The sequence below is a fragment of the Saccopteryx leptura genome, chromosome 4 (assembly GCF_036850995.1).
Source record: "Saccopteryx leptura isolate mSacLep1 chromosome 4, mSacLep1_pri_phased_curated, whole genome shotgun sequence".
Lineage (NCBI taxonomy): Eukaryota > Metazoa > Chordata > Mammalia > Chiroptera > Emballonuridae > Saccopteryx > Saccopteryx leptura.
This window is the reverse complement of record NC_089506.1, coordinates 191,820,902-191,944,408: the sequence shown is the minus strand read 5'-3', so window position 1 is coordinate 191,944,408 and position 123,507 is coordinate 191,820,902. Positions and strand designations below refer to the sequence as shown.

General features: G+C 43.4%; 3 protein-coding genes across 4 annotated transcripts; 2 read left to right on the top strand and 1 right to left on the bottom strand.

Moving 5' to 3' along the window:
• Positions 1-11,506: 11,506 nt before the first annotated feature.
• BAZ1B (bromodomain adjacent to zinc finger domain 1B) lies at positions 11,507-110,389 on the top strand. 2 transcript variants are annotated; one of them, XM_066382372.1, is made up of 19 exons: positions 11,507-11,951; positions 21,752-21,868; positions 27,706-27,850; positions 33,062-33,263; positions 39,412-39,533; positions 43,786-43,983; positions 54,717-56,418; positions 62,950-63,088; positions 64,591-64,724; positions 79,894-79,999; positions 81,401-81,499; positions 85,127-85,304; positions 88,765-88,947; positions 97,772-97,919; positions 100,191-100,338; positions 102,459-102,574; positions 106,011-106,156; positions 107,307-107,410; positions 108,124-110,389. In XM_066382372.1, exons 1-19 carry the CDS (start codon positions 11,845-11,847, stop codon positions 108,479-108,481), a joined length of 4,452 nt encoding a protein of 1,483 aa, XP_066238469.1. In that variant the 5' UTR covers positions 11,507-11,844; the 3' UTR covers positions 108,482-110,389. The 2 variants fall into 2 exon arrangements, with proteins under 2 accessions (XP_066238469.1, XP_066238470.1); XM_066382373.1 differs by having other exon boundaries at positions 106,015-106,156; positions 108,124-108,260.
• LOC136402487 (translation machinery-associated protein 7-like) lies at positions 16,257-16,463 on the top strand. The gene has a single exon (XM_066379955.1). The coding sequence runs from the start codon at positions 16,259-16,261 to the stop codon at positions 16,448-16,450; it is 192 nt and encodes a 63-aa protein (XP_066236052.1). The 5' UTR covers positions 16,257-16,258; the 3' UTR covers positions 16,451-16,463.
• A 2,843-nt stretch (positions 110,390-113,232) lies between the features above and the next one.
• On the bottom strand, positions 113,233-116,222 carry FZD9 (frizzled class receptor 9). Its single transcript, XM_066382371.1, has one exon. It carries the CDS (start codon positions 115,994-115,996, stop codon positions 114,221-114,223), a length of 1,776 nt encoding a protein of 591 aa, XP_066238468.1. The 5' UTR covers positions 115,997-116,222; the 3' UTR covers positions 113,233-114,220.
• Positions 116,223-123,507: the final 7,285 nt, after the last annotated feature.

The following is a 123,507-nucleotide window of genomic DNA, read 5'->3' as shown; positions in this document are numbered from 1 at the left end:
AAAGGTTGCTGGTTCAATCACCACTCAGGGCATGTACAGAAACAGATGGTTTCTGTCTCTATTGCTTCCTAAAATCAATAAATAAAAATTTTAAAAAGGAAGGGAAAAGACAAGGAAGGATCACAAGTTATTCATAAGTTACATAAATTCCCTCTGGGTAGTGAGAGGCCCAATTAAGAAAATATATATATATGAAAAATATGTATGAATCTACTAGGTAGGGGGACAGATTGGAAAGATATTGCCCAACTGATATGTTTGCATGTATTAACAGTAGACATTCAGGCCCTGGCCAGTTGGCTCAGTGGTAGAGCGTTGGCCTGGCGTGCAGGAGTCCCAGGTTCGATTCCCAGCCAGGGCACACAGGAGAAGCGCCCATCTGCTTCTCCACCCCTCCCCCTCTCCTTCCTCTCTGTCTCTCTCTTCCCCTCCCGCAGCCGAGGCTCCATTGGAGCAAAGTTGACCCAGGCGCTGAGGATGGCTCCATGGCCTCTGCCTCAGGTGCTAGAATGGCTCTGGTTGCCACAGAGCAATGGCCCAGATGGGCAGAGCATCGCCCCCTGGTGGGCATGCCGGGTGGATCCCGGCCAGGCGCATGTGGGAGTCTGTCTGACTGCCTCCCTGTTTCCAACTTCGGAAAAATACAAAAAAAAAAAAGAGTAGACATTCAGTTTGAGGATAGAGCAAGCAGGTATAGGTACATAGAAAACTAAAAATAGACTGAAGAAGTGGGAAAACAAGAAAGGAAATGTATAATCTGAATAATACATAATCATAAATTATACACTTTTTTTTTTTTTACAGAGACAGAGTCAGAGAGAGTGATAGACAGGGACAGACAGACAGGAACGGAGAGAGATGAGAAGCATCAATCATCAGTTTTTCATTGCGACACCTTAGTTGTTCATTGATTGCTTTCTCATACGTGCCTTGACTGTGGGTCTACAGCAGACCAAGTAACCCCTTGTTCAAGCCAGTGACCTTGGGTGCAAGCTGGTGGGCCTCACTCAAACCAGATGAGCCCACGCTCAAGCTGGTGACCTCAGGGTCTCGAACCTGGGTCCTCTGCATCCCAGTCTGACACTCTTTCCACTGCGCCACCACCTGGTCAGGCAGTTATACACAATTTTAACTTAAGCAATTGCAATATAATTATTTTGGGATTTTTTTTTTTTTTTGTATTTTTCCGAAGTTGGAAACGGGGAGGCAGTCAGACAGACTCCCGCATGCGCCCAACCGGAATCCACCGGGCATGCCCACCAGGGGGCGATGCTCTGCCCATCTTGGGGCGTCGTGCTGCCGCAATCAGAGCCATTCTAGCACCTGAGGCAGAGGCCATGGAGCTATCCTCAGCGCCCGGGCCAACTTTGCTCCAATGGAGCCTTGGCTGCTGGAGGGGAAGAGAGAGACAGAGAGGAAGGAGAGGGGGAGGAGTGGAGAAGCAGATGGGCGCTTCTCTTGTGTGCCCTGGCCGGGAATCGAACCCGGGACTCCTGCATGCCAGGCCGATGCACTACTACTGAGCCAACCTGCCAGGGCCTGTCGTTCCACTTATTTATGCATTCATTGGTTGACTCTTCTGCGTGCCCTGCCTGGGGATATGCCACCTTGACATATCTGGATGATGTTCTAACCAACTGAGCTACCTGGCCAGGGTTTGGGAATATATGTGTACATAGTGTGTCTGGGGGAAGAATAGGACTAAGTCTTCATTTTCCACTGAGGAAAGGCAGTTAATATTAAAACTGAAAACCTTGCCCTAGCTGGATAGCTCAGTTGGTTAGTGTATCATACTGAAGCGCAGAAGTTGCTGGTTCGATCTCTGGTCAGGGCCCATACAGATACAGATGTTCCTCTCTCTTGATACCTCCCTTCCTCTAAAAATCAATAAAAATAAACCTAAAAACACCCCTGAAAAACTAAAGAATAGCATTACTTATTATAAGGCCAGGAGTCGCCACCATGGTCATGTAGGTTCTCATTGGATTCAGGCAGACGGTAAAAGAATTGTGGAGCGAGAAAATAGTGGGCCATTCCATTTATTAAAGTCTCGTGACTGGCCTGACCAGAAAGTGGCACAGTGGATAGAGCGTCGGACTGGGATGCGGAGGACCCAGGTTCAAGACCCCGAGGTCGCCAGCTTGAGCCCAAGGTAGCTGGCTCAAGCAAGGGGTTACTCGGTCTGCTGAAGGCCCGCGGTCAAGGCACATATGAGAAATCAATCAATGAACAACTAAGGAACCTCAACGAAGAATTAATATTTCTCATCTTTCTCCCTTCCTGTCTGTCTGTTCTTATCTGTCCCTCTCTCTGACTCTGTCTCTACCACAAAAAAAAAAAAAAAAAAGTCTCATGACAGCCTGACTTGTGGTGGTGCAGTGGATAAAGTGTCAACCTGGAATGTTGAAGTTGCCAATTTGAAATGCTGGGCTTGCCTGGTCGAGGCACATATGGGAGTTGATGCTTCCTGCTCCTCCCCTTTCTCCATCTCTATTCATCTCTCCTCTCTAAAATGAATAAAGTCTTTATTTTATTATTATTATTTTTCTTCTTCCACAGAGAGACAGAGTCAGAGAGAGGACAGACAGAGACTGACAGGAACGGAGAGAGATGAGAAGCATCAATCATCAGTTTTTCGTTGCGACACCTTAGTTGTTCATTGATTGCTTTCTCATATGTGCCTTGACCGCGGGCCTTCAGCAGACCGAGTAACCCCTTGCTCAAACCAGCGACCTTGGGTCCAAGCTGGTGAGCTTTGCTCAAACCAGATGAGCCCGTGCTCAAGCTGGCGACCTTGGGGTCTCGAACTTGGGTCCTCCGCATCCCAGTCCAACAGTCTATCCACTGCGCCACCGCCTGGTCAGGCTGTGAATAAAGTCTTTAAAACAACAACAACAACAACAAAAAAAACGAACAGTCTCGTAAAGGTGGTTGAGCAACAGGCAGGGAAGACGACTTCCCTTTCTCAGTTCAGACTCTCCCCAACTCCCAAGCCCCACAAGCGAAACAGCACTCCCCAGCCACACAGGCCGGGCCAAAATCAGGGTTCCCAAGCTCCTACTCGGTCTACCGTTCTCCGGTTCCAAAACCCGGACTCATTCTCGGCACTCACCCTCCAGACTCACCGCAGCACTCCCCAGCCAAACAGGCTGGGGAAAAAAACCCTTCTCCAGCAAACTTAGCAAACAATCGCCCCTCCCAAGCAGGAAGGCAATTCGCAATTTGCAATTTGCCACCCTGAGGGCAAGCCACAGCCTTCCATAGGCTATACACCAGGGGTCCCCAAACTTTTTACACAGGGGGCCAGTTCACTGTCCCTCAGACCGTTGGAGGGCCGGACTATAAAAAAAACTATGAACAAATTCCTATGCACACTGCACATATCTTATTTTAAAGTAAAAAATCAAAATGGGAACAAATACAATATTTAAAATAAAGAACAAGTAAATTTAAATCAACAAACTGACCAATATTTCAATGGGAACTATGCTCCTCTCACTGACCACCCATGAAAGAAGTACCCTTCCAGAAGTGCGGTGGGGCCAGATAAATGGCCTTAGGGGTCCACATGTGGCCCGCGGGCCGTAGTTTGGGGACCCCTGCTATACACACTTGGTGCTGCCCTAATACCAGAGAGCAAACCTAAAAACACTTGAAACACATTGGTTTGCCCAACACATGTTATTTAGAAAAATGGAAGTAAATACCAGAGGAAACAGCTTAACAAATTGCAAATGGCTGCCTGGGGGAGCAGGAAGTAGATGGGGACAGCACTGCAGGGCTGCTTTTTGTAGAACTACTTGGTTTGGTTTGGTTTTTTAATTGTTTATATGTTTCCTTTTTGGAACTAAGTTCATTTTACCATGAAAAGTATATAATTTTAATATAACTTAAAACATTTTAAAAGAAGGAAGTTATAGTGGTAGTTTTGGCAAGAAATAATAAAGGCCTGATGTAGGATGCTGTGGAGATGGCAAGAAAGGGATAGTTCAAGATCTTAGGCAGGTAGGATTTTTTTGTTTTTTAAAGATTGTTTTGGCCTGACCAAGCAGTGGTACAGTAGACAGTGTTGGACTGGGATGATGAGGTTGCTGGTTCATATCCCTGGACTTGCCAGGTCAAGGCACAAAGGATTACTTTGTTTAATATAAAGAATAGTGCTGGTGTACCCAATTTTATAAAGCGTAGAGGCAATATAATTTATTTTAAGAGAGAGAGACAGATAAGAAGGGAGGTAGATGAGAAGCATCAACTCATAGTTAAAGCACTTTAGTTGTTCACTTTCTCATATATGTCTTAAGGTGGGGGTGGGGGATGCTCCAGCTGAGCCAGTGACCTTTGGGCTCAAGCCAGCTACCGTGGGGTCGTGTCTATGATCCCATGCTCAAGACTGCAACCCTGCATTCAAGCTGCTGAGCCTGTGCTCAAGCCAGCAACTTCGGGGTTTTGAACCTTGGTCGTTTGCATTTTAGACCAATGCTCTATCCACTGCGCTACTGCCTGGTCAGGCTATAATTTTAATTGTTATTCTAACTTTTTTTTCATTTAACAATTTTATTTATTGATTTTAGAGAGAGGGAGAGAGATTTCAGTTGCTTCACTTTAAAGATTTTATTTATTTATTTTAAAGAGGAGGAGGGGTGGGGACGAGCAGGAAGCATCAACTCCCGTATGTGCCTTGACCGGGCAAGCCCAGGGTTTCGAACCGGTGACCTCAACATTCCAGGTGGACGCTTTGTCCACTGTGCCACCACAGATCAGGCAGTTGTTTCACTTTAGTTGTTCATCAATTGCTTCTTGTATGTACCTTGACCAGGCAAACCTAGGGTTTCAAACTAGTGATCTTAGTGTTCCAAGTCAACGCACTCTGCACTGTGTTACCACAGGTCAGGCTCTAACTTACTTTTTAAATTTAATAAATAGTTGTAAGCCCCCAAAAGATATAATATTCTTTATAAACTATTTCATTTTATTTTTATTAACAAGATTTTTAAAAAATTTATTTTAGAGAGAGAGGAAGGGAGAGATAGGAATAGCAATCTGTTCCGGTATGTGCCCTGACGGGATTAAACCAGCAACCTTTTGCATCTGGACGATGCACTAACCAACCGAGCTGAGGAGCCCTGAGGAGCCAGTGAGCCACCTCACCCGCAGGTGTTGTAAAGTACCAAAAGCTACAGAATCGATATTAATATTTTAAGAGGCTTAAAGAACATTTTATTGCTTGACCTGTGGTGGCGCAGTGGATAAAGCGTCGACCTGGAATGCTGAGGTTGCCGGTTCAAAACCCCGGCCTTGCCCGGTCAAGGCACATATGGGAGTTGAAGCTTCCTGCTCCTCCCCCCTTCTCTCTCTCTCTCTCTCCTGTAAAATAAATAAATACATAAATAAAAATAATTTTAAAAAAGAACATTTTATTAATTTGGGTTAAGTTATGCAGAGAAATTTTGTGAATAATCTCTGTACTGTGTGATTGGCATAAAACCAGGATGGCCCTTGGCATTGTATTGTAAATGCAAAGGGAAGGAAAACATGGATTCCCTGACATTCCACCACACCTGTGGGGAAAGGGGTGAATGGCTAGCCAGGTGCAGGAAATGAAAAGCCAAAATAAACCTTTTCTTTTTTTCTTTTTTTAATTGATTTTTAGAGGGGGGGGGGGGAGAGAGAGAGAGAGAGAGAGAGAGAGAGAAAGAGAGAGAGAGAGAAAGGGGAGGAGCAGGAAGCATCAACTCCCATATGTGCCTTGACCTGGCAAGCCCAAGGTTTCGAACCAGCAAAGTCAATGTTCCAGGTCGACGCTTTATCCCACTGCGCCACCACAGGTCAGGCTAAACCTTTTCTTATAATAATGAGCCATTTGCAGGCATTTGTTCCCACAGAAACTACCTCTCCCATATGAATGCATATAGTTAATGTGTGTGACTCTGGACAAAGAGATGGTGGATAAACATTAGAAAATATAGGAATGTCTCTTAATATGTAAAAAGACATCTTTCTATCATTGTGTTGACTTGTAAATTTTGTTTTCTCCAAAATGATGTATGGCTTGCAAATTGAACATGGTCCTATCATGTTAAAGGGCATATGACTATAACCAATAGTGGTAAAGGGCACCTAATTGCAATTTTTGCTTCTATACTTCCCGCTTGCAAAACTATAAAAACTAAGTAGAACAAAGGGCTGGCGCGCTCTCCCTCAGATTTCTGTTGGAGTTGCTGCCACTTGGCCAAGCTAGACAATAAAGCTTTGGTGTATAATCGACGGATTTTGCTCGTGTCTTCAATGTTTGGAGTCCCTCTGGATTAGGATTAACATAAGCAATCTTGTTAGGGCTATTTTTTTTATTTTTACTTAGACATTAAATTTAATGGAGTGACATTGGTGGTAGAATTGGTTTTATCCCTAGTTTTGCTCCCCATGGTCTCAGTAATCCAGTGAATAATTCCAGAAATAAATTCATAAAATTTTTTTTTTTACAAGGAAAAGACTCAAATTTATTTATTTTTTTTGTATTTTTCCAAATCCAGAAATGGGGAGGCAGTCAGACTCCCACATGCGCCCAACCGGGATCCACCAAGCACGCCCACCAGGGGGCGATGCTCTGCCCATCTGGGGTGTCGCTCTGTTGCAACCAGAGCCACTTTAGCACCTGAGGCAGAGGCCACAGAGCCATCCCAAGCACCCGGGCCATCTTTGCTCCAATGGAGCCTCAGCTGCGGGAGGGGAAGAGAGAGACAGAGAGGAAGGAGAGGGGGAGGGTGGAGAAGCAGATGGGCGCTTCTCCTGTGTGCCCTGACCGGGAATCAAACCCAGGACTCCTGCACGCCAGGCCACCGCTCTACCACTGAGCTAACCCGCCAGGGCCAGTAAATTCATAAATTTTAAATTGCATACCTTTTGGAAATTGCTCAGTCTTTGCTCAGGACACGAATCATCCTTTTGTCCAGCGTATCCACATTGTACACGCTTCCTGTCCCTACTGCACTTTGTAGTCCTCTAGATTACTGCTGAAGTGCTTGTGTTCAAATAACCCTTATTTTACTTAATAATGGCCCCAAAGTACAATAGAGGTGATACCAAAGATATGCCACAGAGAAGCCATAAAGTGCTTCCTTTAAGTGGAAAGGTATGTATATATTATAGGAAAAAAAGGTAGGATGTGTTAAACAAAAACTTACATGGCCAAAAGCTTTTCTAAAAGAAAAGGTTTATTGAGACAAATGCTAGCCAGAAAAAGGACCTGGTCCTTTAGATGGAGAAGACAACATATTCTCAATCTTAGGGTTGATGGGCTCTTTTACGCAAACGGTTTGGAGAAGAAAGATGTAACTTGTTTTGAAAATCTTTAAGTTGGCTCTAGATAAAACGGGGTGGGAGGAGGTAAAGTGGGCTAGTTCAGAGTCCATTAGGAAGAAGCATTTGCTTCATGGGATTGGTTGTGGGCAAATGTCTGGCAAGTTCAAGTATAAACAAGAAACGGAACTGCCTGTTAGTCAGCTACTTAGGTATTCTCTTTTGATAATCCAGTGGAAATAGCCACCTGGAAGTTAATTCAAAGTTTTAACATATATTCAAGAATGTAAGTAGTCTTTTGTTGGTCTTGCCCTTTAGCTGTTAACTGAGAACCTCTCCTGTCTCCTTCCACCCTCCCCCCCCCCAGGTCTGCTTTAATGTAATTTAGAAATTCTCAAGAATTTTTTCTCTGTCATATACAGGTTTCATTACTATCTATGGTTTCAGGCATCCACTGAGGGTCTTGGAACTTTTCCCCGCTTATAAGTGTGGTGGGGGCTACTGTATCTGGTTGACCCTATGGCTGTAGAGCTCAAGAGATGTAAAAAAACCCCAGATAGAACAGCATAATGGAGGAAAGGGAGATAATAAACTGTGGTTTTGGGATGTGTTGAATTGGAAGAACCAACAGGGCAGTCAGGAAAAGACCAGCCAGAAGCTGGAACTGTCTAAGCAAGGGTTTATGTCTACATCAGTGAAGGAAGAGTGTGTGACAGGGCATAGCTTCATTTGACACAGAACACAAAACCAGACTTGCTGATTGAGCTCATATCATAAAACTACCCAGTGGAGATATGCATAGGGAAATGTGCTATGCTTCTGCAGACAGTGTTATTACTGCAGCTAAGCAGTGGACACTCTTGTGTAGACTCTTGGAAACTACACATTTTAATCTCTGCTCTTTATTATTGTTTATTCAAATGCTAGAGAGAAAACACATTGAACAGTAAGTACATTTTGCTAAAATTATGTTTAAAAAGATGAAAATTCAGTGAAAGTGTCTCTGGGCTGGAACAATAAAAAAAAGGCATTAGGACAAAGTGTGGGATTTGGAATACACAGAACATAAAGAAATATACTCTGGCACTGGGGAATTCTAGGAATTAGGAGGAAGTAGTCCAGTTGGGGCTTGCTGAGAGTTAGTCAACTGAAGACTGGATAGGAAGAGTAAACTAAAGGGTTTTGTCAGCCACAAGAATCAATGTAAGTATTAGGACACAAAGTTAACACAACTGTTAACTTAGTCTCTCTCTCTCCCTCTTTTTTTTTTTTTTTACATCTTCAGGACAAGATATTAAATTATTGTGTTAATCAGTATCATTGTTTGTAAATTTGAGCCATAGAAATAGAGGACATCCACCAAGCAAGAGTCACATTAAAGTTTTTTTATATTGTAAAATTAATAAACACTGTAGAAAATTAATTGAAAAATAAAAAAATAAATTAAATAAACAGAAAACAACCATAATTCCCCCTGCCCTAGGTAAGTACTGTTCTTTATTTGGGGATGTCTTTATTCACTCCTTATTTTGGAGCTCTAGGTAATAACCTGTGCTCACAATACTCTACCTCTAGCTTCGACGTCAGGCTTCAAATTTTCCAGCTGTGTTCTAGATAGCTCTCCAGAGTGTCTCTGGTCTTTATGGCTAAAACTGAGCTCATCACAGATTCTCTCATTCTAGATGTCTACCAACACGATGGCTAGATTCCAGTACATATTGGCCCCAAGCGCTGAAATGAATATGGTGTCCATTTTTTCTTTTTTTTAAAATATGGTGTCCATTTTTGTGAGCAATTAGATGCTCTTTTGAAATATCAAATTTTTCCAAAGATTTGTAGTTTCTTTTATTTTTGAGGGGGTGGGGTGTGCAGAGACTGAGACAGGGAGAGAGATGAGAAGCATCAACTCCTAGTTGTAGCACTTGAGTTATTCATTGATTGCTTGGCAGGTGGGGGATGGGGATGGGCTAGGGTGGGGTAGGGTGGGGTGGAGTGGGGGTTGGGGAGATCCAGCCAAACCAGTGACCTTGGGTTTCAAGCCAGCAACCTTTGTGCTCAAGCCAACCATCATGGGATCATGTCGATGATCTTAGGCTGGAGACAGTGACCCTGCACTCAAGCCAGTGACTTCGGGTTTTGAACCTGGGACCTCGGTGTACATTGCACCACCACCAGTCAGACCAAATATTCGTTTCCTAATGTTTTACTTTTTCTTAATATTTTTGGAGTCTTTACTCTGTGTAGTCTGTTGTTAGGTGTCTAGTCCTGCAAATGTGTTATCACGTTAATCATCTAGCCTGTGCCTCTTAAATCTGTCTGCTTTCTCTACTGATCTGGCTACATTTGAGGCCTTTGGTATCACTGCTACACACAGCTGCAGTTCTCTTCTAACTGGTCACGCCAGCCATCACCTGCTGTGGCCAGGGCGATCACTTCTTTTGCCATTCCCATCTCTTGAAATTTTCTGCCTCAAAATTCCTATGTTTTAGGCACATGTCCTGAATTTACCAAGTCTACTCTGTTGTTCCCTATGCCTACAAGCTTTGTGTCGCACTTCTCTGCTTCGTCAAGTACTACTTATATGTTCACTATCAACTCCAATGCCATATGCTCGGAGGTTTCTCCTAATCTTCTTTGAAGAAATGGCTATTGAAGGAAGATGAGCTCCCTTCTCTGCTAGGTCATCAGAGGAGGCTTAATATGATAGAAGTGGTGTCTGATCTAGAAGTTATGTTTTACTAGGAGTATACTCACCTCAAGGTGAGAAGGAAAAGGGAAAAGGTCTGGTATTGGCATGCTGCCTTCATGGATACCTAGCAGTCTAGCCCTGTTGAACAGGCTGGGAAGACTGTTCTGGGCCCACTGAAGATATTTGAACCAAAATAGAGAGTTTAATAGGGAGAAAGTTATCAGTTTGTTTCTGATTAAATTGAATAGCCAAACAGATTTTGGACTATGTAGGTATAGTCTGCTTGGAGAAGCAGCTCAAATGTCCTTACTCTTATCAGACACAGTTATTGCCGTCTTTTTTTTTTTAAAGTTTATTTTATTTTATTTTTTTTCCTACAGAGAGAGAGTCAGAGAGAGGGATAGACAGGGACAGACAGACAGGAACAGAGAGATGAGAAGCATCAATCATTAGTTTCTCATTGCGCATTGCGACACCTTAGTTGTTCATTGATTGCTTTCTCATATGTGCCTTGACCCTGGGCCTTCAGCAGACCGAGTAACCCCTTGCTCAAGCCAGCGACCTTGAGTCCAAGCTGGTGAGTTTTGCTTAAACCAGATGAGCCCGAGCTCAAGCTGGCGACCTCGGGGTCTGGAACCTGGGTCCTCCGCATCCCAGTCCGATGCTCTATTCTCTGTGCCACCGCCTGGTCAGACTGTCGTTTATTTTTTTTTCAGTGAAGTCTGTGTTATATTTTTCCTTATAGTACCCACCACAGGGCCCTAAACATTGTAGGTGCTAGTAAAGACGATTTGAAGGAATGGATGTCTCTTCAATAGGCATGTCCTTCAATGTATTTTTCCAAGAAACTTCCATATTATTCTTTCCAGCAGCCCCCTAGAGAAAAGCACCATACTTACATCCAGATCTCAACCACACTCAGTACAGCAGTAAATTTTGTGGTGAGCAATACGGAAGCTTTCAGTAGAATCTTTCAGTAGAATCTTTGCTTAGACTACGTCTTGGGGGTATTTCCCGCCAACCCCTCCTGGCATCCGCTCTACCCGCGCTTGCCCGGGCGTGGCCCAGCGCGGCGCCTTTAAGAAGGGGGCGGAGCACAAGTGGAAAGACAAAGCCCCTGGCCGCGCGTTTCCCCTCCCCCCTCCGGCGCACCACACGGACAGTGGTGCCCGGATGTCTGTGTCGCCGTAGGTGACAGATGGCGCAGTGTCTGTATGTGTTAGGGGGTTTCCCCGTGCCGACCTCCTTGAATTCCCGACTTTTCGGTTCCTGCTATCCCCCACTTTAAACTCCGCTGCTGGAGGCCCGCATGCCTGTCACCGGCGCTTACATAACGTGACCTTTCACCTCTTCTTACTGCCCTCAAGTGCGCTGCAACCCAACTACGAAGTCGGGGAGAGGGTGGGACCTAAGCGCAGAGCGGCAGCTCCTATGAGCCAATAAATTGTGAGGATTGATCAGCTCTCCGCCTATTGGAGCACTCGCCACCGGCGCCACAGGGGAGCAAGTTAGTGTGTGCATTGGCCGGGTGGGGGGGGAGGAGGGAATCTCCCGCCATTTTTCAATAATTTCCTCCGGTGCAGCTGAGGAGTCGTGACTGCCTAACGCGGAGACCAGTAGCAAAGGTTGGCGGGAGGCTACCAGGCAGCCCCAGCGGTGTGCGTAGGAATTCTGCGCCCTTGCGGCCGGTTCCATGGCTCTTGCGCGGCCGGGCCATCAGTGAGGGAGCCGAGTTCGCGCCGCCCTCTCACCCCTCCCCTCCCCCACTCTACCCCGGGAAGCCGGGCGCTCGCTCCGGCCCGGGGCCTAGTGTTGCGCTGCGGGTTGAGGAGCAGCCCGTCTTTCCTGCCGCCTCCGCTATGGCGCCACTCCTGGGCCGCAAGCCCTTCCCGCTGGTGAAGCCGCTTCCCGGCGAGGAGCCGCTCTTCACCATCGCGCACACTCAGGAGGCCTTCCGCACCCGGGAGTATCCTTTTCTAGTTGCGCCGGCCAGGCAGCTCGCGGGGTGGGCCTGGGGGTCGCCGGGGCAGACGGCCACGCAGTCCCGCGCTGATGGCAGCTGTCAGCGTGCCCGACGCCGGCGGGCCTACATGCAGAGCTCGAGCCCGCGCTGCCGGGGGCGGGCGGGGGAAGCGGACCGACCCTGGTCAGGGCGCTGCGGAGCCCCGCGCCCTCCATCCAGTCCCGGCTCCGCACTTTGTTCCTGGGCCTCGCTTTCGTGGAGCGATTCCCCCACCACACCCCCTGCGGTTGGCTTTAGGTCCAAGTACCATGGGTAGCGGGGTTTTCTTTGCGCATTTTTTTTTATTTTTATTAAAATTAAACCTTCAACTTAAGTTTTTTAAATTGTACCCGCGTGGCCTCGTGATCCGGCTTGTACAAGTTTCAACAGCGTAGTCCCCTGATCTCGGCCGAGGCGCTTGTGTTTTTCCCCTCCCGAGTGGATTTTAGACTGGTGATGAACTGACAGGATCGTGAGGCACAAAACCGAGAAGAAAGTTCCAGACTTAGAGGAGAAGGAAGGAAAAATTTTACTTTGGAGGAGCTGATGCCTTCATTCCCTAGGCTTGCACAGGTTTGGAATTGTGACGCTTTAGAAGGAATTGGTATTTGTTTTTAAGCAAAATTAAAAACATAAAGCTTTACGTTGTAATTTAGGAACACGAGGCGGTTTATTTTTAAGTTTATTTATTGATTTTTAGAGAAAGCGAGAGAGAGACAAACATCTCTCTGTTTCTGTATGTGCCCTGAACCGCGGGGATGGAACCCCAACCTTTGCGTGTGGGGAGGACGCTCAAAACCGAGCTGTGAGGCCAGGGCCAGGCTGATGTTTTATATACTAAACATTCTCTCAAATCATTGTTCCTTGCACAAGCGTAGTCTTTTGATTAAAAGTTGTACGACTTTTATTTATTTATTTTTAATGGATGCCAGTTCAGTCCTTTTTGACGCTTAAGTGTAAGAGATTTTTGAGTGAGGCTTTCTTTAATGTACAGAAAGCTTCAAGAGTGAAGGCTGATGTATTATAATCAACCCTTTCTCTTTGGAAGGACTTTCTAGTTTCTGCTTGCATTTGTGTAGAGGAGGAAGTGGCCAAGTGAGGGATATTATTTGATTTCGGTTTTTTTTTATTTTATTATCTCTTTTAATATAATACTTTATAGGGTAATTTCATTCTTGTTCGAGTGCAGTTTGTGACTGTTCGGTGTTTACATGTAAAGACCTGGAAAGTGAGTTCAAGCTGTAGGAAGGCTCTTAACATATAACTAGAGCATCTCAGAGCTGAATGGGTCTTGGAAATGTTCAGGTTCCCCTGCCTGCTTTGCCAGGTGGTCCCAGAGCATTGAAGTTGACTAATGCTGTAAATGATGAGAATCAGGAGTATAATCCAGTGCTTTTCCTACTTCATCCCTATATGTAAATAAAAAAAAACATGGAATGCTGTTCCTTTTAATGATGTCAGTTCAATTTTGTGTCTGTGATAAGGTCCATTTAAGGGAGGGGTGGGGATGGTAATCTGGTTCTGTTTTTTGTCCTGTTAGACTTTTGGATTACTTTGGAGAAGTGCTCTAGCTCTACTAAATAAGGCATTATTCTAAAGGTGCCCTACTTTAAGAAAAAATAACATTTTAGACATTGGTGGAGTGAAAAAATTAGTTGTGGTTCATGTCATTCAGATGTTATCTTTTGAGCAGTTGATGGTTACTCACACTAATATCAGATGTTAATTTTCCAGGTCTGATTCTAAAGGAGCATGAGACGGAGAAAAGACAAGTTCTAAGTCTGTAATAGGTACTGAGCCATGTAAAAATGGCTCTAGGTAGTTAATTTAGAACTGGCAGCACAGGCTTTTTCCTATCATTTACTGAAATCATTCAAATATAATGATATATATGAAGCGTTCCTTTTATGATGACAGTTGAAAACTGAAGCCTGAAACTTTTAAAGTGGTATGTGTTTAATAAAAATATTCGTTTAAAAAATTCCAGTACCGGTATTTTTAGCACCCTTTTAACAAAGGAATTCTTAAATTGTATTACATGTTGGGGGGAAATTGCTCACTTGGGAATGTGACTGTCTACAAGTGAAAGCACTTTAAGTATGGTTTTTAAACAATTCTATTGTGTGGTTAGCAGGTTGGCATATTTCTTTATTAGGCTATTAGGGATTTTATAGAGGAGAGCAAGCATGTAGTTGGGTAACTGTTGGATTTGAAATAGTTATTTCCAGTTCTTAGTTTATATTTACAATTATGTTTTTAATAGGATTAGATACTTTAGTATTTTCTAAGTACTACCTTTTGATTGCATGTATAGTCTATGACAAATTTATATGACATTTTATTGACTTAAAGCCGTGAGGTTATGTTCTTAAAGGCATTATTGTATGTCTTTATTAAATTTACAATGGTGGTTGTAAATGACGCACACACCAAGTGACCCCTTGCTCGAGCCAGTGAACTTGGGCTCAAGCTGGTGAGCCTTGCTCAAACTAGATGAGCTCATGCTCAGGCTGACTACCTCGGGGTTTTGTACCTGGGTCCTAGGCATTCCAGTCTGACGCTCTATCCACTGCGCCACCACCTGGTCAGGCTAGAATCAACTTTTTTTTTCTTTTTTCTGAAGCTGGAAACGGGGAGAGACAGTCAGACAGACTCCCGCATGCGCCCGACCGGGATCCACCCGGCACGCCCACCAGGGGGCGATGCTCTGCCCCTCCAGGGCGTCGCTCTGTCGCAACCAGAGCCACTCTAGCGCCTGGGGCAGAGGCCAAGGAGCCATCCCCAGCGCTCGGGCCATCTTTGCTCCAATGGAGCCTCGCTGCGGGAGGGGAAGAGAGAGACAGAGAGGAAGGAGGGGTGGTGGAGAAGCAAATGGGCACTTCTCCTATGTGCCCTGGCCGGGAATTGAACCCGGTTCCCCCGCACGCCAGGCCGATGCTCTACCGCTGAGCCAACCTGCCAGGGCCTCAAGCATATTTTATTTTATTATTATTATTGTTTATTTATTGATTTTAGAGTAGGAGGGAGGAAGCATGAAGCATGTTTTTTTTTATTTTTTTTTTATTTTTTTATTTATTTTTTATTTTTTTTAGATTTTATTTATTCATCTTAGAGAGGAGAGAGAGAAAGGGGAGGAGCAGGGAGCATTAACTCCCATATGCATCTTGACCAGGCAAGCCCAGGGTTTCAAACCAGCAACTTCAGTGCTCTAGGTTGATGCTTTAATCCACTGCCCCACCACGGATCAGGCCATGGTTTCTTTTTTAATTGACTTTAGAGAGAAGGAAGAGAGAGACAGGCGAGGGCAGGCAGTGGTGGAGAGGAAGAGCATGTTTTAAGAGTTGGAGTTGTCTGACCAGGTGGTGGTGCAATGGATAGAGCATTGGACTTGGATGCAGAGGACCCAGGTTCGAGGCCTCAAGGTTGCCGGCTTAAGTACGGGCTCCTCTGGCTTGAGCTTGAGCCTGGGATCATAGACATGACCCCATGGTCATTGGCTTGAGCCCAAAGGTCTCTGGCTTGAGCCCAGGGTCACTCGCTCTGCTGTAGCCTCCCAGTCAGGGCACATATGAGAAAGCAGTCGATGAACAACTAAGATGCCGCAATGAAGAAATAATGCTTTTCGCCTGACCAGGCGGTGGCACAGTGGATAGAGCATTGGACTGGGATGCAGAGGACCCAGGTTCGAGACCTCGAGGTCACCAGCTTGAGCACGGGCTCATCTGGTTTGAGCAAAGCTCACCAGCTTGGACCCAAGGTCGTGGCTGAGCAAGGGGTTACTTGGTCTGCTGAAGCCCCATGGTCAAGGCACATATGAGAAAGCAATCAATGAACAACTAAGGTGTCGCAACGAGAAACTAATGATTGATGCTTCTCATCTCTCTCCATTCCTGTCTGTCCCTATCTGTCCCTCTCTCTGACTCTCTGTCTCTGTAAAAAAAAAAAAAAAGAAATAATGCTTTTTATCTCTCTCCCTTCTTGTTGTTCTCTTCCTCTCTGTGTCTCTGTCTCACCAAAAAAAAAAAAAAAAAATGCGTTGGAGTTGCCTGACCTGTGGTGGTGCAGTGGCTAGAGCGTCAACCAGGAATGCTGAGGTCACAGGTTTGAAACTCCAGGCTTGCCTAGTCCTGGTCAAGGCACATATGAGAACCAACTAATGTTTCTCACTTCCCCCCACCTCCTGCCTTTCTCTCTTCTTTTTAAAATTTATAAATAAAATCTTAAAAAAAAAAGAGAGTTGGCGAGGGTCTGGGGAAGGGGTGGCAGGCGCCATGTCTGGCCGTGAAGGTGGCAAGAAGAAGCCCCTGAAGCAGCCCAAGAAACAGGCCAAGGAGATGGATGAGGAAGATAAGGCATTCAAGCAGAAGCAAAAAGAGGAGCAGAAGAAACTTGAGCTAAAAATGAAGACTGCGGGGAAGGGCCCCCTAGCATCGGGTGGAATTAAGAAATCTGGCAAAAAGTGAGCTGTTCCTTGAGCCTGGGGCAATGATGATGATCCTTAATTCCATTCCATTCCTTTTTTTTTTTTAATTTTATTTATTGATTTTTAGAGAGAGAGGAGTGAGAGAGAGAGAGAGAAGGGGGAGGAGCAGGAAGCATCAACTCCCATATGTGCCTTGACCAGGCAAGCCCAAGGTTTCGAACCGGCAACCTCAGTGTTCCAGGTTGACGCTTTATCCCACTGTGCCACCACAGGTCAGGCCTCCATTCCTGTTTTAACATCTAGATTCCCTGTCATAACATCTCTTGTCACGTATAGCTAGAATTAAGTGTTGTCTTGAAGCCTATTGTATATTTAAGAATAAACTTTTGTAAAAAAACGATAACTACATGTAGTGGCTCACTCATCTCTTTAGTTCTCACTCTGTCATTTTAGCCTTAGCTGTGCGGTCAGAGCAAACCCAACCAGAATCCTGAACAAGTGTGTTCTTAGTCTTTATACTGCCCCAAATTCTGTACACCTGAATTAAACCAACTCATTTGAAAAAAAAAAAAGAGTTGACATTAAGTTGTTACAAGACAGGATTTTATTAGCTAGCTTTTATGTTGATTTTTATAATTAAAAAAAATTTTTTTTTTTGGTAACAGAGAGACACAGATAGGGACAGACAGACCAGAAGGGCGAGAAATGAGAAGCATCAATTATCAATGTGGCACTTTAGTTGTTCATTGATTGCTTTCTCATAGGTGCCTTGATGACCGGGGGGCTATAGCAGAGTGAGTGACCCCTTGCTCAAGCCAGAGACCTTGGGCTCAAGCCAGTGACCTTGGGATTCAAGCCAGCAACCATAAGGTCATGTCTATGATCCCACACTCAAGCCAGCAACCCCACACTCAAGCTGGTGAGCCCACACACAAGCCGGGGACCTCGAGGTTTCGAGCCTAGGTTCTCTGTGTCCCAGGCTGATGCTCTGTCTACTGCGTCACTGCCTGGGCAGGCTCATTGATTGATTCTTGTTTGTGCCCAGACCCCAGATCGAATCCCTAACCTTGGCATATGGGGACGATGCTATAACCAACTGAGCTACCTGGCCAGAGCCTAATTTAACTTTTTTAAAGTAACAAGTTGTATACATTAGAGTAATTTTGAAAACATTTATTATTATTATTTTTTTCCATTTTTCCAAAGCTGGAAACGGGGAAGCAGTCAGACAGACTCCCGCATGCGCCCGACCGGGATCCACCAGGCATGCCCACCAGGGGGTGATGCTCTGCCCCTCCGGGGCGTCTGTCGCATCCAGAGCCATTCTAGCACCTGAGGCAGAGACCACAGAGCCATCCTCAGTGCCTGGGCCATCTTTGCTCCAGTGGAGCCTCGCTGCGGGAGGGGAAGAGAGAGACAGAGAGGAAGGAGAGGGGAAGGGGTGGAGAAGCAGATGGGCGCTTCCCCTGTGTGCCCTGACCGGGAATCAAACCCGGGACTCCCGCACACCAGGCCGATGCTCTACTGCTGAGCCAACCGGCCAGGGCCTAAAAACATTTATTTTTTTTAAATATTTTATTTATTGATTTTTGGATGGGGTGGGAGAGAGAGAGAGAGAGAGGGAGAGTGAGAGTGAGAAAGATGGGGGAGAAGCAGGAAGCATCTACAAGTAGTAGTTGCTTCCTGTATGTGCCTTGACCAGGCAAGCCCAGGGTTTTGAACCAGCAACCTTAGCGTTCCAGGTTGACGCTTGATCCACTGCGCCACCACAAGTCAGTCAATTTTTTTTTTTTTTTTAAAGAGGCAGAGATAGACAGGGACAGACAGACAGGAACGGAGAGAGATGAGAAGCATCAATCATCAGTTTCTCGTTGCGCGTTGCGACTTCTTAGTTGTTCATTGATTGCTTTCTCACATGTGCCTTGACCGCGGGCCTTCAGCAGACCGAGTAACCCCTTGCTGGAGCCAGCGACCTTGTGTTCAAGCTGGTGAGCTTTTTGCTCAAGCCAGATGAGCCCACGCTCAAGCTGGGCGACCTCGGGGTCTCGAACCTGGGTCCTTTCGCATCCCAGTCCGATGCTCTATCCACTGCGCCACCACCTGGTCAGGCAAGTCAGTCAATTTTTTAAAAATTTATTGATTTGCCTGACCTGGTGGTGGCGCAGTGGGTAAAACGTTGACCTGGAACGCTGAGGTCACCAGTTGGAAACCCCAGGCTTGCCTGGTCAAGGCACAAACGAGAAGAGAACTATTGAATATTTCTCCTTCCACCCCCCTTTCTCTCTCTCCTCTCTTTAAAATCAATAAATAAAATCTTTAAAAAATTGGTTTATTTTAGAGAGAGAGAGAGAGACAGAAACATAATCTGTTCCTTTATGTGCCTTAAGCGATGATCAAACCTGACACCTTTGGGTAGTGGGACAGTGCTCTAAACCAGCCGAGCTATCTGGCCAGGGCCCACTGTTAAGAGTTATTTTTAACTTAATGAAAAACTGGTTCAAGGAGAAAAAATAGGATAAAAAGCAAATCTTGGCATTTTCTAGTCTCACTAAGAACTTCTAGGGTTATAGTTGTATTTATTTAATCTCTATACTTTTCTCATCCACTTCTTTCAGAGTACCAAGTACAGTACTTTATTGAAAGAGTCTTTTTCCAAGGTTAAAGAGAACAAAGAAGCAGCATGTTGTGGTGGTAAGGAGGTAGTCCTTGAACTCATGAAAAAGTAGATGCATAATGAGATAGTCGAGGACTTGAAAATATCATTTATAGCTTATAGAACCTTTGGAGAATTGCTTTGACATTTTTCTCTGCAATTATATGTGCAGCAGTTGCTGGAACATAAAAACTTCAATAGGCATTTGCTTTGGGTGGTTATTTGAGATTGAGAGATTGAGTGACTTATATTGGTAACCTAAAATCTGAAATAGAATTTAGAGGTAGCGGACTCAATATTCTTTCAGTTGACTTTTTCTGCTTTCATTTTTCTTCTCTTGCTTTCCTTTTTTTTTTAAAGATTTTATTTTTAGAGAGGAGAGAGTGAGAAGGGGGAAGGAGCAGGAAGCATCAACTCCCATATGTATCTTTTACTAGGTAGGCCCAGGGTTTCGAACCAGTGACCTCGGTGTTCCAGGTCGACGCTATATCCACTGCTCCACCACAGGTCAGCCTCTCACTTTCTCTTAACATAGGTCAAATAACCAGACCAATATTACATAAACCTTAAAATACCCAATGTTAGGGGTTGTTATAGGAATTTCAGTTTTAGACTTAAATGTTTTTTTAGATTTACTGATTTTAGAAGGAAAAGAGAGAGACATCGATTTGTTGTTCCACTTATTTAATGTGTTCAAGCTCTTTTTGTATTTCCCCTGTCTGGGGATGAACCTGCCACCTTGGCAGGTATGAAGAAATAGAGGACTACCATATTTTTTGCTCCATAAGATACACCAGGGGTCCCCAAACTTTTTACACAGGGGGCCAGTTCACTGTCCCTCAGACCATTGGAGGGCCGGACTATAAAAAAAAACTATTGCCTGACCTGTGGTGGCGCAGTGGATAAAGCGTCGACCTGGAAATGCTGAGGTTGCCGGTTCGAAACCCTGGGCTTGCCTGGTCAAGGCACATATGGGAGTTGATGCTTCCAGCTCCTCCCCCTTCTCTCTCTCTGTCTCTCCTCTCTCTCTGCCTCTCCCTCTCCTGTCTAAAATGAATAAAAAAAAAAAAAATTAAAAAAAAAATTAAAAAAACAAAACAAAACTATGAACAAATCCCTATGCACACTGCACATATCTTATTTTAAAGTAAAAAAAAAACAAAACAGGAACAAATACAATATTTAAAATAAAGAACAAGTAAATTTAAATCAACAAACCCACCAGTATTTCAATGGGAACTATGCTCCTCTCACTGACCACCAATGAAAGAGGTGCTCCTTCTGGAAGTGCGGCGGGGGCCGGATAAATGGCCTCAGGGGGCCGCATGTGGCCCGCGGGCCGAAGTTTGGGGACCCCTGAGATACACCATAAGATGCACCTAAGGTTTTTTGTTTTTTAAAAAAAATTTTTTTTTCTTTTTATTCATTTTAGAGAGGAGAGAGAGAGAGAAGGGAGGGAGGAGCAGGAAGCAGAGAGAGAGAGAGAGAGAGAGAGAAGGGGGGAGGAGCAGGAAGCATCAACTCCCATATGTGCCTTGACTAGGCAAGTACAGAGTTTCGAACCGGCGACCTCAGCGTTCCAGGTCAACGCTTTCTCCACTGAGCCCCCACAGGTCAGGCTGCACCTAAAGTTTTAAGGAGAAAAGTAAGAAAAAAAAAATTCTGAACCAAATGGTGTGTTAAAATATTTAATAAAATGTTCCATAATAATAATAATATTTCAACAATGTAAACTCAGCAGCAGTATTAACAACCGTTAGCACTGTTATTAAGAAATGTGAAGAGCCTGACCTGTGGTGGTGCAGTGGATAAAGCGTCGACCTGTAACACTGAGGTCGCCGGTTCGAAACCCTGGGCTTACCTGGTCAAGGCACATATGGGAGTTGATGCTTCCTGCTCCTCCCTCCTTCTCTCTCTCTCTCCCTCTTTCCCTTTTCTCTCTCTCTCTCTCTCTCTCTCTCTCTCTTAAAAGAAAAAAAAAAAAGAAATGTGAAGAGATTTTAATGTTCAAATTCTCTTCTAGTTGTCTGGGAACCCACAGCAGCTAAAAAAACCCCAAACATTTGCTCCATAAGACGCATGGGCATTTTCCCCTTCACTTTTGGGGGGAAAAGTGCTTCTTATGGAGCGAAAAATAAGATAATGTCTTTTGATGTGTTTCTGAATTTGAAAGTTTCTTTTTGTGTGAGTGTGACAGAGACAGAGAGAGGGAGAGATAGGAACAGGCAGGAAGGGAGAGAGATGAGAAGCATCAATTCTTTGTTGTGGCTCCTTAGTCTCCTTAGTTGTTGATTGATTGTTTTCTCATATGTGCCTTGACCGGGCCGGGGTTGGGGGGCTGCTGCAGCAGAGCGAGTGACCTCTTGCTCAACCCAGTGACCTTGGGCTCAAGCCAGCGACCATGGGGTCATGTCTGTGATCCCATGCTCAAGCCAGCAACCTGCGCTCAAGCTGGTGAGCCCTCGTTCAAGCCGGATGAGCCTGCGCTCAAGCCGGATGAGCCCGCGCTCAAGCTGGTGACCTTGGGATTTTGAACCTGGGTCCTCCGCATCCCAGTCTGATGATCGATCCACTGTGCCACCGCCTGGTCAGGCTGTAGGTTTCTATATACAGTATGATAATTATTTTATGGATATGGATAGTTTTCTCTGTTGCTTCAATATTGTTTTCCTGAGCCACTGCTAATAGAGAGTATGAAGCCCGCTTGGAAAGGTATAGTGAGCGCATTTGGACATGTAAGAGTACCGGAAGTAGTCAACTAACACACAAGGAGGCTTGGGAAGAGGAACAGGAAGTTGCTGAACTGTAAGTACTATAAACATTGCATTTCTAGCAACATTTTCACATTATTAGAAAAGGGGGTATATAAACTGTAAAGCAGTATTTTTATTAAAATTTATGGGACACAAACTGGGATACATTGCATCAGTATACCGTATTGGTGTCTAAGTGCCCTTTCCTAGTGGAATTTTGCTAGTAACAAAGTATGTGAAATATATAGTGGTATGTATACTTATTTAGGTATTTACCAGGCTTTTGAGTGTTCTTGCTCTATACTTTTATTTTGTAAATATTTTGAAAATGTGGTTCTAAGCAATGGAAATCAATGTTATCTAGAAGTAATACGAAGGCAGCAAATAAGCGGAAAGATTTTTAATTTTGTGGTCACTTGAAAGTTAAGATAGTATTTATAGCAGCTATCAAAAATAAATGCAGTCTGAAAACCATTTAAATGAAGTAGTTGAATGAGGAGTATTAAAAATCTTGTTTATATTCAAAATGCTTACTTGTCTGGGTATTCTCTTAAAGAAAACATTCAGAATTTTGGCAGTAAGAACCTAAAAAAGATAAGTAGAAACTAGGGAAGATAAATTACTCTTGGGAATTTGGAATAGAATCTTTTTCTGTGGATTTCTCATTGACTTCTTTTAATAGCAAATAAGCAGAGAGCATGTAATTCTTCTCTTTTGCTGGTGTAGCAGAACACTGGCTTTAATTGAGATCTGAGTTCTAGTTGTGGCTTCAGCACTGATTAATAATTAGTCAAGTTTATTAACCTGGTGCCTGTTTCTTCTTTCCTTGGGTCACTTACGTGATTCTGTCTTAGGTTAGTTTATTTATGTCAGGGGTCCCCAAACTACGGATGGCGGGCCGGTGGGCCATATGCGGCCCCCTGAGGCCATTTATCCGGCCCCTGCCGCACTTCCAGAAAGGGCACCTCTTTCATTGGTGGTCAGTGAGAGGAGCACATTGACCATCTCATTAGCCAAAAGCAGGCCCATAGTTCCCATTGAAATACTGGTCAGTTTGTTGATTTAAATTTACTTGTTCTTTATTTTAAATATTGTATTTGTTCCCATTTCCTTTTTTACTTTAAGATATGTGCAGTGTGAATAGGGATTTGTTCATAGTTTTTTGTTTTTTTTTTCCCATTTTATTTATTCATTTTTAGAGGGGGGAGAGAGAGGGAGAGAGAGAGAGAAGGGGGGAGGAGCTGGAAGCATCAACTCCCATATGTGCCTTGACCAGGCAAGCCTAGGGTTCCGAACCGGCGACCTCAGCATTTCCAGGTCGACGCTTTATCCACTGCGCTACCACAGGTCAGGCTGTTCATAGTTTTTTTTATAGCCCGGCCCTCCAACGGTCTGAGGGAGACAGTGAACTGGCCCCCTGTGTAAAAATTTGGGGACCCCTGATTTATGTATATGCTCTTTTTTTTTTTTGTATTTTTCTGAAGTTTGAAATGGGGAGGCAGTCAGACAGACTCCTGCATGTGCCCTACCGGGATCCACCCGGCATGCCCACCAGGGGGCAATGCTCTGTTGCAACCAGAGCCATTCTAGTACCTGAGGCAGAGGCCATAGAGCCATCCTCAGTGCCTAGGCCAACTTTGCTCCAATGGAGCCTTGGCTGCGTGAGGGGAACAGAGAGACAGAGAGGAAGGAGAGGGGAGGGGTGGAGAAGCAGATGGGTGCTTCTCCTGTGTGCCCTGGCCGGGAATCAAACCTGGGACTCCTGCATGCCAGGCCGACGCTCTACCACTGAGCCAACTGGCCAGGGCCTATGTATATGCCTTTTTTAGTGTACTAGACCAGGGGTTGGCAACTCTTCTATAAAATGCCAGTTAGTAAATATTTTATTTTATTTTTGAGAGAGACAGACAGGAAGGGAGACAGATAAAAAGCATCAACTCGTAGTTGCGGCACTTGAATTGTTCATTGATTTCTTCTCATATGTGTCTTGACTGGGGTACTCCAGCTGAGCCTGTGACCCCTTGCTTAAACCAGGGACCTTGGGCTTCAAGTCGGCAACCTTTGGGCTCAAGCCATAGACCCTGTGCTCAAGCCAGCAACCTTGGGACCCCTCAGCATTCCAGGTCGATACTATCTAGTGCACCACCACCAGTCAGTTAGTAAATATTTTAGGGTTTGTGGGCCACATGGTCTTTGTCTAAGCCATTCAATTTTGAGGTTGTACAGTGGAAACAGCTATAGATACTAATAGAGAAATGAATGAGAATGATTGTTCCAATAAAATATTATTTATAAAAACTCATAGCAGATTGGATTTGGCCTGTGGGTTGTCTGGTCCCTCCTTTAGTAGACTGTAAACTTGAGGGTAGCTTTCATATTTTACGTACTCTTAATTGGTTACAGTACCTATGCACATTCCTTTATACTGTATAAGCATGTACTGTTTGCAAATAGAGATAATACTACTTTCTCTGTGTATGTTTTTGAGACAAAAAGAGACTAACCTGGAGTTATTAGGGAAAGACTTGATGGGACTTCATGAAGATGGTGACATTTGAAGAACAGGCTGTGCTAGATTATAGAAGACGAGATGAGACATTTGAATTTAATTCAGAGAATAGTATGAGGACAGCAGTAATTTTGAACAAGAGACGTACATTATGATAGTTTCGGTAATTGAAGTTGGACTTTAAGAAGATTGATCTGGAAGCAGTGTGGAAGATTAATTAGAGAAGGAAGAGGCAGGTGTGAAGTCTGTATTTGCCAGCTAGGATAGTGTTCAGGTAGGGAATCATAGTATTGGGATTAAAAGAATGAGATGGCGTTTCTTAATTTTTTTGGAAAAGAGGGGTATTTTTGGTTATAACTTTGGAAAACCACTGCAGTCTTCTTGAAAAGTCATAATACACATTAGTGTATTAAAGATTTTTCAGAAGGCTTGTAGTAAAGACACTAGCTTGGTTTAATCTTGTGGATTTCAAATTTTTTTGACCTTAGAACTGATTACATTGGAGGGAAGTTCTGAAGAACACACTTGGGGAATGCTTTATGCGATTTAACAGCTAACAGTATACGGGATGGTGGGAGGAATTACTGAAAAAGACAGGCTTTATAAGTTTTATTTAAACTAGAAATCTTTTCTAATTATAAAAATAACACATACTTGCCTGACCAGGCAGTGGAACAGTGGATAGAGCACCAGACTGGGACACGGAGGACCCAGGTTCTCAACCCTGAGGTCGCTTGAGCAAGGGGTCACTCGCTCTGCTGTAGCCCCTCCCCCCATCAAGGCACATATAAGAAAGTAATCACTGAGCAATTAAGGAGCTGCAACAAAGAATTGATGCTTCTCATCTCTCTCCCTTCTGTCTGTCCAAAAAAAAGAGTAACACATACTTGTTACAATGTAAATAATACAGAGTTAGTAAAAGACTTTGAACATCATTGTCCAACTTCTCAGAAATAACCACAGACAATGAAGTTTTAAGTTGAGTGACTGAGGCATAATGGAAAGAGTGAATTTATAGGGACCAAGAAAAGTTGGAGGAAATTGAGAAAGTCTGAGGACATCTTGGAAGGTTGATTAAGCTGAGAAGCAGGACAGGGAGGAGAGGACAAAGGCAACAGCCTTAAAGGCAGGTAGACTAGAATCTTAATTATTGTGACTAGGGAATAGCAGATAACTTGATGGATTAATTAATTGTAAGGGAGTATGATTGTAGTTATAAACAGCACAGAGAATGATTGAGAATACTGTAATATGAAAATAAACCTAATACTTGCATTTGCCTGAAAGCTCTCATATCTGATCTTCCCCTTACCCCACAGCACAAATATTAAACTCTGGTCAGCATTGGAGTCAAATGACTATCCATTAAAGTTTTTTATTTTCTGCTATAGTTAGGAATCCAGCAATGAATAATCTTTGTGCATATGATTTTTTTTAAGTCTTTTTTTTTATTGATTGGTTTTGGAGAGACAGAGAGAAAGGAAGCATTTTGTTGTTCCACTTAGTTGTGCAATCATTGATCACTTTCTGTATGTGGCCTGACCAGGGATCAAACCCACAACTTGGTGTTTCGGGACATTGCTCTGACTGAGCTTACTGGCTTGGCCCATTTGATGGTTTTGATAGTTGTTAGGCTTCTTCCCAAAAGAGCTGAAACATAGGCTATCCGCAGTTTATGAATGTTACTTTGCACAATTTATTTGCCCATATTGGGTATGATAATTAAAAATCTTTTTTGCTAGTTTAATAAATGAAGTGTTACCTCATGGTTTTACGTTGCAATGGTTTTGGAGTTCATTCATGATTTCACTTTGTTAACTCTTCCTGATTTATTCTTCTTATCTATAAAGTGAAAATTCTAGATATCTCATAAGGCAGTGGTCCCCAACCTTTTTTGGGCCATGAACTGGTTTAATGTCAGAAAATATTTTTACGGACCAGCCTTTAGGGTGGGACAGATAAATGCACAAAATAAAATTATGCGACCGGTGTAAAAACTGTGGCATTTTTAAATAGTATATAATTGTAAAAATAGTGTATAATTACAAAACAAGCGTCAAGAGCGAGTCTTGGATGTAACAGAGGGAATCTGGTCATTTTTAAAAAATAAAACATTGTTCAGACTTAAATATAAATAAAACGGAAATAATATAAGTTATTTATTCTTTCTCTGCGGCCCCGGGGTTGGGGACCACTGTCATAATGTATTATGAGAACTAAATGAATGAAAGCATATTATTGATTCAGACATAATTCAAATAGTCATTACAGTGTACTAACTAAAAAAATGGCAAAAGGCTATGAATAAATAATTCACAACTAAAAGGAAATCTGCTGTAAAAACAAACTAATGGGGGAAATAATGATGTGCCTATTATTTTCACTTTATAAATGAGAAAACCTGGAGTAGATCAGTCTGATACAACTATTTATAAATTCTTTTATTCCTATGTACCATGTGGTGTTTTTTTTTAAATTTTATTTATTTATTTATTTTATACAGAGACAGTGAGTCAGAGAGAGGGATAGACAGGGACAGACAGACAGGAACGGAGAGAGATGAGAAGCACCAGTCATTAGTTTTTTGTTGCGCATTGCAACACCTTAGTTGTTCATTGATTGCTTTCTCATATGTGCCTTGACCGCGGGCCTTCAGCAGACCGAGTAACCCCTTGCTTGAGCCAGTGACCCTGGGTTCAAGCCGGTGGGCTTTTTGTTCAGACCAGATGAGCCCGTGCTCAAGCTGGCGACCTCGGGGTCTCAAACCTGGGTCCTCCACATACCAGTCTGACGCTCCATCTACTGCGCCACCGCCTGGTCAGGCACCATGCATTTTTATTTTTATTTTTTAAAAAATTTTTATATTATTTATTTTTTAGTCAGAGGAGGGGAGGCAGAAACAGACTCCCCTGTGTGCCCCTACTGGGATTCACCCACCAAGCCTACTAGGGGGCAGTGCTCTGCCCATCTAGGGCGTTTCTCCATTGCTAAGCAACCGAGCTCTTCTTAGCACCTGAGGGAGAGGTCATGGAGCCATCCCCAGTGCCTGGGCCAATTTGCTCTACTGGAGCAATGGCTGCAGGAGGAGGAGTGGGGGAGGGAGAGAGAGAGAGAGAAAGAGAAAAGTTGGAAGGGGAGGGGTGGAGAAGCAGATGGGTGCTTCTGCTGTATGCCGTGACTGGGAATCAAACCCAGGATTTCCACACACTGGCTGATGCTCTACCACTGAGCGAACCAGCCAGGGCCCACACAGTTTTTAATCTTTGTATTTCTCATGTTCCTTGCTTATGTTTGCTTAAGAAATGGTAGAATTTACCTGAATTAAAGCTCTGGATAGGTTTTTCAGCGTTTTCTTGGTAACTAATACCATATTTATTTAGTTTGAAGGAAGAGTTTCCTGCCTGGTATGAGAAACTTGTTCTGGAAATGGTTCACCATAACACAGCCTCCTTAGAGAAGTTAGTAGATACTGCTTGGTTAGAGATCATGACCAAATATGCTGTGGGAGAAGAATGTGACTTTGAGGTAAGTGCTTTTTTTTTTTTTTAATGTGATTTGAGTCACTGACCATATATCAGGATTGGAGTTTCCAATATAGAGTACAGAATGCATTTTTGTGTGTATAAAATTGTGTTATATGAAGTCTTCTTTACTTAATATCAAATATAAGGACCAAATTTTAGAATAGGGCTAGTCATTTTATATAATGTCTTGTGGAATCTGCACAGAAATGTTGAGGTAGTAAACAGACTCAGGTGGTTTACATTGTTTTAAGAATTGTAAGTGATTTCAGCTGTATTTAATGAAATATCTCGCTAACAGTAGCCAGTACTTTTCAAACTTTAGCCTAAATAAAATCACTTATCCTTTTTTTTTCCCATTGATTTGAGAAAAAGAGAAGTTGAGGAAGGGGAAGGGAAGGGAGAGAGAGATGAGAAGCATCAATTTTTCGTTGTGGCACCTTAGTTGTTCATCTACTGCTTTCTCATATGTGCCCTGACAGGTGTGTGGGGAGGCTACAACAGAGCGAGTGACCCCTTGCCCAAGCCAGCAACCTTGGGCTTCAAGCCAGCAACCATGATATCATGTCTATGATCCCACGCCAAAGCTGGTGAGCCCATGCTCAAGCCAGTGACCTCAGGGTTTTGAACCTGGGTTGTCTGCATCCCAGGTCTATGCTCTATCCGTTGTGTCACCACCTGATCAGGCTGGACCACTTCCTTACAACATATACAAAAGTAAATTCGAAAATTAAAGATTTACTTTTTTATTTTTAAGATTTTAGTTATTCATTATAGAGAGGAGAGAGAGAGAGAGAGAGAAGGGGGGAGGAGCAGGAAGCATCAACTCCCATATGTGCCTTGACTAGGCAAGCCCAGGGTTTTGAACTAGCAATCTCAGCATTTCCAGGTTGACGCTTTATCCACTGCGCCACCACAGGTCAGGCCGAAAATTAAAGATTTAAATGTTACATCTGAACCCATAAAACTAGATAAAAATGTAGACAATAAACTCTTTGACATTGCTCTTTACAAAGCTGTTAGGATATATTTTCTCAAGTGAGGAAAACAATAGCTAAGATAAGGAAGCAAACTACAGTAGATGAATAGATTTAGATGATGTGATAAATAAATATAGTGGGATATTCAGCAGTAATATAGAAAATTTGAATAACACTATCAGCCAACTTGACCTAATTGTCATTTATAAAACATTCTACTTACTACTGCAAAATACATATTCCTTTCAAGTGCATAATTTACTAAGGCAGATCATACTCTTGGTCATTAAAAATGTCAATAATACCCTGGCTGGGTAGTTCAGTTGATTAGTGCATTATCTGATATGCCAAAGTTGCAGGTTCAATTCCTCCAGTCAGGGTACATACAAGAATCAACCAGTGAGCCTGAGCAGGTGGTGGCATAGTTGATATCCCAGACAACACCTGGGATGCTGAAGACCCAGGTTCAAAGCCCCAAGGTTGCCAGATTGAGTGTGGGATCATAGACATGATCCCATGGTCGCTGGTTTGAGCCCAGAGGTCGCTGGTTTAAAGCCAAGAGTCACTGGCTTGAACCAAGGGGTCACTGGCTCGGCTGGAACCCACCAATCAAGGAACATAAGAGAAGCAATCCGTGAACAACTTAAGTGACACAACTACGAGTTGAAGTGACACAATTATGAGTTGATGTTTCTCATCTCCTTCCTGTCTCTGTCTTACTTGCTTAAAAAAAAAAAGCCGCCTGACCAGGCAGTGGCGCAGTGGATAGAGTGTCGGACTGGGATGCAGAGACCCAGGTTTGAGACCCCGAGGTCACCAGCTTGAGTGCGGGCTCATCTGGTTTGAGCAAAAGCCCACCAGCTTGAACCCAGGGTTGCTGGCTCCAGCAAGGTGTTACTCGGACTGCTGAAGGCCCATGGTCAAGGCACATATAAGAAAGCAATCAATGAACAACTAAGGTGTTGCAACGCGCAATGAAAAACTAATGATTGATGCTTCTCATCTCTCTCTGTTCCTGTCTGTCTGTCCTTGTCTATCCCTCTCTCGCTCTGTCTCTGTAAAAAAAAAAAAAAAAAAAGCCAATGAATGCATAAATGGATGGAACAGCAAATCAAAGTTTCTTTCTCTCTTCCCCTCTCCCTGCTTCTCCCTCTGTCTTTCTCTTCCTCTCTCTCCTTCGTTCTCCCCCCTTCCTTTTCTTCCTCTTCTCCTTTCTCTAAAAAGATCAATAAATTATAAAAAAAGGAAAACCATATGATCATCTCAGTTTACACACAAAAAAACATGTGATAAAATTCAACATCAATTCCTAATAAAAACTCTCAGCAAAAATAGAAAGAAACCTTTTCAACCTGACAGGCTATTACCTGCAGTTAGCATCATACCTAACGGTAAAAGACTGAATTGTCTACATTTAAAGATTTTACTTACTGATTTTACAGAGAGAGCAGGGGTGGGGGAGCAAGAAGTATCACTATGTAATTGCTTCACCTTAGTTGTTCATTGATTGCTTGTTGTATGTGCCTTGACCAGGCAAGCCTGAGTTTTAAACTGGTGACCTCTACAGTCTATGATTTATCCCATCATGCCACTACAGACCAGGCTCTATTTAACATTGTAATAAAGGTTCTAGCCAGTGCAGTATATCAAGAAAAAGAAATAAAAGTCATCCAAATTGGAAAGAAAGAAGTAAAGTTATCTTTATTCTTGATTGTTTGTTGTAAATCTCATGTAATCTATCATAAAAGCCACTAGAACTAGTAAATAGCAGGATATAAGATAAATATACAAAAACTGCCTGATCAGGCGGTGGCGCAGTGGATAGAGCGTTGGACTGGGATGCCCAGGACCCATGTTCGAGACCCTGAGGTCGCCAGCTTGAGCACGGGCTCATCCGGTTTGAGCAAAAGCTCACCAGCTTGAGCCCAAGGTCACTGGCTTGAGCAAGGGATTACTCGGACTGCTGAAGGCCCGCGGTCAAGGCACATATGAGAAAGCAATCAATGAACAACTAAGGTGTCGCAACGTGCAACGAAAAACTAATGATTGATGCTTCTCATCTCTCTGTTCCTGTCTGCATGTCCCTGTCTATCCCTCTCTCTGACTCTCTCTCTCTCTGTCTCTTAAAAAAAAAAAAACCAACCAAAAAAAATTAATTTTTATTTATTTATTTATTTATTTATTTATTTATTTATTTATTTTTCCAAAGTTAGAAGGTGGGAGGCAGACAGACTCCCGCATGCACCCAATCGGGATCCACCTGGCATGCCCACCTGGGGATGATGCTCTGCCCATCTAGGGTGTTGCTCCGTTGTGGCCCGAGTCATTCTAGCACCTGAGGTGGAGGCCATGGAGATGTCCTCAGCTTCTGGGCCAACTTTGCTCCAGTGGAGCCTTGGCTGCGGGAGGGGAAGAGAGAGATAGAGAGGAAGGAGAGGGGGAGCGGTGGAAAAGCCTATGGGCTCTTCTCCTATGTGCTCTGACCGGAAATCGAACCTGGGACTCTCAGATGCCCTGCTGATACTCTATTACTGAGCCAACCTGCCAGGGCCAAAAACTAATTTGTATTTATTTTTCTGTTAGCAATGAACAGTTTGAAATTTAAATTAAAAAAAACACTACTACTTCAATATATTGGAAAATATATAAGAAGTAAACCTGACAAGATTTGCATGACCTATACCTAAAAATTCTAAAACACTGCTGAGGGCTATTGAAGACCTTAAATAATGGAGAAGTACCATATTTCCCCATGTATAAGAGCACCTCAATTTTTGGTCCCGAAATTAAAAAAAAAATACATGAAGTTATTGAACTCAAGTTTTATTCATCTACAACACTGAGCACAAAAACAAATGTGAAAAAGCAGGAAATGCAAGTAACAAAACCCCTACAACCACTGTATAAGACACATTCAGTTTTTAGACCCTAAATTTTTCAGTGTGGGGGAAAGGTGTGTGTCTTATTGTGGGGGGAAAGGTGTGTCTTATACATGGGGTAATACAGTATTTCTTGTTAATGGGTCAGAAAACAATATTGTTAATGTCAGTTTTCCTTAAGTTGATATATAGATTCAAACACAATTGCAGTAATTTCTCAGCAGATTTTTTGTAGAAATTGCCAAGCCAATTGTAAAATTCATTTGGAAGTGCAAAAAATCTAGCTAGAACAATTTTGTAGAACAACAGAATTAGCAGGCTAGTACTGTCTGATTTTGAGCCTTTAAATTTTAAAGTATAGTATTAATTTTAAGATGCTGTGAAATTGGTGTAAATTTAGACAAGTAGATGAGTGGAACACAATAGCATTCGGAAACAGATACACGCACACAAGTGATTTTTGATAAGAGGTGGAAAGGTAATTAAGAAAAGATAGTCTTTTGCTCTGGCTGGTTACCTCTGTTGGTTAGATCATCGTTCCAATTCACTACAGTTGTAGGTTTGATCCTGGGTCAGAGCACATAAAAGAATCAAACCATGAATGCATAAATGGGTGGAACAGCAAATTGATGTTTCTCTCTCTCTTTATTCTCCCCCCCCACATTTCTCCCCTGCCTCTCTAAAATTAATCACTAAATAAAAAATAATAAAGCTTTTTAGTAGGTGATTCTGAAATAGACATCCATATTTACAGTTGACTATAAAATGGAAATATTGAACTGTATTTACAAATATCTGAGATTTGTGCCGTGATAGCCCTTTGGACTTAGTACGAAGTACATGAATTATAAACTAGATTGTGATCATTTAATTTTTTTAACTTGTTACAGTTTACTGGGTGAAAAGGTGAAGTACAAATTAGCAGTTACAGGACAGCATAGGGAATATAGTCAACAATATTATAGTAACCATGTATGGTGTCAGGTGGGTACTGGACTTAGCAGGGGATGACTTCGTAAACTATATAAATGTCTAATCACTATCCTATATACCTGAAACTAATATAATATTGAATGTTACCTATAATTGAAAAATAATGACAAGAAATCAATAGTTATTAGAGTAAAATGATAAGAAAAATAATGAATAGGGGAAAAAAGATGCCATTTTTTTAACTTGGAAGTCTAAGAAATAAAATTGAAAAAAATCACTGTACTTGGTTGATACTTTATAGAGTTTTAGTGAATTTTTGTTAGGTGGGGTAAAATGTATATTGGCTAATATATTCTAAGCATTATCTTGAGGTTTTTAGTTTTAATTTATTATCTCTGATTCTCACTCCTGTGTCCTTTATAGGTTGGAAAGGAAAAAATGCTCAGGGTGAGGATTGTAAAGATTCATCCTTTGGAGAAAGTAGATGAAGAGGCCACGGAGAAGAAATCTGATGGTGCCTGTGATTCTCCCTCAAGTGACAAAGAGAATTCTAGCCAAATTGCTCAGGAGCATCAGAAGAAGGAGGCAGTTATAAAAGAGGATGAAGGAAGGAGAGAGACTATTAGTATGTATAATGCTAGATTTCCTATATGACTCTATTTTATTATACACAAATCTTTTTGAGTTCTCTAGCAATTAAATTTATAATTGAGTTTTGTAGCTAGATAGATATGTTTTTTCTGATTCAGAAAACAAGTAAAATATCCACAAAGCGAATCACAACTTAAATCTTCCTACACAGTTAAGACCACTGAGTCATTTCTTCTTATAGAAATCTGCGTGCACATACCTAGTTACTCAAGAAGGCAAAGAGCCCTGGCCAGTTGACTCAGTGGTAGAGCATCGGCCTGGCGAGTGGAAGTCCCTGGTTTGATTTCCAGCCAGGGCACACAGGAGAAGCACCCATCTGCTTCTCCCCCCTCCCCCCTCTCCTTTCTCTATTTCTCTCTTCCCCTCTTGCAGCCAAGGCTCTACTGGAGCAAAGTTGGCCTGGGTGTTGAGGATGGCTCCATGACCTTCACCTCAGGCACCTAGAATGGCTCTGGTTGCAAAGGAGCAATGGCTCCAGATGGGTAGAGCATTGCCCCCTGGTGGGCATGCCAGGTGAATCCCTGTTGGGCATATTCTGGGAGTCTATCTCACTTCAGAAAAATACAAAGGAAAAAAAGGAATATTACATGAGAGTGCTATGCTCTGTTTTCCATTCTGTTTTGTCTTTCTAGATGTTTTAGATATGTTCAGTTTTGTTTTGTTTTGTTTTTTAATTAAAAATCTTTTTATTGATTTGAGAGAAACTATGAGTTTTGTTGTTACACTTGTTTATGCATTCGTTGGTTGATGTGCAGGTGTGTTTTAGAGGGTGTCCTTATATAGTCCCAAGGAAACTTTTTTTTTTTTAGGTAAGAGAAGGGGAGATAGTGAGGCAGACTCCCCACATATGCGCCCTGACTGGGATCCACATGGCAACCTCTTCTTCGGCTAATGCTCTAGTACTGAGCTATTTTTAGTGCCTGAGACTGATGTGCTCCATTGGAGCTATCCTCAGCAACCAGGGCCACACTCAAACCTATTGAGCCACTGGCTGCGGGAGAGGGAGGGGGAGAGGGAAGGGGAGAGGGAAGGGGGGGAGAGGCAGATGGTAACTTCTCTGTGTGCCCTGACCTGGAATTGAACTTGGAATGTTCATACCCTGGGCCAACACTATCCACTGAGCCACTGGTCAGGGCCCCAAGAAAACTTTTTATATATTTTCCCCAAGGAAACATTAGGTACTCTTGTAGCTAGCTAGCTGGTCCCCCCCCAGTTGTTGATACTTCAGATAACATCAGTGTGTTTTTCAGTCTGTAATATGAATACTAATGTCTTATGTTTTTCAGTTTCTCTCTTCTTACTTTTTGGTATTGAAGTTTTCTAATACGTGCAATACTTTAATTTCCCAAGACTTGATGTTGATATAAGTGTTTTCGTTAGGTGATAACTGATAATAATTCTTCTAACACTTGTTCTGGAAACATCAGTTCGCTACCAATGATGTGATACAGTTGGTAATTTTATGTTTTAGGCATCATGTACCAGGAACCCCTAGTTGTAGGCTTTAGCTTCTTTTTTAGGATGTTATATGCCCCAGTTTATATTTTTCCATTTATTGTGTCTTTTTCAATTTTCTTTAGTAATGCTTTGTAGTTTTCAGTATATAGGCCCTTTACATTCTTATTTCTTTTGTCATAGAGAGTAGGAGAAAGGGACAGATAGGGACATACAGACAGGAAGGGAGAGAGATGAGAAACATCAATTCTTTGTTGCGGCTCCTTAGTTGATCATTGATTGCTTTCTCATATGTGCCTTGACGGGGGGGGGGGGGGGCTACAGTAGACCGAGGGACCCCTTGCTTGAGCCAGCAACGTTGGGCTCAAGCTGGTAAGCCTTGCTCAAACCAGATGAGCCCGCGCTCAATCTGGCGACCTCGGGGTCTCGAACCTGGGTCCTTCACATCCCAGTCTGACTCTATCCACTGCACCACCTGCACCACCACCTGGTCAGGCTATATGTCCCAGTTTAGTTTTTAGTTGTTGGGATATAATGTTATTACTAGGATGTGGAAAGAGTGGTGGGCAGGCTGAAGAATTAGTGTTATGATGTCTTCTGAGTGTTTTCAGGGGAAAATTTGATTAGAATTTCCGTAGAAATGATAGGCAGATTTCAGTATACTAAGTATTTTCTCACTAGGTGACCTTGCTTTCTACTTTATGGATAAAAGAAATGTAGTATAGGTTAGGCAGGATTTTTTTTTTTTTTACAGTGACAGAGAGAGTCAGAGAGAGGGATAGATAGGGACAGACAGACAAGAACAGAGAGAGATGAGAAGCATCATCAATCATTAGTTTTTCATTGTGACACCTTAGTTCATTGATTGCTTTCTCATATGTGCCTTGACTGTGGGGCTGCAGCAGACCAAGTGACCCCTTGCTCGAGCCAGCGACCTTGGGTCCAAGCTGGTGAGCTTTGCTCAAACCAGATGAGCCCTCGCCCAAGCTGGTGACCTCGGGGTCTTGAACCTGGGTCCTCCGCATCCCAGTCTGACGCTCTATACACTGTGCTGCTGCCCGGTCAGGCAGGCAGGATATTTTCAGTTTGTGTTCTTTTTTCTTTTTTTTTTCATTTTTCTGAAGCTGGAAACAGGGAGAGACAGTCAGACAGACTCCCGCATGCGCCCGACCGGGATCCACCCGGCACACCCACCAGGGGCGGTGCTCTGCCCCCCAGGGGGCGATGCTCTGCCCATCCTGGGCGTCGCCATATTGCGACCAGAGCCACTCTAGCGCCTGAGGCAGAGGCCACAGAGCCATGCCCAGCACCCGGGCCATCTTTGCTCCAATGGAGCCTTGGCTGCGGGAGGGGAAGAGAGAGACAGAGAGGAAAGCGCGGCGGAGGGGTGGAGAAGCAAATGGGCGCTTCTCCTATGTGCCCTGGCCGGGAATCGAACCCAGGTCCTCCGCACACTAGGCCGACGCTCTACCGCTGAGCCAACCGGCCAAGGCCTTCAGTTTGTGTTCTTAACCTCCTTGTTATAAATTTCTGTTTTTTTTTTTTTTTTTACGGAGGCAGAGATAGACAGGGACACACAGATAGGAATGGAGAGAGATGAGAAGCATCAATTATCAGTTTCTCGTTGCGCGTTGCGACTTCTTAGTTGTTCATTGATTGCTTTCTCACATGTGCCTTGACCGTAGGCCTTCAGCAGACCGCGTAACCCCCTGCTGGAGCCAGCGACCTTGGGTCCAAGCTGGTGAGCTCTTTGCTCAAGCCAGATGAGCCTGCGCTCAAGCTGGCGACCTCGAGGTCTCGAACCTGGGTCCTTCCGCATCCCAGTCCGATGCTCTATCCACTGCCCCACCACCTGGTCAGGCTCTGTTTTTTTTTTATCTTAGGGAGCTAAGATACTTGCAATTTGAATTCTGTTCCCTCCTTTCTCAAGGATTAAGTTAGTTAACTTTTTATCATTTTACATAACAGTGTTTTTTAACCTTTTCTCTAATGGTTCTTTTCAACTTATAAAGTCCCATGTTCTAAAAACAAACATAGAAACCCACACATTATTCTTTGATCCTGTTCTATTTCTGTTATTCAGTCAAACCAAGATTGATGAGATGTTGTCTCCTCTTGTGACCATCAATATATTCATTATGCTATTATGTAGTCTAACTTCTGCTTTTATTTTTCTTAAGATTTTATTTATTGATTTTATAGAGAAAGGAGAATGAGGGGTGGGGAGTGAGAAGAATGAGCTCATAGCTCCTTCACTTTAGTTGTTCATTGATTGCTTGTTTTATATACCTTGACTGAGTAAGCCCTGGGCTTTGAACCAGTAACCTCAACATTTCAGGTTGATCATTTATCTATTGCACAACCACAGGCCAGGCTAACTTCTGCTTCTTTACTCCTGATTTGTTCCTAATAATATTATAGATGACCCCTGTACTTGATAGATACACTGATTTCTTTTCTGTTACATTTAACACTGTTGGTTACAATTATATTTTTTAATTTATTTGATACTGCAGCTCCAATTACTTTTCTGGTTTTTTTTTTCTTTTTTTTGTATTTTTCTGAAGCTGGAAACGGGGAGAGACAGTCAGACAGACTCCCGCATGCGCCCGACTGGGGTCCACCTGGCACGCCCACCAGGGGGCGACGCTCTGCCCACCAGGGGGCGATGTTCTGCCCCTCCGGGGCGTCGCTTCATTGCTACCAGAGCCACTCCAGCGCCTGGGGCAGAGGCCAAGGAGCCATCCCCAGCGCCCGGGCCATCTTGGCTCCAATGGAGCCTCGCTGCGGGAGGGGAAGAGAGAGACAGAGAGGAAGGAGAGGGGGAGGGGTGGAGAAGCAGATGGGCGCTTCTCCTGTGTGCCCTGGCCGGGAATCGAACCTGGGACTATTGCACCGGCCAGGGCTTTTTTTCTTTTTTTTAAAGTGAGAGAGAGAGACAGACAGGCAGGAAGGAAGAGGGATGAGAAGCATCAATTCTTTGTTGTAGCACCTTAGTTGTCCATTGATTGCTTTCTTATATGTGCCTTGACTGGGAGCTCTAGCCAAGCCAGTGACCCCTTGCTCAAGCCAGTAATCTTGGGCTCAAGCCAATGACCTTGGGCTTCAAGCCAGCGACCATGGAGTCACATCTGTGGTCTCATGCTCAAGCCAGTGACCTTGCGATTTAGAACCTGGGTCCTCAGTGTCTTAGGCCAACGCTCTATCCACTATGCCACCACCTGGTCAAGCATTTTTTATTTTCTTTTTCCTGCTATTCCTTAGTTTTTCTTTGCGTAGGGTTTTGTTCTGCCTTTGTTTTTGTTTTTTTGTTTGTTTTTAACGAGAGATACAGACAGCCTGACAGACAGGAAGGGGGAGAGATGAAAAACATCAACTCATAGTGTGGGACCTTTGTTGTTCATTGATTTCTCATATGAGACTTGACCAAGGGCTTCCAGCTGTGCCAGTGAACCCTTGCTCAAGCCAGCAATCTTGGGCTCAAGCTAGCGACCTTGGGCTTCAAGCCATCAACTTTGGGCTCAAGCCAGCAACCGTGGAGTCACATCTCTGATCCCATGCTCAAGCCAGTGACCCTGTGCTCAAACCAAATGAGCCCGTACTCAAGCTGGGACCTTGGGGTTTTGAACCTGGGTCGTCAGCATCCCAGGCCAATGTTTTATCCACTGTTTCACTGCCTGGTCATGCCTGCCCTTGTATTTTTTAATATAAATCTACTATTATATTTTATTCATGCACACAGTTTTAAACCCTTAATCTATATGTAGGGTGATGGTTCCCAAACCTTGATCAACTTAATTTCTTAACTCTGTATGTGTTCCAGGCAATTTACATTTAACACACATAAAAGCTAAGTTAATCCTTTCACTCTTTATGTTGTCTTCCCCCAGGGCAGGGAAACAGAAACCTCTTTATTTTTTAACATTTTCTTACTCAGTTTTATCTACTTATACCCAAAGGCAGAAAACTTGGAAGCCTTTACATTCCCACATCTTGTTGTTTACTAGGTCTGTCTTGTAAATACCTTTTGATAGTCTTCTCCATTCCAGTTGTGTTAATTCAGATGTTTAGTGTTGTATCTTCTGATTTTCTTATGTTCAGTCTCACTTTCCCATTTTATTCATTTTTTAACTGCTAAAAATTTATTTTTTACCTTAGTCTTTTCATACTAGTAATCTTTCCAAAATATACATCTACTTAGTTAGACCAGAAATCCTGTTTTTCTAGTGCCCACAAGACAAATTCCAATCTCTTTAAACTGTATACAATGTTCTTAATAATATGTCCCCTGCTTACCTCTTTAGTCTGAATTTTTTTTTTCAGTAAGTGTACTCTAGATTATATTCACTTGTACTCATTACTGCAATCTCTGAACAAGTCATATTCTTCTTTCTAGACCTTTTCTGACTATCTTCCTAAGTTAGACATTTTTGCTCTCTCTCCTCATATTATTTTCTGTAACCATCTCTATAATATTATTAACCACATTTTTTTTTTGTTGACTGCCCCTAGACTTGAGCTAATATAGTTGAGGTAAGGATTTTATGATTCATCTTGGTGCCCTATCATTCATTGCCTGGTGCAGAATAGGTGTTCAATATGAGTGAATGAATGAATGAATAGAATTAAGAAAATTTTTTTCACTGATATTCTATTGGTTTGACCAGATGACAGAGCACGTAGATCTCCACGAAAACTCCCTACTTCATTAAAAAAAGGAGAAAGGAAATGGGCTCCTCCAAAGTTTTTGCCTCACAAATATGATGTGAAACTGCAAAATGAAGATAAGGTTAGTTGACACTTTATATTAATCCTCTTACATGTAGTAGATGTTGTTTAAGAAAATATTGTAGGACTAGTTCTCTCAGAGAAAATGTGCTAAAGAAAAATGTAAATGAATGTGTTTCTACAAGTTATGAGTGGTTTTCTAGTTTTAATAATTGTGACTTTTAAGTTAAGTTGTATTTTTTTTCCTAGGAAATTATATCCTTTTTCTTTTAATAGGAATTATTGGGGTTAAGAGTAATTTGCATTTGAGTCTCAAACTCAATTTGAAAAATAGGTATCTTGCCCTGGCTGGTTGGCTTAGTGGAGAGAGCGTCAGAGCCCCTGGGTTCGATTCCCAGTCAGGACACACAAAAAAAGCAACCATCTCCTTCTCTCCCTCTTCCCCTCCCGTGGCCAGTGTCTTGTTTGGTTTGAGAGTCCCTTTGTTAGTCCCATTGCATTAGCCTCAGGTGCTAAAAATAGCTCAGTAGACTCAAGCTTGGCTCCAGACAGAGGTTGCAGGGTGGATCCCATTTAGTTCACATGTGGGAGTCTGTTTATCTTCCCTTCTCTCACTAAAAAGAAAAAAAGGAAAAGGAAGAAAAAAAAACAACGAATCTGTTTCCTCCATTTTCAGACTGCCCGAGGTAATAGCTCTTCCCAATTAAAAGTAGAGCAATTTGTAATGTAATTAAATTCAGAAACTTGAGTTAACAATAATCAGTGCTTTTACAAGGAATCTGTGGAACTAACCTAGTAAAACCCTTAAAGTAACTTAGTACTGTGTTTGATTCTAAGGCGTACATATCTCTCTCTTTTTTTTTAAGTGAGATGAGGGGGGATAGACATATTGCCATATGCGCCCTGAGAGGGATTCACCTGGTAACCCCATCTGGGGCTGATGCTTATTTATTTATTTATTTGTTTGTTTGTTTGTTTGTTGTTGTTTTTACAGAGACAGAGAGAGAGTCAGAGAGAGGGATAGATAGGGACAGACAGATAGGAATGGAGAGAGATGAGAAACATCAATCATTAGTTTTTCGTTGTGACACTTAGTTGTTCATTGATGGCTTTCTCATATGTGCCTTTACAGTGGGGCTACAGCAGACTGAGTAACCCCTTGCTCTAGCCAGAGACCTTGGGTCCAAGCTGGTGAGCTTTGCTCAAGCCAGATGAGCCCGTGCTCGAGCTGGCGACCTCGGGGTCTTGAACCTGGGTCCTCCACATCCCAGTCAGACGCTCTATCCACTGTGCAACCGCCTGGTCAGGCTATTTGTTTATTTATTTATTTGGTATTTTTCCGAAGTGAAAAGCGGGGTGGGGTGGGGGAGTCAGACAGACTCCCATAAGCGCCTGACCAGGATCCACCCAGCATGCCCACCACGGAGCTATGCTCTGCCCATCTGGGACGTTGCTCCACTACAATTGGAGCCATTCTAGTGCCTGAGGCTGAGGCCATGGAGCCATCCTCAGCACCTGGGCCAACTTTGCTACAATGGAGCCCTGGCTTCAGGAGGGGAAGAGAGATAGAAAGGAAAGGGAGAAGGGTGGAGAAGCAGATGGGCATTTCTCCTGTGTGCCCTGGATGGGAATTGAACTCTGGACTTCCGCATGCGGGGCAGACACTCTTCTGCTGAGCCGACTGGCCAGGCCCTGGGGCTGATTCTTGAATCAGCTGAGCTGTCCTTAGTGCCTAAGGCTTATTCTCGGACCAACTGAATTATCAGCATCCAGGGTCTACATGCGGTTGAGCCACTGGCTGTGAGAGAGGAAGAGAGAGGAGAAGGGGGAGAGGGAGGGGAAGAGAAGTAGATGGTTATTTTTCATGTGTATCTTGACCAGGGATCAGACCTGGGATGTCTGCATGCCAGGGTGATGCTGTATCCACTGAGCTTACTGGTCAGGGCCATTTTTCATATATTTTTAAATTTATTATCAGTGTATATCTTAAAATCAGTTGGCATGAATTTTTTTCTTCTTTGTACATAAAATAATATTTTTTGTGAATAACATCTTAGATTTTATTAAATATGGCATATTTCTTTCAGGTACTTATATACCAGTATGTAAGAAAGAAGTGGGATGGTAGGTTAACCAGTTGGAAGGCAGCTGTACATTTTTCTTTATGTTTAACTTTATAGAAAATAGCTGAGGCCTGAGAAATTTAATAATTCTATTGAAGTTCTTCATTTAGGAAAGGTGATTGGGAGGGTTGTGGTATATATGATAATCAAAAAGGGGAGTTGATTAAAAATGTAGCTCTTCCCAAAGTAGTCAGAGGTGACCTTTAAAAATGGTTCACTATTCACTTGACTCAGAAAACCCCACAAAATCATACAAAGTAACAGGTTCAAATCTTCATGGTCACTTTAAGAACTCAGGAAACTTCCCAGGCCACCAGGGGTATGTATATTTAAAGAGGCTAAGTATTTGAAGGATGTAACTTGACAGAAGCAATGTGAGCCATTTTGTTACAGTGGTGGAGTTGGTAGGTGTGCCCAGCCTAAATAGTGAGGCTGACCCTAAAAGTGCTTTTTTTGCTGCACATGCTTAAAAATGCATAGAATAATACTGAAGTTTCAGGTTTAGATGGAGATTCTTTGGTCATGGAGCACATCCAGGTACACAAAGCTCACAATACGCAGCACACAACTTACAGGGCTCATGTGCAGATTAACTCTTACATGATCTCTTTCTGTAAAACTGAGATGATTCGTATTGAAAAAGAGAAGATTGTTCTTAAACCAGAAGAGGAGGCCCTGGCCGGTTGACTCAGTGGTAGAACGTTGGCCTGGCGTGCAGGAGTCCTGGGTTCAATTCCCAGCCAGGGCACACAGAAGAAGCGCCCATCTGCTTCTCCACCCCTCCCCCTCTCCTTCCTCTCTGTCTCTCTCTTCCCCTCCCACAGCCAAGGCTCCATTGGAGCAAAGTTGGCCCAAGCGCTGAGGATGGCTCCATGGCTTCTGCCTCAGGTGCTGGAATGGCTCTGGTTGCAACAGAGCGACGCCCCAGATGGGCAGAGCATCGCCCCCTGGTGGGCATGCTGGGTGGATCCTGGTCGGGCGCATACGGGATGCCTCCCCGTTTCCAACTTCAGAAAAATACCAAAAAACACACAAAAAAACAAAACCAGAAGAGGAGGTTGCACAGAAAAAAAAAATATTCCAGAAAAAAACTGAAGAAATAAAAACTTACAGCGCGGGAGTAAATTTAGCATAAATAATAAAAGGAAAAAAAAAACAAGGATTCCCAGGCTCTACTGCCAGAGATTTTTCCGATTCAATAAGTTTGGGGTAATGCATTTTAATAGCACCCTAGATGATTCTAGTAAGTTTGTCCTGATTTAATTGGGGGATATTTAAAAATGAATATAAAGCAATAAAAAAAGTATTTGATTGCCTTTTTTTTTTTGTTATTTTTCGGAAGTGAGAAGCTAGGGGTTGAGGGGGAGGCAGACAGACAGACTCCTGCATGTGCTCAACCAGGATCCACCTGGCATGCCCACCAGGGGACATGCTCAGCCCCTCTGGGGCATTGCTGCAGTCGGAGCCATTCTAGGCCCTCAGGTAGAGGCCAGGGAGCCATCCTCAGTGGTTGGGCCAACTTTGCTCCAATGGAGCCTAGGCTGGGGGAAGGGAAGAGAGAGACGGAGAGAAAGGAGAAGGATGGAGAAGCACTCTTCTGTGTGCCCTGGCTGGGAATTGAACCTGGGGCTTTCACACGCCAGGCCTAAGCTCTACCACTGAGCCAACCGGCCAGGGCCGTGTTTGATTGCTTTTTATTAAACAAAGAACATCAGAAAAGCAAACAAGTCAAAGAAAGTTGTTCAGTTATGCAAATAAGATGCAAAACCAACTTTTATTTCATTGGTGAAAATGTACTATACAAAAGGCTAAAAGTACTGGAATATCTGCATGTTCCCTGATCCCCTAATTTTTGTGAGCAGTGTATTTTTCTAACCATAACTTACCGGGGCAACAGTCTAACCAGCTGAGCTACCCAGCCAGGGCCTACTTCTAAATTTTTAATATAGGAAGATAAATTGTTGGTTCAATGGGTATAAACATTTTTAGGACTTTGATACATATTGACAAATTGCCTAGGAATTCAATAATATTCTGTCTTTGAAGATTTTTCTAATTTTTCTTCCAGCTAGTTTATAGCTCTATTTTAAAGATGTAATTATGATTTTCTGGAGAGAACATTAATCTTTGTTCTCATTGGTTAATTGCTTTTTTACCCCAGTGATGAGTTATTTATATTTGTTCATCTAGATCATCAGTAATGTGCCAGCAGACAGCTTGATTCGTACAGAACGCCCACCAAATAAGGAGATACTTCGATACTTTATACGGCATAATGCCTTACGGGCTGGCACTGGTGAAAATGCACCTTGGGTGGTAGAAGACGAATTGGTGAAGAAGTATTCCTTACCTAGCAAGTTCAGTGACTTTCTACTTGATCCATACAAGGTAAGATCACTATAAATTTTTGGTTAGCAAGATAGAACATTATTAGATGAGTATATTTTCTCAGATGGGTTTAGTAGGATTAGATTTATAGCCGATTTTGAACTCTAACATCAGATGAGGAATTAAAAAATTTTCAGATATTTCTATTTCATACAGGTTTCAATATGTGGGGTTGGTAGGGGAGAGACCATGTTGAGTATGTCCCCTAGTTCAATTTATTTTTTTACTATGGTTACATAATTAAAGATAAAACAAACTACATATATATGCTTTTTTGCCTCAGTTTCTTCTTGGAATGAGGTATGGTATAAACACAAAAAAATATTTTGCAAATTGACTCCTAAAAATGAAAACTGATTATATACATCAGAAAAGATGATCAGATATACTGGCAGCCTTGAAAAGGACTTGGAATGAGTATTACTTTGTATGATGGATCAGTAGAAAATCTAGCACTTTCCTTTTGAGAACATGGTTTTTTCTTTATCTCATTTGATCTCCAGAACATTTTTATGAAGTTATATGGTATGTATAAATATAGTAATCTTACTTTTTCCAGATGGGGAAAAAGAGATTAGTTTAATGAGAAACAACAGAAAGTGACAGAAGCCAGGACACTGGCCTCCAATTTCTAATTGTCTTTTCTATCTTAGAGTTTTTCCAGTATGATTTTAATATAGGTTGTGAGGTTTTTTTTTATATAGGTTGTGAGAGTATTTGTGCTTCTTGTGTTGGTAAATTAAATAATTTACATACTGATATTTTCATCTTGGTCTAGAAAGGAGAGAGCTGCTGGTCTATTAAAATTAAGCCAGAGTTTCAGAATTTCTTCCCCACCTCCTTAATTGTGAAAAAACAAAGAATATCTCGAGTCATGAAATTAAATTATTAAATTATCTTAAGTTGATTTTGCTTTCTGACAAGTGTGTGTGCATATGTGTGTGTGTATATATATATACATATGTTTATTTTTTGTGACAGAGACAGAGAAAGGGACATATAGGGACAGGCAGGAAGGGAGGGAGGTGAGAAGCATCAATTCTTCATTGCGGCTCCTTAGTCTCCTTAGTTGTTCATTGATTGCTTTCTCATATGTGCCTTTACGGGGGTGGGGGGTACAGCAGAGCGAGTGACCCCTTGCTCAAGCCAGTAACCTTGGGCTCAAGCTGGCAACCTTGGGCTTTAAGCCAGCGATCTTTGGGCTCAAGTCAGCAACCATGGGGTCATGTCTGTGATTCCATGCTCAAGCCAGCGACCCCACGCTCAAGCTGGTGAGCCTGTGTTCAATCTGGTGACCTCAGGGGTTCAAACATGCATCCTCCGCGTCCCAGTCCGATGCTCTATTCGTTGCACCACAGCCTGGTCAGTTGCTGACAAAAGTATATTGAGAAATAATTTTGTTTCTCCAATTTTTTATTTTTTAAGTGAGAGACCAGGGATATAGATAGACTTCTACACACACTTTCACTAGGATCCTCCTGGCAGCCACTGTGTGGGGCCAATGCTCTGCTTGTATAGGGCCATACCTTATTTTTATCTCCTGAGGTAGAGGCTTCATAGAGCCATCCTCAGTGCCTGGGGCTGATTTGCTTGAACTAATCGAGCCATGGCTGTGGAAGAGAAAGAGAAAGAGAGAAGGGGGAAAGGAAAGGGAAGAGAAGCAGATGGTTGCTTCTCCTGTGTGCCCTGATTAGGAATCAAACCCAGGACATACACATGCCAGGTCAATGTTCTACCACTGAGCTAACTGCCAGGGCTCTCCAAACATTATTTTTACTATGATTATTATTATTATTATTATTACTACTTTTTTTAGTGAGAGAAGGGGAGGCAGAGACAGATTCCTACATGCGCTCAGATAGGGATCCACCCAGCAAGTTCAGTAAGGGGCAATGCTCTGCCCATCTGGAACCCTTGCTCTGTTGCAACTGGAGCCATATTTTTTTTAAGAGCCTGAGGCAGAGGCCATGGAGCCATCCTCAGTGCCCTGGGCCAACTCCCTGTAGTTGAGCCTTGGCTGCAGGAGGGGAAGAGAAGATAGAGAGAAGCAAGAGGGGGAGGGGTGGAGAAGCAGATGGTCACTTCTGTGTGCCCTGTCTAGGAATCAAACTGGACATCCACATGTTGGGTGGATGCTCTACCACTGAGCCAACCGGCTGGAGCTATCTCCAAATATTGATAAAGATGTCTGACCATAGTTTAGTATTTAGCATATTTTCTTATTCTGGAGCAGCATGATCAAGCAATATCTTTTATTATGCTCTTTGCAATTTTTTTAAAAAAGCTTTATATATGTTTTAAAAAGCTTAAAACTATATATATATATATAGAGAGAGAGAGAGAGAGAGAGAGAGATTGATTGATTGATTGATTGATTTTAGCAAGAGAGGAAGGGAGAGAGAGACAGGAACATCAGTTTGTTCCTGTCTGTGCCCTGAGGATCAAACTAGCAACCTCTGCGCTTCTAGATGATGCTTCAACCAACTGAGCCAGCCTGCCAGGGCTAAATTTTTATTATTTACGTGAAAAGAAGAATTTAGGATTGTGGTTTTTCTAGATCAGGACTAAATTTTCCATGGAACTATAGTAAATCTAAATTTTTTTCTATTTAGTATTTTTATTTATTGAGGGGAAATTTTAATTCCTTGTTATTTCATTGCTGTACGTTTTATAATTGATAAGGCTTTTGGTGCTTATAACATGAGATTACTATCTTTACTGTATGAGAATTCTATATAGTCATCTCTGAATGGGTTTTAGACTCTTGAATCATTTGAGTCCTTTAATGTTTTTCTCTATCTTATGGTTGTCTTGTATGTTGTAGTTTAGTGATTCAAATATATGAATAACGTCGAACACTGAGTATTTATGAGTAAAAGTTGTTGGAGATTTTTTAGAATGGAAAAGCTGCTCCATGCTTTTTGTAGGAGCCAGAGACTAGAATTCCAGGAAGTTGTATCTTGAAAAGCAATTTCTGAAGAAATTGGCTACTTTTAAATTTTCTAATGAGTGCTTAAAATATTACTTCATGACATTTAGCTATAATTCAGGTTGAGACTAAGAAGAGTAAGCTTGTGTAGACTAAACTGTTATAAGATGGTAGTGATTCTACCTAGTAAGAGAAATTGAGACTTATGTAAAATACCAGTCTACAAAATTAAGGGCATATGCTTATTTCTTTATGTATTTTTCCTGTCTTGAACAATAATTTCTTATTTCTCAATATTAACTATTTAATATTTCACTGATTTGTGTCTCATGAGCTTTACGTAAAAGTTATTTTTTCTTTTTGTAAAATTAATTTTTTTAACGGTCTTTTATTATCTTAGCCAGGATGGAATATCGTAAAGACTTTGATAGTAGACCATAAAACAGTGCTTTGGATTTTTTTCTCATTTTAAGCAAATTTATTTTATTTAAAAAAAAATGTATTTATTACTTTAGAGAGAGATAGGGAAAGAGGGAGAAACATCAATCTGTTTCTGTATGTGCCTTTACAGGGTACCGAACTGCCCACCTTTGAGTATTATTTATTTATTTATTTATTTATTTATTTATTTATTTATTTATTTATTTATTTACAGGGACAGAGAGAGAATTAGACAGACAGGAACAGAGAGAGATGAGAAGCATCAATCATCAGTTTTTCATTGTGACACCTTAGTTGTTCATTGATTGCTTTCTCATATGTGCCTTGACCCTGGGCCTTCAGCAGACCAAGTAACCCCTTGCTCAAGCCAGTGACCTTGGGTCCAAGCTGGTGAGCTGTGCTCAAACCAGATGAGCCCACGCTCAAGGTGGCGACTTCGGAGTCTCGAACCTGGGCCCTTCCGCATCCCAGTCCGATGCTCTATCCACTGTGCCACTGCCTGGTCAGGCACTAAAGGAAATTTTAAATAATGCATTGAAAATAAGAGTGATCACACAACATTCACCTTTCCTAAAGGCAATAGGTTAAATATTTTGTCTTCTCCGTTTTTTGTAGAATTTAATGTTCTACTAGGCTGCTGAACTATTGCTCAGAGAGATGTGGCTTGGAGTGAGGAGGCAAATTCCAAGTAATTTTTAGGAAAGGAATGCTGGGGAGAGTTTAGGTGGGAGAGGAAAATTATTTAGAGGTACAGAATTTTGGAATACCATCTGGGAAGGGTAGAGTGTGATAGTAAGAGTGTGTTTGTGATCTTGTAAGTATACTCTAGAACTCTGATGGTGAACCTTTTTATAAAAACCGTGTGGTGGGTGGTAGTGGAGCAACCCAACGGCACCGGGATTGGCCCACCATGAAAGCTGGAATGCCTACTAGTGGGCGGGAGGGACCAGATTGACCAGCACTGCAAAAGTGGGTGGTTTTTATAAAAAGGTTCGCCATCATGGCTCAAGAATATAGATTATTCAAGAACAAGAATGCTCTTATGTTTTGTGATGTCTACAATAAGTGTAATAGGTATGTGGCTAGTGAATTCATATCTTTTTTGTATGTCTTGTGTGTGACAGACAGAAATAGGGTCAGATAGGGACAGACAGACAGGAAGGAGAGAGATGAGAAGCATCAATTCTTTGTTGCGGCTCCTTAAATTGTTCATTATTGCTTTCTCATATGTGCCTTGACTGGGGGCTCCAGCAGAGCAAGTGACCCTTGCTCAAGCCAGTGACTTTGGGCTCAAGCCAGCGACCATTGGGACATGTCTATGATCCCACACTCAAGCCAGTGACCCCACACTCAAGCTGATGAGCCCGCTCTAAAGCTGATGTCCTTAGGGTTTTGAACCTGGGTCCTCTGCATCCCAGTCTGACACTATCCACTGCACTACTGTCTAGTCAGGCTGTTGTATTCTTAGTGAGTTATATCAGAAGGCACATGATATAATTGTCTCATTACTACTGACATAATTGCATATTTTATTATTTATTTAAAAATGTTTTTTAGAGAGACTAGAATGGGAGAGAGATGAGAAGCATCAACTTGTAATTGTGGCATCTTAGTTGTTCATTGATTGCTTCTCATATGTGTCTTGATGGGGACTCCAGTTGAGCCAGTGACTCGTATTCAAGCCAGTGACCTTGGGCTTCAAGCCAGTGACCTTTGAGCTCAGGTCAGCAACCGTGGGATCATGTCAGTGATCCCACGCTTAAGCCTGTTGAGCCCGTACTTAACCTGTATGAGCCCACGCTTACTTAAGCCAGTGACCTTGGAGGGTTTGAACCTGGTACCTTGACGTCATAGGTCATTGCTGTATCCGCTGCACCACCACGAGTTAGGCTGTTTGTTTATTTTAATTTTTATTTACTGGTTTTAGAGAGAGGGGACAGGGAAAGAGAGGGAGAGAAACACTGATTTGTTACTCCACTTATTAATCCACTCATTGGTTGATTCTTGTATGTGCCCTGATGTGGAATCGAACCTACAACTGTGGCATATCAGGACTATGTTCTAGCTAGCCAGGGATTAATTATTATATATTTTAAAGAATATTTTTTGGCCCTGGCCGGTTGGCTCAGCAGTAGAGCGTCGGCCTGGCGTGCGGGGGACCCGGGTTCGATTCCCGGCCAAGGCACATAGGAGAAGCGCCCATTTGCTTCTCCACCCCCCCCCTTCCTCTCTGTCTCTCTCTTCCCCTCCCGCAACCAAGGCTCCATTGGAGCAAAGATGGCCCGGGCGCTGGGGATGGCTCCTTGGCCTCTGCCCCAGGCGCTAGAGTGGCTCTGGTCGCGCAGAGCGACCCCCCCCCCCCCAGGGGCAGAGCATCGCCCCCTGGTGGGCAGAGCTTCACCCCTGGTGGGTGTGCCGGGTGGATCCCGGTGGGTGGATCCCGGTCGGGCGCATGCGGGAGTCTGTCTGCTGTCTCTCCCCGTTTCCAGCTTCAGAAAAATACAAAAAAAAAAAAATATTTCTTCCCTAATAACTAATGTTTCAACTAACTGTTCATAGCCCTAAGATTTTTCTTTAAATTTTGGCTTTTGAGGTTTGGTTTTTTAAATTTTTATTTTTATAGAGACAGAGAGAGTCAGAGAGAGGGATAGATAGGGTCAGACAGGAATGGAGAGAGATGAGAAGCATCAATCATCAGATTTTCGTTGCGACACCTTAGTTGTTCATTGATTGCTTTCTCATATGTGCCTTGACCATAGGCCTTCAGCAGACTGAGTAATGCCTTGCTCAAGCCAGCAACCTTGGGTCCAAGCTGGTGAGCTTTGCTCAAACCAGATGAGCCCGCACTCAAGCTGGTGACCTCGGGGTCTCAAACCTGGGTCCTCTGCAACCCAGTCTGACGCCCTATCCACTGCGCCACTGCCTGGTTAGGTGGCTTTTGAGGTTTGTTTATGAGTTGGAGACTAGAGCAGAAGTACTTTAACAAATAAATTATATTAATTTTTAGAACACTTAAAATATATTTTTTATAGTAACACATTTTACAGATATGCTTATAAAGCATATCTAGAGATTGAGATACGTGTTGCCTTGAAACACCTAACATGGTTCCTTGGGTGAATGAGAGGAATGAAATTAAGAATCAAAATATAGATTGCCAAAATTTTCTAGTCTTTGGTTCTTGCTGCTTACTATTAAATTAAATTTAGCATCTGAGTTAGTTGTTATAAAGATTTTTTATTTCTATTTTATTAATTTTCTTATTTGTGGTGGTGGTTTCCAGGTGACAAGGAACAAGTATAGAATTGTATATACATAACTATTTTCCTTACAGCTTCTCATGTTGTTGAGACAAATATTTTTTCCTGTCTAGCAATTAGGAATGTCCTTTGCCAAAACTATAGTACTGCTAATTCAGATGTCCATTTGTTTCTCCCTTCCTATATACTACTCATAGGTAAATAGGAGATAGGGGAGACCATTAGCACATAAGTAAGTGGTTTTATACTTTTTCAGATCCCCCTGAGTCCAGCCATGCTGGCTCCCATTTGGCTGTGACTGCCCAGCCTGCCCTATGCTGAGATGACCCAGTTACTGAAGGATGTTTACTCGGGGAGCTGGCCTGTTGGGAGGGGGTTGGGTGAGTTAATTTCTTTAATTTTTTAAAATTTATTTTTTAATTTTATTTTTTACAGGAACAGAGAGAGTCAGAGAGAGGGATAGATAGACAGGAACGGAGAGAGATGAGAAGCATCAATCATCAGGTTTTCGTTGCGACACCTTAGTTGTTCATTGATTGCTTTCTCTATGTGCCTTGACTGCGGGCCTTCAGGAGACCGATTAACCCCTTGCTAGAACCAGTGACCTTGGGTCCAAGTTGGTGAGCTTTTTTGCTCAAGCCAGATGAGCCCGTGCTCAAGCTGGTGACCTTGAGTTCTTCCGTATCCTAGTCTGACGCTCTATCCACTGCACCACCACCTGGTCAGGCAATTTCTTTCATTTTTAAAAGAAAAAAAAAATTGTATGGTGTGGCTTGGCAAAATTACACACTTTATAAATAAAAATGGGTACTTGGACCCATTCATGGTTAAGCCATCTCATCTTTTTCTTGCATTATTTCTGCATAATATAATGCTTCTAAGTCGAGGAAATGTAAAGAAATTTACGCTAAATTTGACTTAAAACATTTTTAAGTTTGACTTTTTAAATAGAAATATAACCAGTAAGTTAAGAAGTAGCCCAATTATAATAGACCCTATTAAAAAATATCTATTTAAAATAGTAAAAATGAAACATAGTCTCATATTAGTTTCCTTTTTAGTGATCATGATCATTAGAAAATGTGGCAATCTATTTTGTACTCTGAAAGTTTTCAAGGCTAGTTGAAGAGGATGGTTAGCTCTTGAGAGGCACATACAGGGCTTGCCTGTAATTTTTAAATGGCACATTGGCCTTTAAAGTTCTAGAACTTTGCCAGAACAAGGATTTGTTAAGTATATGGTCACTTATTCATTGCAGACCATATTTATACCTCTTGTGCTTTCTTGGTTCTTCTGTGAGTTTCTCTCTCTCTCTCTCTCTCTCTCTCTCTCTATATATATATATATATATATATATATATATTTTTTTTTTATTCATTTGAGAGAGAGAGAAAGAAGGAGGAACATCGATCTGTTCCTATATGTGCCCTGTCTGGAATCGAACTGGCAACTTCTGCACCTTGGGACAATGCTCTAACCAACTGAGCTATCTGACTAGGGCTCTCTGGTTATGTATTTTTTTTTTAATTTAAATTTTTAATTTTTTGTGTTGATATGGTTTCAAGTGTCCAATAAAACACTCTCTACACACTGCATCTTGCCCCCCCCCCCCCCCCATGGCCCATGCAAAGTCTCTCTTCATCCCCATTTTGTCCCCTTTTGTCTACTTTCACTCTCCCTTTCTCTCTGGCTATTGCTACCCTGTTGTCTGTATATATGTGTTATATATATATATAGGGTTTTGGCTAATTCATTCACCTTCTTTGTTCTCATCCCCTCTTCCCCCTTTCCTCTGACGGTTGTCTATCTGTTCCCTATGACCCTGCCTCTGTTTCTATTTTGTTCCTCAATTTCTTTGATTATATTCTTTTTTTTTTTCTTGTCAGAGAGACAGAGTCAGAGAGAGGGATAGATAGGGACAGACAGGAAGGGAGAGAGATGAGAAACATCAATTCTTTGTTGCGGTTCCTTAGTTGTTTATTGATTGATTTCTCATATGTGCCTTGATGGGGGGGGTCTACAGCAGACTGACCCCTTGCTCAAGCCAGCAACTTTGGGCTCAAGCTGGTGAGCCTTGTTCAAACCCGATGAGCTCGTGCTCAAGTTGGCAACCTTGGGGTCTCAAACCTGGGTCCTCCACATCCCAGTCCGACGCTCTATCCACTGCGCCACCGCCTGGTCAGGCTAGTACTAATTTATTAAACTAATTCTGTATGATAGGGATAAGATAGAAGTTGAGAAGACAGGAGCAGATGTGTTTATTATTAGAAAGTAGGAAAGTGAATGAACTAAGGGAATATATTATGATTAATTGGTGGCATTCAGGACTCATTGAAGGTACTTCATTATGATTTGAAATAATACCATACACTGTCAATGTATCTTTTATTCTAGTCGTATTTAAGCTGACTGTGTGCAGGCCAGGAGTGACTAGATATAATAGAGCAAGGGGCACAAGGGAACTGGAGTTTCATGCAAGATTGACTGATGATTAACTGTGGAATTTAATCTGGGTTAGGATAGAAAGTGTAAGCATGGTGAAAGTGATAAAATTAACAGATTTAAGATACTGGTCAGATTGAAGAATTACAGAGTTGGAGTACTAGAGAATGAATTAGATGTGAGAGGATGATCAAGGAGAACATTATGAAATTGAGACTTTAGAGCAGGGGTCCCCAAACTACGGCCCGCAGGCCGCATGCGGCCCCCTGAGGCCATTTATCCGGCCCCTGCCACACTTCTGGAAGGGGCACCTCTTTCATTGGTGGTCAGTGAGAGGAGCACATTGACCATCTCATTAGCCAAAAGGAGGCCCATAGTTCCCATTGAAATACTGGTCAGTTTGTTGATTTAAATTTACCTGTTCTTTATTTTAAATATTGTATTTGTTCCCGTTTTTTTTTTTGTTTGTTTTTTTTTTACTTTAAAATAAGATATGTGCAGTGTGCATAGGGATTTGTTCATAGTTTTTTTTTATAGTCCGGCCCTCCAACGGTCTGAGGGACAGTAAACTGGCCCCCTGTGTAAAAAGTTTGGGGACCCCTGCTTTAGAGGGCTCATAGTTACTAATATATATATGGGAATGAGTTCTTTCGGTGTGGGGAGAAGTCAAAGGGGAGTTTGAGGACTTATAAGGCTAGAGTCTCAAGGGTACTTTATTTGTGAGCAGTATCTTTGTTATTAGTATATTCACTGATACTTTTAATATGCTTCTGAATTGAGACAAAAATACTTAAATGGTAAACTTTAAATGTAAAACTTTAGAGCGTAGACTATTCCCAACTGGAACAAAGGCTTAAGCAGGGGTCCCTAAACTACGGCCTGCGGGCCACATGCGGCCCCCTGAGGCCATCTATCCGGCCCCCGCCGCACTTCCGAAGGGGCACCTCTTTCATTGGTGGTCAGTGAGAGGAGCCTAGTTCCTATTGAAATACTGGTCAGTTTGTTGATTTAAATTTACTTGGTCTTTATTTTAAATATTGTATTTGTTCCCGTTTTGTTTTTTGTTTTTTTTTTTTTACTTTAAAATAAGATATGTGCAGTGTGCATAGGGATTTATTCATAGTTGTTTTTTTTTTATAGTCCGGCCCTCCAACGGTCTGAGGGACAGTGAACTGGCCCCCTGTGTAAAAAGTTTGGGGACCCTGGCTTAAAGACTAAAAACTCAGTCCTATCTTAATAGCAATACTTTTAAAATTTCTCACATGTTGCCATTATCTAGATCAGATGTCCTCAATCTGTGATCCATGGATGGACTCTGAAATTGTTTGCATAATTTTTGAATTTTTTTGGGGGGGTTTCCACAGTTTCTTAAAGTATTTAAGAGCTGCTAATCTGGATATAAACAGAAAACTACTTGCACAACAAAAATGCCTAATATTGGAGTATAGCTTTTGAGGCCTGGGTATCAAGAAAATTTTGTGCTGATATGGCTTAAACATCAGCTAACTTCCTTTTGTTGATTTTTCAGGGACATAGTATCTGTGAAGAGAAAGGAATTTATAGTTTTACCTAATAATGGAAAGAGAGCCTTTAGGATACTTAAATATTGCTTCTTTAAGTCAGTGTTTAAAATTAATTTTGCTCCTATTCTTAAATTCTAGTATATGACTCTCAACCCTTCTACTAAGAGGAAGAATACTGGATCCCCAGACAGGAAGCCCTCAAAGAAATCCAAGACCGACAACTCTTCTCTGAATTCACCACTAAATCCTAAGTTATGGTGTCATGTACACTTGAAGAAATCCTTGAATGGTTCACCACTCAAGGTGAAGAACTCAAAGAATTCCAAATCTCCAGAAGAGCATCTGGAAGAAGTGATGAAGATGATGTCAACCAACAAGCTACATGCTAACTTTCACATTCCTAAAAAAGGTCCACCTGCCAAGAAACCAGGGAAGCACAACGACAAGCCTGTGAAAGCGAAGGGCAGAAGCAAAGGCATTCTGAATGGACAGAAATCCACAGGGAATTCCAGATCTCCAAAAAAGGGCCTGAAGACTCCTAAAACTAAAATGAAGCAGATGACTTTGTTGGATATGGCCAAAGGCACTCAGAAGATGACACGAGCCCCACGGAATTCTGGGGGAACACCCCGGTCCTCCAGTAAACCTCATAAACATTTGCCTCCTGCTGCCCTACACCTTATTGCCTACTACAAAGAAAACAAAGACAGGGAAGACAAGAAGAGTGCCCTGTCCTGTGTTATCTCTAAAACAGCTCGTCTTCTCTCTACAGAAGATAGAGCTCGTCTTCCAGAAGAATTGAGAAGTATTGTTCAAAAACGCTTTGAGCTTCTAGAGCACAAAAAAAGGTGGGCCTCTATGTCTGAAGAGCAACGCAAAGAATACTTGAAAAAGAAACGAGCGGAGCTGAGAGAAAAGCTGAAGGAGAAAGCCAAAGAGCGGAGGGAGAAAGAAATGCTTGAGAAACTAGAAAAACAGAAGCGATACGAGGACCAAGAGTTAACTGGAAAAAACCTTCCAGCATTTAGATTGGTGGATACACCTGAAGGGCTACCCAATACACTCTTTGGGGATGTTGCCATGGTGGTGGAGTTTCTGAGCTGTTATTCTGGGCTACTCTTACCAGATGCTCAGTATCCTATTACTGCTGTGTCCCTCATGGAAGCCTTGAGTGCAGAAAAGGGTGGTTTTTTATACCTGAATAGAGTATTGGTCATCCTTTTACAGACTTTATTACAAGATGAAATAGCAGAGGACTATGGTGAATTGGGAATGAAGCTGTCGGAAATCCCTCTGACTCTGCATTCTGTTTCAGAGCTGGTGCGGCTCTGCTTGCGCAAATCTGATGTTCAGGAGGAAAGTGAGGGCTCAGAAACAGATGACAATAAAGATTCAGCACCATTTGAGGACAATGAGGTACAAGATGAGTTCTTAGAAAAGCTGGAAACCTCTGAATTTTTTGAGCTAACATCAGAAGAGAAGCTACAGATCTTGACAGCACTCTGTCACCGGATTCTTATGACATATTCAGTGCAAGACCACATGGAAACCAGACAGCAGATGTCTGCAGAGTTGTGGAAGGAACGGCTTGCTGTATTAAAGGAAGAAAACGATAAGAAGAGAGCAGAGAAACAGAAACGGAAAGAAATGGAAGCCAGAAATAAAGAAAATGGAAAAGAAGAGAATGAGTTAGGCAAAACTGATAGGAAAAAAGAAGTTGTGAAGTTTGAGCCCCAGGTAGATATGGAAGCTGAAGACATGATTAGTACTGTGAAGAGCAGGCGACTGCTTGCCATTCAGGCTAAGAAGGAGCGGGAAATCCAGGAGAGAGAGATGAAAGGTAAAATCTTGTATTGAGAGAAAAGGGGAAGCTTTTTAGAAGATAGTACAGGTAAGGAAAATACTGAGGTAATGGTAGAGTCTCTGTTTGTGATACCTAGTTATTTTTCTATGTAATAACCTAGACCCTACTATGTATGTAATCTAGCTGAAGTGTTAAGCTTGGCATTCTGCAGTTAATAATAGTTTGACTTATATTGATGTGATGTGATATTGACATCTTTTCTGGGTTTTCTGTTTTGGACCAATTCCATAAGTAGGTATAGTGAAAATAACATATGACTTGGGAATTGCTAATATGGGTTCAAACTTGTACCTCAGACTTAGGTATATTTCTTTTGGCAGGTTGCTTATCCATGCCTTTGTTTCCTTATGTGCTTGTAAAGATTGTAATAATTGAATGACAAGGTATTTGAAGCCTCTGCACAGTTGCCAAGTGAGATCTTAATCTTTCCCTTATTAAGATACAAGAACATAAAAATTTTGGGCTTTGATGGCACCATCAAATCTGAACTTTTAAATAAACAGCTTTATTGCCTGACTTGCAGTGCTGCAATAGATAGAGAGTGTTGACCTGGAACACTGAGGTTGCAGGTTTGAAACTCTGGGCTGACCCTGTCAAGGCTCATGACAAGCAATCAATGAACAACTGAAGCGAAGCAACTATGAGTTGACACTTCTCATTTCACCCCCCCTTCTCTCTGTAAAATCAATTAAAAAAATAATAATATAATAAATACATAATAAACAGCTTTATTAAGAAATAATTAGCCTGACCAGGCAGTGGCACAATGGATAGAGTGTCATCCTGGGATGGTGAGGAACCAGTTCTGAGACCCCGAGGTTGCTGACTTGAGCACAGGCTCACCAGCTTGAGCGTGGGGTTGCCAGCTTGAACATGGGATCATAGACATGACCACATGGTCACTGACTTGAGCCCAAGGTTACTGGCTTGAGCAGTAGTCACTGGCTTAGCTGGAGCCCCCCAGTCAATGCAAATATGAGAAAAACCAATCCCTGAAAAACTAAGGTGCCACAACTATGAGGATCAACTCTTCTCATCTTTCTCCCTTCTTGTCTGTCTCTCTCTCTCCCTCTCTCAAGCTTAAAAAATAATAAAGAATTCATATACCATGCATTTCTTCCATTGATAGTATACAATTCAGTGTTTTTAAATACATTCACAGATATATTCAACCTTTACCACAGTTTTAGAACGTTTTCATCACAAAAAAGAAGCCCCATACCAATAGCTATTATCATCCCACCTACCTATCTTCCCAACCCACTTGACTACTGGCTCTAGATTTGCCTGCCCTTGATGTAACATATAAATGGAATCATGTAATAAGTATGTGATCTTTTGTGACTGGCTTCTTTCACTTAGCATAATGTTGTCAAAGTTCATCCATACTATAGCATGTTTCAGTATTAATAGTCCTTTTAATAGACTAGTCTTCCATTGATTGGATATGTGACATTTTATCAGTTGATGGACATTTGGTTTGTTTTACCTTTTTGGCTATTATGAATAATGTTGTAAGCATTGGTGTACAAGTTTTTGTGTGTATATATATATTTAAATTCTCATTTCTATGCCTAAAAATGTAATATCTTGGTCTACGGTAACTTCGTTTAACCATATGAGTGACTGCCAGACTTTTTAAAAGTAGTTGCACAATTTTACTTTGCTACAAGCATTGTATGAGGGTTCTGATTTTTCCACTTGTCTGCATCCTCACCAACACTTATTATATACAATAATTTGTAGATTATAACTATGCTAGTGGTTGTAAATTGGTATCTTTTTTTTTTTTTTGCATTTTTCTGAAGCTGGAAACAGGGAGAGACAGTCAGACAGACTCCCGCATGTGCCCGACCAGGATCCACACGGCACGCCCACCAGGGGGCGATGCTCTGCCCATCCTGGGTGTCGCCATGTTGCGACCAGAGCCACTCCAGCGCCTGAGGCAGAGGCCACAGAGCCATCCCCAGCGCCCGGGCCATCCTTGCTCCAGTGGAGCCTTGGCTGCGGGAGGGGAAGAGAGAGACAGAGAGGAAGGCGCGGCGGAGGGGTGGAGAAGCAAATGGGCGCTTCTCTTGTGTGCCCTGGCCGGGAATCGAACCCGGGTCCTCCACACGCTAGGCCGACGCTCTACCGCTGAGCCAACCGGCCAGGGCCGTAAATTGGTATCTTATTATGGTTTTGATATGCATTTCCTGATGACTAATGATGCCAAACATGTTTTGTTCATTTTAAAATTAGATTATTTCTTTTTTATTTTTGGAATGTAACAGTTCTTTTTATATTCTAGATACAAATCCTTTATCAGATATATGATCTGAAATATTTTCATCTCTTTTCTACATTGTCCTTTTTTCCTTTTTATTTGTACTTTTCTTAAGTGGGAAGCAGGGAGGCAGAGAGAGACTCCCACATGGTAGTTTCTTTGAGGGATCCACCCGGCACGCCCACTAGGGGGAGATGCTCTGCCATCTGGAGTCATTGCTCCAATGCATCCGGAGCCATTTTAGCACCTGAGATGAGGCCATGGTACCATCCTCAGCACCTGGGCCTTGGCTGAGGCCTCCAGTGGAGCCTTGGCTGTGGGAGGGAAAGAGAAATAGGGAGAAGGGAAGGTGAGAAGGGTGGAGAAGCAGATGGTCGCTTCTCCTTTGTGCCCTACCAGGAATTGAACCCGGGACATCCACATGCCAGGCTGACACTCTACCACTGAGCCAACCAACCAGGGCCTATACATTGTCCTTTTACTTTTTTTTTTTTTTTGAGAGAGAGAGAGAGGAGGGAAGAAGATAACAAGCATCAACTTGTAGTTACAGCACTTCGTTGTTCATTGGTTGCTTCTCATATATGCCTTAACCTGGGGGGATCCAGCCTAGACAGTGACCTTTGTTTAAGCCAGCGACCATGGAATCATTTTTGATGATCCCACACTGAAGCTGACGACCTTGGGTTTTCAAACCTGGGACCTCAGTGTCCCAGGTCAGTGGTCTACTGTGCCACCACTGGTCAGGGGCTTTTTACTTTCTTGATATGGTCCACTGAGGCACAGACTTTAAAATTTTTGATGAAGTCCATTATTTTCTTTCCTTTGTTTGTGGTTTTGGTGTCCTACCTAAAGAGTCCATTGCTGAATCTAAGGTCATGAATATTTATTTACCCCTCTGTTTTCTTCTAAAAGTTTTAGAGTTCTAGCTCTTACATTTAGGTCTTTGGTTCATTTTGAATTAATTTTTGTGTATTCCCATATCATTTGTTGAAAAAGTTTATTATTATTTTCCCTTTGAATGATCTTGGCACTCTTGTCAAAAATCATTTTACTATAGATGTATCAATTTATTTCTGGACTCTGAATTTTATTCCATTGATTTATATGTCTATCCTTATATTAATTACAGTGGCTTTGTAATAATTTTTGCAGTGGGGAAGTGTGAATTATCTAACTTGTTCTTTTTCAAGATTGTTATAGCTGTTCTGGGCTCCTTGCAATCCCACAGTAATTTTAAAATCAGCCTGTTACTTCTACAAAGAAGTCCTTTAGGATTCTGATTGATATTGCTTTGAATCTATTCTAGATCAGTTTTAGGATCTGTAGATTAAAACTATAGAGCTAATTTATTGGTATCATAATGGTATTTTGCTTTCTGACCCTTAAATACGAGATATTTTTCATTTACTTAGGTTTTTAAATTTCTTTCAGTGTTGCGTAGTTTCAGTATAAATTTTGTACTTGGTTACATTTATTCCAAATTATCATCAGTACCCAGGTTCTGCTTTGCTTTTCTCATTCTCTGTTTGTATCTTCCTTCTTGTATTAATGAGAAATCTGGCACTTACCAATATCAATATGTTTTCTTTCTTTCTTTTCCTTTTTATTGAATTTAATATGGTGACACTGGTCAACAGAACTATACAGGTTTCAGCTGCACAACTCCACAACACACCATCTGTGTGTGTTAACCACCCCAAGCAAGTCCCCCTCCATCACCCGTCATCATCCATATACCCCCCTCCACCTCCCACAACCCCCAGCAGTCACAGTACTGTTGTCTTCTGTCCATGCCTTTTTTCTTTTTTTTCTCCTTATTTGCCCAATCCCTTTACAACCCCACCTAAACTCCCAACCTCCCCCAACAGCTGTCAGCCTGCTATCGATATCTACTATTTTTATCTCTATCAATATCTACTTATCTCTTACATTGTACAGAAAATTTGTTTCAGAATTGTTGTTACAATAAACTAAATTTATTAGTTGTTTTGTCTTTAAGATAATGATTTTGATCACTGATACAATTTTAAACCTTATGAAAGATGCCAGTGTATGAAATGACAATGGGAAAAACTATTTGTCATAAATGCTAATGAATGGGTAGGTAGACACTTAGAAATAGTCTTAAATTATGTGTGAGAGATTTTAGTTAAGTCAAACAACTTTGTTCATTCTTTCATTAGAAAAATTTATTTTAAAACAGATTTAGGTTATACTACTTAAGGCCATTGAAATGCTTTTATATATAGTATATGCTCACTCTGTATGTGTATGTATGTACTTTCCAATTTGAAAGACAGTATAATTGCATTCCATATAAAAACAGCATATGGATGAACTTTATTTATATTGCATTTTAGTGTGTTTTACCTGAAACAATGATTTTTTGAGTTTCTAAAATGTTAATCTGTGTTATATTTATCTTAACCTAGGAGAAAGGCTAGGAAGATGACATTCTATTGTTGATATAGAGAAACAAAGGACAAAGAATGTTAATATTTTGCCAAGGCCAGTAGTTGAATTGTAGAATTCAGGTTTTTCAATATTTAGTTCAGTGTTGTAACTGCTGAAATTAAATTTGGTTGTCTTTTGATAACTTGCCCTAGATTGTTTTTTGTTTGTTTGTAGCTGCAGGAGGAGTTTTTCCTTTATTGTGATTTGGCCATTACTCTTTTGTATTTTTCTGAAGTGAGAAGCGGGAAAGCAGAGAGACAGACTCCCATATGCGCCCAAGCAGGATCCACCTGGCATGCCCACTAGGGGGCAATGCTCTGTCCATCTGGGGTGTTGCTCCATTGCAACCGGAGCCATTCTAGCGCCTAAGGTGGAGGCCATGGAACCATCCCCAGCGCCCAGGCCAACGTTGCTCCAATGGAGTCTTGGCTGTGGCAGGGGAAGAGAGAGAGAGAGAGAGAGAGAGGAAGGAAAGAAGAAGGGTAGAGAAGCAGATGGATGCTTCTCCTGTGTGCCCTGGCCGGGAATTGAACCTGGGAATCGAATCCATACACCAGGCCGACACTCTACCACTGAGTCAGCCGGCCAGGGCTCGGCCATTACTCTTTATCATTTACCTTTGTGTACTGATCTCCTCTATATTCATTGTTGCAAACATGGCTCATTCAGGCTAAAAAACTATATTAAAGGCAACATGCCATGTTGGTTTTAAATAAGTGAGATTTGTCTTACCTTTTTAAAAGTAATATTATTAGATAGATGCATATTTTCTATTCTCACATATTGTAGATTTTGCCACCATTAGAGGATCAGGTTTAAAAATTCTGGCATTATGAAGAGCAGTACTTTAAACTTACAGTATCAATATTTGTGATAGTATGGAAAAACTTACAAGGCAAGATAATCAGGCTTCTTTTTTTTTTTTTTTCAGACTTTTGTTATGGGAAATTTCCGTCTGTATAGAATAAACCCATATAATGAATGATCAGAAATAAATAGATTAAAACTTTTTTTGCGTATGTTCTTAACAGTGCTAACTCAAAAAATAGTATTCAGTATGCAGTAACTGTTACTTTCTACTAGTGCTTTCCTGCCTTTGCTTTCTTTTTCTCCCTCTCTCTTTTTAGTTTTTCCATTGATTTGAGAGGGGGTGGAGAAAAGAGAGAAGCATCAACTTGGTTTTCCACTTAGTATCATTTAGTTGTACACTCACTGATTGCTTCTCGTACGTGCCCTGACTGGGGATCAAACCTGGAACCTCAGCATGCCAAGATGATGCCCTATCTATGGAGCAACCTTGCCATGGCTATGCCGTTGCTTTCTTATTTCTTTATTCTTGTCACCGAGACTAATAAGTTTAATATATCAAATTCTTTAAGGCTGAAATTTGTTTTACTTTGAAATAGCTATTCTAGTTTTATTTATCCGAATCATTTTGAAGATCCTATGACTGTCATAAAATATTTTAATTCCATTTAAGGACTATTTTAAGGTTACATTTTAAATTATTAATAAAATCAATTTAATTATTAAAATTAAGTTAAATTTTGGGAGAGAAGATTTTATGTTGATGGCTAAGACATTACCAAAATTCAAAGCACATAAGAGGACCAGATAGAAATTGCTGCCATGTCATTTCTTAAAACAGGTTAGATTTAGGAGCTGGAAACTAAACCTTGATGAAAATGTACTTTATGCCAGGGACTTTTCACTCCAGATGTTATTTAATTTTTAAGAGTGGAATTTACTAGAAAAAAAATCTAGTTGATTCTTTTTGTCTTTAACAGTGAAACTAGAACGTGAAGCTGAAGAAGAACGAATACGAAAACACAAAGCAGCTGCTGAGAAGGCATTCCAGGAGGGAATTGCCAAGGCAAAACTAGTTTTGCGTAGGACTCCTATTGGTACAGATCGAAACCATAATAGGTAACTTTATTTTTTTTTAGATTTTATTTATTGATTTTAGGGAAAGGAGAGAGAGAAAGGTGGAGGATTGGGAAGCATCAACTGGTTGTTGTTTCTCATATGTGCCTTGACCACACAAACCCAGGGTTTTGAACCAGCGACCTCAGGGTTTCAGGTTGATGCTTTATCCACTGTGCCACCACAGGTCAGGCATAGGTAACTTTTTCTTTTAAGTGAGAGGAGAGGAGATAGTGAGATCGACTCTCACATGCGCCCCCACTGGAATCCACTCGGCAACCCGCACTTGGGCTGATGCTGAAATCAACCGAGCTAATTTTAGCACCTGAGGCTGACACATTAGGACCACTGAGCTGTCCTCAGCACCGGGGGCTGATGCTTGAACCAATTGAGCTACTGGCTGTGGGAAGGGAAGAAGGAGAGAAGAGGGAGAGGGAGGGAGAGAAGCAGATGGTCATTTCTCTTGGGTGCCCTGACTGGGATGTCCATATGTCAGGCCAGTGTTCTCTTCACCGAGTCAACTGGCCAGGGCAAAATATTTAGTATTTTTATTTATTTTGAAAATTTTTATTTTAATTTTATTTTAGAGAAGAGAGAGAGTGAGAGGTAGAGAGAGAGAGAGAGAGAGAGAGAGAGAGAGAGAGAGAAGTGGGTACGAGCAGGAAGTATCAGCTCCCATATGTGCCTTAACTGGGCAAACCCAGGGTTTTGAACCAGTGACTGTAGTGTTCCAGATCGACGCTTGGTCCACTGCACCACCACAGGTCAGGCCAGGGCGAAATTTTTAAACTTAATTTTTTGTCATCTTGTAGAGCCTTTGTAGTTTCACTAGTTATGAAACTGCCTTTGCTGGATAGCTCAGGTGGTTAGAGCATCATCCCAAAGCACAGAGGTTGCCAGTTTGATCCCCCGTCAGAGCACATACAGGAATAGATCAGTATTCCTGTCTTTCTTGCTCACTTTCTCTCTCTCTTGCCCTGCCTCCCTTCCCTCCCTTCCTCTCTCCTTCTCTCTCTCTCTCTCTCTTAAAAAAAAAAACAAAAACAAAAACAAAAAACAAAACTGTCTAAAGTGTTTAAGTAGATAAGCTTCCTTGTTTCCTTGTCATGGATTTTGGAAACAGAATTGCTGTTCACACATTCATTGAATATTTACTTTGCCAAATGCTAGGGTTTTGAAGTTAAATAAAGACATGACCCTGTTCTTAAGATACTACATATATGGAGCTTAAATTGTGATGATAGATGAAATGTGAACCAAATAGAGATCTTTAAAAATTGTATGCATTTTAAATGTGTACATTGTATAGAATCTAAAGAATTATTAGAAGTATAAAACTACAGAGGTTAGACAAGTCTCAAATTCTAAAAATTTTGGCATTTGATTTACTTTATAATTTGTTTATATCTGAATGTTTAGTAATGTTTTGTAATCATCTTCCCCAACAATAAAGTCACATCTCATGATGTATAATTATTTTATTAATATGTGGTTGTGATTTGTAGATACTGGCTCTTCTCAGATGAAGTTCCAGGATTGTTCATCGAAAAAGGCTGGGTACATGACAGCATTGACTACCGATTCAACCGTCACCGCAAAAACCGTGCTGACTTTCCTGATGAGGATTACTGTCCCCGTAGTACGTATATCTATTAGTTATTTTACCTTCCTCAAGTAGGGGTAAATATTAAGGACTGTCTGTCCTCCTGTCACCTTTTCCATTTGTAAAATTTCTTTATTGCCTTCTTAGGTAGGTGTATTTGAGTGAGGTGGGAGGATGTGAAATGCACAGAAAGAAGGGAGGAAACTAACATGTGATTACCAACTTCGCAGGCATTGTGTGACTAGATACAGAGTTTGAAAATTACTCGTATAAAGTCTGAGTATAATAACATCTTGTTTAAGTATTAGATTTTATATGATTAGTTTTCAAACTTTGTTCTTTGCAATTCTATTTGTAGGTACCTCAAGGGTTAGGATTGAGGTAAGGAGGCTAAGAAGGCAATTATATGTTTTCTTTTTCCACTTTTATTTACTCAGTATTTGTGAATAATCTTTTCCCTGGCTACCAGTTTTTCATATGCTGTGATTCAAGATAGCTAACAAAACAAATAAGGTTCTAAATATCATTTAACTAAAATTCTCATGAGAAACAACTATTCAACTAAAAATAAGTGACTGAGAAAGGGTCATAAAAGTGGAGTGATAATGTTTTTTTTCTTCATCTGGGTTCTGGTTACATGGATATGTTCAGTTGGCAAAATAAATACAGAAGTGTACTTTTCTAAATATATGTATTGTATATATAATTTTTTGTTTCTTAGTCTCATGCCTAATTTTTATCCTGGAATGTAAAGTTTTTTTGTTTTTTAAAAAAAATTTTTTTTAAATTTTATTTATTCATTTTTAGAGAGGAGAGAGAAAGGGAGAGATAGACAGAGAGGGAGAGAGAGAGAGGAGAGAAAGAGAAGGTGGGGAGGAGCTGGAAGCATCAACTCCCATATGTGCCTTGACCAGGCAAGCCCAGGGTTTCGAACTGGCGACCTCAGCATTTCCAGGTCGACGCTTTATCCACTGCGCCACCACAAGTCAGGCTGTAAAGCTCTTTTAAAGTTATAGTTGACATACGTTATGTTAGTATTTTTATTTTTATTTTTTTTTGGTATTTTTCTGAAGCTGGAAACGGGGAGAGACAGTCAGACAGACTCCCGCATGCGCTGGACCAGGATCCACCCGGCACGCCCACCAGGGGGCAACGCTCTACCCACCAGGGGGCGATGCTCTGCCCCTCCAGGGCGTTGCTCTGCCGCGAACAGAGCCACTCTAGTGCCTGGGGCAGAGGCCAAGAAGCCATCCCCAGCGCCCGGGCCATCTTTGCTCCAATGTAGCCTTGGCTGCAGGAGGGGAAGAGAGAGACAGAGAGGAAGGAGGGGGGGGCGGGGGTGGAGAAGCAAATGGGCGCTTCTCCTATGTGCCCTGGCCGGGAATCGAACCCGGGTCCCCCGCACACCAGGCCGACGCTCTACCACTGAGCCAACCGGCCAGGGCCAAAGTATTCTTGATTGTAGGTTTTCCTCTCATCATGTTGAATATATTGTGGTACTCTCTTCAGGTCTGCAGTTTCTGGTTTTTTGGTTTTGTTTTGTTTGTTTTTTGGGTGAGAGGAGAGGAGATAGTGAGGCAGACTTTAGCATGCGCCACCCAGCTGACCCCACCTGGGGCTGATGCTCCTATCATATTTTTAGTGCCTGAGGCTGATGTGCTCCAAGGGAGCTATCCTCAGTGCCTGGGGCCATGCTCAAACCATTGAAGCCCCTGGTACGGGAGGGGAAGAGGAAGAGAAGGGGGAGATAAAGAGGGAGTAAGAACAGATGGTCACTTCTCTTGTATGCCTTGACTGGGAATTGAACCTGGGACGTCCATATATGGAGCTGATGTTCTATTTACTGAGCCATCAGGCAGGGCATACAAATTCTGTTGAAAAGCCAACTCACAGTCTTATGGTCATTTTCTTGTATGTAACAAGTTGTTTTTCTCTTGTTGCTTTTATGATTCTCTCTTTAACGTTTAACAGTTTAATTATAATGTGTCTTGGTGTGGGTCTCTTTGGATTCATCTTGTTTGGGGCTCTGCGCTTCTTGAACTTGGATATCTATTCCCTTCACCAGGTTAGGGAAGTTTTCAGCCATTATTTTTTGAAATAAGTTTTTCGTTTCTTTTTCTCTTCTCTTTCAGGGACCCTTATTATTTGAATGTGAGTATACTTGATGTTGTCCCAAAGGACCTTTTCTTATGTTATCTTCATTCTTTTTTATTTTTCGTTTTGATCTTCCATTGGCTATTTTCCACGATCATGTCTTCCTGATTGCTGATCCATTCTTTTTTTTTTTTTTTTTTCCTGAAGCTGGAAACGGGGAGAGACAGTCAGACAGACTCCTGCATGCGCCCGACCGGGATCCACCCGGCACGCCCACCAGGGGGCGATGCTCTGCCCCTCTGGGGCGTCGCTCTGCCGCGACCAGAGCCACTCTAGCGCCTGGGGCAGAGGCCAAGGAGCCATCCCCAACGCCCGGGCCATCTTTGCTCCAATGGAGCCTTGGCTGTGGGAGGGGAAGAGAGAGACAGAGAGGAAGGAGGGGGGGTAGAGAAGCAAATGGGCGCTTCTCCTGTGTGCGATTCCCTGGCCGGGAATTGAACCCGGGTCCCCCGCACGCCAGGCCGACGCTCTACCGCCGAGCCAACCGGCCAGGGCCGATCCATTCTTTTGTGTCATCTGATTTTCTGCTGATTTCCTCCAGTGTATTTATGATATTGGTTGTTAAATTCTTCAGTTCTGATAGGTCCTTTTTTTTTATTATTTTTAATCTCTTTGTTGAAGTTCTCATTGAGTTTATCCACTTGTTCAGGGAATTCAATGAGCATCTTTATGACTATTTGAACTCTTTATCTAGTAGACAGCTTACTTCATTTTCATTTAGTTTTTTTCTGGGGCTTGGTCCTGTGTTTTTTTTTAGAACATATTCTTTTCTCTCATTTTACCTGTTTGTTTCTGTGTATTAGGTAGGTAGACTAAATCTCCTAGTCTTGAAAAAGTGGCCTTATTTAGAAGGTGTCCTATGGGACCCAGTGGTAGAATTCCTCTTGTTGCCAGAGTCAGGTGCTCCACAGGTGTTTCCTGGGCGGACTAATGTGGCTTCCTGTTGTATCTGGACTACAGCTTCTATGGACACACTGTCAGGTGAATCTGGTTCTTGGCCTGCTGGCTGTGAGGGTGGAACACCACTGTTGTGGGCTCACTGGTGTGCAGGGCAGGCTTTTGGCATTGCTGGTTGCGAGGCTCAGCCACACTGTTGCAGACACACTGGTGTCTAAGGCTGCCCACTGGGTGTGGCAGAACAAGAGTCACTTTGGAATGTGCTAGCCTGGGTGTGTCCTCAGGGAAATGCTAGAGTGGGGTACAGTATTAGCAAGCTTAATGGAGAGTGTCAGAAATGGTGCCTGCCAGAGTCAGACCAGCTAGATTAAAGAAAGAGGAGAGGGGGAAAAAAAAAAGAAGGAGGAGAGAAAAAAATGGCACATGCCAACACCTCTCAGGAGAAAGTTCCTTGTCTCTCCAGCACACTCCCTAAAATTAGTCAATGTATCACCTTCACATATAACCTCTGTAATTTTCAAATTGCTGCCTCTGTCCCAGGACTCAGAAAGAACACAACCTGGGTTTCCTATACCCCTTTGGCTCTTCGAGACATTAGCTCACTGGTTTTCAATGCCAAATGTTACAGTTGCTCCTCTTCCTGGTGCAGGTCTCCCAGGCTAGGTCTTCAGGGACGACCTCCATAGTTGTGATATCCCTCCAACTTGTGAGTCACTGCGCTGGAAGTGTGGGGTAGGGTAGATCCTGACTAGACTTAGCCTTGACTGCTCCTACCCATTTCAATGTGTTTTTTTCTTTATAGCTGTAGTTGTAGAAAATCTGTTCTGCTAGTAGTCAGGTTGTTATTAGAAATAGCTGTTCTAAATGCAGTTGTAGTTCTGGTGTCAATGAGAGGAGGTAAGCTTAGGATCTTCCTACTTCGCCATCTTTAACTTGAAGACAGGAGACTTGTTCTTGAATGCCATTTTAGCTTGTCTGCAAAATGCCATTCCTCATGATTGGTGCACGCCCCCCAAAGATATGTGTCTCAAGATGAGATCACTGAGTCACACTATATCTTTTTTCTTGGAAAAATAAATTGTATATATATATTGAAGTGTGTAAATGTGTATGTATATATTTGAAGGGGGAATATACAGTTGACCTTGGAACAAACAATACAAAATACAAAATTTTTTTTATTGATGTAAATTTATTGTGTTTACATAGATTCAAGTGTTCCACTGAATATATCCCCCCCCAACCCTGTGTTCCCCTCAACATCCCCCTTGCCTTCCTTCCCCCAATGCCCTCCCCCCTTCCCTCCAGGATTTGCTTTTCTGTTCTCTATAATGCTGTGTTATGTATATATAATTTCACCAATCTCTTTTCCTTCTCTGAACCCATCCTCTCATCCCCTTTCCCTCTGTCCGCATTCCCCTTGGTCCTTTGATCCCTCCTCTGCCTCTATTCCGTTCCTCAGTTCACATTGTTCATTGGATTTCTCAAATGAGTGAGGTCATATGGTATTTTTCTTTCTCTGCCTGGCTTATTTCACTTAACATAATAGTTTCCAGGTCCATCCATGTCGCAAAAGGTAAGATTTTCTTCTTTTAATGGCCCCATAGTATTCCATTCTGTATATATACCACTGCTTCTTAATCCACTGGTCCACTGACGGACACTTGGGCTGTTTCCAGATCTTGGCTATTATAAACAATGCTGCCATGAACATGGGGGTGCATTTCTTCTTTTGAATCAGTGATTAGGATATATTCCTAAAAGTGGGATGGCTGGGTCAAAAGGCAGTTCTATTTTTAATTTTTTGAGGAATCTCCATACTGTTTTCCACAGTGGCTGCACCAATCTGCTTTCCCACCAGCAGTGCATGAGGGTTCTGTTTTCTCCACATCCTCACCAGCATTTATTTTGTATTGTTTTGTTAATGAGCGCCATTCTGACAGTTGTGAGGTGATATGTCATTGTGGTTTTAATTTGCATTTCTCTAATGATTAGTGATGTTGAACATTTTTTCATATGCCTGATAGCCATCTGTATGTCCTCTTTGGAGAAGTGTCTATTCATGCCTTTTGCCCATTTTGATTGGATTATTTATCTTCCTGTTGAGTTTTACAAATTCTTTATAAATTTTGGTTACTAACTCCTTAACAGATGTATTGTCGAATATGTTCTCCCATTGTGTAGTTTGTCTTTTTATTCTGTTCTTATTGTCTTTGGCTGTGCAAAAGCCTTTTAGTTTGATATAGCCCCATTTGTTCATCCTGTCCTTTTCCACTTGCCTGTGGAGATAAATCCGCAAATATATTGCTGTAGAGATGTCAGAGAGCTTACTGCCTATGTTTTCTTCTAAGATGCTTATGGTTTCACGGCTTACATTTAAGTCTTTTATCCATTTTGAGTTTATTTTTGTGAATGGTGTAAGTTGGTGGTCTAGTTTCACTTTTTTGCAGGTAGCTGTCCAAGTTTCCGAACACCATTTGTTGAAGAGGCTATCTTTACTCCATTGTATGCTCTTACCTCCTATGTCAAATATCAATTGTTGCCTGACCAGGCGGTGGCACAGTGGATGGAGGGTCGGACTGGGATGCGGAGGACCCAGGTTTGAGACCCCAAGGTCGCTGGCTCATCTGGTTTGAACAAAGCTCACCAACTTAGGCCCGCAGTCAGGGCACATATGAGAGAGCAATCAATGAACAGCTAAGGTGTCTCAACGAAAAACTGATAATTGATGCTTCTCATCTATCTCTCTCTGACTCTCTCTCTGTCTCTGTAAATAAATAAATAAATAAATATCTTTATAAAAATATCAATTGTCCATAAAGGTGTGGGTTTATTTCTGGGTTCTCTGTTCTGTTCCATTGATCTATATGCCTGTTCTTATGCCAGTACCAAGCTGTTTTGAGTACAGTGGCCTTGTAGTATAAGTTGATATCAGGAAGTGTGATACCTCCCACTTTATTCTTCTTTTTCAAGATTGCTGAGGTTATTCGTGTTTCTTTTTGATTCCATATAAGTCTTTGGAATATGTGTTCTATATCTTTGAAGTATGTCATTGGTATTTTAATAGGAATTGCATTGAATTTATAAATTGTTTTGGGTAATATAGACATTTTAATGATGTTGATTCTTCCTAACCATGAACACGTTATATGCTTTCACTTGTTTGTATCTTCCTTGATTTCCTTTATCAGTGTTTTTTAATTTTCCGAGTATAAGTCTTTAACCTCCTTGGTTAAATTTACTCCTACGTACTTTATTTTTTTTGTTGTTGCAATAGTGAAGGGGATTTTTCCATAATTTCTCTGTCTGTTCATTGTTGGTGTATAAAAATACCTCTGACTTCTGTGTATTAATTTTATATCCTGCCACCTTGGTGAATTCACGCTCCGGAAGCGTGTCATATCACTTGTTACGGCTAGCAGTGACAAATATGGAACCGGACATTGACCATCTCATTAGCCAAAAGCAGGCCCATAGTTCCCATTGAAATACTGGTCAGTTTGTTGATTTAAATTTACTTATTCTTTATTTTAAATATTGTATTTGTTCCCGTTTTGTTTTTTTACTTTAAAATAAGATATGCGCAGTGTGCATAGGGATTTGTTCATAGTTTTTTTTATAGTTCGGCCCTCCAACGGTCTGAGGGACAGTGAACTGGCCACCTGTGTAAAAAGTTTGGGACCCCTGATCTAGTGTGTCCTTTAAGTCTGCTGTTTCTTTGTTAATTTTCTTTCTTGAGGGTCTATCCAGTGCTGTTAATGGGGTATTGAAATCCCCTACTATTATAGTATTGCTGTTGATCTCGCCCTTTATGTCCATCAAAATCTGCTTTATATATTTAGGTGCTCCTATATTAGGTGTATAGATATTTATAATGGTTATATCTTCCTGTTGGATTGCTTCTTTTTTAAAAAAGGATTTTTAGCCTGACCAGGCGGTGGCACAGTGGATAAAGCGTTGGACTGGGATGCAGAAGACCCAGGTTCGAGACCCTGAGGTCGCCAGTTTGAGCGCAGGCTCATCTGGTTTGAGAAAAGCTCACCAGCTTGGACTCAAGGTCTCTGGCTTGAGCAAAGGGTTACTGGGTCTGCTGAAGGCCCACGGTCAAGGCACATATGAGAAAGCAATCAATGAGCAATTAAGATGTTGCAACAACAACAACAAAAAAAACTGATGATTGATGGGCTTCTCATCTCTCTCCATTCCTGCCTGTCCCTATCTGTCCCTCTCTCTGACTCTCACTCTGTTTCTGAAAAATAAATAAATAAAAGAAACATTAAAAAAAGGATTTTTATTTATTCATTGAGAGAGAGAGAGAGAGAGAGAGAAGGAAGGGGGGAGGAGCATGAAACATCAACTTCCATATGTGCTTTGACCAGGCAAGCCCAGGGTTTCGAAACGGTGATGTCAGTGTTCCAGGTCAATGCTTTATCTGGTTCACCATCACAGGTCAGGCTAGATTGCTCCTTTTATCATTATGTAGTGACCTGCTTTATCCTTGACTATATAGCCTTTCTTTTTAAGCCTATTGTCAGATATAAGTAGGCTACACTAGCTTTTTTTTTTCATTTCCATTTTCATTAAATATTTTTTCCATCCCTTTACTTTCACTCTATCTATCTTTTGTTTTGAGGTGATTCTCTTGTAGACGGCATATGTACAGGTCCTGTTTTCTTGTCCATGCACCTATCCTATATTTTTTGATAAGAGCATTTAATCCATTTACATTTAAGGTAATCATTGATATGTAGTTGTTTATTGCCATTTTATTCTTTAAATCTACATTACTCTTTTACTAGATTTTTTCCCTCTTTGTTCTGTTTACAACAGGCCCCTTAGCATTTCTTGCAGCATTGGTTTGGTTGTAATGAGTTCCTTTAGTTATTGTCTGGGAAGCTTTTCATTTCTCCTTCATTTTTTTTTTTTTTCTCTGAAGCTGGAAACGGGGAGAGACAGTCAGACAGACTCCCGCATGCGCCCGACCGGGATCCACCCGGCACGCCCACCAGGGACTACGCTCTGCCCACCAGGGGGCGATGCTCTGCCCCTCTGGGGGGGTCGCTCTGCCGCTAGAGCCACTCTAGCACCTGGGGCAGAGGCCAAGGAGCCATCCCCAGCGCCCGGGCCATCTCTGCTCCAATGGAGCCTTGGCTGCGGGAGGGGAAGAGAGAGAGAGGAAGGAGGGGGAGTGGTGAAGCAAATGGGCGCTTCTCCTATGTGCCCTGGCCGGGAATCGAACCCAGGTCCCCCGCATGCCAGGCCGACGCTCTACCGCTGAGCCAACCGGCCAGGGCCTCTCCTTCAATTTTAAACAATAGCCTTGCTGGATAAAGAAGTCTTGGTTGTAGGCTCTTGTTCTGCATTACTTTGAATATTTCTTGCCATTCCCTTCTGGCCTCAAGTGTTTCTGTTGAGAAGTCAGATGTCATCTTTATGGGGGCTCCTTTGTAAATGATTGACTGCTTTTCTCTTGCAGCTTTTAGTATTCTTTCTTTATCTCTTAGCTTTGGTGTAGGTCCCTCTTTATTATTATTTTTTTTTACAGAGACAGAGTCAGAGAGAGGGATAGATAGGAACAGACAGACAGGAACAGAGAGAGATGAGAAGCAACAATTATCAGTTTTTCATTGTGACACCTTAGTTGTTCATTGATTGCTTTCTCATATGTGCCTTGACCGTGGGGCTACAACAGACCGAGTAACTCCTTGCTTAAGCCAGCGACCTTGGGTCCAAGTTGGTGAGCTCTGCTCAAACCAGATGAGCCCATGCTCAAGCTGGCGATCTCAGGGTCTCGAACCTGGGTCTTCTGCATCCCAGTTCGACGCTCTATCCACTGCGCCACCGCCTGGTCAGGCTGGGTTCCTCTTTAATAGGATTTTCTGAGCTTCTTGAACTTGTGTGATTTTTCCCCTGCATCAATTTAGGGAAGTTTTCAGCTATGATTTCTTCAGTCAAGTTCTCTATCCCTTCTTATTTCTCTTCTTCAGGAACCCCTATTATAACAGATGTTGTTTCTCCATGTTGTCACAGAGCTCTCTTAGAGTTTCCTCAGACCTTTTGATCCTCTTTTCATTTTGCTGTTCTGCTTCCTTGCTTTCGCTTATCTTGTTCTCTAAATCATTGGTCCCCAACCCCTGGGCCGCAGACTGGTAGTGGTCCGTGGGCCATTTGGTACAGGTCCACAGAGAATGAATAAATAATTTACATTATTTCCATTTTATTTATATTTAAGTCTGAACGATGTTTTATTTTTAAAAAACGACCAGATTCCCTCTGTTACATTCGTCTAAGACTCACTCTTGACGCTTGTCTCAATCAAGTGATACATTTATCCGTCCCACCCTAAAGACCGATTTGTGAAAATATTTTCTGACATTAAACTGGTCCATGTCCCAAAAAAGGTTGGGGACCACTGCTCTAAATCACTGATTCGATCCTCTGCTTCATCCAGCCTGCTTTTAATTTCTTCTAGTGTAGTCTTTATTTCTGATATTGTGTTTGTCATTTCTGTCTGATTCTTTTTTATGATTTCAGTGTCATTTTTCTTTTTTTTTTTTTGTATCTTTCTGAAGCTGGAAATGGGGAGGCAGTCAGACAGACTCCCGCATGCGCCCAACCGGGATCCACCGGACACACCCACCAGGGGGCGATGCTCTGCCCATCCGGGGCATCCCTCTGTCACGACCAGAGCCACTCTAGCGCCTGAGGCAGAGGCCAATGAGCCATCCCCAGCGCCCAGGCCTCCTTTGCTCCAATGGAGCCTTGGCTGGGGGACGGGAAGAGAGAGACAGAGAGGAAGGAGAGGGGGAGGGGTGGAGAAGCAGATGGGCACTTCTCCTGTGTGCCCTGGCTGGGAATCGAACCCGGGACTCCTGCACGCCAGGCCGACGCTCTCCCACTGAGCCAACCAGCCAGGGCCTTCAGTATTCTTTTTGATATCAGCTATCTCTTTGTTTAGGTGCTCACTTTGTCCATCTATTGTTGCTCTAAGATCCTTGATCATTCTAACAACCATTATTCTAAACTCTGCATCCAGTATCTTGGTTATTTCCATGTCATCCAGTTCTTTTTCTGGGGATTTCTCTTGTTAATTCATTTGAGTAGCACTTCTGTCTTCCCATTTTGTCTCTGTATAGACTGCTCCTTTGGATGTGTTGTTTGTGTAGCTAGCGGAGTATAGGGTTGGTGTTGTCTGCCTCCAACTTTCAGTTATATTATTTCTAAATTTTCTTGGGATGGGCCCTGATGCTGTTTTAACTATCAGCTGCACTCCTAGGCTGGCTTTTATCCACTCTTGGCCAATGTGTGTGTGGCATCTTTATTTCTGAAGTGAAGTTTTTCCATCGGCCCCCCCTCTGTCTACTCCTCCTCAGGCACTTGGGCACCAGCATGGGCTTGCGGGCTGTAGCTTGGGCTCCTCTGTGGGCTTGGGGGACTCCCTGCCTCGCTGGGCTCTGCCCTGTGGTGTGAGGGCTGCATCTCCGGTCTCTGCCCCCACGGGTGTGAGGGTCACTGGGTTCTACCCCTCTCCCTCGCAGTGCAGGCCTCCGGGCCCCACCTTCGCTCCCCCCACCTGTGGGTGCCTGGGATGCCTTACCCCGCTGGGGTCTGCCCCACCTTGGGGGGGGTTATGCCTTGCCCCGTAGGTTTTTGCCTCTGGAGACCATGGGAGGCCTCTTCCACTCCGCTCCTGCTCCCTGCTGCTGCTGTGTGGGTTGCCTCACTGGGCTCCGCTTGGGGCCGCCGCAGCCAGGCCCTCCCGCCCTTGGGACGGTACTCAGCAGGTTGGGGGAGCTGTGTAGCCCAGAACTCAGCACTCAAATCCTGTGTCCCTGATGTGTCCCCTGCTTCTAAGTGTCTCTGCACTGACTGGCGCAGGAGAGCCTCAGCTGGGTGGGGTAATTGCTTCCCTTTGTTAGCTTGGTTCTCCCAGGAATGGGCACTTTAGATTTTGGAGTGACTCAGTACAGTGGTCAGAGTGACTGTACCCCACAGTCTCTCCCTGTGTCCCTGTGACTACACTATCCTCTCACAACCCCAGTCCTCTCGCTGCTCCCGGAGCCCCAGGTAAGTGGCTGTGAACGAGGTTTTACTGTGCTGTCCCTTTAAGACAGAGCCTGGATGTGAGAATACTGTCTGCCTCTCGCAAACAGTAACTCGGCTCTTTTTTCAGCTAACTACTGTTGGTACGCCTCCTCTAGTCTCTGGGACTCCAGGCTGGGGTTCCGGTCCTGCGGATGAGGGCCCACCACTCTCCAGGAAACCTACCCCACTGTGAGAGACAGGCCGCCTCTCACTCCTGGGAGCAGGGCAGCCCTTTCCGCATCTTTGCCTTTCTACCAGCTCAGTGTGGTTCCTTCGGTGATGCTTGGTTATAGATTCCTCTTAGTTTAGTCCAAAGTTGATTTTTCAAGATGATTGGTCTTAAGTTGTAATCCACTTTGGTTCTGGGAGGTGGGAGTTGTAATGTCCGCCTACTGTGTCACCATTTTCCGTCTTCCAGATTTTTTTTCAATAAATACCTATATTATCTTCCTTCCTTCCTTCCTCCCTTCCTCCCTTCCTCCCTTCCTCCCTTCCTCCCTTCCTCCCTTCCTCCCTTCCTCCCTTCCTCCCCTCCCCTTCCCTCTCCTTTCTCCTTTCTCCTTTCTCCTTTCTCCCTCTCCCTCTCCCCCTCCCACTCCCTTCCTCCTTTTTTCCTTTTTTCTTTTCTTCCCTCCTTTTCCTTCTTTCTTTTTTCCTCCTTCCCTTCTTCCCTCCCTTTCTCTCTTTCTTTCTCTCTTTAATTTTAGAGAGAGACAGACAGGGAGATAGATGGGAAGCATAACTTGTGGTTATTGCACTTCAGTTGTTCATTGATTGCTTCTCATATGTGCCTTGATCTGGGCGGTGCCGTGGGGGGGGCAATTCAAGCCAACAACGGTGGGATCATGTTGATGATTCCATTCTGAAGCTGGTAACCCTGCACTCAAGCTGGTGAGCCCATGCTCAAACTGGTGACCTCAGCGTCCCAGGTCTATTGTGCCATTACTAGTTAGGCTTTAATTTTTATTTCTTGATTTTAGAAAGCAGAAGGGAGAGAGAAATACTGATTTATTGTTTCACTTACTTATTATTCGTTGATCTTATTTGTGACCTGACTGGGGATCAAACCCACAACCTTGGTGTAATGGGACAGTGCTCTAACCAATTAAGCTATACCTGGTCAGGGCTCCTGTACCATTTTTGATCTGTGGTTTGGAATTCATAGATGGGGTAGACCAACAGTATGCACTGATCTATGCCATTTTTTGTAGGGTGTTTAAGCATCCGCAGATTTTGGTATCTGGGTGGGTCCTAGAACCAATCCCTCATGAATACTGAGGGTGGTTAAGTTTTGGGAAAGTCAAAGTTATACACAAATTTTCAACTGCACTGAGGTCAGTACCCCAAACATCTCTGTTGAAATATATTTCAAGGAAGAAATTTAAAAATATTTTTAATAAAAAGTTCATGTTGTTAGGTTAGGTCTGGCTTTCTCAAGCTCAGCTTTATTGACATTTAGGCATGATAATTCTCTGTAGTGGGAGTATTCTATGCATTGTAGGATACTTAGCACCATCCCTGGCTTCTAACCTCTAGATGCCAATAGTGACAAATATGTGTCCGGATATTGCCAAATGTCCCCTCGGAGGTAACATGACTTCCTGTTGAAACACTGGGTTAGATGATTCACAGGCCTCCTTTTTGGTCTACTTTCTATACCTAACAAAATATGCTTCTCAAATATAAGATTATGGGTTTTTTTTAGATATTTTCAATTTTAAAAATATTTTATTGACTGATTTTTATAGAGGAAGGAAGGGAGAGAGAGACAGAAACATCCATCTGTTCCTGCATGTGCCCTGACCAGGGATTGAACCAGCGATCTCTGTGTATTGGATAATGCTCTAACCAACTAAGCCAGGGGCCCCCAAACTACGGCCCATGGGCCACATGTGGCCCCCTGAGGCTATTTATCCGGCCCCTGCCACACTTCTGGAAGGGGCACCTCTTTCATTGGTGGTCAGTGAGAGTACCAGAGTACTGTATGTGGCAGCGCAGCAAAGCGCAGCATTGCTCACGTACAGTATTACTTCTGGTGACGCGGGACGCACGCGTCATGGCTCCGGAAGCATGTCATATCACTTGTTACGGCTAGCAGTGACAAATATGGAACCGGACATTGACCATCTCATTAGCCAAAAGCAGGCCCATAGTTCCCATTGAAATACTGGTCAGTTTGTTGATTTAAATTTACTTGTTCTTTATTTTAAATATTGTATTCCCGTTTTGTTTTTTTACTTTAAAATAAGATATGCACAGTGTGCATAGGTGTTTGTTCATAGTTTTTTTTATAGTTCAGCCCTCCAATGGTCTGAGGGACAGTGAACTGGCCCCCTGTGTAAAAAGTTTGGGGACCCCTGAACTAAGCTATCCAGCCATGGCAAAATCTTCACTTAAAAAAAAAAATTTTTTTTTTTTTCCTGAAGCTGAAAACGGGGAGAGACAGTCAGACAGACTCCCACATGCGCCCAACCGGGATCCACCCGGCACGCCCACCAGGGGCAACGCTCTGCTCACCAGGGGCGATGCTCTGCCCCTCCGGGGCGTCGCTCTGCCGAGACCTGGGGCAGAGGCCAAGGAGCCATCCCCAGAGCCCGAGCCATCTTTGCTCCAATGGAGCCTTGGCCCCTTGGGAGGGGAAGAGAAAGACAGAGAGGAAGGAGGGGGTGGGGGTGGAGAAGCAAATGGGCGCTTCTCCTATGTGCCCTGGCCGGGAATCGAACCCGGGTCCCCCACACGCCAGGCCGATGCTCTACCGCTGAGCCAACTGGCCAGGGCCTTTTCTTAATTTTAGATAAACTTATTACCCAATCTTTAAACTCACAAAAATTTATAAAGAAGGAAAAACTATTCCTCAAACTTCAAATTTAAGTCATTTTCCTGTTAAATTATATTGAGTGTTAGATTATAATACTTAGTAAAAAAATCTAGTTCTGGTAGATGTGAAATATTCAGGTGAGGGCAGTTATGTTTAAGAGCAATAAATATAAAGTCAAGATTTTAAGACATAGGTCAGATTCCAGTGGGCTGAGAGACTGAATGTGTTTCAAAAGCTTAGTGTGGCTTTCTTTAGACCAGGGGTTGAGAACCTATGGCTTGCAAGCCAGATGTGGCTCTTTTGATGGCTACATCTGACTCGCAGACAAATCTTTAATAAAATAATAACGTTAAAAATATAAAACATCTCATGTATTACAATCCATTCATTTCCTACCACTTATGTTCATGGTTGTAGGTGGCTGAAGCCAATCACAGCTGTCCTCTGGGACAACACCAAATTTTTATTGGATAATGAAAACGTACACAGGTCGTTGTATGGCTCTCAGGGAATTACATTTTAAAATATGTGGTGTTCATGGCTCACTCAGCCAAAAAGGTTCCCGACCCCTGCTTTAAACATTGGGCCTACACAGTAAGAGCTCCCTAAGAAAAGATTGGCATCCAGATCTAATCGCTTCTAGGTCATCCTGGTGGATGTTTGCTTCATGTTTTCTCTTTCCAGCATGGCAGAGTCTCTTCAGAATTACCTGACTGAAAAGACTGAAAAAGATTTTGTTAGTATTGCAGGGGAGATAATAGAGACAGGGGAACAAATCAATTGTAGTATGAGGTCATATATATATATATATATATTAGTATGTAAGAATTAGTTGGCTTACAAAAAATTCTAATTATATTTGACATTTGAAGCTTCCAGGGATAAGTTTTTTGTATTTCATATAGTTCAATTGCCTCTTCTTCACCACAGATATCTTTGTATTAACATTGTGATAAATTATTTGCTTTGAAATAAAGTTACTTAGTTATCCGTCTCTATTATAAGTTGCAAAACTCTTAAACTTTGAACTGTATAGCTATTCAACTGTATAGAGAACTATTATCTCAGATAATGTGCTATAGCACATTGATATAAGATATTTAAGAGAAATTAGCATCTGTTGTACATGTGGATATATTTAATAAGCAACATCTATGTTATTGTTAGATTTGGTACCTTATGTACTCCTTAGTTTTGAAACTAGGAATTGGGTATTTATTATGTTTAACCTAATGTATTAATTTTTCTTAGGTAAGAAGGCAAACCTAGGCAAAAGTATAAGCGTGCACACACAACATGGACCAGCAACAGAAGTTGCAGTAGAGACCACCATACCTAAACAAGGACAAAATCTATGGTAATGTGAACATTCATCTGGCTGCTCTTTTTTTGTCTTTCAATGTGGAGAAAGTATTTGATATATTAACACCAGTGAGTTAGTGATCATTTATTAAAACCATTTTGTGTGACTTTGATTTCTTTTTTCTTTTTTTTTTTCTACGAGGATAGAGAGAGAGTCAGAGAGAGGGATAGATAGGGACAGACAGACAGGAATGGAGATAGATGAGAAGCATCAATCATTTGTTTTTCGTTTCAACACCTTAGTAGTTCATTGATTGCTTTCTCATATGTGCCTTGACTGCAGGCCTTCAGCAGACCGAGTAACCCCTTGCTTTAGCCAGCGATCTTGGGTCCAAGCTGGTGAGCTTTTTGATCAAGCCAGATGAGCCAGTGCTCAAGCTGGCTACTTCGGGGTCTTGAACCTGGGTCTTCCACATCCCAGTCCTATGCTGTATCCACTGCGCCACCGCCTGGTTAGGCTGACTTTGATTTCTTAGATAAGGAAACTCATCTCTTTAAGAGCAGACTTGATTTTTTGATAGAAGTATTTGTTTGTTCTAAGGTTTGGAATTATGTATTTTCCCCTTGTATTGTAACCTAATAGATCAGGGGTCCCCAAACTACCGCCTGCGGGTCACATGCGGCCCCCTGAGGCCATTTATCCGGCCCGCCGCACTTCCGGAAGGGGCACCTTTTTCATTGGTGGTCAGTGAGAGGAGCATAGTTCCCATTGAAATATTGGTCAATTTGTTGATTTAAATTTGTTCTTTATTTTAAATATTGTATTTGTTCCCGTTTTGTTTTTTTACTTTAAAATGAGATATGCACAGTGTGCATAGGGATTTGTTCATAGTTTTTTTTATAGTTCGGCCCTCCAATGGTCTGAGAGACAGTGAACTGGCCCCCTGTGTAAAAAGTTTGGGGACCCCTGTTATAGATCTTACATAGCATTGGAAGTGCTTTTCAGCCTGTTTGCAAATAGAAGAACTATTTAGGATTTTCATCTTCAGTATTTAAAAAAAATTAAGTATTGTATACAGAATCTTCCTTTGTGTTAATTCTGCCTTTAGGCAGGGAGTTAGGTTTTGAAAGGGCCTTTACTTTGTGACTGTATTAATTACTTGAGCTATGATCACCTCTGGTTTAATGACCATTTATCTTTTATGTTTGGATATGTTTACTCTTTGAAGGTATAGGACAAATGTACCTATTACCTTGTTTCATTATATTTTAATAGGAAACACTGGTTCCATTGTCCATAGATAAAGTTAACATTAGGCATGGAAGTAGTAAATTTAGTTAGTGTGAGCAAATTTGGAATTCTGCTCTCCCAGCTCCCACCATCAACCCTGCATCCTTTCTTAGTATTTGACTTTTTTTCTACTCAGAATTGTTCAGATCTCTTTTGCCTCTACAGGTTTTTATGTGATAGTCAGAAGGAACTGGATGAGTTGCTAAGTTGTCTTCATCCTCAGGGAATTAGAGAAAGCCAACTTAAAGAGAGATTAGAGAAAAGGTAAGGATTTTCATCTTGTTTTTCACATTTCTCTTCTGCCTTAGATAGTATAAATGTCTTAGGTTTTTAATTTTCAAATTTTTATTATTATATTTCTTTTCTTGATATTTTCTTGTCACATCATAGTTATTTGGGGAAAAAATGCATTTAAGCCATGTATATGCAGGGTAGTAGGATTAGTCATTGAATAATGCATGCCATGCACTACACTGAGAGCCTCTTTGAGTTTAGGCTGCCTTGCAAATGCAATTCCACATCAGATGGTGATGAAAAGTATTGTCAGTATTCAGAATAGCCAGCCTAAATGTCCATCTGATAGATAGATGTGGTTCATATATTCATAAATTAAGCCATAAAAAGGAATGAAGTACTCATACATGCTACAACATGGATGAACCTAGGAAACATGCTGAGACAGAAGCCAGATATGAAAGACTATATGATTCTATTTATCTGAGATATCCAGAAGAGGCAAATCCATACACAAGAAAGATTAGTGGATGCCAGGTAATGGAAGATGAGAAGAATTGGGAGTGACGGCTAACAGATATGATGTTCCTTTTTGGAGTGATGAAAATGTGTTGGGATTAGGTAGTTTTGATGGTTCCACAACATAAAAACCACTGAAAATGTGGTTTAAATTTTCTTTAAAATTGTGAGTTTAATCTTACACAAATTACATCTCAAGAAAAAAACAAAAACTGTACAAAATTAGCATCAACTCCATGTAGATTTGCTAGTGTCCTTTCCTGTTCTGGCCATTGTTTCTATCAAAGCCAGGACAAAGTTGTGGCTTAAGGTAACCTGTAGTTTCTCATTGCATGTTTTCATGGTTGAATTTAGGTATGGTTAAAGAGAGAGGAAAATAGCACTTACTACATGGCTCTACAATTTTGTCAGACTTTTGTGAGTGATAACAAATATCCTATTGGTTTTAGCCCACTGCTTCATCTGAAAAATTAAATTATATTCAGAATTATGCTATATTGATACAGGTGTGATTAGGAAAATCAAGAAAAACAAAGGAAAATGTCAGTACACAGAACCACAAAGTAATACAGTTCTATGATGTTCCTTCTGTTTAAAATATTTTCTAGGTACATGCAAGGGATTAAAAAGACTTGTTTGATTTACTAAATATGAACAGATTAAATCCTCCCATTAAAAGGTTAGAGATTGTGAGGATTAAATACAAAGCTTAAATACTTTTTTCTTTTGGTTTTGTTGAACATTAGGAAAGAACCCACCTTGTTTTGTTTTGCTTAGTTTTGAACTTTTTAAAAGCTGTTAAGCAATACATACAGTTTTGGGGACTCACTGCTCTTTACTTGACATCAATTTGTTTTATATCTGAGCTCTGTTTTCCTTTCTTTATATTATTCTATGATTAATAATATTTGTGAATCTACCCATTTATTTATCTATTCTTTTGTTGGTGGTTATTTGCATTGCTTCCCTTCCAGGGGCGTGGCCAAGGACATATGATAATGATGTGTCACAAATCATTTGAGGTTCAAATTCATTTATTTATTTTTTTAAAAAGCTCTTTATAAGAAAGTATGTTAAGTGATGAAGGATATAAATTAAAGGGTATGGAGTCAGTTAATAACTCAATTAAAAATTTTTTTGAGTATAGAAAAGGATACTAGGCCAGTTGAAAACATGAAGCAAATTTTTTCGTTCTATCCATTGAACATTTATAAAAATCGGTCATATACTTAACCACAGAAACAATCTCAACAAATTAAAAAAGTAGAAAGTTTCAGGATACATTCTCTGATCAGATTGTAATAAAATTAGAAATAAACTCTTTAAGGATGATTAAAAAGATCTTAACTGGTAAGTTAAATATATTTTTCTATTTTACTTAAAGAGGTAAAATAGCAGGGAAATTATCTTGTATATAGAAAGCAATGAAAAAATCTTTTATAAGAACACCAGTGGGGCCTGACCAGGTAGTGGCGCAGTGGATAGAGCATCAGACTGGAATGTGGAGGACCCAGGTTCGAAACCCTGAGGTCGCCAGCTTGAGCATGGGTTCACTGGCTTGAGCGTGGGATCATAGACATGACCTCCGTGGTCGCTGGCTTGAGCAAGAGGTCACTTACTCTGCTGTAGCCCCATGGTCAAGGCATATATGAACAATTAAGAATTGATGCTTCTCATCTTTCTCCTTCCTGCCTGTCTGTCCCTATCTGTTTCTCTCTGTCTCTGTCACACACACAAAAAAATAATGAAGGAAAAAGAAAACCAGGGGGCCTGACTGGTGGTGACAACAGTGGATAGAGAAGCAGTCAGTGAACAACTGAAGTGATGCAATTACAGGTTGATGCTTCTCATCTCTCCCTTCCTGTCTTACTGTCTCTCTCTTTTCTCTTCAAAGAAGAAAGAAAACCAGTTCGGCATAATGAGGTCATATCCAGAGGAAAATAATATTAAAAACCTTTATTATTAAGAAAGAATAGGGAACTTAATACTCAATCTACATGACCTTGAGCTTCATTTTTCATTTAGTGTAGGAAGCAAGCAGTGAAACTTAATGGTCCATCACCAGGGTAGAGACTCTTATTGGAGTCTTTTTTGCTGGGACCTCAAATGTGTAATCTTTAGTATAAGAGTGAGTAAAGGTCCTTATGTAGGTTTTCAATGGAAATCATTTTTCTTCTGTGTTGTAAAGATTTCAGGCAGGTTAACATAAAGTTATCTTGGATTGGTAGCAATTCCTGGCATCTGACATAAGCAAATGCACATTCTCTCTGGAGGAGCATATCTTTTCTTAGAAAAGCCCGGGGTTTCCTGCAATCTCAGTGTTCTAGGTCAACGCTTTACTCACTGCGCCACCACAGGTCAGGGCTTTCTTTTTTTTTTGCAAGAGATAGAGATAGAGAGACAGACAGGAAGGGAGAAAGATGAGGAGCATCAACTCAGTTGTGGTACCCTAGTTGTTCATTGATTGCTTTCTTATATGTGCCTTGACTGTGGGACTTCAGTCGAGCCAGTGACCCCTTGCTCAAGGCAGCGACCTTGGGATTTTGAACCTGGGTCTTCAGCAGCCCAGGCTAACGCTCTAGCCATTGCACCACCACCTGGTCAAGCTGGACAAGCACATCTTTAAAACAGGCCTCAAAGAATTCTTACAGATAAAATTCCAAGAAATTCCTGATAAAATAGTTAAAAATATACAAACTAGGTACCATGAATTAGAGCTAGGGAAAGCAACCCATTTCAGATACTGGAATTTATCAAATACAGAATAAGATAAGTTTTTATTGTTAAATTTTTATTTATTGATTTTAGTAAGACAAGAAGGGAGTGAGAGACACAGGAACATTAATTGATTCCTATATGTGCCCTGATTGGGATTGAACCGGCAACTTTTGTGCTTTGGGAAGATGCTAACCAACTGAACTATCAGAGTCTAAAATAAGTTTGTTTTTAAAATGAATCAAATATAGAGCAATTTGATAATTTATGCAAGAAATGGGAGATTTTTAAAATTAACCAAGTAGAGATGAAAAAAATCTAAATATGTTTTACAGAAATAAAACATTTTATTCAAGTAATTGAAATTTATGGACCAGTTCAAAAGTTTCTTTATTTCCCCTCCTTTTCACCACAACTTTTTAGGTACCAGGATATTATTCATTCTATTCATCTGGCCCGGAAGCCAAATTTGGGCCTAAAATCCTGTGATGGCAACCAAGAGCTCTTAAACTTTCTTCGTAGTGATCTCATTGAAGTTGCAACAAGGCTACAAAAGGGGGGTCTTGGTTATTTGGAGGAAACATCAGAATTTGAAGCTCGGGTAAGAACATATGAAAACACCCTAAGAGGCATATAATATTCACGAAAACCCAATTTGGAATTGTTCCCTGGTACTGTTTTTGCTTTCTCTGATGATCCTGGAAATCATATATTTGGGTTTATCTCGAGAGACATGTGGAACTAAAAATTCTCTATGTATATGATATTTTTCCTTTGTCACCTTTTGATGGTATCTAAAAAAAAAAAAATTAATGGGGCTCTGAGCCTTTGTTCAAAAAGTGGGTTTTTGGCCCAGGCCGGTTGGCTCAGTAGTAGAGTGTCAGCCCAGCTTGTGGATGTCCTGGGTTTGAGTCCCAGCCAGGGCACACAGGAGAAGCGCCCATCTGCTTCTCTACCCTTCCCTCTCTCCTCTCTCTCTCTCTCTCCCCACCCCCCCTCCCGCAGCCAAGGCTCCACTGGAGCAAAGTTAGCCCAAGCGTTGAGGATGGCTCCATGGCCTCCACCTCAGGCACTAGAATGGCTCCGGTTGCAATGGAGCAATGCCCCAGATGGGCAGAGCATCGTCCCCTGGTGGGCATGCTGGGTGGATCCTGGTCAAGAGTATGTGGGAATGTGGGAATCTGTCTCTCTGCCTCCCCACTTCTCACTTCAGAAAATCCCCCCCCCAAAAAAAGAGGTTTTCTGTTAAGTTGAATAAATTCTAGTCCTGGACCCATAGTCCTATAACATTATTTAACATGTTTATTTTCATGTGATACCTGTGCTTTAAGGTCTGAAATATATTTGTATTCTGCTTTTACTCACTTTTTTTTTTTTAATATTATTTTATTGGTTTTAGAGGAAAGGAAAGAATAGGAGAAAATCAGGAACACCTGTTCCTGTATGTGCCCTGACCAGGGATTGAACCAGCAACCTCTGTGCTTCTGGACAATGCTCTAACCAAGAGAGCTATCTGGGCAGGGCTGCTTTTACCCATTTTTTTATGCCAGATTAACTCAGGAGATTTATGCTTATTTTGGACAACATTCATGCTGTTAAATGAGTACATATCTAGTCCTGTCATTTACTGCTCCATGGGACCTATAAATAGTGTGGGTAAAACAGTTCAAGAAATTTGACTTTCCACTCTAGGTAGGTTTTGGTGTCGAAGCTGGAGAGAAGATTGGAGAATACTATCCATCAGTTACTGTAAAATGTTTTTTACTGATTTTAATAATAAAGTCCATATTAACTCTGAACAATATCTGTGGGTCTTTTAAAGTGATTTATATGCATTATATCATGTGTATTGTTGTATCATTTCTTTTTAATTTTTCAATTACAGTTGACATACAATATTATATTAGTTTCAGGTGTGATTGTTGTGATTTTTTTTTTATGAATGATTACATTTTCTGCACCCATATTTCCTAATTGATAAACACTTTCCATTTTAGTCTGTATATTGCTTCAAGGTACTTAATAACCCATGGAGTTGAGGAGTTTAAATCCTCAACTGTCACAGTTTATATTTTGTTTTCTTTGCTATTAGAATTAGCAAATTATATAAGCATCTTTTTTTCCCCCTGAAGTTAGAAGCAAGGAGGCAGTCAGACAAACTGCCGCATGCGCCTGACAGGGAGCCACCGGCATACTCACCAAGGGTGATGCTCTGCCCATCTGGGGCCTTGTTCCGTTGCAGTTGGAGCCATTCTAGCACCTGAGGCAGAGGCCATGGAGCCATCCTCAGCACCTGGGCCAACTTTTTGCTCCAATGGAGCCTTGGCTCCAGGAGGGGAAGGAGATAGGGAAGGGTGAAGAAGCAGATGGGCGCTTCTCCTGTGTGCCCTGACTGGAAATCAAACCTGGGGCTTCCACATACTGGGCCAAATCTACTGCTGAGCCAACTGACCAGGGCCTAAGCATCTTTTTTTTTTTTTTTTTTTTAATTTATTTAATGATTTTAGAGAGGGAGAGAAAGAGGAAATAGAGAGAGAGAGGGAGAAACATCTGTTTATTGTTCCACTTATTTATGTATTAATTAGTTGATTTTTGTATGTGCCCCAAGTGGGGATCAAACCCACAACCTTGGTATATTGGGAGGGTGTTCTAACCCTCCCAATTACCTAGCTAGGGCTACATGCATCTTATATGTTACTTTTTTCTTTTTAATTAGTCTGGTAATGAAATCTTAGCAAATTCTTAGGAAAAGAATTTTAAATATTGTTGTGTTTTTTGTTTTGTTTTTCTTTCTTTCTTTTTTTTTTAAATGAGAAGAAGGGAGATAGACAAACTCTTGTGTGTGCTCCTACTGGGATTCATCTGGAGCCAATGCTCAAATCAACCAAGCTATTTTTAGCACCTGAGGCCGACAACTCTCAGACTAACCAAGCCATCCTCAGTGCCCAGGGCCAGTGCTCAAACCAATCAAGTCACTGGCTTGTGAGAGAGGAGAAGGGAGAGAAGGGGAAGAAGGAGAGGGGGGGAGAGAAGCAGCTGATCACTCTCTTATGTGCCCTGACCAACATCCATATGCCAGGTTGGTGCTCTATTCACTGAGCAAACTGGCCATGGCCATCTTTGTTTTTTAATGACTTTTTGCCCTAACCTTGTGGTGGCGCAGTGGATAGAGCATTGAACTGGAACACAGAGGACCTGGGTTCGAAACCCTGAGGTTACTGGCTTGAGTGTGGGATCATAGATCATAGACATGACCTCATGGTTGCTGTCTTGAAGCCCAAGTTCGCTGGCTTAAGTAAGGGGTCACTCACTCTACTGTGTCCCCAACCTCCCTGTTAAGGCACATATGAGAAAGCAATTAATGAACAACTAAGAAGCCGAAACAAAGAATTGATGCTTCTCATCTCTCTCCCTTCCTGTCTGTCCCTCTCTGACTCCTTGTCAAAAAATAAAAAAGGCTTAAAAAAAAAAAAAGCTTTTTGAAGAATTATTCAAGCCAAAATTACTTTGCCATTTTCAAATATTGTACATTTACTACAATATTTATTTATTTAGCAAATATATATCAATTACCTAGTTTGTGCCAAACCATGCCTTACTAACTTTGGGTTATCATTATTCTTTGTTTCTCTGTGATATCTTTTAATTGGCATTGTCTTACATGACTGAGAAGGTAGTGTTAGGCATTTAAGAGCATGATTTGGATCAAAGTGATATAACTTCTGTTTCCTCATTTATAAAGTAAATACAAGTGTTTTTTTTTTAATTTTTTGCCTTGAGACTGTAGTTTGTACATAAGAGGTACTCAGTTTACTGAATAAAAATAATGAGTTGCTTAACTTTCTTCAATGGAGCAAGTTTTCAGCATTTCCTGAGTTCCTTCACTGAGGAAATAGAAGTAGTCAGCTGCTTTTAAATGCATAAGCCATCCATAGAACTGAGGATCCCAGTCTTATGTCACCCATTGGTATCTAGGTTGATTTGAATTTAGCAAAGAATAGTCTCTGTTCATCTTCCTCTCAGCCTTTCTCTCAATCTGGTTTTAAAATCAACTCCTATAGGTGATTTCGTTAGAGAAACTGAAGGATTTTGGTGAGTGTGTGATTACCCTTCAAGCCAGTGTCATAAAGAAATTTCTCCAAGGCTTCATGGCTCCCAAGCAAAAGAGAAGAAAAGTCCAAAACGAAGATTCAGCAAAGACTGAAGAGGTGGATGAAGAGAAAAAAATGGCAGAGGAAGCAAAGGTATCTAGTTAATGAAGATATAGTTTTATGACTGTAGAAGAGTGCTATTTGTTTTTTAAATACTTTAACCCTGTGCTTTTTATAAACCCTGTTCCCTGGACCAATTTTCCATTTTTGTCACTTTCACTAAAGTTTGTGGTTTTCAAACTGGTATCTGGAGCATAGCCCTGCCTCTAGAGTTGGATTATGGGTCAGAATGTCCCACTTTCCCTTTCCCAGAACTGAATCCTTTTTTTAAAAGGTGGTCACCATTTTTAAGTTTTTTTAAATTGTCGTAAAATATGTGTAGCAGAGAATTTAACTTTTTTTTTTTTTTTCATTTTTCTGAAGCTGGAAACAGGGAGAGACAGTCAGACAGACTCCCGCATGCGCCCGACCGGGATCCACCCGGCACGCCCACCATGGAGCGATGCTCTGCCCACCAGGGGGCGATGCTCTGCCCATCCTGGGTGTCGCCATGTTGCGACCAGAGCCACTCTAGCGCCTGAGGCAGAGGCCACAGAGCCATCCCCAGCGCCCGGGCCATCTTTGCTCCAATGGAGCCTTGGCTGCGGGAGGGGAAGAGAGAGACAGAGAGGAAAGCGCGGCGGAGGGGTGGAGAAGCAAATGGGCGCTTCTCCTGTGTGCCCTGGCGGGAATCGAACCCGGGTCCTCCGCACGCTAGGCCGACGCTCTACCGCTGAGCCAACCGGCCAGGGCAGAATTTAACTATTTTTTACGTGTGCAGTTCTGTCATTAGGTATATTCATATTGTTCTGCAACTGTTACCATCATTCATCTCCAGAACTTTTTCATCTCCCCAAACTGAAACTACGTTCTTTACAAACATTAAACTACCCATTTTGCACTCCACCCCCACCCCCTGGCAACCACCATTTTCTTTCTGTGTTTGTGTATTTGACTTCTTAGGTACTTTATGTAAATGGAATCATAGAATATTTGTCCTTTTCTGACTGGCTTAAGTTCATCCACGTTGTAGCAAGTACCAGAACTTTCTTCCTTTTTAAAACAGATTAAGGTTCTATTGTACGTGTGTGAATATGTATGTATATGTATAAAATTACATTTTGTTTATTTGTCCGTGGGTGGATACTTGGATCACTCCCACCTTACGGCTGTTGTGAATAATACTGGTATGAACATGGGTGTACAAATATTTGTTCAAGTCCCTATATTCAATTCTTTTGGGTATATACCCAGAAGTAGAATTGCTGGATCATATAGGAATTCTCTTTACTTTCTTGAGAAGCTGCTATAACAATGTCTTCCTTAGTCATTGTGCCATTTCAGACTCTTAGCAGTAATGCACAAGGGTTCCAATTTCCTACATCTTTGCCAACACTTGTGTCCTGTTTCTTTGATGGTAGGCTAGGAAGTGGTATCTTGTGGATTTGATTTGCATTTTCTTAATGATGTAGTGATACTGAGCATTTTTTCCATTGCTTAATAGCTAGTTGTCTTATATCTGGGGGGCAAACATTTATCTAATCCTATGTCTATTTTTTTAATTGGTTGGTTTTGTTGCTGTTGAGTTGTATGGGTTCTTTATATGTTCTGGACACTAATTCTTTATCAGATATATGATTTGGAAATGTATTCTCCCATTCCATGAGCTGCCTTTTCTATTTATTGATAATGTCCTCTGATGCACAAAAGTTTTAAATTGTATTGTTCAACTTAACTGTTTTTTCTTTTGTTGCCTCTGCTTTTGTTGTCATGTGCAAGAAATCATTGCCAGATCCAATATGAAGCTTTTCCCTTGTTTTCTTCTACAAGTTTTATAGTTTTAGCATTTTAGCATTTGTGTTTTGATCCTTGATCCCTTTTTAGTTAATTTTTATAGATAGTAAGAGTCCAACTTCATGTTTTTGCATGTGAATGTCTGATTCCTTTGTTTTTTAATTTAAAAGTAGCATGCTCATTGTAAATAAACCAAATGTGAGACGTAAGTAAAATATGAAACAACTCCCATCCTAATTTCATTCCCTAAGAATATCACTCTAACAGTGTTTTCTTTTTTCTTTTTTTTTTTTAACAGTGTTTTCTTTATATATACAAAGATGAGTTTGGATTTTTTACTGAATGGAATTCTCTGCCTAATGTTCTGCAGTTTTTTACTCATCAAGATATCCTGAGTATCTGTCCCCCTTCCTATGAGTCCATGAAGATACTTGGTTTTTTCTTTTTTTGTGAGAGAAGCATCAACTTGTTATTCCACTTAGTTATGTGCTCATTAATTGCTTCTCATATATGCCCTGACCGGGGCTTCAACCACTGCCCTTGGGATTGAGCTAGTGACCCTGATGATTGATGTCCTTTTTTTTTTAAATGAGAGGAGGGGAGAAAGACTCCCACATGTGCCCCAACCAGGATCCACCTGGCAACCCCCATCTTGGGCTGATGCTCGAATCAATCGAGCTATTTTTAGTGCTTGAGGCCGATGCTCAGACCACCAAACTATCCTTGGCGCCCCAGGCCATTGCTCGATACAGTGGCTGCAGGAGAGGAAGGGGGAGAGAAAGGGGAGAGAAGCAGATGGTTGCTTCTCTTGCATGCCCTGACCAGGAATCAAGCCCAGGATGTACATATGCTGGGTAATGCTCTGCCCACTGAGCCAGTCAGCTAGGGCTGATGTTCATTTTTCTACATCCTAATTTTCTTACTGATGAATATTATGTTCTTTTTACATTTTTAGTCATTCAGTGATTTAAAAAATATTTTTAATTAAACTTATTGGGATGATATTGGTTAATAAAATTATATAGGTTTCAGGTATGCAATTCTGTAATACATCATTATGTCTGTATTGTATTGTGTGTTCACCACCCTAAGTCAAATCTCCTTCTATCATTATTTATCTTTCTATTTCTTCTTCTACTCCCACCTCTACCCCTCTTTCCCCTTGGTAATCACCATACTGTTGCCTGTCTGAGGTATATGTATATGTTTTGGGTTTTTTTGCTTAGTGCCTTCACCTTTTTCACCCAGCCTGGTTTTTCTTAATTAGAGTAATTAGCAGCTCTATTTTTGTCTGTTAGTGTATTAGATTTCTGCTTAAGATTACTTAAGAATTTAGCCTGACCAGGTGGTGCCGCAGTGGATAGAGCGTCGGACTGGGATGTGGAGGACCCAGGTTCAAGACCCTGAGCTCACCAGCTTGAGCCCAAGGTCGCTGGCTCGAGCAAGGGGTTACTTGGTCTGCTGTAGCTCCCCGGTCAAGGCACATATGAGAAATCAATCAATGAACAACTAAAGATCTGCAACGAAGAATTGATGTTTCTCATCTTTCTTCCTGACCCTGACTGTCCCTATCTGTCCCTCTGTCTGACTCTCTGTCTCTGCTACAAAAAAAAAAAAGATTACTTAAGAATTTATAAACTACATTAAGGGAGAGATCCCAGCCATTATCCAGGGACATACATTTTTCCATATTTTTTATTTTCCTTTTTCTCCCTTTTTTTCCGTAAACAGCTGGTGAAAGTTTGCTTATGCCAGTCACTGTGGTAGGTCTGCAGGTTACAATGATGAGTAGAAAGAAGCCAGAAGTCTGTGCCGTCAAGGAATTTAGTTTCAGTGAGAGATGGTTATAGTAGTGTGACAAGTACTGATGATAAAGAGCAATACTCATCTCACCAGGCATACCTAGGGGCGAATTAGAGAAAACTTCCCGAGATAAGAACGTATCAACTGAATTTTGAAGAATAAGTTAGAGTTAATTAGATCATGGAAGGGTGCATAGGTTGAACATGGCCTTGTCCTTGACAGCTGCCCTCGGTTTGCACAGAATAAGTGTACTCTCTTACACGGCTCACATATTTGAACAGTTGTCATGTACCCCCCCCCCCCCCCCAGTTTATTCCTGGGGCCAGGCGGTGATATGTGATAACAGGAAGATCATTTTGGGGAAGTCGTAAGCAGAGCAGAGAACTAAGATAAAGGTTTAACTATTCATTGTGATGTAGGCTCAGAGACTTCACTATCATACTAGGATTTAATTTACACTTTCTTGTCTACTTTTTTTTTTTTTTTTTTAATTTATTCATTTTTAGAGAGGAGAGTGAGAGGTAGGGGGAGGAGCAGGAAGCATCAACTCCTATATGTGCCTTGACCAGGCAAGCCCAGGGTTTCGAACCAGTGACCTCAGTGTTCCAGGTCAACGCTTTATCCACTGCCCCACCATAGGTCAGGCTTCTTGTCTACTTTTTTAATGATTATGTGGCATCCAGGTCACCTACATGAAATCTAAGGCATTATATAATTGAGTCTCCTTTGCTAAATCATTTCTCAGTAGGCATAATTTCGAGTCTTGTTGAGTACTTATATGGGTTTTGTTTTTAACTCAGTGTTATACAGAAGAGTCTCTTTCTTGATCTTTCTTTGCCATTTCTTTACCTGTAATGTTTTCTTATTGAGAACTTGATGTAGATTTCTCATTAAGGTCCCCCCCCCTCCCCAGTACTCAACCTCAATGGTGAAGTAACCTGTTCTTAGCTTGTCATATGAAACTTGATTCTTAGCTTAATTGGAGAAGAAAATATGAGCACTTTGCAGGCTTAACCTTGGAGCCTAGACACATAGCACACAAACGGAAAGCATGGAAGAATTTCATGGAAAATCAATTAGGTTACCTACTAAGTAGTTCAACAATGTTCTCCATTAAAATGGCATTATGCCCTTCAGTTCCCCACCAAAGGTCAATTTTGCCACTGCTCTGAAATTTTCCACTGTCCTTTGCTTTGAAGGTTTCCACTTAGCATGGGCCAGGAGTTTTTCAACTGGCACTAGGTTGTTGCATGAGCTAATACCAAATCTCTAATCTGGGCTTCAGTTTCCTTATTTATAAAAGATTATCTCAAATCTCTTTTGTAATAGTTGATTTCAAATATTTAATGCTTATTTTATTTTCTTGTGTTAAATGAGAAAGACATTGTATAATTTGGCAAAATCCTGGGTTCTGATAGGCTCTTTATTTACTTTGGATCCATTTGTCCTGACAACCTGATTATCTGTTTTTCAGTTTAAATACGTTCTTTGTGGAAGAATATGGCCTTAAGCTTCATTATATTTTTGCCAAGATATACTGGCTTTTTACTGTTAGGCAGAGGGACTTGGCTTGTAAGCTGGATTCTCCTTGGTTCTGTTACACTCACTTCTAACTAGGGATCAACTGTATTTAAGTTGCTAGAGAATTCGAATATTTTTATCATAGTTGTGTGTCTAGCCTCCCAGAGAGTATTTATTGGGGTCCACCAGTGTTGAATGTCAAAATATCTTGCTGCTGTTGATATGTTTCTAAAAATACTGTCTTGACTGTGATAGCAGTTTTTGTTTTTCTTTAATGTGATAGAGTGCTTGGAATTTTGTGCAGTGGGAGAAGACCAGGATGTTCCTTCAAATCTTGAGTGCCTTATATTTTTGCCCTTAAAATTTAAGACTGGTTGGAGTCTAGCCTGGTCTAGATGGATAACCAAGTTGATATAGTAGGACATTAATGATTAGTATGTATAATGCCAAGAGCATTGCATTAGGATAAATTGGCCCTAAATTGATGCGAGACCTTGAGTAAGCTCTTTCCATGAAAAATAATAAAATGAACGTTGCTCAAATGTGCACAAACAGTTCATAGCAACATTACTCAGAATAGCCAAAAAATGGAAACAACCAAAATGCTCATTAGCTGATTAATCAGTAAACAAAATGTGATATAAAATCTATACAATGGATATTATTCAGCAGTTAAAATGGAATGAAGTAATGTTATATGTTAGGATATGGCTGAATGTAGGAAACATGCTCAGTAAAAGAAGCCAGTCACACCTTGACCAAGTGGTGGCGCAGCGGATAGAGTGTCTGCCTGGGGACACAGAACACACAGGTTTGAAACCCAGAGGTTGCTGGTTTGAGCACGGGCTCACCAGCTTGAGCTCAGGGTCACTGGCTTGAGTGCGGGATCTTAGACATGACCTCATGGTTGTAGGCTTGAGCCCAGAGGTCACTGGTTTGAGCAAGGAGTCACTCGCTCTGTTGGAGCCCCCCCCCCCCCCCCATCAAGGCACATATGAGAAAGCAATCATGAACAACTAAGGTGCTGCAACAAAGTACTGATGCTTCATATCTCTCTCCCTTCCTCTGTGTCTATCCCTCTCTCTGTCTCTCTCACTTAAAAAAAAAAAATCCAGTCACAGAATACCACATGTTGTATGAAACGTCCAAAATAGGCAAATCTGTAGATCAAAAGTAGAACGATGGTTGCCAAGGACTGGGGAAGAGTGGTGGGGTCAGCATAGGGAATGGGGAATGACTGCAGGTGGGCACAAGGTTTCTTTTGGGGGCGATTAAAATGTTCTAAAATTAAGATTATGTTGATAGTTGCACAACTGTATAAATATATGAAAAACTGTTGACTATATAAGGTGAACTTTTTAATGTGTAAATTTTATCTCAATAAATGTTTTTAAAATGAGGTTAAATAATCCTTTTTCCAAGCTTCCAATTTTTTTATTTTAATGAGGCCAGGTGAGCTATTGCTCTAATTTATAATTTATAGGCAATAATTTCAGGAAGTAAAAAGCAGTTTTATATGCTAAGACTTTCTTGAATACTTTTTATCTGACTGTTCACTAGAGGGCAGCAAAACCAATTTTAGCCATTTCCTGCCTGTTCTTGATAGCACTCTTTAAAAAATGAACCCAAAGTTCTTAAATTTATATTCCATTGAGAAGATTTGGGTCATTGTTATAGGAAGAGAATGTTATATGTTAGCTCTCCAATGTAGCAGGAGAAAACCAGCAGCTATCATAATGGACCTCATGTTTTACTGAGGAGCTCTGAACAGGGAAGGAAGGACATTTTGCTGTATTTTGAAGGCAAATGTTAGCATCTGCATTTGGAGGTTGGAGTAAGGAATAAGTCAATTTCCTTTAACAGCCCCTGTTCTTTTTTTTGAGAGAGAGCGAGACAGGAAGGGAGAAAGATGAAAAGCATCAACTTGTAGCTGTGTCATTTTAGTTCTTCATTGATTATTTCTCCCATGTGCCTTGACCAGGGCAATCAAGATGAGCCTGTGACCCCTTGCTCAAGCCAGTGACCTTGGGCCTCAAGCCAGCAACTTTGGAATTTTGAACCTGGGACCTCAGTGTCCCAGGTCGATGCTCTATCCACTGCGCCACCACTGGTCAGGGTAGCAGCCTCTTAGATTATTTTTGGTGTGTTTAAATTATTCTTGTTATTCATTAGTTTATACCTGTTAGGTGCTCTGTGGTTCTCTATTTCTGTAGGAAAGAAAGGAGAGCATTAGCTTCTCTCCCTCATACCACAGCTTCAGAAGTGGTTTAGCTATCTTTGTCCTTCAGCAGCTCTATTTAAAGCATATGGCCTTCCAGGGTAACTGGCCTCTCCTATAGGTCTATTACCTAAAATAGACCTCTTTGCCTAGGGCAGGGCAGTGAACTTCAACAGTGGTGTCAGCTAGAGCTAGCTTGAGTTGTAAAAGTTTAAGGGATTGCTAATCTACTTTAGTTCAGTCATGACTGAGTGAAGCATTATGACCTCCACAAGGCTGATGATACTGAGAAAACCTAGCCTCTGGGCTACTGGTGAATTGCCTAATAAGCTTTACCTTGTTCATCTCTGTTGTGTTTTCTGTCTGAAAATGGTAAACAAAAAAAACCCTCAGGTGCTCACCTAATCATTTAGATAAGAAGTGCTTTGAAACATTAAAAAAATATCACCTTTTGGTTAATAAAAGAATAATACAAGTAAATGAATTATCCTAAAATGGCATTTCTGTTTCTTCTTAGAATGGCTATTTTATAAGAGAGGGCATTGTGTTTATCATCAAAATTTCTGATTATATTTTACACCATTCTATGTTTTGCTTGACCGATTCTAAATTAATTTGCATTTTATGATTATGGGAGAAGGCAGTGCAGGTTGTACTGAGAGTAACTGCCCAGAATGAATTCGGGCTTCACTTCTGGGACTTTCACATTTTCACTGAATTTAGAAGTTAGTGATAAATTCAGAAGGCATATTTTGTATCTGTACTTCATACCTTTTAAGGGTTATAGAATACTTTATAGATATTAGGATTGTGGCACCTATTAGTGCAGAAACTGATATTCTTGTTAACCCAAGTTGTTTTTTTTGTGTGGCAGAGACAGAGTCAGAGAAAGGGACAGATAAGGACAGACAGACAAGAAGGGAGAGAGATGAGAAACATCAATTCTTCGTTGCGGTTTCTTATTTGTTCATTGATTACTTTCTCATATGTGCCTTGACTGAGGGACTACAGCAGACCGAGTGACCCCTTGCTCAAGCCAGCGACCTTGGGTTCAAGCTGGTGAGCCTTGCTCAAACCAGATGAGCCCGCGCTTAAGCTGGCGACCTCGGGGTCTCAAACCTGGGTCCTCCACATCCTAGTCTGACGCCCCATCCACTGTGCCACTGCCTGGTCAGGCTTAACCCAAATTTTATTAGCTATGTGACATTATTGCATACTACCATTTGCATAACACAAAGTGTCCCTGCTTTTAAATAACACAATCTTTAAGTCATTTTCAGTAGAAGAAATATGTCTCTATAGTCATTTCCCTCTTTAATTCTTTGTGTGCCATTTGGCAAATCGTTTTCATCCCCTCTTAGAGCCTTAATTTTTTTCTATAAGATAAATGAGAGACAGGCAGAGCTCTAGGAAGTAAATGTACCCAGAATTCTGTTGTAGCTTTACCTATTCCTAGTCCTCTTTCAATGTATACTTTGTCAGTATTAATGTGAAAAATACTGAGGTCACTGTGGTAATGCTGGCCTGATTTGGTCTGTTTAGGTTGCATCTGCTCTGGAAAAATGGAAGACAGCAATCCGTGAAGCTCAGACCTTTTCCAGAATGCATGTTCTACTTGGGATGCTTGATGCCTGTATCAAGTGGGATATGTCAGCAGAAAATGCTAGATGCAAAGTTTGTCGGAAGAAAGGTAATTTAGGTCAATGTTGCTTATCTGAGTCTATTAGGAACTAGGACTTTTATTCCCCAGATATTTTCCCCCTTAAAGAATTGTGTATACCCAGCTATTAAAATCTGGTGGGACAGATTTTACCTTTTGGGGTTCTGTAAAATGCTAAACATTTTATTCTCTTTTTATTATCTCTGAATTTTAGTTATCTGTGAGGTAAGATGGGTGCTACCACCAGAGGGCAGTACTTGTACATTGTGATGAATACTCTGGTTTCGGTGTTTCAGCACTGAGTTCTGCAGAGCCAAGACATTTGGGAAATGTTTAATGCTGAGAGCTTTCAGAGTCCATATGTATAAAAGGAACTTCATGAAATAAGTCTCCCCCAGTGATTAACTTTTCAGTGGCTAAAGTTGTTTTGTGAATTTTAATGGAATTAAATTTCCAAGTATGAAAAGATTTATGTAAAATCATTTTTTTGCTCTAAAAACAGATTTAGAATGAAAGTTGGAGAGGCAGAATGACCGTGTTAAGTTGGTTCAATGTATTTTCAAATATAGGGAAACTGTGTGTTAAGAGAACCATACCAAATATGAATTGGGAAGTGTTTAGGCGGTCCAGGAGGAAGAAGGGCAGATAATACTTAATGGGGGATTCATTTCTTTCTTTCTCCCTTCCCTTCCCTTCCCTTCCCTTCCCTTCCCTTCCCTTCCCTTCCCTTCCCTTCCCTTCCCTTCCCTTCCCTTCCCTTCCCTCCCCTCCCCTCCCCTCCCCTCCCCTCCCCTCCCCTCCCCTCCCCTCCCCTCCCCTCCCCTCCCCTCCCCTCCCCTTCCTTTCAATTCCTCCCTCCCTCCCTCCCTTCCTTCCTTTTGTATTTTTGTATTTTTCTGAAGTTGGAAACGGGAAGGCAGTCAGACAGACTCCCGCATGCGCCCGACCGGGATCCACCTGGCATGCCCACCAGGGGGCGATGCTCTACCCATCTGGGGCGTTGCTCTGTTGCAACTAGGGCCATTCTAGCGCTTGAGGCAGAGGCCATGGAGCTATCTTTAGCACTCGGGCCAATTTTGCTCCAATGGAGCCTTGGCTGCGGGAGGGGAAGAGAGAGACAGAGAGGAAGGAGAGGGGGAGGGATGGAGAAACAGATGGGCGCTTCTCCTGTGTGCCCTGGCTGAGAATTGAACCCGGGACTCCTGCACACCAGGCTGACGCTCTACCACTGAGCCAACCGGCCAGGGCTGGATTCATTTCTTGTTTGTTTTGTTTGTTTGTTTGTTTGTTTTTCTGAAGCTGGAAAATGGGGAGAGAGTCAGACAGACTCCCGCATGCGCCCGACTGGGATCCACCCGGCACGCCCACCAGGGGCGAAGCTCTGCCCACCAGGGGGCGATGCTCTGCCACGACCAGAGCCACTCTAGTGCCTGGGGCAGAGGCCAAGGAGCCATCCCCAGCGCCTGGGCCATCTTTGCTCCAATGGAGCCTTGGCTGCGGGAGGGGAAGAGAGAGACAGAGAGGAAGGAGGAGGTGGGGGTGGAGAAGCAAATGGGCGCTTCTCCTATGTGCCCTGGCCGGGAATCAAACCCGGGTCCCCTGCACACCAGGCCGACGCTCTACTGCTGAGCCAACCGGCCAGGGCCGGATTCATTTCTTAATGGGAAAAGAGCAACAGAATTTCCTGCTGTCACTTGTTTTTTGCTGCTTCTTAGTAAATGTTGACTGTCCTATCCTAGCACTGGGTAAATTTTGGGATGTTAGTAAGCAGACCTAAGCCCTAATTACCTGCAGACTTTTTTTGTTGTTGTTGAGGTGAGAGAAGGGGAGATAGTAAGGCAAACTCTCACATGTGCCCCAACGGGATACACCAGGCAGCCCCATGTAGGGCTGATGCTTGTATACTGATCTATTTTTAGAACCTGAGGCTTACACACTCAGGCCACTGAGCTATCCTCAGCACCTGGGGCTGTTGCTCCAACCAATCTGGCTGCAGGAAGGGAAGAGGGAGAGAAGGGGGAGAGGGATGGGGAGAAGCAGACAGTTGGAATTAAACCTGGGACATCCATATGCTGGGCTAATGCTCTTATCCACTAAGCCACTGACCAGGGAAGGCCACTTGCAGACTAATTTGTGCTTTTTTTTTTTTTTTAAATGACTGCATTTTTAAAAATACAGGGTAGCACTACACTAGAATGTTTGTTCTTCCATGGTTTTAATTGAGGGTGAGTGGCTCTTTCTTACAACTCCTTGACTGTTGCCATGTTCCCAACAATGCTATACAAGTTTATCTCATTGCAGGTGAGGATGACAAACTGATCTTGTGTGATGAGTGTAATAAAGCCTTCCACCTGTTTTGTCTGAGGCCGGCCCTCTATGAAGTACCAGATGGTGAGTGGCAGTGCCCAGCTTGCCAGCCTGCTACTGCCAGGCGCAACTCTCGTGGCAGGTGAGAATTCTTGTTTTTTAAAAACAAATAAATGAATAAATAGCTGTTATAATTAAGCTTCATTTACTCAAACTGAATGATTCTAAGGAGCTTTAAGTTCATCTAGTAGGTATAGAACCTGATCATTTACAGTATTATATAATAGGACTGAAAGGGCTTGATTTAGTTTTAGCTTACTGTTGACATTTCGTTTCTACTGCCAGCTTTTTTCTCGATCTTCCTGACCATACCTTCTAAAATAACAAGGTATTTCCCTCTGCCCCTTGCTTCCACTTTAGCTGTTTTTGTTTTTTTTTTTAAAGGAGAACGGGAGAGAGTGATTCAGATTCCTGCAAGTGCCCCTACTGGCATCCACCCGGCAACCCTGTCTAGGGTAGATACTCAGACCAACTGAGCTGTCCTCAGTGCCTGGGGCTACGCTGAACTAATCGAGCCTCTGGCTGCAGGAGGGGAAGAGGGAGAGAAAGGATTAAGTGGGAGAAGTAGATGGTCACTTTTCTTGTGTGCCTAACTGAGAATTGAACCCAGGATGTCCATATGCCAGGTGAATGCTCTATCTGCTGAGCCAATCGGCCAGGGCCTGCCCACTTCATTGGTGATTACATTTGCAACCACCAAATCCTGAAACTCATTACTTTCCTTACCCAGACCTATTAAATTCTTTATCATGATTAGAATTTGGGTGTCAACTTGGACATCTGTCTCTCCTTTGTCTTTCATTTTCTTAATTTGTTAATTAAGTCAGTGTTCAGATGTCTTAGGAGTCAGTCTGCTGTCCATGCTCCAAGGTCCCTGTTGTCATTGGCTCTCCTACAGCTCTCACCTGGGCTCCTTCAGTGGTTTGTCAATTCCTTACGTCATATCTTTCACTCACTAATCCTTTCAGCTTTTGTAGTGATACCAGAATGGTTTACAAAAGGCAAAAGGTCTGCTTTTATCACTTTCCTATTCAAAAACATCAGTCTTTCCACTTCCTCTTTAATAAAGTCCAAAATCCCTAGTCTGTCTTTTGAGAATCTTTTATTGTATAATACTGGCATATGTTTTTATGAGCCCTTCTTCTCATATTTGTGTGCTTGTTACAGACTATTCATTGTGCATCCTTGCCTCTTAGACTTTCTTCCCAGCTGATAATATTCTTTCTTCCCAGAACTCCCTTGTTTTACTGGGTAAACTACCGACGATTTGGCGCTCTTTTGAACCTTACATCCTTAGAATTAATATTCCTTTTCTGTGTTCCAGCTGGGTGTTCGATCTCTAAAGCAGCATTTTGGTGTATTTTGCTTTTATGATTCATTTTATACATGACTATCTTCCAATGGGATTGTTACTGCCCTAAGAGTAGAAGTGTTGCTTTGTTCTTCACCCTAATCCCAATAAGGCCAAACACAGAGCTTTGTAAAAAAGGAGGTGCCTAATATTTGCCAAGTTAATACAGTTGTTTTCCACATTGAAATTTGAGGTTGTAAAAGGGCAGCTTATAGGCACTCTGGCTTGGTCTGACTTTGAAAGGGCAGAGCTGTTTGATCGTGACCCCACCTAACAAGTATTACTTGGTTATTTCTCACTCCATTCCAGCTACACTTAGAGAGATGAAGCAAGCTATTCTGAAATGGTGGGGCTTTGGACCAGCTGTTCTGAGCTGGGATTACCATTGCTTTGATGTTATGGTCATCTGCAAGCTGTTTCAGCTCCTGGAAGGGGGCCATCAAGGTGGAGTAACACCTGTCTGGGCTTTTATTTTTTCAGTCCAACTCAGAGTTGGGGACACATTTTAATACCTTAAATGTTACATTATCTGACTGTTTTTGTGAGATAAAAGGAATAGAGTTTTGTATTGTTTTGTGTAGAGAGGGATGGGTTTGCATTTTTGGCCTTGGTTTTTGTTGTCATTGGTGTCTTATCCAAAGTATTTAGGGCCTGGTGGAAGAGGCATGCTGTTGAAGCTTAGGTTTTCATTCTGTTTCCTGTGTTCTGGCCTAGATTCAGTTTCCTTCCCTTCATCATCAAATCTGTCCACGTGTGAAGAGGAAAAAGTTGCTGGGATCCTATGGGACTTGATCCCCCTAGGAGCACTTTGACCTAGAGCCATGTTTCCTATATGCTTTTTCCCTTCACAGGAATTATACTGAAGAGTCTGCCTCTGAGGATAGTGAAGATGATGAGAGTGATGAAGAGGAAGAAGAGGAGGATGAGGAGGAGGAAGAAGAAGATTATGAAGTGGCTGGTTTGCGATGTAAGTATTCAGTTTGTCTTCGTAGCTAACCTCACAGTCTGTAAGCTGACTGGGAAAGGCTGGGTTGGCAGGCAATATAAAAATAGTCAGTGTTGCCATTGTGCTATCTTTTCTCACATGCTCTGGTTGTTGGGATGACTTCACTGCCATGGTTTTAAATGAGTTTTCAAGATAACATTTAACCACCTTTCTGTTAGGTTGGGTAGCTTGGTCACAAAGTCCCAAAGTTTATGACAAGTCTTCTCTCTCTGAAGCCCTCAGTGTCTGGAGACAATGGGTTAAGAAGGTCTAGTCCCATTGCCATCTCCTAATAGTTCTTTTGCCTCTGGTGCAGTTTTGCTTTCAAAGAAGTTATTTTTTTCCTCTGGTTACAGTGGTTTTCTCTTCCTATAGTGTGCAGGGCTATCGCTTTGCCTGTTTGAAAAAGGAAGGCTGTTTTTCCATTGTTTAGGCATAAAGCTGTTAGGTTCAGATCTGTTTCACACTAGGTGCCAGTAGAAGGGGAGAAAAGGCCTCATCATATACGCTCACTTTCTTGACTCATATTCTCTCATGTTTATTTTTTGTGAATCTTTGAGAGTCTTGTTATTTTCATGGTAAACTTAAGTTCTGCATTTTACCCTTTTAACAGTCTCCCTCTTACCAAAGCACACCCTTCTTTGTAGTTTTGTAGACACCACAGGTCAAAATTATGATGAGCTCTTGAAGAGATGGTACAATTCCCAAGATCATAGCATCCTAAAGGATCAGACTTGGCATAAGGAGAAAGAGGATGTCTGAGCCATCTCTTATTGCAGTAGTGCTGCCAAACCTGAGGGTTTTGTACTTACACACTTGCTCCCATCTACCCAATCCTGCAGGCCTTTAATTTGGGACACCTTGATTTCACCCATTCCTCCTGGGGCTCCCTTTGTTTGTTTGCCAGGCATGATTTTCCAGGTATCCAGGGTGAAACAAGCAGTCCATTAACCCTGTATTACAAAGAGACTGGCATCTACTGATTGAGAGTTGTGATTCAGATGCTCGTTTGCCTGGGAACAGATTCTGAATATAGCAGTGTACTGATTTTGTTTATTTTCAAACTAGTGATTGCTTTCCACTTCTGAGTTGTTGCTGTCTTTCCAAGGAATTGTTTCCTCTCCAGGTTTCAAAAGATTTGTCTGCCAAAAGGATATAGGAAGTATTCCCTCCCTCCCTCCCTCCCTTCCTCCTCCCCCCTTCTTGCTTTCTCTCTCTTTTTTTTTTTTTGTCTTTCTCTTTGTCAAGAGAGAGGGGAGAGAGATGAGAAGCATCAACTCATAGTTGCGGCAGTTAAGTTGTTCATTGTATGCTTCTCATAAGTGCCTTGACCAGGGGGCTCCAGCCAAGCCAGCGACCATTTGCTGAAGCCTGCGACCTTTGGGCTTCAAGCCAGCGACCATGGGGTCATGCCTTTGATCCCACGCTTAAGCCAGCAAGCCCATGCTCAAGCTGGCGACCTTGGGGTTTTGAACCTGAGTCTTCAGAGTCCCAGGTCAACTGTATGCACTGTGCCACCGCCTGGTCAGGCTTTCTTTTCTCTTCTCTTCTCTTCTCAATTGATTCCAGGGAGACAGGGAAAGGGAAGGAGAGAGAGAGAGAGAGAGAGAGAGAGAGAGAGAAAAGGAGGCTTTTATTTCTTGTTTTGCTAAGTTATACATTTGTTGGTTGTTTCCCGTATGTGCCTGGACCAGGGATCGAACCTATAACCTTGTTGTTTGAAGATGATGCACTTACAGACTGAGCTCACTAGCTAGAGCCGGGAAGTATTTAGTATTTTAGAGTTTTTTATCTACTCTGCCTTTTAGGTCACCAAAGATGTGGTTTCCTAATTCAGCTTAAGTCTTTGGGTTGGTGGCTATCCATGGCATCCCAAGTTTTATCCTTGGCATCAGCTTCTTACTCTATTCCTACCCTGGTCTTGAGATTGAGACCCTGAAATAGCCCTTGAAGGGTTATCATGCTCCAGAAGTAGAATATAAAATATTGTTTATTTGTTGTATGACTGACTCTGTATGCCCCTTCTCTGTCCAAATGTTACCCCCCACTTTCCAGGGAAAAATTGTTTTGTGGAGAAACTTTGAGCAAATCCTTGTGGAGTATTGCTCCCAGAGGAGATACTGAGGAATGTTTTTTTGTGTGGCATTGAGCACCTGTTGTAAACCTGAGACACAAGTAGTCTTGGGTGTCTTGGTATTCTTTTTTTTTTTTAAGACTATTTATTCAATTTTCAGAGAGTAAAGGGAGAGAGAGAGAGAAGGGGGAGGAGCAGGAAGCATCAACTCCCCATATGTGCCTTGACCAGGCAAGCCCAGGGTTCTGAACCAGTGACCTCAGTGTTCCTGGTTGACGCTTTATCCTGCTGTGCCACCACATGTCAGGCCCTGCCTTTGTATTCTTTATTCTCTCTTTGGGCGTTCTGGCAGAGTTCTTATGAAAGTGGCCTGGTCAACTGTGTGTGGTTTTCAGAAATGCAAGAAAATAGGACTGAGGCTAGCCCTAAATTGTATTTAGTGAGGAAGATTTTTTTTTTTCTTCATTTTTCCGAAGCTGGAAACGGGGAAGCAGTCAGACAGACTCCCGCATGCGCCCAACCAGGATCCACCCAGCATGCCCACCAGGGGGTGATGCTCTGCCCCTCTGGGGCATCGCTCTGTTGCATCCAGAGCCATTCTAGCGCCTGAGGCAGAGGCCACAGAGCCATCCTCAGCGCCCGGGCCATCTTTGCTCCAGTGGAGCCTCGGCTGCGGAAGGAGAAGAGAGAGACAGAGAGGAAGGAGAGAGGGAGGGGTGGAGAAGCAGACAGGCGCCTCCCCTGTGTGCCCTGGCAGGGAATCGAACCTGGGACTCCTGCACGCCAGGCCGACGCTCTACCACTGAGCCAAACGGCCAGGGCCGAGGAAGATTTTTGTGTAAGTGCTTCACATAAATATCAGCTTTTCTCTGAGAAGGTTGTGATGGTGAGTTCAGGATAACTCTGAGAATTATAAAACAGGATCTCTTGAGTCAAATTTCATCTCACATGTAAATATGTTACACTCTTTCGGGCTGAGTGTGGGCTGTAGAAATTTCAGGTAGACCTGTAGCGTATGACCTCTCCTGAGTGAGTCAGTTTACAGTTGACTTCTTCAAGGGCTTCATTCCCAGGAGTAACTAAATAGGGTGGGGCTAGAGGATAGAAACACTAAAAGAACTGACCTTCTGAAGAGGCTCTTAAAAGCTCTTGGCAGTTGATGAAAGGTATCCATTCTTCATCTATTACTGCTACCTTTAAAATATCCTGTTAGGTAGGGCAATAGATATATAGCAAAGAGCACCCTCTAACCCAGGGAATCCATTGCTTTGTCCAGATTACTTCCCTGTTCCATAATATGTTCCCTTCATCTTTAGTTGTCTCAATCTGTATTTTTTGTTTCAGTAAGACCTCGAAAGACACTCCGGGGCAAGCAGGGTGTCATCTCCCCTGTGGCAAGGCCAGGCCGACCAGCTAAGAAGCCACATCCTACCACCAGGAGGTCTCGGTCAAAGGCACCACCTGTGGATGACACTGAGGTTGATGAGCTGGTAAGAATTATTTATCATCCTGCCTCCAATGTTTCTGCTTTTTATTCCCCACACCAGCATTAGGAATTTATCAGGCAACAGGTGGGAGCCTTCCCCCTCCTCCCTCCTCCCTGACTTTAGTGGCTGATGGGTAGGCCTATAGGCGCACAGAGGCCGCAGTCCCTCCAGGAACAGCTATGCCTGGCATTCCCCTGCTGTAGCCTGCAAACATTGTCTCCTTTAGTTAACAGGCAGCCTGTGACTTGTTAAGGATTTTAAAATAGTATCCATGTGTCTCCAGTGGCTAAGAGGGGCTGGTTCTCCATTGTGGGAATGTCAGCAATGTTGGAGCCTCACTTACTCTTGGGTCTTTTGCTGACAGTTGTTATGGGAGGGACATTACTCTCCCCTCTGCTCCTCAACCAATATGATTTTAGTGGTTTTGCTTTAGAGTTCACTTGAGCTTTAAGAATAAAAAGAGGCCCTTGAAAACTTGCTTATTCTGCCAGATCAAATTGGAGTTGGGTGCGCTTGGGCATAAAGTGAGCCATTGGGGAGCTCACAAGGCATTGAGAGCTCCTCCTACTTGCCTAGCCCTAACCCCTTCAACTGGTTCCTTCTGCTTTGAGTTAAATCCTGTTAATGGCAACCTGGAAGGGAGGCCCTATCTCTTTTCTCCTAGTCACTTAGCTCCCACATACCTACAGCAGGAGAGCATAGGAAAGGAATTGTATGCTCTTGCTTTTCTTCCCTTAGACTCCCTACCCCCACACAGTTGTCTGCCAGTGGTCCCCATAACCCATCTGGCTTTCTGCATTTGCTTGCCTATACCCATCCACTGTGTTACCATAATCCCAGGTCCATCTGCTCTCAGTGGGTTAGCGTCCTGTAGACAGTGGCCCTTTCTGGGTGACCTCCAGCAGGACTGCTATAATATGGCAACTGTTGATCAACATCTACCAGGGAAGAGGCAAGTGGCTGATGGGAAGGTGCCTATCTCCTGGCTCAGAGGGCTTTCTGACTTGAATGTCAGATGATTTTGACTATGTCTGTGCCAAGAATGTTGTTGAACTCTTTTTTTCTCTTTTTAAAGCAGATGTATGCATTTTCTGTTTTGTCTACTCTTCTTCTCTTGGACCTGTAATAACATGTCTTCATCCTTTGGCACCAGGTGCTTCAGACCAAGCGGAGTTCCCGGAGGCAAAGCCTGGAACTTCAGAAGTGTGGAGAGATCCTCAGCAAGATTGTGAAGTACCGCTTCAGCTGGCCCTTCAGGTGCGCTTTTTGTTTTCTTTTCTTTTTTTTTTTGTTTTGTTTTGTATTTTTCTGAAGCTGGAAACGGGGAGAGACAGTCAGACAGATTCCCACATGCGCCCGACCAGGATCCACCCGGCACGCCCACCAGGGGCGACGCTCTGCCCACCAGGGGGCGATGCTCTGCCCCTCCGGGGCGTCGCTCTGTCGGGACCAGCGCCTGGGGCAGAGGCCAAGGAGCCATCCCCAGCGCCCGGGCCATCTTTGCTCCAATGGAGCCTAGCTGCGGGAGGGGAAGAGAGAGATAGAGAGGAAGGAGAGAGGAAGGGGTGGAGAAGCAGATGGGCGCTTCTCCTGTGTGCCCTGGCCGGGAATCGAACCTGGGACTCCTGCACGCCAGGCCGACGCTCTACCACTGAGCCAACCGGCCAGGGCGCTTTTTGTTTTCAAGCACAGGGGAGTAGGACCCGCCTAGCAGCTGGCTGAAGGAATGCTCATTTGAACCCCTAGGAACTAACCTGATCCCTTTCTTTCAAGACATGTGTCAGTGGCAGGGGATTAGTGTTCCAGTCCGGCGGGGTCAGCTCCTAGTACAGGGTGGACACACTTCTCTGTGCCTGCCAGTTGGCTGATCTCAGTAGGGGTGGGTGACTTCTGTGGCTGATGGTTTAATAACAAAGCTTGTCAGTTGTATTTAAGGCTGTGCTATATCTCCATTTGGTTCTTCTCCATAGGGAGCCTGTGACCAGAGATGAGGCTGAGGACTACTATGATGTGATCACCCACCCCATGGACTTCCAGACAATGCAGAACAAATGTTCCTGTGGGAGCTATCGCTCTGTGCAGGAGTTTCTTACTGACATAAAGCAAGTGTTTACCAATGCTGAGCTTTACAACTGCCGGGGCAGCCATGTGCTGAACTGCATGGTGAAGACAGAACAGTGTCTGGTGGCTCTGTTGCATAAACACCTTCCTGGACACCCATATGTCCGTAGGAAACGCAAGAAGTTTTCTGATCGGCTTGCTGAAGAGGAAGGGGACAGTGAGCCAGAGACCATTGGACAGTCCAGGGGACGAAGACAAAAGAAATAGAGAGGCAAGGCCCTGGTAAAGGAGAGGGAGCTGAGGTTGGGGAAATGAGAGGAGAGTAAGGGAAGGGTAGGAGGGAGGTGAGAGAGGAAAAAGAAGAACGTGGAAGGAAGGACATCACAGGGATTGCAGAAATGCCTGTTGTCTCAAGCCTGTGCTGTTTTTCTAATACTCTCCATAGGGCCTTAGTCAAGCAGAGCTCTTTGGAGAGCCTAATAATGGGTTGGTGGTCTCAGCCTAGAAATATGGGTGATAGGATGGTCTTAAGCCTCCATTTCTGAGAGTTTCCAGGAAGAGCCCAAGGGTATGGACCTTTGGGAAAAGTCCTTTTCCTTTCTCTGCTAAGGTCCCTTCCACTTTGGCCAGCACAACAGTGCCAAGCCCTCTGGTCTGGGGGGGGAGGGGGATTACTGTATTACATAGAAGGATCAAGTATAATCAGGCCAGTTAGGGAGGTGGTATTGATTTTTTAAAAATCTATATTTATATACGCCTTGTTTCTTTAAGCCCATACTATGTCTCTTCCTCTCCCTCTCCCGCTCAGGTGATGGTATCAGTGAGTGCCATACAGAATTCTGTATTCACCAGCATCATAAAAGAGTTGTGCTCTTTTGACTTGATTCTGGCAGAGTAAAGGGACATGTCCTGGAGCCATGCCTGAATACCCTTCCCCTTCTTTGTGACATTCTGTCCCCACTTTCACTCCACCTCACCCCTTCAAAAAAAACAAAATCAGCAAATAACAAATAACAACACAGAACAAACTAAGGCACTTCACTTAGAGACTGGAGTCCTGCCTATAATCATGCATATAATCTTTATTTTGATGGATCTGGCCAGAGGGGTGTTGGAGCCCAGCCCACCCACATACCAGACAAGCTCTTAGGGGAGCAGAAGAAAAGCAGGAAGAATTGAAATGTTTAATATTTTTAATTGACTTTTCTAGCTATTAAAAGTTGCTTGTTTTAGCAGTGATATTGTATAAAGAACATCTTGTAAAATATTTCTGTCATCCTGCTTTGGCACATGTACAGTACAATTTATATGATAATGTGTTTGCTTTCCTTTGCCCCATCGCCTCCCTCAGCCCATCCTCTCTCCTTCAGAGAAGTGGATTGGAGGCTCATCACAGCAATCAGTGTGACCTGGTGCAGGAGGGGGGCATCCTTCTGCCTGCCCCTGTGGCTGTTTCCCCTTCCTTCATTTTCATCTCCATCCCCCTCCTCCCTTTTCTGGCCTTAGACTCTACTCCCTGGGAACCTGAATCTTTCAGTAGTCAGTGTCAGTGGGAGGTGGGAGGAAGGATGGGAGGAGAAACTAAGCTAGATGGCCCCTTCTCATAATGATTCTAGTGCTGGTAGTTATATTTAGGCAAAACTTTGTAGTCTTCTTTCCCTTTTATGGAAGATTTTGATAAAAATGCAAAACAGGGTTTACTTTTCTTTTCTATCAATTTTGAATTTGGAAATTTTGAGCACCTAGGTTCTTCAGTACCTATTTAAATTAAGGGAAAAGAATTCCAAGGGGATTGCAATTTATAGAACTTGAGAATACAGCCTCTTAGTATTAAACTTCAAGGTGTGGTCCCTGTCTCTCCCCTGTCCTCTTTGTTCAAGGACTTGGGGGATTTGCTCCAGTGGCTGGTGGGCAGGTTTACCATCCACTCTCCCACAGGCTTGGAGTTAGCACTGACATTGCAATTTTATAATCCAGCCACCACCACCTTTTCCTGCCTATCATCCTAGAGCCAGTCTGTTCTTGTTAACAGTAAGAATCCTGTGTTCCCACTTCAGTGACACCTGAATTGTTTGTTTTTTATTGTCTTTAAGGAGGAAGGGCCCCACAGAGGGGTAAACTTGTAATAAATTGGAATTTCAAATAAACATTATGTACTTGTGTTTATAAAGAAGACACAGTTTTAGCGAATCTTTCTTTGGGCTCTTGGGGGGTGGGGGGGTGGTTAGTTGGTAGTTACATAGTCCTGAGTGCTTTTTTTCCCGTTGACTCTTGGAACCTCAGCATCAGTAGGACCTTTGACTTAGTCTTTTTAACCACAGGTTAGATCTAGCTTCTCATTTCCTTGCTTCCAGGAGACATTTCTGATGCCCTGGGTATCAAAGCATGACCTTTAAGTTTCTCCTGGCCTCATCTCTGTCTGAATCCCCCCCCCCCCCAAATTTCATTTGGATTTCTGAGAGTTAAGGGAAAATTATTTTTTAAGGCATCTCTGGAAATTTATGTATCCTTTTGTTAATTTGGGGAAAACTTGTGACATTTTAAAACAATTTCAAGGAAAATTTCAAACGACACAGAGTGAAAGTACTCAGCTTCAACAGCTACCACATAGCCAATCTTGATTTCTTTATACTTTCATTTATTTATTTTTTAATGCTGGGAGTAAGTCCGAGTGGTTGATTCAAGTAGGTTACTGCTGGGTGACAGCTTGCCTGTGGAATTCAAAGATTTTACAGAGCCATCTATACCAGATGACCCCATTTACTGAGAAGGGAAACTTCCGCTTCCTGACCATCTAACCAGGAACAACATACGGTAAAACGGGAAGAAGTTTAAAGAGGAACCTAAGCCCTGAGTTCCGGGTCTGCCACTGACTGGCCTTCTGAGTGTGGGCTTCGAGTCAGGCCTGCAGTGAGCACTTGGGGATTTTCAGCCCTGCAAGGCAAGAAGCATTGTGCCCCAAGGTCACATTGGCTTTGATCAGCCCTAGGCTCTGGAGAAGAGAGCTATCCTGCCCCTGAGCATGCTCCCAGCTCACATGCTTGCAGCCCTGTCCTTCAGGTAGGTTCCTTAGGCCAGTGGTCCCCAACCATTTTTGGGCCACGGATCAGTTTAATGTCAGAAAATATTTTCACGGACCAGCCTTTAGGGTGGGACGGATAAATGTATCATATGACCGAGACAAGCGTCAAGAGTGAGTCTTAGACAGATGTAACAGAGGGAATTGGTCATTTAAAAAAAATAAAACATCGTTCAGACTTAAATATAAATAAATAATGTAAGTTACTTATTCTTTCTCTGCAGACCGGTACCAAATGGCCCACGGACCGGTACTGGTCTGCGGCCTTCTACATTCTGTATCCTGTTCTATTCCTCCCTATTCCTTCCCCGGCGATGTGACCTTGGGGTAGCCACCTAATTTTGGTTGACTACTACTACAAATGGGTGTGAGAACTTTTATTCTTGAAGATGGGTCTGAATCATTACTTCAGAAAACTAAGGGCTCAAGGCGGTGGTTTCTGAGGCATTTTGGGGGGGCTCTGGAATTACTTTTCTTGGAGTGGGGGGATCCTGCTTTGGGAGGTGCTTCTCTTGACAAAACCACCCCAGATTACACTTGCTGTCCCCCAGGGAGGTGGTGGTAGTGATAGTGGTGTGGTAGAAGTCAAAAGTTCTGGAGGCTGCAGACCACCTGGCTGTGTGATCTTGAGCCAGCCAGGTCCTCCACTTTCCACTGTGTAAAATGGGGAGAGGACCAAACTGAAAACTACTGTAAAAGGTCTTTAATGAATGTTTCCTTCCTTTTAGGATCTGGGACATTCCTATAGTGTCTTCCAGTGCTGAGAAGTCTTGGCTGGCAAGGTCTACCCTCCCTCCCTCCCAAGACCTGGCCCATGTAAACCATCCCAACCTCAAAGCAGACAGTGCCCCATTGGGACTCATTCTGACTGCATGTCCCCCTCAATCCCCACCCAACCTCCCAGTTGTTCTGGAAGCCAGTTTGGTTTCTGCTGAGTGGGACATAGTCAAGGACCATCCCTCCTTTGTCCAATGACTGGCAGAGAATAGGGTGAACTGGTGGCACCTTAATGCCAACCCTCCCACCCTCTGCCCAAACACACACACTTGCCTTTCTCTTCCCTTGCCTTTTGCTCTAGCTGCCCCTGCCCTGGGGCCGCTTCAGCTCTACCCCCCTGCAAACCTAGCCTATAAGTCCAGCTTGATGCAGATAACTGCCTTTCCCACTTTCGAACTGTCTCCCTCAAGCTCATCACTCATGGACCTTTATAGAGAGAGTTACAAGGTGTTAGGGTCACTTGTCTTTGTTGGTCAAAGAAGGCATGGGGACCTACTGTGTACTCTGTGAGAAGGGAAAGAGTTCAATGGGGAGGGCATTCCACATGTAAGAAAAGCAGAAGAAAAGGCACAAGGCTTGCAAAATTCCCCCAGGGGTCAGTACTGTTTCTTGTGATGAGGGATAGCCCTAAGCCCCTCAACTCCTGATGGAGCTGTTCCTCCAAGAAACTGACACAACCTGTTGGGTTTTTGTCTGGGTTTCTTTCTTGTCCTGTGAGATGGATGGTTGGTTCAGGGCAAGAGCTCTGGCTTTAGCGGTGCTGGGTTTAGGGGCTGAGCCCTACCACTGAAATGAAGCAGTTGACCTTGGGCTTCCGCTCTAATGTGAGGCTGGATCCTTAGGGGCTCCTGGCAGTGAAAATAAATGCCACTTTGTGTCATGTACACCCAGGGACAGTAACTAAGACCTTCACCTCACTAGAGTCACAGTGGCCAAAGCTGATGGGAGTCTCTGGGGCCTGGCATACAGATACATGTGAACCTTTTCCCATCCCCCAGCACAGGAATGTGCAAAATGCCCCATGGGATCCATGCATACGCCCCTGCTCTTGCCCTGTTTCTCACGGCTGCTCCCAGAACCTCAAATCTTTCCACAACTGCTTAGGAGGAAGGGGTCCAATTCCCACTGACCTCAGGGGCTCCCTCCCACCTCTATGCCCATGTCTGCTAACAAGATGCCCATATACCACCAGTCCAGCCCCATCTGTATTCCACCCAGAGAAATGAGGGGTTAGGATGAGATGAACTGACAAGGTCCCCAACAAGTGAAGTGTTACACTTCTAAGGCAATGAGGATAGACTCCAGCCTCAGGACCCAGGGAGGAGACAGCAGGCTGGGCTACAGGAGGCAGTAGCAGCAGGTCCCGAACCTCTGAGAGAACCCTTGAGACAGGCTGAGGCCCCCATTTTCTAAACAAATGAGGAAAGCACAGTCTGAAAAAAGGAAGACTTACCCACAGCCCCAAACAGGCTAGACTCCAGGGTCAGAAGTGGGAGTGTCATCCCAAGGATTCCCTGAGTATCCCAGCAGGCATCCCAGTCTCACTTTGCGAAGCAGGAACCCCGGTCTCAGAGGCAGGCAAGCAAGTTGCCAAAAAGAGCAAAGGCAGGAAAAAGGGAAACACACACACACAATATGGGACTCCTGCAAAACACAGCTGTTCATGGGGACATTCTCCTGATGGGTGGGAAGCCAGAGAACAGGGGAAAGGCCCAGCACCCATCCCAGGTCTGCTCAGAGGGGAGACTCCTGCAGAGCCCCCACCCTCCTACCTCTCCCCAGCCCAGAGAGGACTCAGGGGTGCCACACGGGGGTTTATTCCAGTCGCAGCTTCCAGAGAAACTCAACAATAAATTACATCATTAAATAAACTCCCTGCTGGACCACGCCCACTTCTGCCCCTCTCCACATGCTCCCCCAGGACACTGTGGGGACTCAGCCAGGCTCAGCCCCTGCACTAGGCCATAAGGGAATGAGCCTCACTGGGTCTTCACATATGAGAGTGGAAGGATAGTCTCGCTGCCCTGCTCCTCAGCCCCCTTGCACTCACTTGCCTGACCTTGACAGCTGGGCAGCTGCTAGTCAGCTGTCTCCTCCCGAGGGGGGGCATGTAGGAAGGGGCAACAGCCGCCCCGCCCAGGCGTGTGTACCTAGAGGTGTGTGGGGTTCTCCAGGGAGGGGTCCGTCTTAGTCATGTGCAAGACCACGGTGGGGGCCTTATAGTGGCAGTGAGTGCCACGGCCATAGCTCCCCGGGGCCCGACAGGCCTTTGCCCGGGCCCTGCCAGCTGCCATCTTGCGGTGGCATAGGCTCTGCCAGGTCTGGAAAGTCTTGGAGCTCCATACCCAAACACCACTGGTGATGCCCACCACCAGCGACATGAAGATTTTGAGCATAAAGACAGCCACAGTGGGCACTGAGCCCCCTTGCAGCGAGCAGTCCCTCCGGCCACCAGGCATGCTGGCTGGGGAACACGGCTGTTCTGTGGCCCGAAGGCGCCAGAAGTCCATGTTGAGGCGCTCATACACGTAGCACACAATGACGCAGGTGGCCGGCACTGTGTAGAGGATGGAGAAAACTCCGATCTTGACCATGAGCTTCTCCAGCTTCTCTGTGTTGGTACCGCCTGTCTTCATGATCTTGCGGATGTGGAAAAGGGCCACGAAGCCAGTCAGGAGGAAGCTGGTGCCCAGCACTAAGTAGCAGGACAGGGGCACCAGCACGAATCCTGTGAGTGCAGCAGCATCCATGCTGGCCACGTAGCAGAGCCCAGTCAGCTCGTCCCCGGCCACCTTGCGCAGTGTCAGGATAACGATGGTCTTGAGGGCCGGCAGGCCCCAGGCTGCCATGTGGAAGTAGCTCCCATGGGCCTCAATGGCTTCGTGGCCCCATTTCTTGCCTGCTGCCAAGAACCAGGTGAGTGTCAGTACGACCCACCACAGCGAGCTGGCCATGCCGAAGTAGTAGAGCAGCAAGAAGACGAGGGTACAGCCCGTGTTCTCTAGGCCCTCCTGGATCACGTAGAGCGCACCAGCCTCCTGGTCGCAGGCCACGCTCTGGGCACCAGCCACCGCGCGGATGAGGAAAGCCAGCGAGTAGACGTTGTAGCACATGGAGAGGAAGATGATTGGGCGCTCTGGGTACTGGAAGCGATGAGGCTCCAGCAGGAACGTGAGTACAGTGAAGGCCGTGGAGAAGAAGCACAGCGCTGACCAAACGGCCATCCAGACAAGCGCGAAGTCCTTGTCACGCCGCGACCAGAACACCTCGACACCCGGTCCGCAGCGCGGTGCGCAGGAGCGGCTCTTCTCTACGTACTGGAACTTCTCGGGGTTCTCGCAGGTGCCGCCGCCGCCCGGGCCCGGGGCTGCGTCTCCTGGGGGCCGCGCGGGCCGCGGCGCCACAGGCAGCATGCCCAGGCCCTTGTGGGGTTCGGCGGGGCCGGCCGTGGCGTTCTCTGGAGCCTCCATGCAGAGCGCGTGGGGGTCGTTGCGCGTGGGCAGCCTGGCGCAGTCCAGCGAGTCCGGCCAGCCAAAGTTGAACTGCTCCATGATGGGCGCGCAGCGCAACCGCGCCTGCTCGCACATGGGCCGGCAGGCGGGGATGGGCGTCGAGACCTGGTCGGTGCACATGGGCGCATAGAGCGAGCACAGGAAGAAGCGCAGGTGGCTGTGGCAGCCGTACTGCACGAGCGGCGCAAACTCGACCAGTTCGGCGGCTGCCTCGCCCTGAGACGTGTGGCCCAGCAGGTTGGGCATGCGGGTCAGGTTGTAGCCGATGCCGCGGCACATCGGAATCTCCACCGCCTGGCACGGAGGCGGCCCGCGCCCACGCTCCGGGTCGAAACGGCCGATCTCCAGCGCTGCGCCGCCCGCCGCCAGCAGCTGCCACAGCAGCAGCGCCCGGCGGAGCAGCGGCACAGCCATCCCGGGCTGCCCCGGCCGAGGGAGGGAGGTCGGCCCCGGCTCACTCGGGCCGCGCCGTCTGACACCCCCGTGCCCGGCCGCCACGTCGCGGGGCGCGGGCCATCGCCGAGCCGCCCGCGTGCGTCCAGGCGCGGCTGGGCGCTCTGGGCAGCGCGCAGGAAAGCCGCCTGAGGGAGAGGAGGCGCCGACCAGCCACCGTCGCTGCCACTCCAGCGGCCGCGGAGCCAGAGCCGGCACCGCCTCCCGAGGCCGCCGCTACAAGCCTCAGGGTGGGGCGCCGGCTGGACAAGCCCAGGGGCGGGTCCTCCCCACGCCAGGCACGCCCCCACCCGGGTTTTAAAGGCGCCGCGTCCCTCAGCCACTCGGGGGTACCTGTGGGTGTTCGTTCTGTGGGCTGGTTGTAAGTACGACATCGTCTGCCCGCTCACAATCGGTTGTTCTCCTTCCGTTGCTGCCCAGTCCTCCCCCACGAGAGGACAGTCTGCTGGGAGATTTCCCCTTGCACATACCGAGTCCTCTCTTACCTCCAGCAGGGAAACACTTTCTAAGACATCCAAGCGTGGGAAGCTTCAGCCTTGCACTCAGTGACAGTTCAAGTGCTGCCTCTGCCTCTTCATAGTTATATGTGACTTTGGATTCTCCTCCCTAAGCCTCAGTTCCCTTTTCTGTGAATCAGGCAGACAGTCTTGTAAAAATTAACAGCGCAATTGTGCTCCTGCTGCTTCTCGGTCACACTGCTCACTTGACCTCATTGTCTCTTCCGGGCTCTCCTTTTGGTCACACTGCACAGTTGAACTCATTGTTCTGGGCTCTCCCTTCCCAAGTAAGGAAACTAAGACTCAGAGAGGAGTGACATGATCAAGGGTATAGAGCTATTAAGTGTTCTATTTGTGATTGTCTGATTCCGACCTCGATACATTTTACAAGGTTGCTGTTCTCCCCTCCTGGAGGTGTTGTTGTTACCCTATCATCTGCGAGGCCCTGCAGAGGACCCCCTCAAAACCTCTGGGACCCAGTGAGAAACTGCTTCCCATAGAGCTGGAGGACCCAATTTAACACCCCCAGTCTCTCTTTCCCTCCTCCCCTCCTGTCCTCTGAGCTCCCTTGACACAGAGCTTTCCCTGGGAATTCCTCCCTGTGCAGGGAGTCTGCAGCTCTTTGGTACTGTCTGCACTACCAGCGTGCTGGCCCCCGAGAGAGCCCCATTCTCCTTCCTGTGCAGTGACATCCCATGGACATAGTCTCAACACACTCTTAGGATGATACTGGGTTATTATTCCCCCTCGCTCCCTTGCCCACCTCCTGTCTGCCCCCCCCCCCCCAAGTACCTGGAAGACTCAGATTCAGTGTGTGTTCAGCACAGGTCCAGTCACCCTAGTGCAGGGGTCCCCAAACTTTTTACACAGGGGGCCAGTTCATTGTTCCTCAGACCATTGGAGGGCCGGACTATAAAAAAAAACTATGAACAAATCCCTATGCACACTGCACATATCTTATTTTAAAGTAAAAAAAACAAAACGGGAACAAATATAACATTTAAAATAAAGAACAAGTAAATTTAAATCAACAAACTGACCAGTATTTCAATGGGAACTATGCTCCTCTCACTGACCACCAATGAAAGAGGTGCCCCTTCTGCAAGTGCGGTGGGGGCCGGATAAATGGCCTCAGGGGGCCGCATGTGGCCCATGGGGCCGTAGTTTGGGGACCCCTGCCCTAGTGGCTGCTCAGGGATGCTTAGAGGATGAATGACTGAGGGACTGGCCTGCATGCACTACAAGGGTATAGGAAACTGAGGACCTATGGTGAGCCAAGCAGGCCCAGGCCAGGCATTTTACGGTGATCTTAACTCTTGTAACAATCCTACAAGGAATTCTGTGCTCATTTTACAGATGAGAAATTGAGGCTCAGTAAACTTAAGATATTTGCCCTAGATTATAGAACTCACAAGGATCAGGGTTGGCATTTAGGCTCTTCTACTGCATGAGGCTGCCTGTCACGACCAGAGGAAGAAGACCTGCCCAGCTGGCCCCACTCGGCCAACACCACCCTGCTGTAGAGCCTGGCATGTGGAGGGGGCTCACGAAGAAGTCAGGGCAGTGGCTGTAATTAGTGCTCACCCACTCTTAGAGCTGTGCTGGAATGAGGAAGAGAGAAGGAAAGAAAGATGCTCTGTTGCAGGCACACACCCAGCCTCGTGCTCTGCACAGGTACATGAGAGATCGGGCACCCACGGAGATGCAGCTAGCACTCTGTCCAGCGCAGAGTGTACACTGGGTCACTGGAGCCACGGGAAGTGCTACCGCAGGATACTGACCTCCCCAAGGAGCTATCGCAGGAGTGAGGTACCTTTGTAAAAAGGACCAGGCTTTGATCACCTGGTGAAAGATAACAGAGGTTCCCAAAATGCCAGTGGCAGCTTCCCATTACATCACACAGGGTGAAGCTCTTGCCTCTGGGGAGATAGCAGAAACCTTTCAAGGCATAACTTCCCAACCTGCCTCCTATTCATTTCCTGCCAAGCCCACCCTGGCACCCCAAGTCCTGCAGGGAAACAATATGCCACCTCTGTCATGCCTCCGATCTCTCCAGCTCAGAAGGCCCTTCTCTGCTGCTCTGGCTGGTGCTCTAGCACCACTTCCTGGGGCAGCCCCCTCTCCTGGATGGAGCTGGAGGCTCTGCTCTGTGGGCCCAGGGTCCTCGCCACCCACTGTCCACCTCCTTATGCAATCACTCAGTGTTAGCCCTCCATCCATTCCCCCTCTGCTCCAATACTAGCAGCTGCTGAAGGACCAAGGGGACATTTTATCTTTATCCATATCTTGCCCCAAGGAGGTACAGACATATAGGTGACAGTGGAGCATGACTCTGCCTCTCAAGCCCCTACATTATGGGGTTGGTAAGAGGGGGGGTCTCAGGAGCTGTCCCCTTTCCTGGCAGCCCGATTGGGAGGCTCAGACTGGTGGAGGCTTCCTACTGCCAGGACTGGCCTGGGACCCAGGTTATTTGTGCCCCTCACCGTCCTCCCTCCCCCACCAATATGGAGAGGAGTCAGAGGCCCTTCCTCTGGCAGCCCTAATGGGGAGGGTGCCCCAGGAGCCATCGGATGCCAGGCCTGTCACCATGGCAACAGCTGCTCCTGGGAAGCCAGAGGTGGGGAGAGTGAGCGGAGCGGCCCCTCCCCCATGCAGATGCTGCCTGGGAGTGAAGAGGCCTCTTGGGCCGCCTGCCCACCCACTCGGCTTTGTCACTTGATCCCCCTCTTTACAAAGGCAGAACAATACTGGAGGCGCTCACTGAAAGGGAGACTATGAGGAGGACCGGAGGGAACTGGGAAGAGGGAGATTACCATCAATACCCACCCCCACTTCTGCTCTATTGGGCAGAGGGGGCCAGAGATGGGAACAGAATTCCTCTCAACTCCTTCTGGGGGAGATGTCTCCCTTCCAGGGGCCCTTGGCAGTGAGCCAAGGCCTTGGCTGCATAAGTACCCCTCCCACCGCTTCTGTCTCCCCCAACTTCCCACTCCTGAGGCCCTTCCTACCATATCCTTCCTGACTACAGCCACCACTCACCCTCACTGGACACATGCTGTCCCTTCCTTTCCCAGTTCAGCTCTGATTTTGCTATTTACAGGCCAGCCACCCACTGACGGCCGTGGTGCTCGCCTCTATGCCGTGCATCCACCACACCTGTGTCTCCCCACAAGCCTGGGAGCTCCTGGGCGGCTTGTCACCTGGCCTGGAAGAGGCTCTTATAAATGTTTGTTGAATGAAAAGAATGTTTTAATGAGGAGGGGGCCCATAGATCCTTCCGGAAGAGGCTGAATGCAAGTAGGGCCTGAGGTTAGCAAAGAGATGTTGTTTGGACTCTGGAGGACAGAAGGGTCTGTGAATAAATAGGAGCTAGAAGAAGGCCATCCTGCATCTCTTCCAGATGCCTTAGACACCCCTGAGGAGGTGCTGTGGATGGTGAGGGAGGACCCATGGACACCACTGCTCCTGGGCAGGGAGGGGGAACAGGATGTCCCTGCAGCCTGAGCAGACAGAGGTGGACTCTGGGACGTGTGTGTGCTGTGTGTATGTGTGTAGGGGGGTGAGTTAAGTGTGTAAGTATGTCCAAGGACGTGCAGGAACCTGGTTATTCCTGTGTGTGCATGCCTGTGACCAGGCAGATGGGCCTCAGGAAATGGGCCTACCTCCCTGAAGTTTGAGCCCTGGTTCTGACTCAGTTTCCTTTTATGGGGATGTCAACGGATGGACTAGACTGTCCTATTCTTACTAAAAAAAGTGTTTTAAAAATTCTTTCTTGCCCTGGCCAGTTGGCACAGTGGTAGTGCGTCGGCCTGGTGTGCAGGAGTCCCAGGTTCGATTCCCGGCCAGGGCACACAGGAGAAGCGCCCATCTGCTTCTCCACCCCTCCCCCTCTCCTTCCTCTCTGTCTCTCTCTTCCCCTCCCGCAGCCAGGGCTCCATTGGAGCAAAGTTGGCCCGGGCACTGAGGATGGCTCCATGGCCTCTGCCTCAGGCGCTAGAATGGCTCTGGTTGCAGCAGAGCAATGCTCCAGATGGGCAGAGCGTTGCCCCCTGGTGGGCATGCCAGGTAGATCCCGGTCGGGCGCATGCGGGAGTCTGTCTGACTGCCTCCCTGTTCCCAACTTCAGATAAATACAAAAAAAATAAAATTCTTTCTTGGTCCTGGCCAGTTGGCTCAGTGGTAGAGCATCGACCCGGCTTGTGGATGTCCTGGGTTTGATCTCCAGTCAGGGCACACAGGAGAAGCAGCCATCTGCTTCTCTTCACCTCCCCATTCCCCTTCTTTTCCTCTCTCTCTTCCCCTCCTGAAGCCATGGCTTAATTGGTTTGAGCACATCAGGCCAGGGCACTGTTGGGCAAATAAGTTTGTAAAATTTGTGGTATTTGGATTTGCTCACTTTTATTGTTAAAAATGGCCACTGCCCATGTGAATAGTGCTGCCAGGTGAAACTGCTAATTACCTTCCCGCTTGGGAAGGGCCAATGTTATGCTAATGTTGCTGGAGGAGGGGTTTTCATGCCAAGAAAAGTTTGTGAGGAAGAAGAAGAAGAAGGAGCCAAGATGGCAGGGTGCTAAAGAGGAAACCAGTTTGTGTAGAGATGAGAAGGGAGAAGGTGTGCAAATGGGGAATCAGAGGTGACTGAGCTGGTGGGGGGCCTTTGATTCTAGGAAAAACTGGAAAAGATTCTCCTGGTTGTAAAACCAGAGAATGTGGAGTGGGTTTTGGTGCCCTGTGTGTTTTTACTTGCCGGCCAGTTGCAAGGCTAGAATAAAGAAATGGCACACCAGTTTTTGGCTCCACTGTTTCTCTACCATCTGTCCAAATCTAATGGGAACCTGCATGTGAATGCCCACGACGGCTACAGCTACTGGCCATACAGGCGCTAAGGATGGCTCCCTTAAGCCTCTGCCTCAGGCGTTAAAAATAGCTCAGTTGGCCCTGGCCAGTTGGCTCAGTGGTAGAGCGTCGGCCTGGCGTGCGGAAGTCCCGGGTTCGATTCCCGGCCAGGGCACACAGGAGAAGCGCCCATCTGCTTCTCCACCCCTCCCCCTCTCCTTCCTCTCTGTCTCTCTCTTCCCCTCCTGCAGCCAAGGCTCCATTGGAGCAAAAGATGGCCCGGGCGCTGGGGATGGCACCTTGGCCTCTGCCCCAGGTGCTAGAGTGGCTCTGGTAGCAACAGAGGGACGCCCCAGATGGGCAGAGCATCGCCCCCTGGTGGGCATGCCAGGTGGATCCCGGTCGGGCGCATGCGGGAATCTGTCTGACTGCCTCCCCGTTTCCAGCTTCAGAAAAATACAAAAAAAATAAAAAAATAAAAAAAATAGCTCAGTTATCAGCATCAGCCCAAAATGGGCAGAACATCGGCTGCAGATGGTGGTCACCAGGTGGATCCTGGTTGTGGCACATGCAGGAGTCTATCTCCCCTTCCTCTCACTTAAGAAAAAAAAATCCTTCTTAGAGCTTTAACAATTTTCACAACTAATTCAACATTAGAGATGAGCAGAGGAATCAAATTATCAGTTCTAGAGTTCAGGTGCCTGACCTGTGGTGGTGCAGTGGATAAAGCATTGACCTGGAACACTGAGGTTGCCGGTTCGAAACTCTGGGCTTGCCTGGTCAAGCACATATGGGAGTTGATGCTTCCTGCTCCTCCCCCACTGCTGTCTCTCTCTCTCTTCTCTCTAAAACGAATAAATAAAATCTTTTAAAAAAAAGAGTTCAGGCATCTCTTTTGACACTTTTTTCTAGACTTTATAAATACTTGTGCAGTCCTTTATTAAAAATGGAATTATTGCCTGACCTGTGGTGGCGCAGTGGATAAAGTGTCGACCTGGAACACTGAGGTCGCCAGTTCAAAACCCTTGGCTTGCCTGGTCAAGGCACATATGGGAGCTGATGCTTGCTGCTCCTCCCCCGCTTCTCTCTCTCTACCTCTCTCGCTCTCTGTATCTCTTCTCTAAAATGAATAAATAAGGCCCTGGCCGGTTGGCTCAGCGGTAGAGCGTCGGCCTGGCGTGCAGGGGACCCGGGTTCGATTCCCGGCCAGGGCACATAGGAGAGGCGCCCATTTGCTTCTCCACCCCCCCTCCTTCCTCTCTGTCTCTCTCTTCCCCTCCCGCAGCCAAGGCTCCATTGGAGCAAAGATGGCCCGGGCACTGGGGATGGCTCCTTGGCCGCTGCCCCAGGCGCTAGAGTGGCTCTGGTCGAGGCAGAGCGACGCCCTGGAGGGGTAGAGCATCGCCCCCTGGTGGGCAGAGCTTCGCCTCTGGTGGGCGTGCCGGGTGGATCCCGGTAGGGCGCATGCGGGAGTCTGACTGTCTCTCCCCGTTTCCAGCTTCAGAAAAAAAAAAGAAGAAAATGAATAAATAAATTAAAATAATTCAAAACAATAAAAATAATTAGAAAAGTAAAAAAAAAGATGAGAAAAAATGGAATTATTAAAATGGAATTTATTAAAATGGAATTATTATAGTACATTTCACACCTAATTTTTCTCACCTAATAATCTATCATGAATAGACATGAGAATATATGATAAAAATAAGTAAAGTGTTAATGGTAGGATCTAAGTGGTGGGCATTTAGGTGCTCAGTATAAATTTTGTTCAACTTTTCTATATATTTAAAATTATTCATAATAAAATATATTTTTAAAAATGTATGTCTTTTCGTTTCAACACAGAGGGTCCAACCGTTCTTTTTAATTGTCATTCTGATTTTCAGAGTCAGGATTTATTATAAATTATTTATTTATTTATTTATTTTAATTGTTATTTTATTTATTCATTTTAGAAAGGAGAGAGAGAGACAGAGAGACAGGGGGGGGGGAGAGAGAGAGAGAGAGAGGAGAGAAGCGGGAGAGGAGCTGGAAGCATCAACTCCCATATGTGCCTTGACCAGGCAAGCCCAGGGTTTCGAACCGGCGACCTCAGCATTTCCAGGTTGACGCTTTATCCACTGCGCCACCACAGGTCAG

Coding starts and splice junctions, on each gene's coding strand:
- BAZ1B (XM_066382372.1), top strand. CDS start 11,845: ATGGCGCCACTCCTGGGCCGCAAGCCCTTCCCGCTGGTGAAGCCGCTT. Junction 80,000..81,400: donor AAACAAGGACAAAATCTATG/GTAATGTGAACA, acceptor TTGCCTCTACAG/GTTTTTATGTGATAGTCAGA. Junction 81,500..85,126: donor AAAGAGAGATTAGAGAAAAG/GTAAGGATTTTC, acceptor ACAACTTTTTAG/GTACCAGGATATTATTCATT.
- LOC136402487 (XM_066379955.1), top strand. CDS start 16,259: ATGTCTGGCCGTGAAGGTGGCAAGAAGAAGCCCCTGAAGCAGCCCAAG.
- FZD9 (XM_066382371.1), bottom strand. CDS start 115,996: ATGGCTGTGCCGCTGCTCCGCCGGGCGCTGCTGCTGTGGCAGCTGCTG.